Here is a 110,557-nt window from a genome sequence, read left to right as displayed (position 1 = left end):
AACTATGCCCTTATTTAAGATGACTGTTTTTCGTATGATGTACCCAATGATTAATGAAAACTTGCTCGGTAGGTCTATGTCCTCATTGTCGTTTTACAGACGTCTTTAATACGTCTTATTTAGACACTTTATTCAAATATTTATGAAATGCATATTGTTATATTTGGTAGCACTTATTTGTTTTTCCTTCGCCTCCAACCCCTTTCGATGCGTGGAATGGATGTGGGTGGGGCTAGGTCTACATAAGGGTGCAACATTTTTTTTTTTACTCACAAAGCTCTGACGAAGGCCGTGAGGCCGATAGGTAAGCTTATTAAAGATCAGTGATACTATCGAGCAGTGTGCGGTTTCCTTTTTCCTTCATCTTGTTCAACTGTTACCATGCACCTGCAAAAAAGATTGCTCAGATGTGCGAGTGCTTTTTGAATTTTGAATTATCTTTTACCAGATCTATTGTGTTATATTCTCCTACATTCCTTCCACAAACTTCAAAGTGTTTCCTTTCAAATGGTACCAATAATATGCATATCCTTGCTTCAGGGCCTGAGCTATAGGCAGTTAGATTTGAGTGTCATTTCAGGCGAAAATTGAAAAAAAGGGGTGGATGATTAGGAGGTTTAACTAACTATTTAGCAGTCTTATGGCTTGGGGGTAGAAGCTGTTCAGGGTCCTGCTGGTTCCAGACTTGGTCCATCGGTACCACTTGCCATGTGGTAGCCGAAAGAACATTCTGAGTTGGGTGGAAGGAGTCTGACATTTTTTGGGGCTTTTCTCTGAGACCGCCTAGTATAGACATCCTGGATGGCAGGGAGCTGCTCTCAATTGTGCCACTGTATAACCTTTTGAGGATCTGAAGGCCTTTGCCAAATCTTTTCAGCCTCCTGAGGGGGAAGAGACATTGTCGTGCCCTCTACACAACTGTGTTGGTGTGTTTGGACCATGATAGCGTCAGAGCGTTCATACATCTTGCGCTTCATAGAGCAGAGCTCTTGTGAAACAAGTTGTCAAGGAAGTGAGTTTCTGTTTATCCAGCACCTCCCATCAACCAATCATGTCAATGCGGAGCTATACGGAGCCTTAGGCATTGTTACAAAATTTGGGAGATGCAAGGCGATATGGTACAGAGCTTGATTTGACCTCCGGAGGCTCCGCAATTATGTCAAACCCTCCGGATCGCAAATACGGAGTAGGCATGAATTGGCTTTAAGTGATGTGGACACAGAGGAACTTGAGCTCTTGACCAGCTCCACTACAGCCCTGTTGATGTGGATGAGGACAGGCTCGTCCCACTGTTTCCTGTAGTCCACGATCAGCTCCTTTGTCTTGCTGACGTTGGGGGAGAGGTTGTTGTCCTAGCACCACACTGCCAGGTCTCTGACCTCCTCCCTATGGGCCAGGGATGGTCAACTTTTGTAGGCCCGAGGACTAATAAAAAAAAAAAGGTTTGTCTCTCAATTTACTGTTGAGAGTTAGAATAATAGAATACAGAAGGTGCAATTTCAAAATGTGGTTGTGCATCAGCAGTCACTTAATTAGCCCATGTCAGCAAAGCATTTTTAGATTGGTAAGTTAGTCTAGCGACCAGCTATCTAAACTTGTAGTAAGCAAGGTCGAATTACCGACTGGGGTGGGGCCCATTGATCATCAGTTATCATATTAAAAACTGCAAACATTTGCCTCCACCCTATGGCAAAATAAGTAGAATTGCAGGAAAGTAGCTGACCCACGAGCCACTGCAGCCCCTTATGATGAGTTCTGCTTTTTTGTGGCCCCCACACCCCCATCAGTTGCCCATCCCTGCTATAGGCTGTCTCCCACCATCGTGTCGTCGGCAAACTTAATATTGGTGTTTGGAGTTGTGCACAGTTACGTAGTGTCGGGTGAACAGGGAGTATAGGAGGGAACTATGCACATACTCCTGAGGAGCCCCCGTGTTGAGGGTCAGTGCGGTGGGTGTTTTGATTCCTACCCTCACCACCTGGGGGCAGCCAGCCAGGAAGTCCAGGATCCAGTTGCAGAGGGAGGTGTTCAGTCTTAGGGTCCTTAGCTTAGTGATGAGCTTGGAGGGCACAATGGTAGTAATCTTCTCGTGAACATGATGATGATAGTTTAAGTGGCTGGGCTACTGTCAGAATACAAACAACCTGGTATTATTGTTGAAGCCATATCAGACATGTTACCAACTTGCCTGGCTAGCTAGCTTTTAGACTAAAGTGTTGGGGTGTATTCATTAGTCAGATTCCATCAGCAAACTGAGCAAAATGGGGCGGGACCTACCTACATTTCCCCAATAGAAACTCGTATTTGTGGAAAAATGTTTTGGGTTTGGAGTAAATGATTTCCCTTGTAGAACATTTTGCAACAGACGAAACGTTCTGCAATGTATTTTTTATTTTATTTATTTAACCTTTACCTAGGCAAGTCAATTAAGGACAAATCCTTATTTACTAAAGAACTCACTCCTGGGGTGTAATCTTCCACCACTAATTGGCAACAAGTTTCGTTGGCAACTAAAACGAGTTTCCTTTGTGACAAATTCAGGTAGGTCCCGCCCCGTTTAAGAAACGTTTTGCAACAGAATCGCCGGAATTAATACACCCCGATGTACAGAATGTAACTAGTTAATGGGCTATGGAAGATAACGTTATCATTACGTTGACTAAAATGAGCTAATACCCATACAATTGGGCATATTATTCACTGTGTTAAAGGACAGAGATAAAACAGAATTTGAACTTCACGGGGACATGTGTGTACCGTTAGGTAAATTGTCGTTAGCTAGAGTTACTGGCTAACGTTATGAAACGTGACCCTGTTTTAATTATTCGGCTACAAAGCGCTGTAAATAAAAGTCCGAGCTATACTTAAAATATTAAAATATTTTTGAATGAAGTAAACAAACATACTGCAGAAGGAAACGTCAACCACCACTTATTCTTTCAAACACGAGAAGGTTCGCTGCTATTGGCTATAAACCGTAAACGTCAAATCCAACGCCTTCACGTAAATCTATGGGTCGCATTTTACCAATTACTACCACCTGCTGTTGTGTTTGTTTAGTGTATGGTATTATTTTCAAACGTTTCAGATGCTGCATGTTCACAAAGACAAAGTTCAGTGGAAGTCACAGTAAAGCCCAAATTTGATTTTAGTAATTTTATTCACAAGACAGTATTTGTTTTATTTTCATACAAAATACAAAACATTCCAAGACAAGTTGTATACAAAAACAAACTTTTAGGGAGATTACAGAAATGCCAGGTGTCTCATCGGCAAGAAAAATAAACGCACACCTATTAAGACGAGGTGCTGGCTAGCGGAGTGGAAACTTGAAAATAAAAGAGAGCCGCACACTCTTGGAGCTCAGATGCAAAAATGTAATACCAACGTTGACAGCCAAGCTGTCTTCATCAGGTGTCTCATCTGCATCTAATCCTCACCTCAATGCATCTGTCCCACTCGATGATTGGCATTAATGTTTTAATACAGACAGGTCATTGATAGGACCGTTACCTACCTGAGCCGCGTACCACAGCACCATGTGATCGTGCTTGTCGACAGTCATAGTCCAGTGCTTGGAGGATGAAGTCAGCCTTTAACATAGCCTGGTGGAGATTCAGTGGTCCCATTGCTTCCTAGGCAATTCAAATCAACTGGTGAAGGCGTAGTTGTTTTCTCTCTGTTCAGTGAACTCTTTACATCCGATTTAACAACACACTATTAATTAGTTGTAATTTGCTGACCCTAAAAACAGCGTCTCCTCAAACGAAAATACCCACTGTGTGTGTGTTACTCCGAACCTCAAACTCTCTCACACACTCTCACAAGAATACAAAGTAGTAGTGTGAAAGAGTGATTTGCTGTTGCTATTGGAAAGGGGAGTGGTTCTAGTAGTAAATCTATGCCAGACAATGAAAGGCCCACCACTCCACTCCATCCAACAATGACAAGTTGACCAATCCCACAGACTGTTGTCAGACTGGATATAGACAGAGGGCAATTAAGTTCCCAATATAAATCCCTGAATTTAAAAGACTTTGTACTGGATTACTAAAACTGAGAGGTTGACAAAGGTCAAGGGAAATACTGGAAGCAATTTTGGAATCCATATCCTATCATAGCGGAGTCGATATTAAAACTGTAACAATCTAACTTAGATAGTAAAGGCGTGTTCACTACCATTACTAAACAGAACTCAACCGTAAAGATTCCATCTGATAAGTGATAGTGTGCACTGCAGTGTACTGAGGTGCTCTCTCCCAGCCTAGAGGTGCTTGGAATAAATGCTCTATAATGTAACTTACTTAGTAAAATAAAGTGTTACGATCATACGGTATAACCAACCATTTCAACAAGCACTCTATCTTCACAGGGAAAAATAAATAAAATCAATTTTAATAACAGTTGTTGATAACATTGCATTTATTTAGTTAAATATTCATATTTTCTCAGATTTACCTGTAAAACAATTATTGAGAGCTGATTCCAAAATCAATCCATAGAACCAGAACCATTCAGCTGGCCAGTTCTTTTCCTACAGCCACGAGTCTGACCTGGAGCACCTCAGCGAAGCCCTGTCCGAACCAGCAGGTGATGTCTGCCGTGTCCAAGGTGAAGAAGAAGAGTCTGTCCTTACAGCAGCTCCTCCGATACACTGACCTGGGGTCAGCAGATAGAACCCCTCTGATGGCGGCAGCAGCCTCTTTTGGACCACGCAGGAACCGGAACCTGGGTCGGTCATGAGATTCTAGAGAAACGGGGACATTCATAGAGGAAGAAGCCAGTGAAAATATATCTACTTTAACAATTATGGCAAAATGGATGACGGAGAAACATTACTTTTTTTTTTAAATACCGTTGACTTTAGTTTGGTAGAATAGTTTGGTGGTTCCAAACTTCTTCCATTTAAGAATGATTGAGGCCACTGTATTCTTGGGGACCTTCAATGCTACAGAAATGTTTTGGTACCCTTCCCCAGGTCTGTGCCTCGACACAATCATGTGTCGGAGCTCTACAGACAATCCCTGACATGCACTGTCAACTGTGGGACCTTTTATAGACAGGTGTGTGCCTTTCCAAATCATGTCCAATCAATTGAATTTACCACAGGGGGACTCATTTATCATCTCAAGGATGATAAATGGAAACAGGATGCACCTGAGCTCATTTTCGAGTCTCATAGCAAAGGGTCTGAATATTTATGTATACATTTGTAAAAAAATATATACCCGTTTTCACTTTGTCATTATGGGGTAGTGTGTAGATTGAGGATTATCTTTTAAATGTAATCCATTTTAGAATAAGGCTGTAACGTAACAAAATATGGAAAAAGTCAAGGGGTCTGAATACTTTCCCAATGCATAGGCTTACCTGTATTGATGGGGGCAAGAAACTCCCCCAGCTCTCTCTCTGCATGGGGTGTGAAGCGCACCTCCAGAATGGTCACAGGAGGCTCCCTGATCCAGCCAGCGATGGTGCTGTAGGCCTCTTCCCCATAGCAAGGCCTAGCACTATCCTCCACTGGCTCCAATGGCTTGGCTTTAGGGCCATCTGAAGCCTGAGACTTTCCTACAGAGCTCCCCAGGGTGAGGGGGTCATGTCCCTCGCTGATGTAGGCCTTGAGCTCCCCCAGCACAGTGGTGATGTCTTTGTCCAGGGCTTTCGGAGCAGAAGAGCTGGAGGCATCGCCTGGATGGAGGATGTGAACTTTGGATTTGTCTTTTGAGTGGAGTATTCTGGGGTCTGTGCTATGACTATCCTGTCTCTCAACCCCCAAGTCCAACTGGGGATCAACAGTACAGGAGGACGAAGCTACTGAGTCTGAATGCAGCGTCTCCACACTGGTGGCCCCCTCTTCTGATGGTACACTGGTGGTCCCCTCTTCTGATGGTACACTGGTGCTCTCAGGTTGGACGCCACAGTCATAAGTATCTGTGTCCATGTCCACTCTACTGTGTGGGGAGTCATAGTCAGAGATGTAGGGTTTGATATCGAGGACAGGGGTGCCTGCGATCATGTCTATCTCACTCAGATGAAGTGTGTCACCTTAAAGTAGAAAGTGAACTGTTTATTTCATAAAATACACCAATCCACATAGCAGGCAGTTCGACACTGAACAATAGTGTGCCTATGGCATGCCAAGCTTAGCAATTATGGAGACAATAAGGCTAAGCATATGTACTGCTCAATCTGAAATGAGACTCTGCAACATTCTGGGGATTATATATTTGGGGATGCACCTTTAGACGGAGCACCGTCACACTGCGCAGAAGAGCAAAGCAATTCGAGCTGTTTTTGGCGACTGATACTAACCTGTGACTCTGTCCAGCTTGGCCAGGGTCAGACCCAGGGCGTTGGGCCGGTGGGGGCTACGTGTGGAGTACACCCCAACCCTCTGGCCGTTCAGTCTGGGTGGCTTCACCTTGGCCTTATAACTCAGGTGGCCATTCTTATGGAACAGGAAGATGACCCTGGAAATGGAATGAGTGAAAGCAGGATAATGTATTTACTGTACAAGTGTAGACAAATTGGGAATAATGGGATGTAAGTTGATCAAAACAGTTCATGACTAAGAAAATGATTGTCACATCCTTGATACGTTTAGCTAATGAGAGAACTGTCTTTGCAAAAAATACATTTTGTTTTATGTAGTACTGACATTTCTACCTTCTTAAACAGCCTTAAGTTTAGCTAGCTACCCCCTCCACTAAGTTTGGCTCCCTATCCCCGTCTCTAGTACGTACCAGACATGAGAGTAGTTGTCCAGGCCGACCAGTGAGTGTTCAGGGTTGTTGAAGACACTCTGCTGGATCTGAAGGGTGGCCCTGGAGGGCCCACATATGGTTGGCTGTCTTGGGGTGCCATTCTTCACTGAGAAACAGGAGCTGATGTAACCTATGGGGACTGTCTGGATGGTCCCTGTGAAGGAGAAATTTACATTTTAAAAAATGATTAAAGGTCCGTTATCTAGCTTTGTACCAGACCAAACATATTTCAGATAGAAATGCAAGCTATAGATATGTCATTCTCATAGAAAATGATTCCCATTGGAAGAAAGTCTGATAAGCGGAAGATCCTTTGTGTGCGATATTTCTATATTGATTCTATATTGAATAGAAGTTCTAATTAAGTGCCAGTCAGATAAAGCTAAACAATGATCAAGACAAGTCATGCGAGGAAGATATAAGAGAGGGATATAAGCGAGAAATCGAGTGCCTTAGTCAGCTACCTTTCTCAAGTGAATTCCGTGTCTCTAGTTCTGCCTGTGGCCTTGGCTGACTCTTTGGAGATCGACTCTGGCCAATGTGTGTCAAAGCAGACTGGAGAGATGTCATGTGTTTTCGATGAGAACGAACAGCACTGTCCAACAATTGCCTGGGTGGGGGGGAACATTTTAATACCTGTGTTGACACATTATGGTCAGCAGCATATAGTCAGTATGTAATACAAATAACGACTTAGCTAGCTCGTTTTTTTCCAAGATGCCATGCGTTACATCTAGCATTTATTTCATACCTGAGATTCTTGATTTCTTTTCGCATGACAGATATCTGCTGGTTGAGTTTGTTGACATGCTCGGTACAGTTGCAAGTGGCAGACATTTTGATAGTGTCTTGATTGCTTTGCTAGTTTGTAATTGATTAGATTAAATAATCAGAATTCATACAATAACATCTGATAATGTTGTAAAATATCAGAGATTGTTTGTGCTGCCTAACAAAAGTACACATCTCTGCTGAAATGCTTCCGCACATGTGTGTCGTCATTTTTAGCTGGCCAACCAGCAACTTACTAATGGAAAGCGGTGACTGAGTGCTATAGCAAGCATGCGCAAATGATTATGTAAATTGTGAAGCAACATTTCAAACTCGTGTCCTGATGGGGAGTTATGGATGAAACTCGTAGAAATAACTATTTTTAATGGTTGTCCGTTTAGAGAAATGCCAAAACAACATGTCTACTGTAATATTGAATATATATAATGACTCCTTCGAGATTGTTTCACTACTGTAAGAGGACAGCAGAGGGTACTATTGAGCAACTGAGACTTGTTCTTGTTTTGTAGATGATCATAACAAGAAGACAGTCATATTATCAACAAAGCATCACACCTTTATTATCATAGCGCTTATCTCAAATAAACCATTGGTATAAAAAAATGTAAAAATCACAATTAGAAAACACAGTTACCAGAAATGATTAAATACAAATGTACTTTCAAATGCTGCCATGTTTAGCTTGTACAACTCATTTATTAAATACAGACAATGCAGTTCTTGCCACATAACACATTTAGACACCATTCATGAAGCAAAAATAAATAAATCCATGTGTCGGTTTAAAGCTGGAATTCATGCATTTCATTGTACATTACATTTCATATCCATACTCTATCAGGCTCAAAATTACAAAGATGAGTTAACCAGTAAGGCTAAACTGCATCACGTCTCAAATGCACATGTTGACAGAATATAGATTACATTGCATGTAATCTGTCTGTATGTTATCAGAGGCCAGATCTGAGTGGATTTCAGAAGACGTTTCTTGGTGGATGATCTTGTGAAGGAACACCAGTGTAGAACCTTGGGAACGTAGAGAACACTCTATTCTGTTCAGGCACATTGACAGACGGCTCTTCACTTGACCCTATGACAGAAAGGTGGTTAGTTTAACATTTCTGATTATACTATATGTGACGAGATCATATCCCCCACAGCTAGATAACATCCCAATGAGCTCATTGGCCAGACACTTCAGTAAATTCAGAAGTCAAGTACATGACTGCAAAGAGACATTCATTAATTGATGCCATTAGTACCTTGATCAGTGCCCCAGTTGTTTTGAGATGGAGGGATGTCTTCCTTCTCATCAGGACCCAAGTCCTCAATCAGCACCTGGTCCAGGGTATCACTACCCTGGTCACTGCCTTCTGTGTACAGGGTCTCCAACAGGGATGGTGCAGGGGCAGTAACAGGGTTAGACATTGGAGAAGGGGCAACAACAGCCACAGGAGCAGGGGCAAGGATAGGGATAGGGTCTGGGACGGGGGGGACATACGCCGGTAGGGATTCTGGCGGGCTAGGGTCCACCGGAAGGAATGGGGATAGTGAGATCAAGGTAGGGGCAGGGGTGACTTCCACTGGTTTGGACACCACCTTTACAATGACAGCCTCCTGTTCTGGCTCTTCCTGGGAAGCCGGGAGCTCCGGTGTTGGATCAGTCTTCCTCGGCCTTCCTCGTCTTCCCGAGCTACTCTTCTCCTCTCTTCCCCTCGCTCTCTTCCTCCTGCTCTCTACCCTGAAGTCACACAAATAGAAATGTAATCATGGGTCGTCATTACACTTCCTCGCAACTGGAATGTTTACACTTTGCAGCAGATTACGTTGTTAAGCTTGGCGATATTCATTCATTCATTGTTGATAGTGCAAAGTCCTTGATCTAAATGTGTGGTGCCAATAGTTGGAAACGCCTAAGCAACCTTTGGTTTCCTCTTGCTTCATATTGGACAATGTGGGCTGGAAGACTGATAGACAGCCAAATACGATCATTATCAAATATACTGTTTCATGTACACAACTTTATTTATGCATGTACACATCTTTTACTATTTCCTGCTCTTACATTCTTTAAACATTCAAACACATAAAGTCATGTTAAGTGGCTTTTCAGCCATACTTATTTAAGCACGTAAGCACTAGAGTAAGCCAATAAGGACTTAGGGCTTGGCAGCTGTATTGAAGCCCACATAGTCCACTCAAGTTTCTAGTTAAACACATTTGTCGGCTGAAGCAGAAAACCGTCATTAGTGGTTGAAATCTAGGCCTCTTCCTAACTCTAACATGTTTGTTAGAGGATGAGTGTGCATTACTAGTTCTGCACCTCTTCTTAATGTCTACATTTACCCATAAACCCACTGGTTAATCGCCTTCTCCTCGGCCTCTGCCTTTCTTTTCTTGAGAAGGTCTCTGTCTCTTAGTCGCCGCTGGATCCCACCTGTAACACCGACCAACATACACCAGTCAGCCAGTCAGTCAGTCAGCTGTCAATGACAGACAGGACACTTCACTCTCATTCTGCATTTGAATTCTATTACATCAATAGTCAGAGTGTAAGACACATTTATTAAATATCGTAATAAACTGACAAAAATTGGGTTACTTAGGCACTTTGTTTCATTATGATTTTTTCCCTGTCCTCTCTGTACTTGATCAATTACTGGTTTATGCTGTAGTAACAAAACTCTCTCCATATGTGAATGCTCCAGTAGTTTATGCTGTTGTAACAAAACTCTCTCCATATCTGAATGCTCCAGTAGTTTATGCTGTTGTAACAAAACTCTCTCCATATGTGAATGCTCCAGTAGTTTATGCTGTTGTAACAAAACTCTCTCCATATGTGAATGCTCCAGTAGTTTATGCTGTTGTAACAAAACTCTCTCCATATTTGAATGCTCCAGTAGTTTATGCTGTTGTATGATTTGTGTCAGAAATTGACTGCAAATCCAATGCAGCTATATAGCAGCACTTGTATAAACCATCAGCATACCAAAGTACAGGATGATAGTACATATTATACCATGGCATTGTTGAATACTCCTTTCTGATTGGCTTGAAGGGCATTCTAGAGCGTGCATTATTTCCCTATAACTCACTCTATATTTGCACGGTAGAATTCAATGGCTATTACATTGTTTGAGCTGCTTTTGAAAAAAAAAGTTTAATTGAAAACAGTATTGTATAGGATGATTAGTATATGGTGTCTGTGACTACAAACATACAGTATGAGAGAAACAGACTCAGACAGAGAACATCTACAGTAAAATGGTCTTCCAAATACATGTTCCTTTTGAGTTGCAATCATCTTAGTGGTACATCTGTTTGGACAGATCAACCATCAGTAAGTCCTTTGTGACCCAGTTTGCAGCCAAATACATTGGCAGGAATATGCATGAATAGAGCCAATGTTAACAAATAAAAGGACAGTATGACATACTAATACTAGGACTAAGATAGTAACCTTTTCCAGAGAACAGTGGTACATCTGAGAAATAATAGGATATTTCACTATAAAACAGAATAGAGACAATGTTCAGAGGTCATTTACCTTGGTTATCATTGGGATTTTTATATTCCAACTCTGGTTTCTCTTTATCGAACGTCCCCTCCATTTTGCCTCCTGTAGAAATGAATGTAACTTGTTGAGAGGGGCAAGCGAGCAGAGAGGGGTAAAAACGTTGATAAAAAATTATGTCTGTTTGCAAGTCCCGCCCCCCAAAAATCCTTATCTGGTTAACCATTACCATAGCCCTGGAAGAGTTCTTATGGCTCAGCTCTTATCGTATTTGTAAAGGTGGAGGAGTTGGCACAAAACGGGTATAAAAAAGCAGGCCATGTTGCTGGCTGTGTGTGTGAGAGAGAGAGAGAGAGAGAGAGAGAGAGAGAGAGAGAGAGAGAGAGAGAGAGAGACAGAGAGAGAGAGAGAGAGAGAGAGAGAGAGAGAGAGTTGTCATGGGGCTGCCTATACAGATGTGTGTCTGAGAATAACAGCACAGTATAAATAAAAGGTGCGGAGTGTGTCACTGGTGCTCAGGAGAGAGAATGACCGAATTCAGGCAATTTCTCTCTTGGTGTTATGCAATATCCAGTCAGTGATATGAGAAGGAGCACAGTAGGGTTCAACAAGAGAAAATAAAGCCCAGAGGGACTGAGGCAGACAGTGTAGGTAGGCTAGCTAGCTGTGAGTCAACGCTTCTGGGATTGACTGTGTGCAGCTCGTAAGAAGGGTATAGCCATAGACATGCACACATTCCGGAAGGCTCCACACCGGCCCTACATACATACAGTGTTTGACTTGGGACTGAAAAAGGTGCCACCGGGACTCATTTTGGGTGACGGTACTGTTTATATTTAGGTGCAGGAGTTCCACAATACTTTTGAGCTAATATTCTTTAAGAGGAACAGGAGCTCAAGCAGTAGAACATTTAAGGTGCCGATACTCATCTCTGGGGAGCTCCTGCCCAAGTCAAACACTGAATACATAGTCTACATACTTTAGGCCATGTATTTTTCTCTTTCGAGAACTACAGTACAGAGAAAATGTATCCTATATACCAGATTCACTGGAAGTACAGTATACATTACTATAAGTTGGAAAGTAAACACAATGTCTTCCAATCCATTCACTGAATACTATTTAGTCTGACAAGAAGATATCTTTATGGCTGTTGTTTTTTCTTTCTCACAAATGAAGAACATAGCCAAAAAACCTTGAAATACCGCCATGTTTTGTTTTTGAATCAGGCGGCAAAAGTAGCACCCCTACCCCGCGACTCAGGGTCTTCTACAGTAGAGTGGAGGCATAACCATCTTATCTCATCGCAAGGGAGCTGCTCACTCTCTGGGCGTGTTCTCAATCTTCTCCCTGCACATTGAAGCCTCAGCCTGCTGTGTCTGAGCCAGTGAGCCTCTCTGGAAGCCGCTGCTTCACTAGAGCAAATAAGACTCAACTGCCTATTAGTCTACAGTTCTACTAAGAGGCCCTATACTTGATTACTGTACTTAGCCTAGTTTCTGGCTTTGGAATTTTGTGTCAAATAGAATTTTTCTCAAACAATAATTTTACATCAACTTAGTAGACAGCCAAGTACTTTGTTAGCCATTGAAAAAACTAAGTAAGCCATAGCCTAAACAGTTCATTCTGGGAGACTAGCAATTTCCAATGCAAGGCCACAAAGAGTACTGCCCTACAAATAATCTATGGACTACCAGATATGTGACACCTCCTCTATTTTCATCTTCAGCTTTGGAGGAGAGTTTGACAATGACACTTATGCAGAACAATTTGCAAAGCAATAGTAGGTTACCAAAATAATAACTCAATGTGCAACAAATGAGGACACACACACATACACAAAACTACCTTGAAAAATGTGTGTTGAGGAAAATCAGTTTGCCGGGATCCTGCTGTCAGAATCAAATCAACTAACACACTAACACTTCCGTGGATATTATACTCAGCCGGTTCACAATATTGTACCCCCTTCTGTCTCTTTAAGGGGCAATCTGCACTTGCTACATCATTTTTGGATGTATGAATTAATGATATGTACCCATTGATTCTTGAAGAATATAATTTATAAATGCCTCATGAGCTTAGTTCAACTATCCTACCTCATCAGAACCCAAAATATAAGCTTTTTTTACTCCGATGTTTGTAAACAAATTAGCCTCAAAACATGGTTAAAATTATAATTTTGATTTCATGGCTGGTCAGTCCTTGCATCCATACCTCTGTCTATGAATTGAGTGGTTACATGACTCCCTCAGCCGTTTACTAAAACAGGGGCAGCGAAAAAACACTCTGTTTCCACTGCTGATTGCCCCTTTAAAGGCTTGCACATATTTCTAAGCAATCGATTAGATAAGCAGATACAGTCAGAGAGGAGAGAAGGCACCCACACACACCCATAATGCATGATAACCTCATGAGTTTGAGGAGGCTGTACAAAGACATTGCAGTGCCCTCTCCTGGTAAATACTTTCTATTACCGATTACCATGTTCAAAACATGGTTGAAATGTACAGCATAGTACAGTAGGTCCTGTAATGGTATTTATTTTAGAACATTGATTTTAAGATAGTTACATTCATATGCAAGATACAAAACTGCTGTTTTCATGTTTTACATATTGTGATTTAAAAGCTGTGATTGCGATTTTACAAATGTTACCACCATATTAATTAAAATCCATACCAAAATAGAGACACATAGCTATCTCAAGCATAGTAATTGTATAGGTACCGTTAATCTTGAATAGGACACACATTGGTGACCTGACTATCTCCTACGAAAGGCTTTTGTAGAGATGCAAGAGACAAGAGACTTTCATTGAAAAAAATGCAAATAAATAAATTGGATTGTTGATGAACATCAATTTTCACTAAGGTAATTTGTTGCTGGTTCATAATTGCCATAGGTTTAAGTGTTTCTTGTCCTGACAGAGAGAAGGTGCTCTTTGGTGGTAGCGGGAGGCACACTGGTGGTTTCTTCTGCTTCAGGGATCTTGCGTCTCTATGCAGGAAGCGTAAGGGAGAAGTACCCCATCACGGTGTGCATATACAATGCTCCCTTCACTGTAAACCAAATAAACGCACTCTACTTACCGGTTCTAATAAAAGGGAAAATTTTATGAGATTATCAGGCATCGTCATACTGCTTGAGATGCTGATTATTATAAAATGAAATGTGTACACACATTAAATAGGGTGTAATGTTTATTGAGCATATGTACATTAGGACAACAATGTCATGTGTTTAGGTTACGTTGAAATGTACTGATAAACAAAGAATGCTATGAAATTAATTTCAAAATAAGGCCTTTTAAATACAATAATTAGGTGGTTGCTTGGGTTTGACCTGTTACACACGTACCAGTGTGTATTATACACGTGTGAAATGGAAATGTACTTTTTGCATATCCCAAATCCCCTGGAGACACCCTCGAAGTGTGGGGTCAAGGCTGGGAGGAGGGGAGCTCAAACATCTCTGCTGTAGATGTTTGAATTAAGTAAATAATAGTCCAGATTTAATTTGTTTTTTCTTTAGCAATTTTGCAATGATTTCTGATTATGTAATCAATTGATTTATTAAATATGTTTCAAATAATCTCCGAATTACAGAATGTTACAAACTGGTTATTTTCATAAAAATAATCAAATAAAAAGACTGACAAAAAACAGTTGTTTGAACTTAGAATTGTACATAATACATCACTTTTCCCCTCAGAAATAAATCGCACATCAGTTGTTTCATGGCAGCGTCATGTTCTGTGACTGCAATGCCTGTTTAACCGCAGTGAGCGTTTCTGACCAGAGATGGCGCTATTGAGAATATATTTTGTTTTAGTCCCGTTTCCCTCCATGGTTTCTCCTCTCCGCGGGTAACTTGGCGTTTGGCTCAGTTCATTATACAGTCCCATATTCTTCCTCCATTAGGGCATCTCTCTGCCTTTGGACTGAATATAAATTACACCGACACCCAAGAGAAAAGTTAAACTTTCGTAGGGCGAGATGGACATGAAGAAGAGGATCCACTTGGAACTAAGAAACAGGACCCCATCTGATGTAAGTCGTACCTTTTAAACCAAACCTTTAGTTTACTGGCTAGCTTGCTACTTTTTTTTGCTTTCCAAGTGACCTGTGTAGCTAATGGTGACCACATGGGCTTAATGTTTCTCATTTATTAATAGAGCGGAAAATACTTAACTGTAACAAGCTACATTACACTGTCCCCGTTGGGGCGTGAGGGGGGACAAGACAATATTCAATCGTTACTTTCGAAAGCCGATTATTTTTGCTTTCTGGCATTATTGCAGTGTTAACAGTTTCACAGTCACTGGGTAGATGTTGCACACACACGGTTCGAATGCAACAACGTCTCAATTATTTGTTAACTTCTACATCTGTGTTGTAGGAGACGTGTTTTTCCACGATGCGTTAGACATTGACGGAATGGTTTATTTTATATAGACCTTGGTAGCCATGTTTGTTGCTAGCATACATTCTAAAATGGGGCGCCCTTTATTACAATGCACTTATATCCACAACAATAATCCAAAATTAAGTTTATACCATACCCCTACTTTTGTGATATCATTCATGAGATCACGGGTTGCTTCTTTTCGACATTTTTCACAAACTGGGTAGGGACACATTAGATAGCTAGTTTGCTAGCAAGCAAACAACATTAGTCATTAACGTTTGTTCTCACGAGCCATCCACATCTTGTAAGTTACAACTTACTATTACACCCCCCTTTCGATAGCTAGCAATAAACGTTTTATATTACTTTACTTGCTAAGAATCAACTGAACTTGAGGAAATTAGCCAGCTACAATGTCGCCGATGATCTAACGTTACATGCCTACCCCTCACGTTCCGTCAAATGTTATTGTTCGATTTGAGATTCATAAACTAAATAATTTCCCGCAAATTAAAGCTGATTTGTTAATGTTGCTAATTCATAGCAGTCAGCGAATGTTTGGTTCCCGCCATATTATTCACCACAACTACCACGAAAGCAAACTAAATACTTATTGAAACTGGCTAACCTCCACGTTCAGATTCGGTATTTTGTATGTTAATCATTTAAAATATCTAATGCTTCGGCTACCGACGATCTCCGAATAACGTGTTGGTCGTCGGCTCGTGCAATAGCCTGCTTGAATGACACGAGACAGAGGAAACTGCTTTCGGTGCGTGTGTTGCTAAAACTCTACGTTGACGCTCTCTGGTTTTCATGCAAACATTGATAAAAGTATTCTACATTGAAAGTTAATTTTAAGGGATGATTTTACGTAATTACTGCATGTAAACAGTCATCCATCTCCGGAGAGTTTAGAGAACTCTGCATACTGTATCTCAGGAATCGCCATGTTGTCATTCTGCCGTCTTTGAAGCTCTGGAGAAAGGAGGCTCCATCTTTGTTTGACTAATTTCCGTTCTGAATATTTCCTTCGACGTTGTTTACGAAACGGTGATCTAATGTAACAAACTGTTATAACGGTCGTTCGTTCGACGACTAGGCGATTCATTTCCCCAATAAATTCGACTTGAAAATAAAAAAGTGTATCTTTACAGGGTATATTTGCAATCCTTTCCATTGCTGTAGGGTAGGTAATGGCGGGCAGTCAGGCTTCTCTTGCAGGTCCTCAACTGCACGGCAGCTCTTAAAAGGGCAATGGCTAGCCTGTAGCGAGCTTGCTAACAAAAAGCATTGCATGTGTCATTAGTGACTGAACAGCGGGCAAGTGAAGGTAGAACTGTATTGTGCGGTTCTTCCTCGTGGCAGCTGGTTTAAAGAAACAACCGCGGTGCCTCGACATAAAACATCATGCAACCGAATACCTTTATTGATGGCTCCACTCGACAGCCTTATCAATGTTTCACTTTATCAATGTTTCACTTTGCCACTGTGCGAATCATGATATTTGACGTTCAGCGTTAACTTTCAACCCTTTTATCGAGTTTTTGGTTGCGTAACGACTGTCCCTCACGTGAACTTTTTAAACGATGAGATTGTGTTGTGAGGAATTGAAATGTTGCAAGTATTCATACATAAATCAGAAAAACGTCAGAATAACAACCACTTCTGTCGTTGGGGTCCATATTTTGTATATTGACCTCTTTCAATCATGAAGTTTAGATTCGATCGTAGTTTGGTTGTTGTATTGATGTCACAAGTTGTTGTTGCCAACATGTGACCATTATTAACATATTTTCCCACACCATTTTGCGTATATGCGTAAAATAAAGCTTTTATAATATGTGTGCATTCTCAATTTTAGAGTTTGTAGTGCATCTGTAAACAATGCATACATATGCTTTTCTTTGGATTACAATTTGACACATTTTTATAGGTACGAGAACTTGTCCTGGATAACTGCAGATCAAATGAAGGGAAAATCGAAGGTCTCACAGCAGAATTCGTCAATCTGGAATTCCTCAGTTTGATAAACGTTGGCCTAATCTCAGTCTCCAACCTTCCCAAACTTGGGAAACTCAAAAAGGTAATGTTTTTTTTTTATACACAAGTTACTTACAGTATAAACATTTTTTGTTGACTCCTTAAAAAACATACCGTAAGTTCTGCCTGGGGGGTATAGATAGAGCCATTGTATGCATTCCTAATGGGAACCCATTCCCCATATAGTGCACTATTGAGGGCCCTTGTCAAAAGTAGTGCACTGTTGTGTAAGGAATAGGGTTCCTTCCATTTAGGGCATAGTCGTTGTTTTCTGAAAGACTTACTTGGGAGTTTTTTTTTGTTGTTGACAGAAGTGACTGATATCTTCAACATTGTGTTGCAGTTGGAACTCAGTGACAACAGAATCTCCGGTGGCCTTGACGTGCTAGCAGAGAAACTCCCCAACCTCACACATCTAAATCTAAGCGGAAACAAACTGAAAGACATAAGCACGTTGGAACCTTTGGTAGGTACACCAAACTCCCGGTAGAGCACAATACAGTGCGACACTGTCTCAGGCTGTGCCTCAAATGACAATATTCCTCGTATAGTTGGTAGGCAACTGTTTTAGACTAATTTCTGATTTGTTTCCCTCTGGTCAAAATTTAGCCTATATGGGCAAAGGTGTGCTCTAAAATCAAATTAGAGATTTATTCAGCCAGTGGTTTTTTCACCCCCTAATTAACCTACACTAATTTGGTCCCACAGAAAAAGCTGGATGGCCTGAAGTCTCTAGATTTGTTCAACTGTGAGGTGACCAACCTGAACGACTACAGGGAGAGTGTGTTCAAGCTGCTCCCTCAGCTCACCTACCTGGACGGGTACGACGTGGAGGACCGAGAGGCATCCGACTCGGACGGAGAGGTCGACGGTGTGGACGATGATGATGATGAGGGTGGGCATCCATTTTTTTTTTGTGTGTGTGTTTTCAGGGAAAAATATGAGGAAGTGCAGATGTGAGTTGAATGGGGGTCTTCTGTAGCTGAGTTGGTAGATCATGACGCTTGCAACATCAGGATAGTAGGTTAGATTCCTGGGATCACCCACACATGTATGCTCCCGTGACTAAGTTGCTTTGAATAAAACCATCTGCTAAATGGCATATATTACTATATATTAGAATCCATAATAGTATATCGTGGGTGTTTTGTCGTGCAAGGGAATTTTATTGTGTATTTGTACTGTTTGTGTGTCATGTGTCTGTGTGATAACTGACAATGGATGTGATTAGATTTTTATTAGGATCTCTTTTAGTCCTCAGTTGGCCTAATCTACCAAGAGTCCTTAAATATTAAAATACAATTTATAATATTATCACATTTTCACACATAACACACTGTTGCAAACCGACATAATACACTGACATTGACCAGGTAAATACTCTAACAGTCTGAAAAGAGAGAGTGATTCCTTCATCTACCATAGTCCTGCACAACCTTCCAATTTATTATATCTAAATGGTTCTAATGTATTGTTTGAATTTCTATATTGAAAGGTTTTTGGTTTGCTCAGATAAATTATTCAATTGCTCTGAATCGAAAACTGATGCATTTATTTTGTTTTTTAGAAGATGAGGAGGAAGACTTTGATGAGGAGGATGATGACGATGAAGAGGGAGTAGAAGGAGAGGAGGAAGATGAGGTCAGCGGCGATGAGGAGGTAAACCCCTTTTTGGTTTGTTTGACTCAATAGTTTAAAAGATCAACAGGGGGCATATTGTTGATTCTGACCTGCTCTGTCCCTTCTCTCCAGGAGGAAGACCTTGGCATTGAAGGTGAAGTTGAAGATGAGGATGATGAGGACGACGATGAAGAGGGTATGTCATTGTCATACTTTTTGTCACGAGCTCATGTCCGAAACTCATGTTAAAAAGTTTAACTTTCGGATACTTTACTAAGTACAGTGTAATAACTCTTTCTCATTTCCCCTAGAAGTTGAGGCTGTCAAAGGCGAGAAGAGAAAGCGAGAACCCGATGATGAAGATGACGATGATGATGACGACGAGGACGACGATTAAGAGCAAAAAACAAGAGCCTGTCAAGTTACCAACCCCTTCCCTCTCCACCCTTACACCCTGCCTACGCCACGCCTCTCCTCTCCCCCAGCTTTGAGTCCCCGTGTGGGGAAAGACTGTACCGGATGGGTGGTCCGAGTGGAGCTGCCTCCGCCCCATGGAACCGAGAGCCATTCCCAAGGTTCTCAAGCAGCGCACCACTCCGCATTCCACAATTTCACTGTCAACTCCCCCTTTATGTATACCTGTGTGAGGACTTTGGGACTGGTATCTAGTTTTGGGTCTGTGCTTTTAATATTTTGTTGGATGAACTCTGAATTTATATTTTATGTTGTTGAATTTATTATTTCTTCCCCCTCTTCTTTTGTCTTTGTTTTATTTTCCGTTCCTTATCCCCCCAATAAAATGATTGCTATAGCAGCTGTGTGATAAGCGAGCTATGATTTTTTTGTGGCCGCCTGTTGCACAAATCAAGGTTGTAGCTACATTTTTACTTCCTGTATGACCAAACTGCTTTGTAAATAAAATGTTACAATTTTACGCTTTGCTCTCTTCCTGCCATACTTTTCTCTTGTCACATCTGGAGGTGAATGAATCTGAGTTAAGTGCAAGTCGTCTGTCTCACCCCCCTGATGATTGCAATAGGTTGCCTCAGTGAGAAAATTCTGTTACACTCATTTTTATATCACATAGAATATTAATTTCCTTAAGGCCCCAGAATGGATACTTCAAAGTCACTCTACAAGATGACATGTTGCACCTCATCATTTTATTATTTTGAATGGGAGGGAAGGAAAAAAATAGGAAGACGTGAAATCCACTTTAACCCCAGAGCTGCCATGTGTTCGCACTTCTCTTTGTATGTTTGACTTTGAGAGTTGCAAAAGAGGTTATTGGTTCAATTCTAATTTGTTTTGCTTTGAGTGCTCCTAGAGATTTGAGGATTCTAGTGCCCAAACGCCTGTTTTAGCATGTGCAGCACCACTGAGGACTTTCACCATTTTGAAGTAGTCAACTGGGTGGGACTTCCTATGGCTTAAGGAAAGATCACATAATTCCATCCAGGTCACCAGGAGGAATCAGCCAATGAATTAGACTTGTGAGGAAACATTCCATAACTGCAGATGGTAGTAAATTGCCAACCTTAATATGGCTGTGCAGTTGAGTATGTGCCTTCAATCCATGAGGTTATGTGTTCAAACCCTCATTTCCTGTTTCTTAGTGTATATTTAAAGATGTCAAATTTAAGAAAATAAGTATAATGAATGTAAAGGAGTCAGTGGCTCTGGCATAGGGATCTCCCCCCCCCCCCTAAACAAGGGATTATAAAGTTGAACCCAGCCCTGGCTCTGGAGCAGGGTTGCCTTAACACGGAGGATTGCCACAGAGCGCATCAAGGCCACTGGGAGTGGCTGCCTAACATAAGATGGCCAGAAAGTGGTGATGTTGGCCGGAAGGTTGCCATAAATGATCGAGTTCCCCCCTGTGGTGCCTGAACACTAACCAGCAGTGGATATGGGGATAAGTCCCCGGAAAAAAGTTGACACTTAGAGCGCTTTTTGCATATTAAAACTTTTTAAGAACAGTGTCTACTTTTTTCAGGGATTTTCCACTGTAACCTCTGCTGTACTCAGGAGAGGAGACCCCAGGTATTCATAACCATTTTTTTAGCGTGAATGCCACCACATTGCCCTGCTTGTAAACTCAGCAAAAAGAGAAACGTCCAATTTTCATGACCCTGTCTTTCATAGATAATTTGTAAAAATCCAAATAACTTCACAGATCTTCATTGTAAAGGTTTTAAACACTGTTTCCCATGCTTATTCAATGAACCATAGACAATTAATGAACATACACCTGTGGAACGGACGTTAAGACACTAACAGCTTACAGACGGTAGGTAATTAAGGTCACAGTTATGAAAAGGACACTAAAGAGAACTTTCTACTGACTCTGAAAAACACCAAAAGAAAGATGCCCAGGGTCCCTGCTCATCTGCGTGAACGTGCCTTAAGCATGCTGCAAGGAGGCATGAGGACTGCAGATGTGGCCAGTGCAATAAATTGCAATGTCCGTACTGTGAGATGCCTAAAACAGCGCTACAGGATGGACAGCTGATCGTCCTCGCAGTGGCAGGCCACATGTAACAACACCTGCACAGGATCGGTACATCCGAACATCACACCTGTGGGACATGTACAGGATGACAACAACAACTGCCGAGTTACACCAGGAACGCACAATCCCTCCATCGGTGCTCAGACTGTCCGCAATAGGCTGAGAGAGGCTGGACTGAGTGCTTGTAGGTCTGTTGTAAGGCAGGTCCTCACCAGACATCACTGGCAACAACGTTTCCTATGGACACAAACCCACCTTCGTTGGACCAGACAGGACTGTCAAAAAGTGCCCTTCACTGACGAGTCGCGGTTTTGCACACCAGGGGTGATGGTCGGATTCTCGTTTATCGTCGAAGGAATGAGCGTTACACCGAGGCCTGTACTCTGGAGCAAGATCAATTTGGAGGTGGAGGGTCTGTCATGGTCTGGGGCGGTGTGTCACAGCATCATCGGACTGAGCTTGTTGTTATTGCAGGCAATCTCAACGCTGTGCGTTACAGGGAAGACATCCTCCTCCCTCATGTGGTACCCTTCCTGCAGGCTCATCCTGACATGACCCTCCAGCATGACAATGCCACTAGCCATACTGCTCGTTCTGTGTGTGATTTCCTGCGAGATAGGAACGTCAGTGTTCTGCCATGGCCAGCGAAGAGCCCGGATCTCAATCCCGTTAAGCCCGTCTGGGACCTGTTGGATCGGAGGGTGAGGGCCATTCCCCCCAGAAATGTCCGGGAACTTACAGGTGCCTTGGTGGAAGAGTAGGGTAACATCTCACAGCAAGAACTGGCAAATCTGGTGCCGTCCATGAGGAGGAGATGCACTGCAGTACTTAATGCAGCTGGTGGCCACACCAGATACTGACTGTTACTTTTGATTTTGACCCCCCTTTGTTCAGGGACACATTATTCAATTTCTGTTAGTCACATGTCTGTGGAACTTGTTCAACTTATGTCTCAGTTGTTGAATCTTGTTATGTTCATACAAATATTTACACATGTTAAGTTTGCTGAAAATAAACGCAGTTGACAGGCCGAGGACATTTCTTTTTTTGCTGAGTTTATATGAACCTACAACCTTGTGCTCCAGGGGGACCACCCTTTCCACAGGGTTAGATGCCCATTCACACTTCAAACTGTTCTCTGCATTCATTTGATATGAAGAAATTCTGAAATAGGGAAAAGAGGAGAGGGTTTGATAGAGGACGCATCTTTGTATCTGTGCCATTATAGTGTCTGTGACAGCATGGGCAGCGCCATTGAAGCTATCTCCATTTTAAAGTATTACATTTTCTTATTCTGCATTGGCTGATTGCTCCCAACTAATAGGAAACCCTACCCAGTTGGCTACTTTAAAATGGTGGACAACCTCAATGTCCATGTTGAAACGGGTCATATCTGTAACCCAGAGGTAATCCCTGTTGCTGGCTTAGCCAATCAGAGGGATAGAAGGGGAAGTTAAGGGAACAAATGACAATAGCCATGGGTCAGAGACATTTGTATAGTGAGTACTGTGTGTCAAAGTAGTTTAGGATGAGCTCAGATAGCGACACTAGATTCCAGGAAATACTAGGGTTTCCTCTGAGTCTCATGAAGAAACATCATCTGGCTAATTAGAAAAGCGATCCCTCTGTTTCTCACCACTGCACTGAATACGGACCGCTCTCGCCGGCATTGGGACTCCCGCTCCAGAAGCCACACACACAAACACGAAGCACAGGCCTGCAACGTAGTAAAAGTTATTACATTACAGAGCTCTGATAGTTAAGGGGTACCCGTTTTTTAAAGGTTGCAACCGTTTTGACTGTTATTGAATGTGTATGTTTTTACATGTATTGTGAATGACAGTGATATGGTTTTAATCTATTGGTTGACTTGGTGCCATAATGACTGGTTTATGTTTACCTGCAATTGAATATCTTATACGATTTATGAATATGTCTATTTGCTGAGAGAGGTGTTGCTTTTCCATACTTAATATAATTTCTGAAATGAGAAATTTTGCTGTGTGCATTTTCTTTCCATGTGTCTGATAACGGGTCAGGTTAAACTAAGGTTATTTGAATAGGGAATTTGTATTTGTATTTATTATGGATCCCCATTAGCTGCTGCCAAGGCAGCATGAGAACACACCTGGGGTTGAGAATGAGAACACACCTGGGGTTATTTCATTTTAGTTAGACCCCAGACCACTATCAACCAGACTTCTCCCTGATTAGGAAAATGGGTGTAACATATCCAAATGTAACACTACCCAGGAAAGGGCTGAAAATATCCCGTACTAATATATATAGCCTTAGAAATAAGGTTAATGAAATCAATAACATCAGATAACATTCATATGAGCCATTTCTTAGATAATCAATTTTATGATACAACAGTAGCAATGCAAGGATATAACATCTATAGAAGAGACAGGAATGCTCATGGGGGAGGTGTTGCTGTATATATTCAGAGCCATAACCCAGTAATGCTTAGAGAAGATCTTATGCCAAGTGTTATTGAAGTGTTGTGGTTGCAGGTTCACCTGGCACATCTTGTTACGGTGCGTGAATGAGGACCCAAAAGCGAATTAATGTAAACAGAGCTTCTTTAATAACCAAACATAGGTAGGCTCAGATGGACCGGCAGATTCCGACAGGACAGGACAAGGTTGCAGCAAACATGACGATAGTCTGGTTCAGGCATGACTAACACAAACAAGAATCCGACAAAGACAGGAGCAGAAAGAGAGAGAGATATAGAGACCTAATCAGAGGGAAAAAGGGAACAGGTGGGAAAAGGGGTGAACGAGGTAGTCAGAGAAGACAAGGGACAGCTGGGGGAAAGAGGGGGAGAAAAGGTAACCTAACACGACCAGCAGAGGGAGACAGGGTGAAGAGAAAGGACAGAAACAAGACACAACATGACAGTACATGACAGTACCCCCCCACTCACCGAGCGCCTCCTGGCGCACTCGAGGAGGAAGCCTGGCGGCAACGGAGGAAATCATCGATCAGCGCACGGTCCAGCACGTCCCGAGAGGGAACCCAACTCCTCTCCTCAGGACCGTACCCCTCCCAATCTACTAGGTACTGATGACCACGGCCCCGAGGACGCATGTCCAAAATCCTACGGACCCTGTAGATGGGTGCGCCCTCGACAAGGATGGGGGGGGGGGGGGGGGAAGACGAGCGGGGGCGCGAAGAACGGGCTTGACACAGGAGACATGGAAGACCGGGTGGACGCGACGAAGATATCGCGGCAGAAGAAGTCGCACTGCGACAGGGTTAATGATTTGAGAAATACGGAACGGACCAATGAACCGCGGGGTCAACTTGCGAGAAGCGGTCTTAAGGGGAAGGTTCTGAGTGGAGAGCCAAACTCTCTGACCGCGACAATATCTTGGACTCTTAGTTCTACGCTTATTAGCAGCTCTCACAGTCTGCGCCCTATAACGGCAAAGTGCAGACCTGACCCTGTTCCAGGTGCGCTCGCAACGTTGGACAAAAGCCTGAGCGGAGGGGACGCTGGACTCGGCGAACTGAGATGAGAACAGCGGAGGCTGGTACCCGAGGCTACTCTGAAAAGGAGATAGCCCGGTCGCAGACGAAGGAAGCGAGTTGTGGGCGTATTCTGCCCAGGGGAGCTGTTCTGACCAAGACGCAGGGTTGCGAAAAGAAAGACTGCGTAAGATGCGACCAATAGTCTGATTGGCCCGTTCTGCTTGACCGTTAGACTGGGGGTGAAAGCCGGAAGAGAGACTGACGGAAGCCCCAATCAAACGGCAAAACTCCCTCCAAAATTGAGACGTGAATTGCGGACCTCTGTCCGAAACGACGTCTGACGGAAGGCCATGAATTCTGAAAACATTCTCGATGATGATTTGTGCCGTCTCTTTAGCAGAAGGAAGCTTAGCAAGGGGGATAAAATGAGCCGCCTTAGAGAACCTGTCGACAACCGTAAGAATAACAGTCTTCCCCGCTGACGAAGGCAGTCCGGTGACAAAATCTAAGGCGATGTGAGACCACGGTCGAGAGGGAATGGGAAGCGGCCTGAGACGGCCGGCAGGAGGGGAGTTACCGGACTTAGTCTGCGCGCAGACCGAACAAGCAGCCACGAAGCGACGCGTGTCATGCTCCCGGGTGGGCCACCAAAAACGCTGGCGAATGGAAGCAAGCGTACCCCGAACGCCAGGGTGGCCGGCTAACTTGGCAGAGTGAGCCCACTGAAGAACGGCCAGACGAGTAGGAACGGGAACGAAAAGAAGGTTCCTAGGACAGGCGCGCGGCGACGGAGTTTGAGTGAGTGCTTGCTTTACCTGCCTCTCAATTCCCCAGACAGTCAACCCGACAACACGCCCCTCAGGGAGAATCCCCTCGGGGTCAGTGGAGGCTACTGAAGAACTGAAGAGACGAGATAAAGCATCAGGCTTGGTGTTCTTAGAGCCCGGACGATAAGAAATCACGAACTCGAAACGAGCGAAAAACAGCGCCCAGCGCGCCTGACGCGCATTAAGTCGTTTGGCAGAACGGATGTACTCAAGGTTCCTATGGTCAGTCCAAACGACAAAAGGAACGGTCGCCCCCTCCAACCACTGTCGCCATTCGCCTAGGGCTAAGCGGATGGCGAGCAGTTCGCGGTTTCCCACATCATAGTTACGTTCCGACGGCGACAGGCGATGAGAAAAATACGCGCAAGGGTGGACCTTGTCGTCAGAGAGGGAGCGCTGAGAAAGAATGGCTCCCACGCCCACCTCTGACGCGTCAACCTCGACAACGAACTGTCTAGTGACGTCAGGTGTAACAAGGATAGGTGCGGATGTAAAACAATTCTTGAGGAGATCAAAAGCTCCCTGGGCGGAAACGGACCACCTAAAGCACGTCTTGACAGAAGTAAGGGCTGTGAGAGGAGCTGCCACCTGACCGAAATTACGGATGAAACGACGATAAAAGTTCGCGAAGCCGAGAAAGCGCTGCAGCTCGACGCGTGACTTAGGGACGGGCCAATCAATGACAGCTTGGACCTTAGCGGGATCCATCTTAATGCCTTCAGCGGAAATAACAGAACCGAGAAATGTGACGGAGGAGGCATGAAAAGAGCACTTCTCAGCCTTCACAAAAAGACAATTCTCTAAAAGGCGCTGGAGGACACGTCGAACGTGCTGAACATGAATCTGGAGTGACGGTGAAAAAATCAGGATATCGTCAAGGTAAACGAAAACAAAGATGTTCAGCATGTCTCTCAGGACATCATTGACTAATGCCTGAAAGACAGCTGGAGCGTTAGCGAGGCCGAAAGGAAGAACCCGGTATTCAAAGTGCCCTAACGGAGTGTTAAACGCCGTCTTCCACTCGTCCCCCTCCCTGATGCGCACGAGATGGTAAGCGTTACGAAGGTCCAACTTAGTGAAAAACCTGGCTCCCTGCAGGATCTCGAAGGCTGAAGACATAAGAGGAAGCGGATAACGATTCTTCACTGTTATGTCATTCAGCCCTCGATAATCTATGCAGGGGCGCAGGGACCCGTCCTTCTTCTTAACAAAAAAAAACCCCGCTCCGGCGGGAGAGGAGGAGGGGACTATGGTACCGGCGTCAAGAGCTACAGACAAATAATCTTCGAGAGCCTTACGTTCGGGAGCCGACAGAGAGTATAGTCTACCCCGGGGGGGAGTGGTTCCCGGAAGGAGATCAATACTACAATCATACGACCGGTGTGGAGGAAGAGAGGTGGCCCTGGACCGACTGAACACCGTGCGCAGATCGTGATATTCCTCCGGCACCCCTGTCAAATCACCAGGCTCCTCCTGTGAAGAAGAGACAGAGGAAACAGGAGGGATAGCAGACATTAAACATTTCACATGACAAGAGACGTTCCAGGAGAGGATAGAATTACTAGACCAATTAATAGAAGGATTATGACAAACTAGCCAGGGATGGCCCAAAACAACAGGTGTAAAAGGTGAACGAAAAATTAAAAAAGAAATGGTTTCGCTATGATTACCAGAAACAGTGAGGGTTAAAGGTAGCGTCTCACGCTGAATCCTGGGGAGAGGACTACCATCCAGGGCGAACAAGGCCGTGGACTCCCTTAACTGTCTGAGAGGAATGTCATGTTCCCGAGCCCAGGTCTCGTCCATAAAACAGCCCTCCGCCCCAGAGTCTATTAAGGCACTGCAGGAAGCTGACGAACCAGTCCAGCGTAGATGGACCGACAAGGTAGTGCAGGATCTTGAAGGAGAGACAGGAGTAGTAGCGCTCACCAGTAGCCCTCCGCTTACTGATGAGCTCTGGCTTTTACTGGACATGAAGTGACAAAATGACCAGCAGAACCGCAATAGAGACAGAGGCGGTTGGTGATTCTCCGTTCCCTCTCCTTAGTCGAGATGCGGATACCTCCCAGCTGCATAGGCTCAGCACCCGAGCCGGCAGAGGAAGATGGTAGTGATGCGGAGAGGGGGGCAACGGAGAACGCGAGCTCCTTTCCACGAGCTCGGTGACGAAGATCAACCCGTCGCTCAATGCGAATAGCGAGTTCAATCAAGGAATCCACGCTGGAAGGAACCTCCCGGGAGAGAATCTCATCCTTAACCTCTGCGCGGAGACCCTCCAGAAAACGAGCGAGCAAAGCCGGCTCGTTCCAGCCACTGGAGGCAGCAAGAGTGCGAAACTCAATAGAGTAGTCTGTTATGGATCGATTACCTTGACATAGGGAAGACAGGGCCCTGGAAGCCTCCTCCCCAAAAACAGATCGATCAAAAACCCGTATCATCTCCTCCTTAAAGTCCTGATACTGGTTAGTACACTCAGCCCTTGCCTCCCAGATTGCCGTGCCCCACTCACGAGCCCGTCCAGTAAGGAGAGATATGACGTAGGCGACACGAGCAGTGCTCCTGGAGTAAGTGTTGGGCTGGAGAGAAAACACAATATCACACTGGGTGAGGAACGAGCGGCATTCAGTGGGCTCCCCAGAGTAACACGGCGGGTTATTGATTCTGGGCTCCGGAGATTCGAAAGCCCTGGAAGTGGCCGGTGGATCGAGGCGGAGATGGTGAACCTGTTCTGTGAGGTCGGATTCTTCTGTTACGGTGCGTGAATGAGGACCCAAAAGCGAATTAATGTAAACAGAGCTTCTTTAATAACCAAACATAGGTAGGCTCAGATGGACCGGCAGATTCCGACAGGACAGGACAAGGTTGCAGCAAACATGACGATAGTCTGGTTCAGGCATGACTAACACAAACAAGAATCCGACAAAGACAGGAGCAGAAAGAGAGAGAGATATAGAGACCTAATCAGAGGGAAAAAGGGAACAGGTGGGAAAAGGGGTGAACGAGGTAGTCAGAGAAGACAAGGGACAGCTGGGGGAAAGAGGGGGAGAAAAGGTAACCTAACACGACCAGCAGAGGGAGACAGGGTGAAGAGAAAGGACAGAAACAAGACACAACATGACAGTACATGACACATCTAAAGCCTTTTATTTTGGGGTGTTGCTATAGGCCACCAAGTGCCAACAGCCAGTATCTAAATAATATGTGTGAAATGCTTGATAGTGTACAGTATGTGATGTAAACAGGTCTACTTTCTCAACCTGAATATTGACTGGTTTCATCAAGCTGTCTGCTCAAGAGGAAGTTTCTCATTTTAACCAGTGCCTGTAATCTGGTTCAGGTTATTAATCAACCTACCAGGGTGTTTACAAACACTACAGGAACAACATCATGTATCACATGTATTGATCACATTTGTACTAACACTGTAGAACTTTGTTGTAAAGCTGTATCCGTACCCATTGGATGCAGTGATCACAATATAGTGACTATATCCAGGAAAGCCAAAGTTCCAAAAGCTGGGCTTAAAATAGTCTACACAGACTTTGCTGTGACTCTTATGTGGATGATGTTCAAAATATTTGTTGGTCTAATGTGATTAATAAGGAGCATCCAGACGCTGCACTTGATGCATTTATGAAATTGCTTATTCCAATTATTGATAAACATGCACCTGTTAAGAAACTGACTGTTAGAACTGTTAAGGCTCCATGGATTGATGAAGAATTAAACAACTGTATGTTTGAAAGAGATGGTGCAAAAGGAGTGGCTAATAAGTCTGGCTGCACATCTGACTGGCTGACTTACTGCAAATTGAGAAATTATGTGACTCAACTCAACAAAAGAAGAAGAAACTGTATTATGAATCCAAGATTAATGATATTAAGAATGATGGAAAATACACTTTGGAATACTTTAAATGAAATTATGGGCAGAAATTATTATGTTGCCAATTATTTGAATGATTACTTTATTGGCAAAGTGGGCAAACTTAAGCAGGAAATGCCGACAACGAACCGTGAGCCATCGTACTAATGCATAAAAAAATAATAATAATGAAAGAAAAGCATTGCAAGTAAGAATTTTGTAAAGTTAGTGTGGGAGATGTGGAAATATTATTGTTATCGATCAATAATGACAAACCTCCTGGCATTGACAACTTAGACAGGAAGCTACTGAGGATGGTAGCTGATGATGATAGCCACTCCTATCTGTCATATTTTTAATCTGAGCCTAGAGGAAAGTATTTGTCCTCAGGCCTGGAGGGAAGCCAAAGTCATTCCGCAACCCAAGAGTGGTAAAGCGGCCTTTACTGGTTCTAACAGCAGACCAATCAGCTAGCTGCAAGCTCTTAGCAAACTGTTGAAAAATATTGTGTTACACCAAATACAATGCTATTTCTCTATAAACAAATTAACAACAGTCTTTCAGCATGCTTATAGAGAAGGGCATTCAACATGTACTCCACTGACACAAATGACTGATGATTGGTTGAAAGAAAGTGATTACAAGAAGATTGTGGGAGCTGTACTGTTAGATTTCAGTACAGCCTTTGATATTATTGACCATAACCTGTATTTTGAAAACGTACATTACCAGTCAAAAGTTTGGACACACCTACTCATTCAAGGGTTTTTCTTGATTTTTACTATTTTCTAACTTGTAGAATAATAATGAAGACATCAAAACTATGAAATAACACATATGGAATCATTTAGTAACCACCCCAAAATATTTTGATTTGTTTAACTTCACTAGGGTAGGGGGCAGCAGTCGGAATTTTGGATGAAAAGCATGCCCAAATTAAACGGCCTGCTACTCGGGCCCAGAATATATGATATGCATATACAGTAACTGGTAGATCCGGATAGAAAACACTCTAACGTTTCCAAAACTGTTAAAATAGTGTCTGTGACTATAACAGAACTGATTTGGTAGGCGAAAACCTGAGACAAATCCATTCAGGAAGTTTTTTGGGGGAGGTTTTGTAGTTTTCTATTCAATACCATTACAGTATCCATTGACTTACGATTCAATTTGCAGTTCCTATGCCTTCCACTAGATGTCAACAGTCTTTAGAAATTGTTTCAGGCTTGTGTTCGTATAAATGAGGGAGTAAGACCAGTCTTAATGAGTGGACCCTGACGTGTCACAGAGCTTTTTCATGCGCAATCCCGAGAGAGTGCATTTCTTGTTTACCTTTTATATTGACAACGTTATTGTCTGGTTGAAATATTATAGATAATTTAGGCTAAAAACAACCTGAGGCTTGAATATAAACATCGTTTGACATGTTTCTATGAACTTTACGAATACATTTTTTTTTGTCTGCCTGTTTTGACTGCGTTTGAGCTTGTGGATTACTGAAGAAAACGTGTGAACAAAAATTAGGTTTTTGGATATAAAGAGACTTTATCGAACAAAAGGAACATTTATTGAGTAAATTAATGTCTTCTGAGTGCAACCATATGAAGATCATCAAAGGTAATGGATTCATTTTATCTCTATTTCTGAGTTTTGTAACGCTTCTGCTTGGCTGGTTACTGTTTGTAATAATTTGTCAACTGGGCTATGTTCTCAAATAATCGTAAGGTATGCTTTCGCCATAAAGCATTTTTTATATCTGACACCGTGGTTGGATTCACAAGAAGTTAATCTTTAAACCTATGTAAAATATGTTTTGTTTTCTGAATTTTTATAATGAGTATTTCTGTATTTAAATTTGGCACTCTGCAATCTCAGTGGATGTTGGCCAGATGGGACGCTAGCGTCCCACATACCCTAGAGAAGTTTTAACACCCTTTTGGTTACTACATGATTACATTTGTGTTATTTCATAGTTTTGATGTCTTCACTATTATTCCACAATGTAGAAAATAAAGAAAAACCCTGGAATGAGTAGGTGTGTCCAAACTTGGTACTGTATGTGTTATGGCTTTTCAACCTCAGCTCTGAATCCACGATATGGCAATATGGATATTGGTTTTCTTTAATGGAAACATCTCTAATGTCAAACATGTAAAGTGTGGTGTACCGCAGGACAGCGCTCTAGGCCCTCTACTCTTTCTATTTTTAACAATGACCTGCTACTGGCATTAAACAAAGCATATGTGTCCATGTATGCTGATGATTCAACCCTATGCACATCAGCAACCACAGCTAATGAAGTCACTGCAACCCTTACAAAGAGTTGCAGTCTGTTTTGGAATGGGTGGCCAGTGATAAACTAGTCCTGAACATCTCTAAAACTAAGAGCATTATATTTGGTACAAATCATTCCCTACATTCTAAACCTCAGCTGAATCTGGGAATGAATGGTGTGGCTGTTGCACAAGTTGAGACTATATTACTTGGCGTTACCTTAGATTGTAAACTGTCATGGTCAAAACATATACAGTGCCTTGCGAAAGTATTCGGCGCCCTTGAACTTTGCGACCTTTTGCCACATTTCAGGCTTCAAACATAAAGATATAAAACTGTATTTTTTTGTGAAGAATCAACAACATGTGGGACACAATCATGAAGTGGAACGACATTTATTGGATATTTCAAACTTGTTTAACAAATCAAAAACTGAAAAATTGGGCGTGCAAAATTATTCAGCCCCCTTAAGTTAATACTTTGTAGCGCCACCTTTTGCTGCGATTACAGCTGTAAGTCGCTTGGGGTATGTCTCTATCAGTTTTGCACATCGAGAGACTGAATTTTTTTCCCATTCCTCCTTGCAAAACAGCTCGAGCTCAGTGAGGTTGGATGGAGAGCATTTGTGAACAGCAGTTTTCAGTTCTTTCCACAGATTCTCGATTGGATTCAGGTCTGGACTTTGACTTGGCCATTCTAACACCTGGATATGTTTATTTTTGAACCATTCCATTGTAGATTTTGCTTTATGTTTTGGATCATTGTCTTGTTGGAAGACAAATCTCTGTCCCAGTCTCAGGTCTTTTGCAGACTCCATCAGGTTTTCTTCCAGAATGGTCCTGTATCTGGCTCCATCCATCTTCCCATCAATTTTAACCATCTTCCCTGTCCCTGCTGAAGAAAAGCAGGCCCAAACCATGATGCTGCCACCACCATGTTTGACAGTGGGGATGGTGTGTTCAGGGTGATGAGCTGTGTTGCTTTTACGCCAAACATAACGTTTTGCATTGTTGCCAAAAAGTTCAATTTTGGTTTCATCTGACCAGAGCACCTTCTTCCACATGTTTGGTGTGTCTCCCAGGTGTCTTGTGGCAAACTTTAAACAACACTTTTTATGGATATCTTTAAGAAATGGCTTTCTTGCCACTCTTCCATAAAGGCCAGATTTGTGCAAAATACGACTGATTGTTGTCCTATGGACAGAGTCTCCCACCTCAGCTGTAGATCTCTGCAGTTCATCCAGAGTGATCATGGGCCTCTTGGCTGCATCTCTGATCAGTCTTCTCCTTGTATGTGCTGAAAGTTTAGAGGGACGGCCAGGTCTTGGTAGATTTGCAGTGGTCTGATACTCCTTCCATTTCAATATTATCGCTTGCACAGTGCTCCTTGGGATGTTTAAAGCTTGGGAAATCTTTTTGTATCCAAATCCGGCTTTAAACTTCTTCACAACAGTATCTCGGACCTGCCTGGTGTGTTCCTTGTTCTTCATGATGCTCTCTGCTCTTTTAACGGACCTCTGAGACTATCACAGTGCAGGTGCATTTATACGGAGACTTGATTACACACAGGTGGATTGTATTTATCATCATTAGTCATTTAGGTCAACATTGGATCATTCAGAGATCCTCACTGAACTTCTGGAGAGAGTTTGCTGCACTGAAAGTAAAGGGGCTGAATAATTTTGCACGCCCAATTTTTGAAATATCCAATTAATGTCGTTCCACTTAATGATTGTGTCCCACTTGTTGTTGATTCTTCACAAAAAAATGCAGTTTTATATCTTTATGTTTGAAGCCTGAAATGTGTCAAAAAGTCGCAAAGTTCAAGGGGGCCGAATACTTTCGCAAGGCACTGTAGATTCAATGGTTGCAAAGATGGGGAGAGGTCAGGCTGTAATAAAGAGATGCTCTGCTTTTTGGACAACACATTTCACAAAGCAAGTCCTGCAGGCTCTAGTTTAGTCTTATCTTGGTTATTGTCCAGTCATATGGTCAAGTGCTGCAAAGAAATTCCTAGTTAAGCTGCAGCTGGCCCAGAACAGAGTGGCATGTCTTGCTCTTCATTGTAATCAGAGGGCTAATATTAATACTATGCATGCCAGTCTCTCTTGGTTAAGAGTTAAGGAAATACTTACTGCTTCACTTCTTGTTTTTATAAGAAACATTCATGTGTTGTAAATTCCAAATTGTTTGCATAGTCAACTTACACACACACTTACCCCACCAGACATGCAACCAGGTCTTTTCACAGTCCCCAGGTCCAGAACAAATTCAAGGAAACGTACAGTATTATACACAGCCTTGAGTGCATGGAACTCCGTTCCATCTTGTATAGAGCAAGTGAACAAAAACTCTGGTTTAAAAAAAACTAATGAAGCAACACCTCATGGCACAACACCTCTCCCCCATGTGACCTACTCGTTGTGTGTATGTACTAACATGTATGTACACACACACACACACACACACACACACACTGCATGTTAATGTACGTAAATTGTCAAGTATTTTGTCTGTAATGTCTTTTTCGTTATGTGCCGGACCCCAGTAAGACTAGATGTCACCATTGGCGTTAGCTAATGAGGATCCTAATAAATCAAATCAAATAATGTGTCCCCTATTAATCTCTATGGTTTGTCCCCACAACTTCCTGAATGCAAGGCCCTCCCCTTCCTCATAAAAGATTATGGATATACAGGGTGCTTCCCGAGTGGCGCAGTGGTCTAAGGCACTGCATCGCTAGCTGTGCTACTAGAGATTCTGGGTTCGAGTCCAGGCTCTGTCCCAGCCGGGCCGTGACCAGGAGACCCATGGGGCGGCACACAATTGGCCCAGCGTCGTCCTGGTTAGAGGAGGGTTTGGCCGGGAGGGATGTCCTTGTCCCATCGCGCCCTAGCGACTCCTGTGGTGGGCCAGGTGCAGAGCACGCTGACACGGGTCACCAGGTGTACAGTGTTTCGTCCGACACATTGGTGTGGCTGGCTTCCGGGTTAAGTGGGCATTGCATCAAGAAGCGTTTTGGAGGATGCACGGCTCTCGGCCTTCGCCTCTGACTGTCCGCCCTAACAATGGGAGTCTTCGTCCACAAAGCTGGGGTGTCTAGCTCCCGGTGGGGTGTCTAGCTCCCGCCTATCCTTTCTTTGGATTGGTAGATACTTCTCATTATGTTGACGTCAACCACCTGTATTCAATGGAGAAAGATGCTATGCTTACTAGCCTCATGCCATGAATGTGCATAGCCATCTCGAGACAACACCGATATAAAGTAGCCGGGATGTCACGTGTCTTACATATCAGTACACTTGCAACCACCTAAGCATTACGAAAACTTATTTTAAAACAAACATAGCAAATAAGCCATTCATTGTTTTATTGACAAAATGTGACACTTTCTCATTGACCTCCATACAAAAACTCCTTGCTGGAGGGAGTCAGATTTTCCGGTAGTTGGATCTCCCTCTTCCTCTTTGTCATAATGCACCTGAACCATAGAGATCGATGGAGGACTAGTGCACAAAAGCCTGTTTTAACATGGGAAGTGCCATTGAGGACTTTCACAATTTTGAAGTAGTCAACTGGGCGGGACTTCAAATGTGTATCAAAAGACTTGAAAAAAGACGTAAATTATCCAAAGTAATGTTTTCACCTATTTTTTTATTCTCTACACCTGATGTAGTTCTTGATATATATAAAAACAATATTAAACATAACAGGAACAAAATTAGAATCATTTCATAAATTGTTCACTGTATTTGTGAGTTGTGTGAACACCAGTAATAATATTCGTTCTGAAAGACATCATAATACCTATACAAAAGGAAACTAAAATTGCAGCTTGATTCTTAGGCACAGTAAGGCTCAGTCATGATATTGCCCAGCAGAAACCCACCATTTTCAACTTATTTATACAGATGTCCTTGTTTCCAATGAGCAAGATAATGCTAGTGATCGTAGTGTATGTCCCTCAAACTACTGCTCTTTCTACTGCTAAAATATTGCTTCTGTAAAAATGTAAATGGGACACACACACAGTTTGGGGATTTAAAATGCCATCAAGTCCCTGGAATGGACTTTGTGATTTGGTCTTGACCGTATCTTTTCTGAAGAAAAATGGGATACAGCAGTCGGTGAAGTCTACAATGCTTAAAGAGGCCCAAGCACCAAAGTAGTAGTACAGGGATGTGATTGCCAGATATCTAGCCATTGTAGTTGGCAGTAAATGCAAAAGGTCTACAAAAGACCGAGAGACCTATTGCTAAAGTACACATGCCAAGCTAGACTACATGCACTCCACAATGACCATCTGGATTACAATAACAGTCGCTTTCCGGATTGTTTCTGAGACTGTCTTCCCTAAGGTGCCATTAGCTAAGTAGTGACTCCATTCAGTCAAGTACCATTTATAAATATTACCCTTCAAATGGCAATACTCTGACTGAGCTACAGTGGCCTACATACAATAGCATTTATGAGCTGACAAATAAGGCTAAAACCAAACACATTGCAGGTGCCCTGGCCCACTTAGTGCAATATTATCCAAGCATATGCAGTTACATGTTAATGTTTATTAATAAATCTATACTAGCGGTGACAATGGTTGGCTTGCCCTCATGCTGCTCTTTGACCACGGTTCTCTATGGGGATAGGGGATGTCTTCTCTAGATGCCTCCTCACAAGTGTTGAATAGCTCACAATTATATTTTGGCGTATGTGTGCCGTGCTTGTGTAAAATGTTGCTATTTAAATACAGTCAAACGTTGGCCTCTTGCTTTTCTTTGGACAGGGGCAGTGGGTCTCTGATTGTCTAACTAACATATTATGATGCACAATTACAGAGAAGTTCCAATCCCATTTCTTGCCATAGTATTTCCATTTCAAAATATTATGAACCACCAAGTACTTGCAGAGGAGGCTGGCGGGAGGAGCTATAGGAGGATGGGCTCATTGTAATGGCTGGAATGGAATAAATGGAATGATATCAAACACAAATGTTTGACTCTGTTACATTCATTCCATTCCAGCCATTAAAATGAGCATGTCCTCCTACAGATCCTCCAACCAGCCTCCTCTGTAGTGCATCACAAAAGCAATGGACATCATATCAAAAACAAAGGCTTAGTGTTATCCTGAACAAATGAGCCTGCTCCAAACACATATATTCCCTTTTACAGTTTCCTCTGTTGTTTTCAAGAGACAACCCAATCACTTGGGTCAGCACTTACACATGAACAACACAGTTATCAAGTTCCCTGTTAAGTCATATATTACACAATGGCTTTTTCAGGTTCATTCAATCCCTTTTTTAAAACAATCATTCCTACTTTTACACAGTGGCTTCGGAACAATGAAAACAGATGGACCAGCACCAAACAGAAAAACTTTGTGTGGCCTACCAACCAACAACCCATCTCTGCACATGATGTGGTGTGTGTGTTATCTGATAGTGTTAGACATACTCAATGGTGTGCCTGAAGCATGGCTGTGGCCACTGGTGTGAAAACATGCCTCTGTAATTGGTCATCATTCCATACTACCTTTTTTTTGTCAACAAATTAAAAAAAACAGAATAAATAAATGCAATTTTAAAAACGACAAGTGAGATTCCCTGTGCTGCTTTCGGGAAAAATAAATGGTGTATTTAAAAGCTGCTGGGCAACGATTGTTCTTTCAGTTGATTGATCTTTCACCAGTTTACCAGTCATTAAAACAAAACGCAGCTTCATTAAAGTTGGACTCAGTGAAATGACGTTGCCACGAGCAGCACCGCAGATATTGTGACGAGTGAGATGCAAGACTTCGTTCTCACACAGTCACACACTGTATCGGCGCATGTGCACGGGTTCGCTTCACGCTGTTCACACAACGGTAGCGGGACAAAATGAAGCGGGGAAGTTTCGCCTCGCGCTTCAACGCCCTTAGTTGTTGTGGAAATTGACCCACTATGTTTACTTTCTGCATCTACGTCATATCGCTGAGTCTACCTTTAAATGCAAAAGAGCCAAATTGACTCAATATATACAAAATGACGCACGTCTCTTTCCCCCCTCTCTCTCTCTCACCCACACATATACTCTGTCATTCTAGATGTAGACATCACCGCAGACATCTCCACCAACATCCATCCATGTACAGTTGTTTAAATATGCAAAATCACAAGGCATAGGAAATCAATTCAGTGTATCTTACAATCATGTGTGACATCTGCTCCCATCCGGACAACATTCAAATATAACCAGCAGACAACCACAGCATCTTTTAAAGACAGGCACGTCCATCTTATTTTCATTCGTTTTCAAATAAAAAGGGCATAAACATGTTTTTTTGTACCACAAAAACAAAACTAAAATACATCAAACTTGCATAGCTCTGAAGTGTACAAAAGGAAAAAGGAACTGACTTTGGGGAGAGGAGCAGGGAGAGGGACAAGTGGCTTGCATGTATGTTGATGCAGTAGCATTAAAATATGATACATATTGAGGAGTGACAGAGAGTCTATGGGTGTATGTACATATATGGGGGGCATGAGAAGCCCTGGTGAGGCTTTGACCCATCCACATAGACAGATAGTGTTCTGCGATGAGACAGCGAGGCCCCTGGGAAGGGCCCTTGTCTTTCGAGTAAGGAAGGTGGGGGTCGAGGGGTGTTAATTACAGTGAGACCCCCAGGGTGAGAGAGCGGGGGAGGGGGTGGTCAGAGAGTAATCCAGTAATCTCAGTGCGAGTCCTGGGAATTCCTCACGTTGTTGATCTCCAGCTCCAGCTGCTTGATGCGTACGTCCCTCTGGTTGAGCATCTCCCGCAGACGCCTGATCTCCTCCTGCTGCTTGTGGAACTTCAGACGCAGCTGCACACCCAAAACACACACACACACACACGGAACACACATTGAGAAAGAATGTTGGTGAGTGCAAGACTAGGGCCAGCATATTTTCTGACCCTATATAGTCACCTACAAAACTCCTACCCTACCCATGATGGGATAGGATACAGTCAGTACAGCCTCCATAGACTAAACCTTCCCCAGCCCACGGTAGAATAGTATACAGCCAAGCTGGGTAACTCACATCGAAACCGCCCCATACCTCGTTCTCTGTTTTGGGAGGCGAGCAGAGCGTGGGGTCCTGTCCATTGCTGACAGACGTCTTACTCCTGCACTCCTTGTTGCCAAGCTGGTCCTGGATGTACGCCAGCTGCAGTTGGCCTGGTCGGCTCTGGGACCTCCGAGTGCCCAGGGAGTTGCCCAGCCCCTTACTGCCCAGGCCGGAGCACAGCTCCGGGTAGGAGTCCGGTACTTGACTCCCAGGCTTCAGAGACTGGAGCACCGGGCCTAGTGGAGGTGGATGTTGAGAGAGCAAACATGATGTTAATGTAATGATTACCTTCTTACTGTCTCACATATGGTTGGTTGATGATAACACAACACAATGCTATCATTGTCGAGATTTCTGATGGATGGAGCCAAGATGATGGATGGAGCCAAATACAGGACCATTCTGGAAGAAAACCTGATGGAGTCTGCAAAAGACCTGAGACTGGGACGGAGATTTGTCTTCCAACAAGACAATGATCCAAAACATAAAGCAAAATCTACAATGGAATGGTTCAAAAATAAACATATCCAGGTGTTAGAATGGCCAAGTCAAAGTCCAGACCTGAATCCAATCGAGAATCTGTGGAAAGAACTGAAAACTGCTGTTCACAAATGCTCTCCATCCAACCTCACTGAGCTCGAGCTGTTTTGCAAGGAGGAATGGGAAAAAATGTCAGTCTCTCGATGTGCAAAACTGATAGAGACATACCCCAAGCGACTTACAGCTGTAATCGCAGCAAAAGGTGGCGCTACAAAGTATTAACTTAAGGGGGCTGAATAATTTTGCACGCCCAATTTTTCAGTTTTTGATTTGTTAAAAAAGTTTGAAATATCCAATAAATGTCGTTCCACTTCATGATTGTGTCCCACTTGTTGTTGATTCGTCACAAAAAAATACAGTTTTATATCTTTATGTTTGAAGCCTGAAATGTGGCAAAAGGTCGCAAAGTTCAAGGGGGCCGAATACTTTCGCAAGGCACTGTATATATATTATTTTACATCAGAACATTTGAATTACGAACACAATTTATAACCAAATCAAGGTTCAAAGACATGATAGAGGACGATGGAATATAAACTCTACGGGGTCTTCTTTGCACAGGACATTGCAGGGTAGTATATATTGTATGAATGGTGCATAATTGGCAACTTCCTGGCCATTCACATGACAAATGAGAATATCACATCTCGTAGAGGAGCAAATAGGATGCAGCTGAGGCTTTTAGGCAGACATGGGTTCAAACACTATTTGAAATACTTCAACTGGGCTAAATTGAGTTTGCCAGGGGCAATGAAACCAATAGAATAGTATCAAAACTGCAAACCCCGCCCATCTGGTACTCCAGGCAGGCTAAAGCAAAATGCTCCACATTTTTGAAAGATTTTAAATAATATTTGAACCCAGGTCTGCATCTACTGTAGGTAAACAGATTATATGGTCAGCTAAAGGGACATCTTGATCCTCCTTTGACCTTTTCACTGTAGGGGGCAGCAAATGGAATCCATGTTATCTCAAACAGAGAACTAATATTCAGCATTAGGCCCTATTAGGACCTTGGATTGAGAGACAGCATTGTGACCTTGCTGTAAATGAAAGCGCCTGCATGTCTGATGGCTGACCCCTTACACTGATAATCCATATTCTGATCATATTGAAATACACAATACACTTTTTGATACATAATGTATAAATATCCCTTGAATATACGTATACTACTGATAATGTACAAATCTCTTTTGAATACAGTTCTTCGTTTCCTCAGTGTAGCCAGCTACTTGTGCTTTTCTACTGCAGTTTCCCCATTGCATAATTCATGTTATTAAACTATGGAGAAACAGCATACGATAACCCTGCCTATCCCCACGACCACCCTCTCTCTGTGGTGGTGACCTCTGACCTTTGTCAATGCCGCTAAGCCACTCCTCGGCCGACATGGCGGCCGCGCTCGCCGCCGTCATGGGGTAGATGTCATCCTGGTACGACTCCGACTACAGGGGATGCAAATACACACAGTTGATGCCGTGTTTGTCATGTTTTCACTACATTGCAATAAAGCATTTGGATCAGTAGATTGTGACTACATTGTGTTCTAGTGCTCAGTAGATTGACTATTTGTGTTCTAGTGCTCAGTAGATTGACTATTTGTGTTCTAGTGCTCAGTAGATTGTGACTACATTGTGTTCTAGTGCTCAGTAGATTGTGACTACATTGTGTTCTAGTGCTCAGTAGATTGTGACTACATTGTGTTCTAGTGCTCAGTAGATTGTGACTACATTGTGTTCTAGTGCTCAGTAGATTGTGACTACATTGTGTTCTAGTGCTCAGTAGATTGTGACTACATTGTGTTCTAGTGCTCAGTAGATTGTGACTACATTGTGTTCTAGTGCTCAGTAGATTGTGACTACATTGTGTTCTAGTGCTCAGTAGATTGTGACTACATTGTGTTCTAGTGCTCAGTAGATTGTGACTACATTGTGTTCTAGTGCTCAGTAGATTGTGACTACATTGTGTTCTAGTGCTCAGTAGATTGTGTGTTCTAGTGCTCTGACATTGTGTTCTAGTGCTCAGTAGATTGTGACTACATTGTGTTCTAGTGCTCAGTAGATTGTGACTACATTGTGTTCTAGTGCTCAGTAGATTGTGACTACATTGTGTTCTAGTGCTCAGTAGATTGTGACTACATTGTGTTCTAGTGCTCAGTAGATTGTGACTACATTGTGTTCTAGTGCTCAGTAGATTGTGACTACATTGTGTTCTAGTGCTCAGTAGATTGTGACTACATTGTGTTCTAGTGCTCAGTAGATTGACTATATTGTGTTCTAGTGCTCAGTAGATTGTGACTACATTGTGTTCTAGTGCTCAGTAGATTGACTATTTGTGTTCTAGTGCTCAGTAGATTGTGACTACATTGTGTTCTAGTGCTCAGTAGATTGTGACTACATTGTTCTAGTGCTCAGTAGATTGTGACTACATTGTGTTCTAGTGCTCAGTAGATTGACTATTTGTGTTCTAGTGCTCAGTAGATTGTGACTACATTGTGTTCTAGTGCTCAGTAGATTGTGACTACATTGTGTTCTAGTGCTCAGTAGATTGTGACTACATTGTGTTCTAGTGCTCAGTAGATTGTGACTACATTGTGTTCTAGTGCTCAGTAGATTGTGACTACATTGTGTTCTAGTGCTCAGTAGATTGTGAGTGCTCAGTAGATTGTGACTACATTGTGTTCTAGTGCTCAGTAGATTGTGACTACATTGTGTTCTAGTGCTCAGTAGATTGTGACTACATTGTGTTCTAGTGCTCAGTAGATTGTGACTACATTGTGTTCTAGTGCTCAGTAGATTGTGACTACATTGTGTTCTAGTGCTCAGTAGATTGTGACTTCATTGTGTTCTAGTAGATTGTGACTACATTGTGTTCTAGTGCTCAGTAGATTGTGACTTCATTGTGTTCTAGTGCTCAGTAGATTGTGACTACATTGTGTTCTAGTGCTCAGTAGATTGACTATTTGTGTTCTAGTGCTCAGTAGATTGTGACTACATTGTGTTCTAGTGCTCAGTAGATTGTGACTACATTGTGTTCTAGTGCTCAGTAGATTGTGACTTCATTGTGTTCTAGTGCTCAGTAGATTGTGACTACATTGTGTTCTAGTGCTCAGTAGATTGTGACTACATTGTGTTCTAGTGCTCAGTAGATTGTGACTACATTGTGTTCTAGTGCTCAGTAGATTGTGACTACATTGTGTTCTAGTGCTCAGTAGATTGTGACTACATTGTGTTCTAGTGCTCAGTAGATTGTGACTACATTGTGTTCTAGTGCTCAGTAGATTATGACTACATTGTGTTCTAGTGCTCAGTAGATTGACTATTTGTGTTCTAGTGCTCAGTAGATTGTGACTACATTGTGTTCTAGTGCTCAGTAGATTATGACTACATTGTGTTCTAGTGCTCAGTAGATTGACTATTTGTGTTCTAGTGCTCAGTAGATTGTGACTATATTGTGTTCTAGTGCTCAGTAGATTGTGACTACATTGTGTTCTAGTGCTCAGTAGATTGTGACTACATTGTGTTCTAGTGCTCAGTAGATTGTGACTACATTGTGTTCTAGTGCTCAGTAGATTGTGACTACATTGTGTTCTAGTGCTCAGTAGATTGTGACTACATTGTGTTCTAGTGCTCAGTAGATTGTGACTACATTGTGTTCTAGTGCTCAGTAGATTGTGACTACATTGTGTTCTAGTGCTCAGTAGATTGTGACTACATTGTGTTCTAGTGCTCAGTAGATTGTGACTACATTGTGTTCTAGTGCTCAGTAGATTGTGACTACATTGTGTTCTAGTGCTCAGTAGATTGTGACTACATTGTGCTCTAGTGCTCAGTAGATTATGACTACATTGTGTTCTAGTGCTCAGTAGATTGACTATTTGTGTTCTAGTGCTCAGTAGATTGTGACTACATTGTGTTCTAGTGCTCAGTAGATTGTGACTACATTGTGTTCTAGTGCTCAGTAGATTGTGACTACATTGTGTTCTAGTGCTCAGTAGATTGACTATTTCTGCTCTAGTGCTCAGTAGATTTACTATTTGTGTTCTAGTGCTCAGTAGATTGACTATTTGTGTTCTAGTGCTCAGTAGATTGACTATTTGTGTTCTAGTGCTCAGTAGATTGACTATATTGTGTTCTAGTGCTCAGTAGATTGTGACTATATTGTGTTCTAGTGCTCAGTCAATTGTGACTACATTGTGTTCTAGTGCTCAGTAAATTGTGACTACATTGTGTTCTAGTGATCAGTAGATTGACTATTTGTGTTGTAGTGCTCAGTAGATTGTGACTACATTGTGTTCTAGTGCTCAGTAGATTGTGACTACATTGTGTTCTAGTGCTCAGTAGATTGTGACTACATTGTGTTCTAGTGCTCAGTAGATTGTGACTACATTGTGTTCTAGTGATCAGTAGATTGTGACTACATTGTGTTCTAGTGCTCAGTAGATTGTGACTACATTGTGTTCTAGTGCTCAGTAGATTGTGACTACATTGTGTTCTAGTGCTCAGTAGATTGTGACTACATTGTGTTCTAGTGCTCAGTAGATTGTGACTACATTGTGTTCTAGTGCTCAGTAGATTGTGACTACATTGTGTTCTAGTGCTCAGTAGATTGTGACTACATTGTGTTCTAGTGCTCAGTAGATTGACTATTTGTGCTCTAGTGCTCAGTAGATTGACTATTTGTGTTCTAGTGCTCAGTAGATTGTGACTACATTGTGTTCTAGTGCTCAGTAGATTGTGACTACATTGTGTTCTAGTGCTCAGTAGATTGACTATTTGTGCTCTAGTGCTCAGTAGATTGACTACATTGTGTTCTAGTGCTCAGTAGATTGTGACTACATTGTGTTCTAGTGCTCAGTAGATTGTGACTACATTGTGTTCTAGTGCTCAGTAGATTGTGACTACATTGTGTTCTAGTGCTCAGCAGATTGTGACTACATTGTGTTCTAGTGCTCAGTAGATTGTGACTACATTGTGTTCTAGTGCTCAGTAGATTGTGACTACATTGTGTTCTAGTGCTCAGTAGATTGTGACTACATTGTGTTCTAGTGCTCAGTAGATTGTGACTACATTGTGTTCTAGTGCTCAGTAGATTGTGACTACATTGTGTTCTAGTGCTCAGTAGATTGTGACTACATTGTGTTCTAGTGCTCAGTAGATTGACTATTTGTGTTCTAGTGCTCAGTAGATTGTGACTACATTGTGTTCTAGTGCTCAGTAGATTGTGACTACATTGTGTTCTAGTGCTCAGTAGATTGTGACTACATTGTGTTCTAGTGCTCAGTAGATTGTGACTACATTGTGTTCTAGTGCTCAGTAGATTGTGACTACATTGTGTTCTAGTGCTCAGTAGATTGTGACTACATTGTGTTCTAGTGCTCAGTAGATTGTGACTACATTGTGTTCTAGTGCTCAGTAGATTGTGACTACATTGTGTTCTAGTGCTCAGTAGATTGACTACATTGTGTTCTAGTGCTCAGTAGATTGTGACTACATTGTGTTCTAGTGCTCAGTAGATTGTGACTACATTATGTTCTAGTGCTCAGTAGATTGACTATTTGTGTTCTAGTGCTCAGTAGATTGTGATTACATTGTGTTCTAGTGCTCAGTAGATTGTGACTACATTGTGTTCTAGTGCTCAGTAGATTGTGACTACATTGTGTTATAGTGCTCAGTAGATTGTGACTACATTGTGTTCTAGTGCTCAGTAGATTGTGACTACATTGTGTTCTAGTGCTCAGTAGATTGTGACTACATTGTGTTCTAGTGCTCAGTAGATTGTGACTACATTGTGTTCTAGTGCTCAGTAGATTGACTATTTGTGTTCTAGTGCTCAGTAGATTGTGACTACATTGTGTTCTAGTGCTCAGTAGATTGACTATTTGTGTTCTAGTGCTCAGTAGATTGTGACTACATTGTGTTCTAGTGCTCAGTAGATTGTGACTACATTGTGCTCTAGTGCTCAGTAGATTGTGACTACATTGTGTTCTAGTGCTCAGTAGATTGACTATTTGTGTTCTAGTGCTCAGTAGATTGTGACTACATTGTGTTCTAGTGCTCAGTAGATTGTGACTACATTGTGCTCTAGTGCTCAGCAGATTGTGACTACATTGTGTTCTAGTGCTCAGTAGATTGACTATTTGTGTTCTAGTGCTCAGTAGATTGTGACTACATTGTGTTCTAGTGCTCAGTAGATTGACTATTTGTGTTCTAGTGCTCAGTAGATTGTGACTACATTGTGTTCTAGTGCTCAGTAGATTGTGACTACATTGTGTTCTAGTGCTCAGTAGATTGTGACTACATTGTGTTCTAGTGCTCAGTAGATTGTGACTACATTGTGTTCTAGTGCTCAGTAGATTGTGACTACATTGTGTTCTAGTGCTCAGTAGATTGTGACTTCATTGTGTTCTAGTGCTCGGTAGATTGTGACTACATTGTGTTCTAGTGCTCAGTAGATTGTGACTTCATTGTGTTCTAGTGCTCAGTAGATTGTGACTACATTGTGTTCTAGTGCTGAGTAGATTGACTATTTGTGTTCTAGTGCTCAGTAGATTGTGACTACATTGTGTTCTAGTGCTCAGTAGATTGTGACTTCATTGTGTTCTAGTGCTCAGTAGATTGTGACTTCATTGTGTTCTAGTGCTCGGTAGATTGTGACTACATTGTGTTCTAGTGCTCAGTAGATTGTGACTACATTGTGTTCTAGTGCTCAGTAGATTGTGACTACATTGTGTTCTAGTGCTCAGTAGATTGTGACTACATTGTGTTCTAGTGCTCAGTAGATTGTGACTACATTGTGTTCTAGTGCTCAGTAGTTTGTGACCACATTGTGCTCTAGTGCTCAGTAGATTATGACTACATTGTGTTCTAGTGCTCAGTAGATTGACTATTTGTGTTCTAGTGCTCAGTAGATTGTGACTACATTGTGTTCTAGTGCTCAGTAGATTGACTATTTGTGTTCTAGTGCTCAGTAGATTGTGACTATATGTGTTCTAGTGCTCAGTAGATTGTGACTATATTGTGTTCTAGTGCTCAGTAGATTGTGACTACATTGTGTTCTAGTGCTCAGTAGATTGTGACTACATTGTGTTCTAGTGCTCAGTAGATTGTGACTACATTGTGTTCTAGTGCCCAGTAGATTGTGACTATATTGTGTTCTAGTGCTCAGTAGATTGTGACTACATTGTGTTCTAGTGCTCAGTAGATTGTGACTACATTGTGTTCTAGTGCTCAGTAGATTGTGACTACATTGTGTTCTAGTGCTCAGTAGATTGTGACTACATTGTGTTCTAGTGCTCAGTAGATTGTGACTACATTGTGTTCTAGTGCTCAGTAGATTGTGACTACATTGTGCTCTAGTGCTCAGTAGATTATGACTACATTGTGTTCTAGTGCTCAGTAGATTGACTATTTGTGTTCTAGTGCTCAGTAGATTGTGACTACATTGTGTTCTAGTGCTCAGTAGATTGTGACTACATTGTGTTCTAGTGCTCAGTAGATTGTGACTACATTGTGTTCTAGTGCTCAGTAGATTGACTATTTCTGCTCTAGTGCTCAGTAGATTTACTATTTGTGTTCTAGTGCTCAGTAGATTGACTATTTGTGTTCTAGTGCTCAGTAGATTGACTATTTGTGTTCTAGTGCTCAGTAGATTGACTATATTGTGTTCTAGTGCTCAGTAGATTGTGACTATATTGTGTTCTAGTGCTCAGTCAATTGTGACTACATTGTGTTCTAGTGCTCAGTAGATTGTGACTACATTGTGTTCTAGTGCTCAGTAGATTGTGACTACATTGTGTTCTAGTGCTCAGTAGATTGTGACTACATTGTGTTCTAGTGCTCAGTAGTTTGTGACCACATTGTGCTCTAGTGCTCAGTAGACTATGACTACATTGTGTTCTAGTGCTCAGTAGATTGACTATTTGTGTTCTAGTGCTCAGTAGATTGTGACTATATGTGTTCTAGTGCTCAGTAGATTGTGACTATATTGTGTTCTAGTGCTCAGTAGATTGTGACTACATTGTGTTCTAGTGCTCAGTAGATTGTGACTACATTGTGTTCTAGTGCTCAGTAGATTGTGACTACATTGTGTTCTAGTGCCCAGTAGATTGTGACTATATTGTGTTCTAGTGCTCAGTAGATTGTGACTACATTGTGTTCTAGTGCTCAGTAGATTGTGACTACATTGTGTTCTAGTGCTCAGTAGATTGTGACTACATTGTGTTCTAGTGCTCAGTAGATTGTGACTACATTGTGTTCTAGTGCTCAGTAGATTGTGACTACATTGTGTTCTAGTGCTCAGTAGATTGTGACTACATTGTGCTCTAGTGCTCAGTAGATTATGACTACATTGTGTTCTAGTGCTCAGTAGATTGACTATTTGTGTTCTAGTGCTCAGTAGATTGTGACTACATTGTGTTCTAGTGCTCAGTAGATTGTGACTACATTGTGTTCTAGTGCTCAGTAGATTGTGACTACATTGTGTTCTAGTGCTCAGTAGATTGACTATTTCTGCTCTAGTGCTCAGTAGATTTACTATTTGTGTTCTAGTGCTCAGTAGATTGACTATTTGTGTTCTAGTGCTCAGTAGATTGACTATTTGTGTTCTAGTGCTCAGTAGATTGACTATATTGTGTTCTAGTGCTCAGTAGATTGTGACTATATTGTGTTCTAGTGCTCAGTCAATTGTGACTACATTGTGTTCTAGTGCTCAGTAGATTGTGACTACATTGTGTTCTAGTGCTCAGTAGATTGTGACTACATTGTGTTCTAGTGATCAGTAGATTGACTATTTGTGTTCTAGTGCTCAGTAGAGTGTGACTACATTGTGTTCTAGTGCTCAGTAGATTGTGACCACATTGTGTTCTAGTGCTCAGTAAATTGTGACTACATTGTGTTCTAGTGATCAGTAGATTGACTATTTGTGTTGTAGTGCTCAGTAGATTGTGACTACATAGTGTTCTAGTGCTCAGTAGATTGTGACTACATTGTGTTCTAGTGCTCAGCAGATTGTGACTACATTGTGTTCTAGTGCTCAGTAGATTGTGACTACATTGTGTTCTAGTCCTCAGTAGATTGTGACTACATTGTGTTCTAGTGCTCAGCAGATTGTGACTACATTGTGTTCTAGTGCTCAGTAGATTGTGACTACATTGTGTTCTAGTCCTCAGTAGATTGTGACTACATTGTGTTCTAGTGCTCAGTAGATTGTGACTACATTGTGTTCTAGTGCTCAGTAGATTGTGACTACATTGTGTTCTAGTGCTCAGTAGATTGTGACTACATTGTGTTCTAGTGCTCAGTAGATTGTGACTACATTATGTTCTAGTGCTCAGTAGATTGACTATTTGTGCTCTAGTGCTCAGTAGATTGACTATTTGTGTTCTAGTGCTCAGTAGATTGTGACTACATTGTGTTCTAGTGCTCAGTAGATTGTGACTACATTGTGTTCTAGTGCTCAGTAGATTGACTATTTGTGCTCTAGTGCTCAGTAGATTGACTACATTGTGTTCTAGTGCTCAGTAGATTGTGACTACATTGTGTTCTAGTGATCAGTAGATTGTGACTACATTGTGTTCTAGTGCTCAGTAGATTGTGACTACATTGTGTTCTAGTGCTCAGCAGATTGTGACTACATTGTGTTCTAGTGCTCAGTAGATTGTGACTACATTGTGTTCTAGTGCTCAGTAGATTGTGACTACATTGTGTTCTAGTGCTCAGTAGATTGTGACTACATTGTGTTCTAGTGCTCAGTAGATTGTGACTACATTGTGTTCTAGTGCTCAGTAGATTGTGACTACATTGTGTTCTAGTGCTCAGTAGATTGTGACTACATTGTGTTCTAGTGCTCAGTAGATTGACTATTTGTGTTCTAGTGCTCAGTAGATTGTGACTACATTGTGTTCTAGTGCTCAGTAGATTGTGACTACATTGTGTTCTAGTGCTCAGTAGATTGTGACTACATTGTGTTCTAGTGCTCAGTAGATTGACTATTTCTGCTCTAGTGCTCAGTAGATTTACTATTTGTGTTCTAGTGCTCAGTAGATTGACTATTTGTGTTCTAGTGCTCAGTAGATTGACTATTTGTGTTCTAGTGCTCAGTAGATTGACTATATTGTGTTCTAGTGCTCAGTAGATTGTGACTATATTGTGTTCTAGTGCTCAGTAAATTGTGACTACATTGTGTTCTAGTGATCAGTAGATTGTGACTATATTGTGTTCTAGTGCTCAGTAAATTGTGACTACATTGTGTTCTAGTGATCAGTAGATGACTATTTGTGTTCTAGTGCTCAGTAGAGTGTGACTACATTGTGTTCTAGTGCTCAGTAGATTGTGACCACATTGTGTTCTAGTGCTCAGTAGATTGTGACTACATTGTGTTCTAGTGCTCAGTAGATTGTGACTTCATTGTGTTCTAGTGCTCAGTAGATTGACTATTTGTGTTGTAGTGCTCAGTAGATTGTGACTACATTGTGTTCTAGTGCTCAGTAGATTGTGACTACATTGTGTTCTAGTGCTCAGTAGATTGTGACTACATTGTGTTCTAGTCCTCAGTAGATTGTGACTACATTGTGTTCTAGTGCTCAGTAGATTGTGACTACATTGTGTTCTAGTGATCAGTAGATTGTGACTACATTGTGTTCTAGTGCTCAGTAGATTGTGACTACATTGTGTTCTAGTGCTCAGTAGATTGTGACTACATTGTGTTCTAGTGCTCAGTAGATTGTGACTACATTGTGTTCTAGTGCTGAGTAGATTGACTATTTGTGTTCTAGTGCTCAGTAGATTGACTATTTGTGTTCTAGTGCTCAGTAGATTGACTATATTGTGTTCTAGTGCTCAGTAGATTGTGACTACATTGTGTTCTAGTGCTCAGTAGATTGACTATTTGTGTTCTAGTGCTCAGTAGATTGACTATTTGTGTTCTAGTGCTCAGTAGATTGACTATATTGTGTTCTAGTGCTCAGTAGATTGACTATATTGTGTTCTAGTGCTCAGTAAATTGTGACTACATTGTGTTCTAGTGCTCAGTAGATTGTGACTACATTGTGTTCTAGTGCTCAGTAGATTGTGACTACATTGTGTTCTAGTGATCAGTAGATTGACTATTTGTGTTCTAGTGCTCAGTAGATTGTGACTACATTGTGTTCTAGTGCTCAGTAGATTGTGACTACATTGTGTTCTAGTCCTCAGTAGATTGTGACTACATTGTGTTCTAGTGCTCAGTAGATTGTGACTACATTGTGTTCTAGTGCTCAGTAGATTGTGACTACATTGTGTTCTAGTGCTCAGTAGATTGTGACTACATTGTGTTCTAGTGCTCAGTAGAGTGTGACTACATTGTGTTCTAGTGCTCAGTAGATTGTGACTACATTGTGTTCTAGTGCTCAGTAGATTGTGACTACATTGTGTTCTAGTGATCAGTAGATTATGACTACATTGTGTTCTAGTGCTCAGTAGATTGACTATTTGTGTTCTAGTGCTCAGTAGATTGTGACTTCATTGTGTTCTATTGCTCAGTAGATTGTGACTTCATTGTGTTCTAGTGCTCAGTAAATTGTGACTACATTGTGTTCTAGTGATCAGTAGATTGACTATTTGTGTTGTAGTGCTCAGTAGATTGTGACTACATAGTGTTCTAGTGCTCAGTAGATTGTGACTACATTGTGTTCTAGTGCTCAGCAGATTGTGACTACATTGTGTTCTAGTGCTCAGTAGATTGTGACTACATTGTGTTCTAGTCCTCAGTAGATTGTGACTACATTGTGTTCTAGTGCTCAGCAGATTGTGACTACATTGTGTTCTAGTGCTCAGTAGATTGTGACTACATTGTGTTCTAGTCCTCAGTAGATTGTGACTACATTGTGTTCTAGTGCTCAGTAGATTGTGACTACATTGTGTTCTAGTGATCAGTAGATTGTGACTACATTGTGTTCTAGTGCTCAGTAGATTGTGACTACATTGTGTTCTAGTGCTCAGTAGATTGTGACTACATTGTGTTCTAGTGCTCAGTAGATTGTGACTACATTGTGTTCTAGTGCTCAGTAGATTGTGACTACATTGTGTTCTAGTGCTCAGTAGATTGTGACTACATTATGTTCTAGTGCTCAGTAGATTGACTATTTGTGCTCTAGTGCTCAGTAGATTGACTATTTGTGTTCTAGTGCTCAGTAGATTGTGACTACATTGTGTTCTAGTGCTCAGTAGATTGTGACTACATTGTGTTCTAGTGCTCAGTAGATTGACTATTTGTGCTCTAGTGCTCAGTAGATTGACTACATTGTGTTCTAGTGCTCAGTAGATTGTGACTACATTGTGTTCTAGTGCTCAGTAGATTGTGACTACATTGTGTTCTAGTGCTCAGTAGATTGTGACTACATTGTGTTCTAGTGCTCAGCAGATTGTGACTACATTGTGTTCTAGTGCTCAGTAGATTGTGACTACATTGTGTTCTAGTGCTCAGTAGATTGTGACTACATTGTGTTCTAGTGCTCAGTAGATTGTGACTACATTGTGTTCTAGTGCTCAGTAGATTGTGACTACATTGTGTTCTAGTGCTCAGTAGATTGTGACTACATTGTGTTCTAGTGCTCAGTAGATTGTGACTACATTGTGTTCTAGTGCTCAGTAGATTGTGACTACATTGTGTTCTAGTGCTCAGTAGATTGTGACTACATTATGTTCTAGTGCTCAGTAGATTGACTATTTGTGCTCTAGTGCTCAGTAGATTGACTATTTGTGTTCTAGTGCTCAGTAGATTGTGACTACATTGTGTTCTAGTGCTCAGTAGATTGTGACTACATTGTGTTCTAGTGCTCAGTAGATTGACTATTTGTGCTCTAGTGCTCAGTAGATTGACTACATTGTGTTCTAGTGCTCAGTAGATTGTGACTACATTGTGTTCTAGTGCTCAGTAGATTGTGACTACATTGTGTTCTAGTGCTCAGTAGATTGTGACTACATTGTGTTCTAGTGCTCAGCAGATTGTGACTACATTGTGTTCTAGTGCTCAGTAGATTGTGACTACATTGTGTTCTAGTGCTCAGTAGATTGTGACTACATTGTGTTCTAGTGCTCAGTAGATTGTGACTACATTGTGTTCTAGTGCTCAGTAGATTGTGACTACATTGTGTTCTAGTGCTCAGTAGATTGTGACTACATTGTGTTCTAGTGCTCAGTAGATTGTGACTACATTGTGTTCTAGTGCTCAGTAGATTGACTATTTGTGTTCTAGTGCTCAGTAGATTGTGACTACATTGTGTTCTAGTGCTCAGTAGATTGTGACTACATTGTGTTCTAGTGCTCAGTAGATTGTGACTACATTGTGTTCTAGTGCTCAGTAGATTGACTATTTCTGCTCTAGTGCTCAGTAGATTTACTATTTGTGTTCTAGTGCTCAGTAGATTGACTATTTGTGTTCTAGTGCTCAGTAGATTGACTATTTGTGTTCTAGTGCTCAGTAGATTGACTATATTGTGTTCTAGTGCTCAGTAGATTGTGACTATATTGTGTTCTAGTGCTCAGTAAATTGTGACTACATTGTGTTCTAGTGATCAGTAGATTGTGACTATATTGTGTTCTAGTGCTCAGTAAATTGTGACTACATTGTGTTCTAGTGATCAGTAGATGACTATTTGTGTTCTAGTGCTCAGTAGAGTGTGACTACATTGTGTTCTAGTGCTCAGTAGATTGTGACCACATTGTGTTCTAGTGCTCAGTAGATTGTGACTACATTGTGTTCTAGTGCTCAGTAGATTGTGACTTCATTGTGTTCTAGTGCTCAGTAGATTGACTATTTGTGTTGTAGTGCTCAGTAGATTGTGACTACATTGTGTTCTAGTGCTCAGTAGATTGTGACTACATTGTGTTCTAGTGCTCAGTAGATTGTGACTACATTGTGTTCTAGTCCTCAGTAGATTGTGACTACATTGTGTTCTAGTGCTCAGTAGATTGTGACTACATTGTGTTCTAGTGATCAGTAGATTGTGACTACATTGTGTTCTAGTGCTCAGTAGATTGTGACTACATTGTGTTCTAGTGCTCAGTAGATTGTGACTACATTGTGTTCTAGTGCTCAGTAGATTGTGACTACATTGTGTTCTAGTGCTGAGTAGATTGACTATTTGTGTTCTAGTGCTCAGTAGATTGACTATTTGTGTTCTAGTGCTCAGTAGACTATTTGTGTTCTAGTGCTCAGTAGATTGACTATATTGTGTTCTAGTGCTCAGTAGATTGTGACTACATTGTGTTCTAGTGCTCAGTAGATTGACTATTTGTGTTCTAGTGCTCAGTAGATTGACTATTTGTGTTCTAGTGCTCAGTAGATTGACTATATTGTGTTCTAGTGCTCAGTAGATTGACTATATTGTGTTCTAGTGCTCAGTAAATTGTGACTACATTGTGTTCTAGTGCTCAGTAGATTGTGACTACATTGTGTTCTAGTACTCAGTAGATTGTGACTACATTGTGTTCTAGTGATCAGTAGATTGACTATTTGTGTTCTAGTGCTCAGTAGATTGTGACTACATTGTGTTCTAGTGCTCAGTAGATTGTGACTACATTGTGTTCTAGTCCTCAGTAGATTGTGACTACATTGTGTTCTAGTGCTCAGTAGATTGTGACTACATTGTGTTCTAGTGCTCAGTAGATTGTGACTACATTGTGTTCTAGTGCTCAGTAGATTGTGACTACATTGTGTTCTAGTGCTCAGTAGAGTGTGACTACATTGTGTTCTAGTGCTCAGTAGATTGTGACTACATTGTGTTCTAGTGCTCAGTAGATTGTGACTACATTGTGTTCTAGTGCTCAGTAGATTGTGACTACATTGTGTTCTAGTGCTCAGTAGATTGACTATTTGTGTTCTAGTGCTCAGTAGATTGTGACTACATTGTGTTCTAGTGCTCAGTAGATTGTGACTACATTGTGTTCTAGTGCTCAGTAGATTGTGACTACATTGTGTTCTAGTGCTCAGTAGATTATGACTACATTGTGTTCTAGTGCTCAGTAGATTGACTATTTGTGTTCTAGTGCTCAGTAGATTGTGACTTCATTGTGTTCTATTGCTCAGTAGATTGTGACTTCATTGTGTTCTAGTGCTCAGTAAATTGTGACTACATTGTGTTCTAGTGATCAGTAGATTGACTATTTGTGTTGTAGTGCTCAGTAGATTGTGACTACATAGTGTTCTAGTGCTCAGTAGATTGTGACTACATTGTGTTCTAGTGCTCAGCAGATTGTGACTACATTGTGTTCTAGTGCTCAGTAGATTGTGACTACATTGTGTTCTAGTGCTCAGTAGATTGTGACTTCATTGTGTTCTAGTGCTCAGTAGATTGTGACTTCATTGTGTTCTAGTGCTCAGTAGATTGTGACTACATTGTGTTCTAGTGCTCAGTAGATTGTGACTACATTGTGTTCTAGTGCTCAGTAGATTGTGACTACATTGTGTTCTAGTGCTCAGTAGATTGTGACTACATTGTGTTCTAGTGCTCAGCAGATTGTGACTACATTGTGTTCTAGTGCTCAGTAGATTGTGACTACATTGTGTTCTAGTGCTCAGTAGATTGTGACTACATTGTGTTCTAGTGCTCAGTAGATTGTGACTACATTGTGTTCTAGTGCTCAGTAGATTGTGACTACATTGTGTTCTAGTGCTCAGTAGATTGTGACTACATTGTGTTCTAGTGCTCAGTAGATTGTGACTACATTGTGTTCTAGTGCTCAGTAGATTGACTATTTGTGTTCTAGTGCTCAGTAGATTGTGACTTCATTGTGTTCTAGTGCTCAGTAGATTGTGACTTCATTGTGTTCTAGTGCTCAGTAGATTGTGACTTCATTGTGTTCTAGTGCTCAGTAGATTGTGACTTCATTGTGTTCTAGTGCTCAGTAGATTGTGACTACATTGTGTTCTAGTGCTCAGTAGATTGTGACTACATTGTGTTCTAGTGCTCAGTAGATTGTGACTACATTGTGTTCTAGTGCTCAGTAGATTGTGACTTCATTGTGTTCTAGTGCTCAGTAGATTGTGACTTCATTGTGTTCTAGTGCTCAGTAGATTGTGACTACATTGTGTTCTAGTGCTCAGTAGATTGTGACTACATTGTGTTCTAGTGCTCAGTAGATTGTGACTACATTGTGTTCTAGTGCTCAGTAGATTGTGACTACATTGTGTTCTAGTGCTCAGTAGATTGTGACTACATTGTGTTCTAGTGCTCAGTAGATTGTGACTACATTGTGTTCTAGTGCTCAGTAGATTGTGACTACATTGTGTTCTAGTGCTCAGTAGATTGTGACTACATTGTGTTCTAGTGCTCAGTAGATTGTGACTACATTGTGTTCTAGTGCTCAGTAGATTGTGACTACATTGTGTTCTAGTGCTCAGTAGATTGTGACTACATTGTGTTCTAGTGCTCAGTAGATTGTGACTTCATTGTGTTCTAGTGCTCAGTAGATTGTGACTACATTGTGTTCTAGTGCTCAGTAGATTGTGACTATTTGTGTTCTAGTGCTCAGTAGATTGTGACTACATTGTGTTCTAGTGCTCAGTAGATTGTGACTACATTGTGTTCTAGTGCTCAGTAGATTGTGACTACATTGTGTTCTAGTGCTCAGTAGATTGTGACTACATTGTGTTCTAGTGCTCAGTAGATTGTGACTACATTGTGTTCTAGTGCTCAGTAGATTGTGACTACATTGTGTTCTAGTGCTCAGTAGATTGTGACTACATTGTGTTCTAGTGCCCAGTAGATTGTGACTACATTGTGTTCTAGTGCTCAGTAGATTGTGACTACATTGTGTTCTAGTGCTCAGTAGATTGTGACTACATTGTGTTCTAGTGCCCAGTAGATTGTTATCCTAGATGTTCTGGTCGTCTGTGTTGGTCTGTCAGGGGTTCTTACCCTGCGAGGTACGATCATGGAGAGGGGTTCGATGAGGGCCTTGATCGTCACCAGTTTGTAGAACCTGAACACCTCACAGGAGCTCACGTCCAGGCCTCTCTTTGGCATGATACCTGAGGGTGGAGGGACACACACACACAGGAAGTTAGTAGCACTGCCTGTTTCTGACACCTTGACCAAACCGGCCCCACGTGTGTGCTTGTTGTCTATCCCCACCAGACGTGTTCATGACACGCAGGTTAAAATACCAAAACCAATATTCATTTGGGGACAGGTCGAAACACACATGAAACATTCATGGACATTTAGTTAGCTTGCTTTTGCTAACAATTTTTCCCTACGAGATAAACATTTGGGTTATTATTTTACCTGAAATGCATATGGCCCTCTTTTTAGCTGGATCTTAGTAGAATGTGGACCCATCTCCACTCCAACAATTCATTCACAAATAAAAGGGGAAACCAAGTTCGTATTCTTTGATTATCCCCTCCTCGTTCCTCTTTCAATCCCCACGTGGGTTAGTATGCTCGTGAAAACCAATGAGTAGATGGGAGAGGCGGGACTTGTAGTGCGTCAAGCGTCTCAAATAGAACCATGTAGAGCCTGGCTACGCAGACGCTCGTTGATGCCGCGAGCAGTTTGGATGAAATGATTGAATAACATCTATGTGTACGTTTATTTAGCAACCCTCGCACACGCAACGTGGCCTGTCTAGTCAGCATCAGACAAACACTCCCATCTCAATCACGGTTTCATTGTTTGATACTGTCCATGTCCGATGAGTTTGTTGATTCTAAGTCTTGCCAACAAGGGACTGCAACTTGACTTTGCGTCCTATTCAAGCCCTTCAACGGTGAGTAAGTTGTTCAACTCCAGAGGCAGAGGATAAGAGCATTCTCTAAATGAATCAAATGTCAAATGTAACTAGTACTGCTGTTCCACCACTATGAACCCTAGTGCTTCTGTTGTTACTGCTGATGGTAGTATTATTCATGTCGTAAGTCATTGTCATCATAACACATGACTGAAAGCCTTGGAATCACCTTTTTGGCTAGTCAAATCAACTGGGTCATTTGCACATCTGGTTTGGTTGCAGGTGCACACAGTGTGTGTGTGTGGGTGTGTGTGTGTGCGCGCATGTGCGTGTGCTTACCCATTCCTTTCTGAGGAGTGTGTGAGCGGTACTCTGTGAGGAAGTGCATGTAGGGCTTCTCTGAGCTGATCTCATAGTACCGGATATTACCATCACCCTGAGAGAGACAGAGAGAGATGGAGAGAGAGACATAGAGAGAAAGAGATGGAGAGAGAGAGAGACAGAGAGAGAGAGAGAAAGAGATGGGGAGAGAGAGAGATGGAGAGAGACATAGCGAGAAAGAGATGTAGAGAGAGAGATGAAGACAGAGAGAAAGAGATGGGGAGAGATGGAGAGAGAGATGGAGAGAAAGAGATGGGGAGAGAGAGATGGAGAGAGAGAGAGAGAGACAGAGAGAGACAGAGAGAAAGAGATGGGGAGAGAGAGAAGAGAGACAGAGAGAGACAGTGAGAAAGATATGGGGAGAGAGAGACAGAGACAGAGAAAAAGAGATGGGGGAGAGAGATGGAGAGAGACATATAGAGAAAGAGATGGGGGGAGAGAGAGATGGAGAGAGAGACATAGCGAGAAAGAGATGTAGAGAGAGAGAGATGGAGAGAGAAAGAGAAGGGGAGAGAGAGAGATATGGAGAGAGAGAGAGAGAGAAATAGATGGGGAGAGAGAGATGGGGAGAGAGAGATGGGGAGAGAGAGATGGAGAGAGAGATGAGAGAGAGACAGAGAGAAAGAGATGGGGAGAGAGAGAGATATGGAGAGAGAGACAGAGAGAAAGAGATGGGGAGAGAGAGAGATATGGAGAGCGAGAGAGAGAAAGAGATGGGGAGAGAGAGATGGATAGAGAGATGGAGAGAGAGATGAAGAGAGAGATGGAGAGAGAGACAGAGAGAAAGAGATGGGGAGAGAGAGAGAAAGAGATGGGGGGAGAGAGAGAGAGAGAGAGAGAGAGAGAGAGAGAGAGAGAGAGAGAGAGAGAGAGAGAGAGAGAAAGAGAGGGGGAGAGAGAGAGATGGAGAGAGAGAGAGATAGAGATGTGGAGAGAGAGAGAGATGGAGAGAGACATATAGAGAAAGAGATGTGGAGAGAGAGAGAGATGGAGAGAGACATATAGAGAAAGAGATGTGGAGAGAGAGGGAGATGGAGAGAGACATATAGAGAAAGAGATGGGGGGAGAGAGAGAGATGGAGAGAGAGACAGAGAGAAAGAGATGGGGAGAGAGAGAGAGAGATGGTGAGAGAGAGAGAGAGAGAGAGAGAGAAAGAGATGGGGAGAGAGAGAAATGGAGAGAGAGACAGAGAGAAAGAGATGGGGAGAGAGAGATATGGAGAGAGAGAGAGAGAAAGAGATGGGGAGAGAGACAGACAGAAAGAGATGGGGGGAGAGAGAGAGAGCAGAGAACAGAGGTCACGATCAGATGAGCTCCTGCATTTTTCAACATTTTCTTTAAAAAAATAGATTTAGAGTTAGATTTTTTTGTCAGGAACACATACAGGATGCTACCCTCTACAACATAACCCTCACTTCAAATCAAAACTCAAAACCTACAACCTGATTTTGGACGGAATTACGGAATCACCTGGAAGGCTCACAACTACCAAGGATTATTATTCTACACAGCAAATTCTCTGGAAAACAACAGAAACCTGAAAACACCACCCAACCTGGAACTGAGTGAGTAATGTTTAGTTTGAAACTATATTCTATTTCCAAAAGCCAAGAAGAAAAATACACAACATTACTTTATAAGGACTGAATGCTAACATAATTCTGCCAAGCTTGATACAGCTTCAACTAGCACTGGCGTGTCAAATCAGAGGTAACAAAGCCCATTAGCCCAACAATGGCAGGAGAGTCAAACAGTCTACTCCAACCAAATGGAGAGGCTTTAGAAGCTCCCTCCCGCTGTTCAGAGGTAATTAAAATACAGTTCCCTGTGTATGTAAAGAATGATAAGGCAAGAAAAGATTACAAAATGAAGCTCCTTATGGAAAATCAAGAGATACTTTTTGCTGACTATTACAAAAATGGGAACATCAGCAACCTTATCTTCCACACAAACCATCCCCTGGCATGGCACAGTGCTATATTAGCACACTACCCCTTTGTTAAGAGAAGATTGTACTCCTTATGGACTCAAATGGGAAATATATAGAAGAAAAAACCTTTTTCCCAAACACAGTGTGTCTAAACTCTGGTGTCCAGCGCGCCCTAGACCTTCTGTCTGAGGACCAACTAGGGTCACCCAGCCACATAATAATACACACAGGCACAACGACCTGAGAACACAGCAGGAAAGGGTGGCCACAGCACTGAAGGGAGTGATTGAAAAGGCTTCTTCTACTTTTCCCAACGCACAAGTGGTTATCTCCACCCTGATACCACGAAAATACTTCCACCCTGCCACAATACAGCGGGTAAACGCAAGTATTTCCCATGACTGTGCCTCAAAACCAAATGTTTTCCTGGCCCACCACTCCACCCTGGACTTGAACAGCCTCTATGACCAGGTCCACCTCTACAAGGCAGCAGTGTCCACCTTTGCCCGGACTCTAAAGGACATCGCTCTCAAACGCATCCCCAACACTTCACACAGGAGAAACAGATCGCAGGTCGCAGTTGCAAATGAGAACTTGTTCTCAACTAGCCTACCTGGTTAAATAAAGGTGAAATAAAAATAAATAAAAAGATCAATAGACACCCCACCCAGACCAGCGAGACACCCTCCAAGACCTGCAGGACCCCCCCCCCCCTGAACCCACACATAGAGGACCCACGCCAAGAGGACTTACATCCAGACCACAGCACCCCCAGACACATCCACACCCCAGCCCCAACCAATCAACACCGCCCCACGTCAACCATGCCCACACCCCATTTAGGCCCCCTCAGATCAGACCTATGCCACTCCTGCCCACCCCATGCCCCCCACTCCCACAAAGAGGGCCTCAACATGGAAGTCACACATACGCCCAGGTAGTGAGCGGGCAAACAGGCCCAACCCCCACTCTTACACTCGCCCAAGCCAATGGCATGTACCAGATGCTCAGCAGGCTCTGCTCACACTTACTGGCCTGAGGCCAAACCACGACCAACAACATTGTACACTTTATGGAACAAAAAGCCTTCACTATATCATCCTGGAATATCCAAGGCCTGAGGTCATCTGCCTTTGACCTAAAGAGCAGGAACCCGGACTTCACCAAAGAAATCGGTAATACAGACATTGTCATCCTGCAAGAAACCTGTTATAGAGGAGACGGACCCACTGGTTGCCCTCTAGGTTGCAGAGAGCTGGTAGTCCCATCCACCAAACTACCAGGTGTGAAACAGGGAAGGGACTATGCTAATTTGGTACAGAGCAGACCTAACTCACTCCATTAAATTAATCAAAACAGGAACATTTTACATTTGTGTCACGAGTCCAACCGAGCACAATTAGACCCAACCAAATCACGAGAAAACAAAAAGATAATTACTTGACACATTGGAAAGAAGAAAGAATTAACAAAAAAACAAGAGCAAACTAGAATGCTATTTGGCCCTAAACAGAGAGTACACAGTGGCAGAATACCTGACCACTGTGACTGACCCAAACTTAAGGAAAGCTTTGACTATGTACAGACTTAGTGAGCATAGCCTTGCTATTGAGAAAGGCCACCTTAGACAGACATGGATCTCAAGAGAAGACAGGCTATGTGCACACTGCCCACAAAATGAGGTGGAAACTGAGCTGCACTTCCTAACCTCCTGCCCAATGTATGACCATATTAGAGACACATATTTCCCTCAGATTACACAGATCCACAAAAGATTCGAAAACAAATCCAATTTTGATAAACTCCCATATCTACTGGGTGAAATTCCACAGTGTGCCATCACAGCAGCAAGATTTGTGACCTGTTGCCACAAGAAAAGGGCAACCAGTGAAGAACAAACACCATTGTAAATACAATCCATATTTATGCTTATTTATTTTCCCTTGTGTACTTTAACCATTTGTACATTGTCACAACACTGTGTATATATATATATATATATATATATATATGACATTTGCAATGTCTTTATTGTTTTGAAACTTCTGTATGTGTAATGTTTACTGTTAATTTTTATTGTTTATTTCACTTTTATATATTATTTACCTCATTTGCTTTGGCAATGTTAACACGTTTCCCATGCCAATAAAGCCCCTTGAATTGAATTGATTTGAGATGGAGAGAGATACAGAGAGAAAGAGACGGGGAGAGAGAGCTGGAGAGAGACATAGAGAGAAAGAGATGGTGAGAGAGAGACAGAGAGAGATGGAGAGAGAGACAGAGAAAAAGATGGGGGGAGAGAGAGAGCGAAAGATGGGGAGAGAGAGAGAGAAAGATGGGGAGAGAGAGAGAGAGAGAGAGAGAGAGAGAGATGGAAAGAGAGAGGGGGGTAGAGAGAGAGGGAGGTAGAGAGAGAGACAGAGAGAAAGGGAGAGAGAGAGGGAAAGAGAGAGAGACGGAGAGAGAGACAGAGAGAGGGAGATGGAGAGAGAGACAGAGAGAGAGATGGAGAGAGAGACAGAGAGAAAGAGTTGGGGAGAGAGAGACAGAGAGAGACAGAGAAAGGTGGGGAGAGAGAGAGAGAGATGGAAAGAGAGAGGTAGGTAGAGAGAGATGGAAAGAGAGAGGGAGGTAGAGAGAGAGAGATGGAAAGAGAGAGGTAGGTAGAGAGAGATGGAAAGAGAGAGGGAGGTAGAGAGAGACAGAGAGAGGGAGGTAGAGAGAGACAGAGAGGGAGGTAGAGAGAGACAGAGAGGGAGGTAGAGAGAGAGACAGAGAGAAAGGGAGAGAGTGAGACAGAGAGAGGGAGAGAGAGAGAGACAGAGAGAGGGAGAGAGACAGAGAGAGGGAGGTAGAGAGAGACAGAGAGGGAGGTAGAGAGACAGAGAGGGAGGTAGAGAGACAGAGGGAGGTAGAGAGAGACAGAGAGGGAGGTAGAGAGACAGAGAGGGAGGTAGAGAGACAGAGAGAAAGGGAGAGGGAGAGAGAGACAGACAGAGAGAGGGAGGGAGAGAGAGACAGAGAGGGAGGTAGAGAGAGACAGAGAGGGAGGTAGAGAGAGACAGAGGGAGGTAGAGAGAGACAGAGAGGGAGGTAGAGAGAGAGAGAGAGAAAGGGAGAGAGAGAGAGACAGAGAGAGATAGAGACAGAGAGAGAGGGGGGAGAGAGACAGAGATAGAGACAGGGAGAAAGAGAGAGAGACACCTGTCAAACATGTAGGCATGTTTGTGTGTGTGTGCTCTTGTTCTTCAAGAGTCAACCATTTAAAACGTAGTAGAATTCATTCAACCAGAAGACCTTGATGGGAATGTGTTGTGTCTCAACCAGCCATGTACCAGAGACCCACCTTCCCTGCTATGTAGAGCATGTGTGTGTCTGGGTCGTAGAAAGGGAAAAGCACCCCAGACGAACCATCTAGGTCCTCCTGTAACAAAGGCACATCTAGGTCCTCCTGTAGACACACACACACACACACACACACACACACACACACACACACACACACACACACACACACACACACACACGATTACTTAATCAACTAAACTTGTTAAAACTCAAGGCAAGAACATCTTATAACTTCAATAAGAATGGAGGTTTCATTAAAGTGGAGGTAACATGAACATGTCTCCCAGTACAGAATTAAAAAGATTGACTGTTGAAAACCCCCTAATCCGTGTTGCAGTCATAATCTCCCCGCCCCCTCAGATACACACACACACCAACATACAGTGGTTGTTTTCAAATAAAATACTGGTTGTTGTGCCACAAACACATGCAGGGAGGAATCAGATGATAAATGACATAACCAAAACAGATACTATTTGTGTTTGGGGCTTTTGCATGAAAGCATCCCACAGGATTTCTATTTGGAGATACACCCATTTGGCAGCAGAGGGAGCCGTTTGTTTGATCACAATAAGATGAAGTCACCACTAATTGACACTGATCTAAGGTCAGTTTTGAATTTGCCCCCCTGAATTGGGGAAGCAAGCTGTTCCTAGCACGGTTCCTCAGGGTCAGCCTCTACCAAAGTACGATGAAGTTGCTCCTACACACTGCTCTAAGGTCAGTTTTACATATCCTTAATGGTTGATATTAGCGATTGTGGGTGAGACAGCAAATCCTAGCAGTGTGGTTATGTGCCTGGTCCCAGAGGGCCATCTGTCAACATGTAAACTGACCCTAGATCTGTGCCTAAGGGCAGCCTCTATCAGTAGTGTGGTTGTGTACCTGGTCCCAGAGGGCCATCTGTCTGTGGTTCCAGCGGGAGCTGCCGGTGGACAGCAGCATCTTGAGGTTCCCCAGGAACAGCACCTTGCTGGCTTTGTGGTTCTTACAGTTGGCCTCCTGAAAAACACAGCAGGAAACAAACAAATCAAAAAACTAAAAAAGTCTATGACAAGAGGTTTATTTCTAAATGTTTTATTGAGTCTATATTTAACCAGATTGGTCAGAGATGAAATGATGATTTGAAGCAGTGCCCCGGTCAGGAAGAAACATGGTGGATAGATAACCCTACAGAGTTGTTTTAACTAATGTATTCACATTGCATCACAGTATGTGAGATGTTATGGGTGTCATGCTCCTGGGGTTTCAGTAGTTTCAGAAGTAAACAGTCTATTGGCGTCTGTATAAACATGATATTTTAAACGTCAGCACATCGTGTCTGCACAAATAGGTCTTTGCAACATCACTGTGTCATTATCTGCACATTGCCACGTCAGCTGGTTTGAGGGGCGGAGAGGAGAGTGAGAACAGAGAGAACATGAGTCATGGGGTGGCTGGGTGGGTGCAGATCCCAGGGGTCTATGGGGCGGCCGATGGTGTCAGTTTTGGCTGTGTGGTGCTGGGGGGCGTGGAAGGGCACAGGACAAGGAGAGAAGGAGAATCCTAAGCACCGTGTTGATATAAATAGTAATTATATCACTGTTACCGAGGACAATAGCATTACGACAAAAAAAATGTAATACTTGAATACAACTACAGACAAACACACAAACCCAGCAGCCCCACCCGTACAGACCTGTAGCAGGTTCCCAGTGCGTGGCTCTAGAACCCTGATCTTCTTGTCCTTGCAGGACGTGGCCAGCCTGCTGCCATCGGTATTGAAGGACATGGAGAGCACCACGTCAGTGTGGTGGCTGATGGTCCGCACCGGGTTCTTTATCACCGCCTCAGGGCTGTCCAGGTTCCAGATCATCACCTGAGGAAGGACACACACACGCATGTTATGAAATCAGATACTGAAAGTACAAACAGATTGACAAAGGATTTTCAATTCTGTAACTCGACAGGCGAGCAGGGTGTGTGTGTGGGGTCCCGGGTGGCGCAGCAGTCTAAGGCACTGCATCTCAATGCTTGAGGCGTCAGTACAGACCCTGGTTTGATTCCAGGCTGTATCACAACCGGCCATGATTGGGAGTCCCATAGGGTGGTGCACAATTGGACCAGTGTCGTCCAGGCTAGGGTTTGGCAGGGGTATGCCGCCATTGTAAATAATAATTTGTTCTTAACTGACTTGCCTAGTTAAATAAAGGTAAAATGTGTGTGTTTTAGTTTGTTTCCACCTAGGGCTGTGGCGGTCATGAAATTTTGTCAGCCGGTGATTGTGAAGCAAATAACTTCCGGTGTCACGGTAATTGACCAATAATTAACATAAACACATTTAGGATCTCCTGTCTTCTACACATAGAGCCACTGATAGAGACTTTTGGAACATCTACATTTTAAAAAGTCTAATAAATCCATGTAATATAGCCTACACCACCATATGAAGAAAATGTAGTGTATTTCAGAAGAACAGAATAGCATACTCTGGGTTGTCCTGATGTTAGGTCCTGATCTGGCTATGCCACATGGCTGTGGGCTACATACTCTGGGTTGTCCTTATGTTATGTCCTGATCTGGCTATGCCATATGGCTGTGGGCTACACTAGCTCATTTAGAAGACAAGATTTGCTTAGAATTCCATGACATTATTTTATATTATTTTATAGTATGAAGAATATAATTGAACATAGATGAATCAAACAGAAAGGATATTTTCTCCAACGATGTGAAGGAGTGCGCACATGGGGCTATTCTGTGTTGAGAGGTTGACAAAGAAATAGGTTATTTATGTCATATGTGATACAAATTTTGGGATATATGTTTAGATGTTCAAAACATTCTAAGGCTGCATGATGCGACTAACGATGATTTGAATAAAGTCACATGAAAGGCATGAGCTCTGCTTTGTTTTTTTTGCGCAGGCTGTACACACTTCATCAGTCTCTCATTCACAATTTGACAAGCACTTGATAATGCCTCGAATCCATGCCTTTTACCACCAGTGGCCTTTGTGCACTTGGGCTGAATATAATAATTATAATTTCCTCCTCCCAGCTGCGTGCCGAAGCACCTCTCACTCACATGGTCGTCCGTCATGTGATTGGGTTTTCCTCACAGGCTACAAGTGAAGACTGACACATTGTGGACGCAACTGCGAGTGTCCTTATCCAATTCTGAGGTGCATATTGAAGATACTGGAAGAACTGTCCAAATGTACTTTTTGTCAGCCAACACGATGAGTAGACCTAAAGAACAGCAAAAGCACTAGCCTATGTCAATCTACTATCCCCCATAGTACACAAGTTGACCTATTCTAAATATTCCAAACATAGTCTGGGACAGTTGTGGGATGAGATAGATCCCAAATGAATACAACCCCTAGCATCAAAAAAACTGTTTTAAGCAATGAGCCTGATGCAACAGATGATGACATTTAGCTTAAAAAGTTGATAAACTATTAAACTATTTCTTCACATTAGAAGCACAGCAACGCACACACGGCAGTAGGCTGTAAGCGCAAATGTTCCATGAGCATGAAAACCCCATTCTCAAAAGTGATTATGCATGTAATGCTTTTATTATAAAGGTGCATTTCTATGGTGAAAAGTGGATTAATGAGCTTCATTTTAAGAAGTTATTTGGCCACTTCAGTTGTGATACAAACCTTATCAAAAACATATAGGTCTATGGGCTAGGCTACATGAGGTGTGATACTAACCTTATCAAAACATATAGGTCTATGGGCTAGGCTACATGAGGTGTGATACTAACCTTATCAAAACATATAGGTCTATGGGCTAGGCTACATGAGGTGTGATACTAACCTTATTAAAACATATAGGTCTATGGGCTAGGCTACATGAGATGTGATACAAACCTTATCAAAACATATAGGTCTATGGGCTAGGCTACATGAGGTGTGATACAAACCTTATCAAAACATATAGGTCTATGGGCTAGGCTACATGAGGTGTGATACTGACCTTATCAAAACATATAGGTCTATGGGCTAGGCTACATGAGGTGTGATACTAACCTTATCAAAACATATAGGTCTATGGGCTAGGCTACATGAGGTGTGATACTAACCTTATCAAAACATATAGGTCTATGGGCTAGGCTACATGAGGTGTGATACTAACCTTATCAAAACATATAGGTCTATGGGCTAGGCTACATGAGGTGTGATACTAACCTTATCAAAACATATAGGTCTATGGGCTAGGCTACATGAGGTGTGATACTAACCTTATCAAAACATATAGGTCTATGGGCTAGGCTACATGAGGTGTGATACAAACCTTATCAAAACATATAGGTCTATGGGCTAGGCTACATGAGGTGTGATACAAACCTTATCAAAACATATAGGTCTATGGGCTAGGCTACATGAGGTGTGATACAAACCTTATCAAAACATATAGGTCTATGGGCTAGGCTACATGAGGTGTGATACAAACCTTATCAAAACATATAGGTCTATGGGCTAGGCTACATGAGGTGTGATACTAACCTTATCAAAACATATAGGTCTATGGGCTAGGCTACATGAGGTGTGATACTAACCTTATCAAAACATATAGGTCTATGGGCTAGGCTACATGAGGTGTGATACAAACCTTATCAAAACATATAGGTCTATGGGCTAGGCTACATGAGGTGTGATACTAACCTTATCAAAACATATAGGTCTATGGGCTAGGCTACATGAGGTGTGATACAAACCTTATCAAAACATATAGGTCTATGGGCTAGGCTACATGAGGTGTGATACAAACCTTATCAAAACATATAGGTCTATGGGCTAGGCTACATGAGGTGTGATACTAACCTTATCAAAACATATAGGTCTATGGGCTAGGCTACATGAGGTGTGATACAAACCTTATCAAAACATATAGGTCTATGGGCTAGGCTACATGAGGTGTGATACAAACCTTATCAAAACATATAGGTCTATGGGCTAGGCTACATGAGGTGTGATACAAACCTTATCAAAACATATAGGTCTATGGGCTAGGCTACATGAGGTGTGATACAAACCTTATCAAAACATATAGGTCTATGGGCTAGGCTACATGAGGTGTGATACAAACCTTATCAAAACATATAGGTCTATGGGCTAGGCTACATGAGGTGTGATACAAACCTTATCAAAACATATAGGTCTATGGGCTAGGCTACATGAGGTGTGATACAAACCTTATCAAAACATATAGGTCTATGGGCTAGGCTACATGAGGTGTGATACAAACCTTATCAAAACATATAGGTCTATGGGCTAGGCTACATGAGGTGTGATACAAACCTTATCAAAACATATAGACCTATGGGCTAGGCTACATGAGGTGTGATACTAACCTTATCAAAACATATAGGTCTATGGGCTAGGCTACATGAGGTGTGATACAAACCTTATTAAAACATATAGGTCTATGGGCTAGGCTACATGAGGTGTGATACAAACCTTATCAAAACATATAGGTCTATGGGCTAGGCTACATGAGGTGTGATACAAACCTTATTAAAACATATAGGTCTATGGGCTAGGCTACATGAGGTGTGATACAAACCTTATCAAAACATATAGGTCTATGGGCTAGGCTACATGAGGTGTGCAACTAAAAAAAAGCTTGTGCTGTTTCTTGCCTTACACTGGGCATCATTGGCAAGTGATAGGCTAATATTGTCACCCATCACACTATTGATTTAATCTTGTCTTTACCTGTCCCGGAAAAAAATATGTAATCTATGCACTTAAATAGAGAATGGAGGACGCTTTTCCCGTGGTTAATTGTCATGCCAGACAGGTAGGCTATACTCCTGTTGTAAAGAGAAGCAATGTGCTTAATATTAGGAAAGTTGAGAAATAAATATAGTAGGTGTCACGTCCTGGCCATAGAAAGCCTTTATTTGCTATGGTGAAGTAGTTCAGGGCACGACTGTGGGGTGTTCTAGTTTATTATTTCTATGTGTAGTCTAGTTTTTGTATATCTATGTTAGATGGTATGGTTCCCAATCAGAGGCAGCTGTCTATCGTTGTCTCTGATTGGGGATCATATTTAGGTAGCCTTTTCCCACCTGTTGTTTGTGGGATCTTGTTTTTGTATTGTTGCTTTTGAGCCCTACAAGGCTGTATGTTTGTATGTTTTTATTGTTTTGTTGCTGGTTCACATTTAAAATAAATATGATGAACCCAAATCAGCGTGCGCCTTGGTCTACCCATTATGACAATCGTTACAGTAGGCCTAGCCTATAGAAAGCTGATGGGATCCTCCTCTATTAGATAGAGGCCATCACTCTGTTTTCTCACGCAATTGCATAGCCTATTGAAATGTTGCGCAACATAAGCTCATGGGCTCTCATGAAGTGTTTGATTAGATTTTCGATTACATTTTCATTGATGTCTGAGTGATTAGACGGACAATAGAGTGCTGAGTACCATCAGCAGCATCAGAGCTTGGAGAAGCCTAATTACCATGACTAAAAAGGTCACATGGAATTTGACAGCCGTCATGACTCGTGATCGCCGGTGTGGCGTTAAAACGGTCACCGTAACAGCCCCATTTCCAACACATTTTACTTATATTCTTATACTGTAAATTCCTACATGGGTGTCTAATATTCAAGTACTGAGGAGCTCAACAGATTGACAAGGAATCTTTAAAGGTCAACAAAGAGCAATGTTCATGTGAGGCAGATAGACAGTGATCGATTTGGGTTCCGGTCCAAGGCACTGCATCTCAGTTCTAGAGGCGTCACTACAGACCCTGGTTAGATTCCAGGCTGTATCATAACCAGGTGTGATAGGGAGTCCCATAGGGCGGCGCACAATTGGCCAAGCGTCGTTAGGGTTTGGCTGGGGTAGGCCGTCATTGTAAATAATAATTTGTTCTTAACTGGCTTGCCTAGTTAAATAAAGGTTAAATAAAATAAAAATGGTGATGCATACTGTTGCACTTTGCCAAGCAGATTAAACTGCAGTAGAATGTGGTGACCCGTTTGGCTGCATTTCAACATGGATAGATTATTCCTGCCAAAGCTATTTCCAGGTTAGCTCTCACTATTCTGTATATGTGCGATATATTACATTGAGTGTGTCTGAGTATCTGTATGCAAGTGTGTGTGAGCAGGAGTAGCTGTGAGGGTATATGGGTCTGAGTGTGTGTGTGAGCAGGAGTAGCTGTGAGGGTATATGGGTCTGAGTGTGTGTGTGAGCAGGAGTAGCTGTGAGGGTATATGGGTCTGAGTGTGTGTGTGTAGTGTGATGGTATATGGGTCTGAGTGTGTGTGTGAGCAGGAGTAGCTGTGAGGGTATATGGGTCTGAGTGTGTGTGTGAGCAGGAGTAGCTGTGATGGTATTTGGGTCTGAGTGTGTGTGTGAGCAGGAGTAGCTGTGATGGTATATGGGTCTGAGTGTGTGTGTGAGCAGGAGTAGCTGTGAGGGTATATGGGTCTGAGTGTGTGTGTGAGCAGGAGTAGCTGTGAGGGTATATGGGTCTGAGTGTGTGTGTGAGCAGGAGTAGCTGTGAGGGTATATGGGTCTGAGTGTGTGTGTGAGCAGGAGTAGCTGTGAGGGTATATGGGTCTGAGTGTGTGTGTGTGTGTGTGACTTTACAATGATTCAAATGGATTTGTCATTTTTTTGTCAACGATCTACACAAAATACTTGAATGTCAAAGTGGAAGAAGAATTCTAACATTTTATTTTATTAATGGAAAATAAAACACAAATCTATTTAGATTAGACAAGTATTCAACCCCCTGAATCACCTTTGGCAGCGATTACATCTGTGAGTCTTTCTGAGTAAGTCTTTAAGAGCTTTACACACCTGGATCGTACAATATTTCCCTATTATTATTTTTAAAACTCTTCAAGCTCTGTCAAGTTGGTTGTTAATCAATGTTAGACAGCCATTTTCAAGTCTTGCCATAGATTTTCAAGCCAATTGAAGTCAAAACTGTGACTAGGTCATTTAAGAACATTCAATGTTGTCTTAGTAAACTCCAGTGTATAGTTGGCCTTGTGTTTAGGTTATTGTCCTGCTGAAACTTGTATTAGCTCTATCCCCTTTTCTGTTTATCGAAACAAATTCCCTTGCCGATGACAAGCATACCCACAACATGCAGCCACCCCTATGCTTGAAAGTATGAAGAGTGGTACTCAGTAATGTGTTGTCTTTGATTTTCTCCAAACATAATGCTTTAATTCAGGACAAAAAGTTAATTTCCTTGCCACATTTTTTGCAATATTACTTTAGTGCCTTGTTGCAAACAGAATGCATGTTTTGGAATAGTTTTATTCTGTACAGGGTTCCTTCTTTTCACTCTGTCATTTAGGTTAGTGTTGTTGATCCATCCTCAGTTTTCTCCTATCACAGCCATTTAACTGGTTGAAATCTCTGAGCGGTTTCCTTCCTCTCCGTCAACTGAGTTAGGAAGGACACGTATCTTTGTAGTGATTGGGTGTATTGATACACCATCCAAAGTACCAATAGGTGCCCTTTTTTGCGAGGCATTGAAAAACCTTCCTGGTTTTTGAATACTTATTGAGGCAAGACATTTCAGCTTTTCATTTTTAATTCATTTGTAAAAATGTCTAAAAACACAATTCCACTTTGACATTATGGGGTATTGTGTGTAGATCAGTGACACAAAATCTCCATTGAATCCATTTTAAATTCAGGCTGTAACACAATAACATTTGAAAAAAGTCAAGGGGTGTGAATACTTTCTGAAGGCACTGTATACATGAGCTTGTGTATCTGAGGGTTAGTGTGTGTGTGTTACCTGGTAGTCATAGCCAGTGCTGAAGAGCACATTGTTAGCAGTAGGGTGCCACTCGATGAGGCCCACCCTGCGGCTGTGACCCTGCAGCTCCTTCCACGGCACCGTCAGGTTCTTCAGCACACCATGGGGAGGGATGTCCCACACCTTCACCTGTTAGAGCAACACACACACACACACACACACACACACACACACACAGACACAGACACAGACACAGACACAGACACAGACACAGACACACACAGCACACACACACACACACACACACACACACACACACACACACACACACACACACACACACACACACACACACACACACACACACACACACACACACACAGGCACACCCACGTGCAGACACACAAATACACATGCACACACAAGGACACACATAAAAAGTTACATACACACACTTCAAAGCTAACCATTGACTAGAGCCAACTCAGAGAGCCAAACTGAAAGGTGAGGAATTTGAGACTGACCAGCGGCTAATTCATAACACACAAAGAAGAGTTGTAAGTCTCAAACATGTTACAGGTGGTAGTACAGGTCAGGACTTCAGACAGCTATTACCTAGGCCCTCCAGTTATCTTTGACTGTGTAAAAGATGTTGCTCTAACCCCAGTTGGCTACTTAGTCAGTGGTATGAAATGAATGGAAAAGTGATTTTGTGTGTGTGTGTGTGTACACTACTGACCGTGGAGTCCTCCGAGCAGGATGCTATACAGAAGTCGTTGAAGGGGTTCCATTTGATGTCCAGTACGTTACCTCTGTGGCCTGACACTTTGGGGTGAAGGGGGTCCACCTTCCCTGTCTGAATAACACAGAGGGGGGGGGGGGGGGGGGGGGGGGGGCAATAGAACATTACATCAGGCATCACACTCCTGCCCTGAAGTCAGTGTGTGTTTGCAAGATTCCTGGGAGCCATGGGGTCAGGAGAAAATGGAGCTAGAGTCTGAGGTTTGATTTTATTCATCATTACATCAGGTAGAAATGTGTAGGCAGGATATAGACTATACATAAACATATGAGGACTAGGACTAAGGTAAACAGGGGAAATCGCAAGATAAAATGAATATTCATTACTTGAAGAAACCGGTCAACAAATATCCAGTATTCAAAGTCAGGGACAGAATTCGTCCAGGTAAACATGATGTAATCGGCAGACCAGCCTAGACAGAACCAAGTCTGACTCCTCTTCACAAGTCAGGACAGGCAGCCTATCTCAGCATACTGAATGACAACCTCACTACAGAGCTAACCAGCAAGTCTATGCAAGGCGGCATAGCAAGCCCTTCACCTACCTGAAGACAATTGAGCAATAGGCAATGACAGCAAGGAATAGTTTACGAATAATTAACTTCAATACCCTAGCTGGCTAACATGATGGCAAAGGTGGTACATAAAGAAGTCATTTAAGAAAGAGTGTAAAAACAGTTTTAAAAGCCAACCGTATTGATGTGTTTTATTCTTTAGATGTCTGTCAACTCAGACACTTCCTGAATAGATCTAGACATAATCTATCAAGATCAGCAACTTATGACAGAGGTGAGCATGTTGAGCAATGCTGGGGCGTGTTCACTATTCACCATTGTTTTAACACAACATGTCTCTATTACACAATCCTTATGGTCTTAATCTGATTTGCATCAGACAATTCAAGAAGTTTAAGAATGCAGTAATCCAGGCCTGTTTTAGCACCCTTACTAATGAGTCTGAAAAGAACCACTCACAGGTGTGTTGTGACAGGTGACACTGCATGACATCATTGGTGTCCAGGAGGAGCATGTGTGTGTGTGTGTGTGTGTGTGTGTGTGTGTAGGCAAGGTGTGTTTGGGATAGGGGAGTGAGCCCTGAAACTACATGAATGACTCAGTCTAAGAACATGCTGTCAGAGAGAGAGATGGGTCATACATGTATTAGATTATAGGGACCAAACAGTGTGTGTGTGCGTGCCTGTGTGTGTGTCGGGGTAGGGGAGGGCGTCTCTGAGACAAGCCATAGTTTCAACTCCTTGCGACGGGTGGAGGGGGACATAGGTGAGTTATGTCATTCCTGAGTCCCTATGTAACTCCTGTCTGAGCCAAGAAGAGGCGTATGATAAATTCAGAGAGAGACCCCTTCAAGAAGAAAGAGGGAAAAAAGAAGGGAGAAGACAGGAAAAAAGGAAGAGGGAAAAGAGGGAGCGGTGGATCGAGAGCCTTTCTGATGAATCACTGCAAGGTCTTTGATAAATGAAAGCCTGTAAATTCAGCTGGTGTTCAGGTGAAGAGGTCTGGAGGTGCTATAGCCGCACAGGGAGTTGAAAGAGAAAGCCAAGTTCAGTGGAGAGATCAACACAATGCCTCCACTGATAAGAGGCTACACATAATAAAGGACATCTTTGTATACGTCATTTACGAGTCAGATTGATTTTTGATATCTAGACAGCAAAGGGAAGGAGGGAGAAAGAGTTTGTGGAGGGGTAACAAAATAAAGATGACAGGTGTTTTAGGAGGGAAAGTTATGGGTTAGACGGTTTAACTTTCCCTGCATTTTCTTTCTGTCTTTTTTTGCCGGTCTTTGGCTGGGGCGCTGTTTGAAGTGAACCCCCCCCAAAACATCAGCCTTAGCAACAGACTACAGAGGGCTTGGAGGGATACCTCAACATGAAAAGTCAAAGCTAAAAACAGACATTTTAGGTAATATAACGCAGCAGGGCATCTCAAACAATATGCCCAGAATCTATCAAATGTGAAGACCCTCAAATACTCACTAATTCACCAACAATGACATCACCCTGTAGGTAGAAGTTACCCCTAACGACTGATATTCTGATCCCAGACCTATGGTTAAGAAAAACTTCTACCTCGACAAGAGAGAGATTTCACATTTATTTCTCAAAAAAAGCAAAGGTGGGCGGAGACTCACGTGATGGACAGAGAGGACCAGGAAGGCTCCGCCTCCGGCGCACTCTGTGATGACGGCAATGAAACGCGGGTTGACGGCGCAGAAGTGGTTGTCGTGGACGCTCCGCGTGATGGGCACGCCATCATAGCAGTTCTCCTTGGTGGCGGCCTTACCGAACACGTGGCGGAACTTGGAGCTGCGATACTGAGGACGCCATGTCATCTAGGATGGAGAGAGCAAGAGAAAATGTAGAATCCTGTTTTTTGGATCAACATCATACCTCACTACACAAACACATTAGGCAGAGCGGAAGACAAGGCAGAGGAAGGGAGAAGTAGGGAGAGAGATATGGAGGAGGGGAGAAGGAGGCAGAGGGAGGAGAGGAGGAGGGGGATAGAGAGGAAGAATGGTCAGTGAAGGAGAATTGCCTGTTTCTCAAAGTTAATTTAATGGTGCCTTTAACTAGGTTGTTGATTGTTGGCCACGCGTACAACAGAACACAGATACAGAACTAGATATATGCCTTAACCAGACAGCACTTCAGCCCAATCTTACCAGAGTGTGAGAGATCCATCTATGTCAACCAGACATTAAAAAAACATCTCCGAAAAGCAGGCCACCACATAACAGTTATTAGAATCAAAATGGCAAGCTGCCCACTCCAATTGACATTCTACACGGTGACAGGATAGATGGACCTATTGTAAAGCTGCACCCTAACACTGTCAACCACCACGGGGGATTGGAACCATTCAGTAAAGTGAAGAGCAAGATAATCACTATTAGACCTCCCCCAAACCGTAAGCCTCTTGTTAGTCCATCCGCCTATCTGCAGCCTGCACTTCACGATCCTATCCATTAGGGAAAACGTTTTAAAACGGTTTTCAACGGGAAGCTAAAGAGAGTGTTTCTTATTGGACCAGGTAGTCCCTCCCTGTTTCCGTCTGTTTTAGTGCCGGTTAAAGCCAACCTAGTACTCCAGCTAGTGGATAAGTCATCTATGTGCTAGAATAAGTGCCTGTGTGGAAGAACGTCTGGGACCCAGCCTGGCTAGCCAACATGTCTGTCTGCCTGCATGTCTATTACTGCTGCATGGTCATTATTTATGAATTAGAGGAGAGGCTGGTGGACCTGAGGTTACAGTACAGTAACAGTACATGACCAAAACTGTGAGCAGGATGAAGCTGCCCCTATAGACGCTGATCTTAGGTCAGTGTTTCTCTCAAATGGTCAAGGTTAGGGTATGATGAGTGTAAACCGAAAGGTCGCTGGTTCGAAACCTGAGCTGACTAGGTGAGAAACCTGCTGGCGTGCCCGTGAGCAAGGCACTTAATCCTAATTGCTCTGGATAAGATCATCTGCTAAATTACTCAAATGTAAATAGGAGTAGTATGTAGTGGCTCCTCAAACACTGATCTAAGGTCAGTTTAACATTTTTATTTCCAATGGTTAAAGGTTTGCTGAGGGTAAACTGATCCTAGATCTGTGCCTAAAGGAAACCGCTATCTGGAGCCCAAAGGATATGGGTTGTTGTGTCACCTGGAAATGACCTATGGCTTAATGACATCATCCCTCTCTGTGTTTGGATGGAAGTGAGTTTTTTCTGGCGATGCAGATGGTGTCAGTAAAAATATGGCAACGAGGAAGACAGAGTGACATCATTGTGGGGGGGAAGAGGTAAAAATAAAACACTGGGAGCCAGGCAGGCCAGTGGTTGGTTGGTGCGGGTGTGGCTTTAGTGGTGGTGGTTGGTTGGCCTCAACAGAAGCAGAGAGGGGGAGAGAGGGGGAGAGAGAGAGAGATGGGCAAGAGAGGGAAAGAAGGTGAGAGAGAAAGAAAGAAAGAAAAGAGAGGGGGAGAGAGAGAGAGAGGGAAAGAGAGAGGGGGGAAAGAGAGATAGAGAAAAAGAAAGCGAGAAACAGGGAATAAGATTTCCCATCCTTCAGCTCGCCTCAGTCTCTGTTTACGCGTGGCCCTATCGTCTTCTACCCCCGGGTGAGCGTTGAGAGCGCTGTGCGGTCACGCCCGAATGTTCTCTACCTGACGAGAGCTTCGTTAACCTTTTCAGGTGAGTGAATGAACCCAACCAGCCGTGGGACACAGATGGCTCACACTGATAATGCCATATCCCTGCAGCTGCACTGCCAACAGCTAGCTTCCTAGGTGAACTACACTAGTGGAAATAATTCATTGAGACTGCTGACAAATGTTTGTACCTCAAATGAACAAAAGCCAACACACAATCCCAAACAGTGAAATATCTCAATGCATGTCAAGACAGAAAGCAGGAATGTGTCTACCAGGTCCTATGTGTATATTTACACAAACACCACAACGGTCCTATCAGACTGGTCCTATCTTCTCTCCGCTCTTGCTTTGGGCAACATCTGTGTCCTCAAAAGAAAGAGAAAGCAACAGCCAAAAGCCATATCCCATCCCTGTCAGTAGCAGTCAGAGACAGTAGCTCTCTACTACCCCTCAGTAGGAGCCTGTTGGGTGTACCTGATAGTGTCAGCCTTTTGCCTGTCAGTTTTGAGTCAGTGAGAACAGGCTTGATGGGCCCTGTTGGAATGAATGACGGGACGTTGATCGTTGGTTGGCTCTGGGTGGTGTTCATAAGTGCACGCAACGGAAGAAAACAGCTGGACTTATCCAATAAATTCACTCATTTTTGTTTTCCGTTGCACAACGTTTCGCTACAGTATTCCCTTATGAACACGACCCAGCTCCAACAAGGCTCTCTCCATTGGTTCAGCTGTAGAGAGCCGAGGTGACATCGTTCTGCTCCAAGGCTCTCTATTTGAATGTGTCTTTCCCCGCTTCCAGTCATTAACCCAAATACATAGAACCTGATCATTATCTCTCAACCCGCTGCTTCTCTCCAAACCCACCTGTCTCTCTTCTTCTTCTACAGAGGGAACACAATGACCTGAAGAACTTCACAGTGAGGGGCTTGAAAATGGCAATCTCAAAAGCTGCATTTTAAATGGCAGCCTATTTGATTTATTTAACTATGAAAAGCCCATTGAGACCCAGTCTCTTTTTTGAGGGAGACCTGGCCAAGGAGGCAGCAACACTCAATACATGACAGAATTAAAACATACAACAATACAATACAACAACATGATCCAGCCTAAAAAAAGCATTTAAACTCCTCTGTAACAGAGTCTACCATCAGAATGTGTAATTCATTCAGTGGCACTAACATAGCTAGATGAAGCATGGGTTGTAGACTATTCCATGCCTCTGGTGCACAAGGTGAGAAGGCAGTCTTGCCTAATAAGAGTGCATTACTATATACAGTATATAGGGCCCTGGACAAAAGTAGTGCACTATAAAGGGAATAGGGTGCCATTTCAGACACAGACAAAGTGTGACAAGCCTCCAAGAGGAGAAAAAGCACCAACCCTTTTCCTAGAAATCCAGCCTGTAGTCATAGACTTCAAATACAGAGTTAAGTAGTGAGAGAAAGTGACAGTTCCATTTTGTGCTTTAACAGCAGGTAGGTACACAGCTTGGCTGCATAGTGGGGGCCGTCTGAACAAGGAAACGATGACGAGTACAGATTATTCTATTTTTAACCCTGTCATCTTGCTGATCAAAAGTCTTCCACTGCTCCAAAAATGTCAAATATGTCTGTATAGCACATTGCAAAGGCTGGATATCTCTTGCTGTATAAAGGAGAGCAAGGTACATAAGATATAGAGCTAGCTCTATCAGTTGGACTGTAGAACATCTATTTTTGTCAACGGAGGGCTATAACCAATGACTCACAACTTCATATGGTAAAAGGGTGCTGTAAAAACCACTGTGAAACGCATCACAAAGACAAATGTAGAAGACCAATCTCAAGTTGCATTTTTCACGCCTTTCATATTTCAGTGGCTTTCAACAATCTGTTCTTTAATCCTGTGCGAGCTGGGTGCGTTACCATCTCACCCCAGTCACCTTGGTGTGTTCAGGACTCTCCACAGCCCCATGAGCCCTGGTCAAAAGTAGTGCACTATATAGGGAATGGGGTGATATTTGGGACGCATCTCTAGCTTTCCACAGGACAACATGTCAAAGTTCAGAGCCAAGAGGAGGGCAAAGTTCACATGCATTGGCACTAATCCGGACGCGTATAAGAAATCCTGCTATGCCCTCAGACAAACCATCAAACAGGCAAAGCGTCAATACAGGACAAATGTATTTTATGCTAACTGTCTTTTATTCTTGCTTCTAGGCAAGCAACACTGAAGCATGCATGAGAGCACCAGCTGTTCCATGACTGTGTGATTACGCTTTCTATAGCCGATGTGAGCAAGACCTTTAAACAGGTCAACATTCGCAAGGCTGCAGGGCCAGATGGATTACCAGGGCGTGTACCCAGAGCATGCACGGACCAACTGGGAAGTGTCTTCACTGAAATGTTCAACCTCTCCCTGACCCGAGTAAGTAATACCTACATGTTTCAAGCAGACCACCATAGTCCCTGTCCCCAAGAATGTGAAGGTAATCTGCCTAAAGAGACTACCGTCTCGTAGCACTCATGTCAATAGCCATATGAAGTGCTTTGAAAGGCTGGTCAGGGCTCACATCAACACCATCATCCCGGAAACCCTAGATCCACTCCAATTCGTATACCGCACCAACAGATCCACAGATGACGCAATCTCAATCACACTCCACACTGCCCTCTCACACCTGGACAAAATTAACACCTATGTGAGAATGCTGTTCATTGACTACAGCTCAGCGTTCAACACCATAGTGCCCATAAAGCTCATCACTAAGCTAAAGATCCTGGGACTAAACACCTCCCTCTGCAACGCCTTCTGTACTCCCTGTTCACCCATGACTGCAGGCCAAGCACGATTCCATCACCATCATTAAGTCTGCTGACGACACAACAGTGGTAGGCCTGATCACCGACAACGATGAGTCAGCCTATAGGGAGGCTCAGAGACAACAACCTCTCCCTCAATGTGAGCAAGACAAAGGAGCTGATCGTGGACTACAGGAAAAGGAGGGCCGAACAGGCTCCCATTAACATCGATGGGGCTGTAGTGGAGCGGGTCGAGAGTTTCAAGTTCCTTGGTGTCCACATCACCAACGAACTATCATGGTCCAAACACAACAAGACAGTCATGAAGAGGGCACCACAGCACCTTTTACCCCTCAGGAGACTGAAAATATTTGGCATGGGTCCCCAGATCCTCAAAAAGTTCTACAGCTGCACCATCACCGCCTGGTATGGCAACTGCTTGGCATCTGACCGTAAGGCACTACAGAGGGTAGTGTGTACGGCCCAATACATCCCTGGGGCCAAACTTCCTGTCATCCAGGACCTATTTACTAGGCGGTGTCAGAGGAAGGCACAAATTATTGTCAAAGACTCCAGTCAACCAAGTCATAGACGGTTCTCTCTGCTAACGCACGGCAAGCGGTACTGGAGCACCAAGTCTAGGTCCAAAAGGCTCCTTAACAGCTTCTACCCCCAAGCCATAAGTCTGCTGAATAATTCATCAAATGGCCACCCAGAATATTTACATTGACCCCACCACACTTTGTTTTTACACTGCTGCTACTGGCTGGGCTGGCAAACTACAACGTCCTCCGCCACCCTCACAGCCTAACTACAACTCTCTCACAGCCAAACTACAACTCCCTCACAGCCAAACTACAACTCTCTCACAGCCAAAATACAACTCTCTCACAGCCAAACTACAACTCCCTCACAGCCAAACTACAACTCCCTCACAGCCAAACTACAACTCTCTCACAACCAAACTACAACTCTCTCACAGCCAAACTACAACTCTCTCACAGCCAAACTACAACTCCCTCACAGCCAAACTACAACTCCCTCACAGCCAAACTACAACTCCCTCACAGCCAAACTACAACTCTCTCACAGCCAAACTACAACTCTTTCACAGCCAAACTACAACTCTTTCACAGCCAAACTACAACTCTTTCACAGCCAAACTACAACTCTTTCACCAAACTACAACTCCGTCACAGCCAAACTACAACTCCGTCACAGCCAAACTACAACTCCGTCACAGCCAAACTACAACTCCGTCACAGCCAAACTACAACTCCCTCACAGCCAAACTACAACTCTTTCACAGCCAAACTACAACTCCCTCACAACCAAACTACAGCTCCCTCACAACCAAACTACAGCTCCCTCACAACCAAACTACAGCTCCCTCACAACCAAACTACAGCTCCCTCACAACCAAACTACAGCTCCCTCACAACCAAACTACAACTCCCTCACAACCAAACTACAACTCCCTCTGCCCCCTTTCACAACCAAACTACAACTCCCGCTACCCCCTTCACAACCAAACTACAAATCTCTCACCTTTACCTCAACCTAATGTCTTGTCTTATGTTTATATGGTTTAGGAGAATATGTTACTATTAAACTATCTTTCCACTGATGTTTCCACTATGAGAGCCTGTGAGAGGGTTAGTGGAGGAGGGGGTAAGGTGGGAGAAGAGGGCGAGTCGGGATAGTTGAGGAGGGGGTAAGGTGGGAGAAGAGGGCGAGTCTGGGATAGTTGTGGAGGGGGTAAGGTGGGAGAAGAGGGCGAGTCTGGGATAGTTGTGGAGGGGGTAAGGTGGGAGAAGAGGGCGAGTCTGGGATAGTTGAGTAGGGGGTAAGGTGAGTGAGGAAGGGGGAGATAGAGTGAGGGCTGTTGCCGGGTCGCCTGCTGTGTTTTGTAAGCGCTCAAAGGGAAACACGAGCCAGGGAATGTCCAGGTCTGTGTGTGTGTGTCTACGTTCCTGTCTGACATGATACTCAGACGACAGCCGCGCGCTACAGGCTTTCTCCCTGTAAGAGAAGGCCATGCAGCACAGGTAACACAATAACAGCCCAACACTGTAGAATGTACATGGAAAAGAGGAATGTACTATAGAAGGAGATGCCTTGATGGAGCGAGTGGGATGTGTGTGTGTGTGTGTGTGTGTGCTGAGGTGGGATAGCATAGCCTTCTGATTGATTTGTACTGTAAAGGGTTGCATTGGCCTACAATGAGAGAAGTAACGTGTAGATATAGGCATAGTCCCATTGTTGGACACACCCTGCTCACCTAATTCACCCATTAGTTAATCATTAAATTCACTCCTGTCACTGGAGAAATCCCTACGGCTTGAAGATCTGCACAACACAAAGCAGCACTTTATATTGCTATCTGAACCCACATAATACCAGGATTCCATTGCCTGGTGTTCTGCTTTTGAAACTTTTAAAAGGACGTTTTACCAGACTTTACCAGAGTGTATCAACATGTAGGAAGTGGTGAGTGAGTGTTGACAGTAGTTTGGCACTACACCTGTATACTGTATAGGGAAGTTGTTTGGCCATGGGACTATAGGCTATCTGTTTGTGCAAAACATGCATACATGTTATTTCCACATTCATACTTCCTCTGGGCTTCAATACCATTGACTTTGGCAGCAGTCGTATGCATACAATTCTAGCATTCTAAGAATGCTCCGACTCGCACGCACACACGCAGGTGCACAAACGCATGTTAATGCATACAATTATAGCATTCTAAGAATGCACCGACTCGCACGCACACACGCAGGTGCACAAACGCATGTTATTGCATACAAAAGCAACTGGAAAACAGCTGACTGTTGTTCATTCAGAGTTAGCATTTGTTCTGTATGGCGTGCAGCCTGTATACAGATGCTTGTACACTTCAACACACACATTGTCCTGTAGTGGGAGTTTGCCCATTGATAGTGCTGCAAGTCCCAGGCTCTCTCTCTCTCTAGTATAACATTTCACCTGCTGCAGATCCTCCACAAGCTCAAAGTGCTCTTTCTTTCCCCATGGTCTGTAGCCAGACTCATATATTATATATATATATATATATATATATATATATATACATACATACATACATACACACACACATACACACACACACACACACACACACACACACACACACACACACACACACACACACACACACACACACACACACACACACACACACACACACACACACACACACACACACACACACACACACACACACACACACACACACACACACACACACACACACACACACACACACTTAACATGAATGAGAAATGGGACCCAGAGCTTGATGAATAGGTCTTGTGGGTCTTGTGTGTCTTCCATAGTTCAGTGGCAGAGAGCCTTAGATGACCCGACCATAAAACCCATCTGTGATTTAACACTTGACTGACTCAGTATAGGGATGATGTCATGTTTACTATTCTACAACTGTAACAGCTCCTTCTTCACATTCCCTTTTCGGTTGAGCCAGAGGCAGCAGGATCATGCTGCCGCTGACGATGTGCGTGAATAATTACTTTGTAATGACAACTTCATAGAGCTTTGCCGACAGGATCTTTAAAAATACTATGCACGGACGCAAACAACACACTTTAAACGCTCCCTAGAGGTGTTAGGTGTATCTTGTTGGAGCCTGCCTCAGCTCCTCAGGAGCCAGAAAACTGCACACTGTAATCACCCTGTCCCTCACTCAGCTATCCCACACACACACACACACACACACACACACACACACACACACAACTGTCAAGCCCTGTGGTGAGCTCACCCCACGCCAACAAACACGTTACCACACACACATTATAGGAAGAGAGAGGTAGAGATGAAAGGACAGGAAACTAAAGAAATGAGAGGTAGTGAAGAGGACAGACAGAAAGAAGGAGCAAGTATCAAAGATCAAGACAGTATGCGTGAACAGCGGAAAGTGAAAAAGAGAGAGAAATATCTGTCATTCCCTCTGTCTGAAGCCTACTCACCCTGTCTAGTCAGTGTGGGATGGCAGGCAGGCCAACTGAGAGGAGAAAAAGAGAAGAGCTCCTTGAGAGAGAGAGAGCAGGTGCTGTCTATATGTCACGTCTAGTAGATGGCTTGCCTCTGTAAATCTCTTCTCTCCCGTCTCGCTCTCTGAGGCACGTGGAGCAAGCCAGCCTCCTGCAACACAGGCTTCAAAGAGTACAGCCACTGAGTGATATCATCCAACTCTACAGACCAAGCCCTTACAGTCCTGCTGCTGGAGTCCAACCAGAGCTCATCCAACGCTCTCTGGGTAGAGCAGTACAGCAGGTCTACAGACACAGAGTTCAGTATACAGTAGTTGGTGGTCACTGTAAGCAGGAGAGAGCAGGAGCGTGTGTGTGTGTACACTCCCTAAAAGGGTGGTGCCTAACCCAGTGACGAAGAGAAGCAGGGAGGAGATGGGAGAGGGAAAGATCCTCCGATCGCCACTCCCTCTGCCTTCACTCCTCCTCCACAGTATTGGTTCAATCAGAATTCCTCCCTCTATCTTGGAGTTGCCACAACCAGAGATAGAGAGAACGGGACAAAACCAGTAATCAACCAGAGATAGAGAGAACGGGACAAAACCAGTAATCAACCAGAGATAGAGAGAACGGGATAAAACCAGTAATCAACCAAAGATGGAGAGAACGGGATAAAACCAGTAATCAACCAGAGATAGAGAGAACGGGATAAAACCAGTAATCAACCAGAGATAGAGAGAACGGGATAAAACCAGTAATCAACCAGAGATAGAGAGAACGGGATAAAACCAGTAATCAACCAGAGATGGAGAGAAGGGGATAAAACCAGTAATCAACCAAAGATAGAGAGAATGGGATAAAACCAGTAATCAACCAGAGATAGAGAGAACGGGATAAAACCAGTAATCAACCAGAGATAGAGAGAACGGGACAAAACCAGTAATCAACCAGAGATAGAGAGAACGGGACAAAACCAGTAATCAACCAGAGATGGAGAGAACGGGACAAAACCAGTAATCAACCAGAGATAGAGAGAACGGGATAAAACCAGTAATCAACCAAAGATGGAGAGAAGGGGATAAAACCAGTAATCCTCTCTCTCCCTTCTTTTGCTTTCATGTCTGTCCATCCTGTTCCGAAAACAAACAACCACTAACCAGACAGGCCTTTGAACCCGCAATGCCCTGAACACAAAACCCATAAAAATGAAATAAGAATTCACAATGTATGAAGATTCTCATCTCAATGCAAAATCTCCACATTCCAACTCACAATACCAGGATACAAGAGTCTATCGACTACATTCTAATGTGAGGTGGTGGTGTCTTGCTCTACCAAAGACTAGGCCTAATCTGTGGGGGAGATTGACTGCTCTTTAAATGAATGGTTTCCATCCAGCAGGGAGAAAAGCACACATTGCACAATGTGGTCATGTAAAGGGAGGGAGGCTGGTTTGGCCTCTCGCCAAACTTCCACGAAAATTCATCCACATGTGCTGCACTGACAGCGAGACATTGGTAATCGCTACACGCCAGCCCCTGTCAAAAACATTATATAACAGCATATTTTGCACTGGAGGCAAGGCAATGTGGCTAACAGCCTAACAGGTCAATAAGAGTGAAGTGGATAGCTAGGCTAGGCTAACAGGTTAATAAGAGTGAAGTGGATAGCTGGGCTAGGCTAACAGGTCAATAAGAGTGAAGCGGATAGCTAGGCTAGGCTAACAGGTCAATAAGAGTGAAGTGGATAGCTAGGCTAGGCTAACAGGTCAATAAGAGTGAAATGGATAGCTAGGCTAGGCTAACAGGTCAATAAGAGTGAAGTGGATAGCTAGGCTAGGCTAACAGGTCAATAAGAGTGAAGTGGATAGCTAGGCTAGGAGGTCAATATGAGTGACATGAGTGGATAGGCTAGGCTAAGCTATATGAGGACAGGAGAGAGGGGATATATAACAGGCATCGACAGCTGGACTTCACATGGTGAAACAGCAGGTCAGAAAAGTGGCCAGGCGATCGATACACATGTGCACGTCAGTGTTGGCTGGTGGGAGGCGCTATAGGAGGAAGGGCTCATTGTAATGGCTGGAATGGAACAAATGGAACGGTATCAAAACACATCAAACATATGGAAACCACATGTCCGACTCCATTCCATTTATACAATTACAGCCATTACAATGAGCACGTCCTCCTATAGCTCCTCCTACCAGCCTCCTCTGGTGCATGAACACACACACACACACATACACACGTCCAAAGTCCAGCAGAACCTCTAAACTTTGTGTGTGAGAGAGATAAGCGACAGGTCAGAGAAATAGTTTGTCTGAGTTGCAGAAAAGGAATTATCTACCTGGAGACATTGGTGATTGATCCACCTAATCCAAGTCCCAGATATATGTCATTTAGCAGACGCTTTATAGGATATCCTAATCAAAGACACACACACACACACACACACACACACACACACACACACACACACACACACACACACACACACACACACACACACACACACACACACACACACACACACACACACACACACACACCAGGTATGACTGAATGAAGTCCAACTAAGTGTTGGTGACGACAGAAACAGCTCAATCACACAGAGATGTGCACAACAACATGCTCCAGGAGTCAGAAGTAGAGCGATCCCTCCCCCACACCCCCTGGGTCAACCAAAACAACACCATCAATATCAAGGGGAGGCCAATGGCCACTGATATGTATACTATAATACCACAGGAGACTGGTGAGGGGAGGACGGATCATATTAATGGCTGGAATGGGGTGAATGGAATGACATGGCAACCATTTGTTTGATGAGTTGGAAACCATTCCATTTGTTCCATTACAGCCATCAATATAAGCCTGTCCTCCCCAATTAAGGTGCCACCAACCTCCTGTGTATAATACACATACAAGTGAATTTGTCCCAATACTTTTGGCCCCCTAAAATGTGGGGGACTGTGGACAAAAAGTGCATTCCTTTCTAAACGGTTCACACAATACGGATGAAAATCCCCTCAAATGAAAGCTGATGGTCTGCACTTTAACCTCGTGGTCATTGTGTATCATTTCAAATCCAAGGTGCTGGAGTACAGAGCCAAAACAACAACAAGAATTGTCACTGTCCCAATACTTTTGAAGTTTACTGTATATTAGGCTAGGCAGACAGGGACACTATAGAAACTCATTATAGATAAACAATGGCAGTCAATTTCCATGCATTATTATTGAAGAGGCATGTTCAAGAGAACCGGGTTTCAATGGCTTTTTAAAGTGTTGTCAACCTTCAATGTGTGCACGATAATCCAGGTTGTATCGAGTGCTTGAAGAGTGATTTCTTGGAAACCGGCTTACGTAAGACACCAAACACACATGCGCTGTGCATATTTTGCCCACACACATTGATGTGAGCGAGTGCGATGCTGTGATCTATTGCAGGTTTTCCTTTGAGATCGGACCAACTGAAAGCTGTGCCAACCCTCTTTTTATCTGGCCAATGTCTAATCTTGAGCATTCTGCCAAGGAAAGGAGTACAACCGAGACATCAGAGCAACACAGTCAGTGGTCTGGGCCAATACCAGAGTCTGTTTATTAAAGAGGAAGATAAGACTATCTGATTAGTCCATCAGTTAGAGTCAGTATAATGTACAAGTCGTCCTCTTTCATCATGAACTCAGGTTTGTTCGATGTAGGACCATGCATTCATCTTAGAGTAGGTAAACTAGGTTACATTTCTTAGCTATTATCCTAGACTGCAAACCGCCTAATAGCTTGGGAGCCTTTCCAGAAATCTAACAGCTAACGGTTCTCTCTAATCACAGATCACACAGTCGTGAGGTAATAGGCAGCTACTGTGGGAAACGGGGCTCATGTCTTTGACATGGCTGAGCTATAATGGCCATCCCTTCCTCACTGTCATTTCTGATAGGCGGCCTGGCTGTTTTGACGGAGAAACACCTGGTTTAGGCACAAAGTGCTGTGCTGCCTTTTGTCTGGATGTCTGTTGCCTTTGCTTTATTTGAGGATGAGGGTTGAGGAAGTGTAAACTATATGGTTGTTTGGAGACCTAGATGTTTGTAGGGTGTCGGTCGGTAATCATTATTTAGTGTTAATTAGGATCCCCATTAGCTGACAAGGGAGCTGCTTTATGAGAATCGTCTCCGGGGTGTGGAACATGAAGGCAGGCTGCTCCTGTGTTTTGGTGTCGCGTGGCTCTGGATTACAGGGCGGTCTCTCAGAAAAGGGTGTGTCTGCCATGTGTGTTTGTGCTGTAGATTTTATGATTTGAACCCACTCACCGACAGAGCTAATATTTTATTCCCTTTAGCCTGCATATTGTGTGTATACTGTTGATCGAATCTCATTGTACATCTGACTAACGGCTGATGTCATTTCGGGGACTTTTACAGCTGCACAGGTAGGGCCAGTAATTGCGTAACTATTCTCCAGTCCTGAAGCTGTTGTGTGCCAATGTACACAGAAGCAACCATTAAAAGCAGGTCCAAAACAGATCCACTGAGATCATTCGTAGTAAAGGTAAATACATGACCATTTCCTGTCTTTTTCATGGCGTTGTCCCCCTCGACCGATCAACCAAAGAACAGGTCAGTCCCTCAAGCTTACCTGTAGGGGTGTGTTAGGCAGCATACCACCCTGTGTCCCACTGCTGGCTTGCCTCTGAAGCTAAGCAAAGCAAGGCTGGTCCTGGTCGGTCCCTGGATGGAAGTGGTGTTGAAGGGCCAGTAATAATCACTCTTTCCTCTGGTCTAATATATATATACACACACACACACACTACCGTTCAAAAGTTTGGGGTCACTTAGAAATGTCCTTGTTTTTGAAAGAAAAGCAAATTTTTTTGTCCATTAAAATAACATCAAATTGATCAGAAATACAGAGTAGACATTGTCAATGTTGTAAATGACTATTGTAGCTGGAAATGGGAGATTTTAAATGTAATATCTACATAGGTGTAGAGGCCCATTATCATCAACCATCACTCCTGTGTTCCAATGCGTTGTACGAGATCTTCAGTTTCTTGGCAATTTCTCACATGGAATAGCCTTCATTTCTCAGAACAAGAATAGACTGACAAGTTTCAGAAGACAGTTCTTTGTTTCTGGCCATTTTGAGCCTGTAATCGAACCCACAAATGCTGATGCTCCAGATACTCAACTAGTCTAAAGAAGGCCAGTTTTATTGCTTCTTTAATCAGAACAACAGTTTTCAGCTATGCTAACATAATTGCAAAAGGGTTTTCTAATGATCAATTAGCCTTTTAAAATGATAAACCTGGATTAGCTATATCTCCCAATGCCCCAGGATAGTGATTGGGGACATTGCCCTGTGTAGGGTGCCGTCTTTTGGATGGGATATTAAACTTGTGTCCTGACTCTCTGTGGTCACTAAAGATCCCCGGTGTCCTGGCTACATTCCCAATCTGTCCCTCATACCATCATGGCCACCTAATCATCCCCAGCTTTCAATTGGCTCATTCATCCCCCTCCTCTCCCCTGTAACTATTCTCCAGGTCGTTGCTGTAAATGAGAATGTGTTCTCAGTCAACTTACCTGGTAAAATAAGGGTTAAATAAATGGACTATGTCATGTAACGCACCCAGACAAACCCACACACACACACACACACACACGTATGCACAAATATAATAAAACACGTCAATAGAAGTCTTTCAAATGATGTACAGTGCATTTGGAAAGTATTCAGACAAATTGACTTTTCCCACAATTTTTTTACATTACAGCTTTATTCTAAAATTGACTAGAGCAACCCTAAGCACACAGCCAAGACAACGTAGGAGTGACTTTGGGACAAGTCTCTGAATGTCCTTGAGTGGCCCAGCCTGAGCCCAGACTTAAACCCGATCTAACATAACTGGAGAGACCTGAAAATAGCTGTGCAGCGACGCTCCCCATCCAACCTGACAGGGCTTGAGATGATCTGCAGAGAAGAATGGGAGAAACTCCCCAAATACAGGTGTGCCAAGCTTTAGCATCATACCCAACAAAACTTGAGGCTGTAATCGCTGCCAAAGGTGCTTCAACAAAGTACTGAGTAAAGGGTCTGAATACCTATGTAAATGTGATGTGTTTTTTTTATTTTAAACACATTTGCACAAATTTCTAAAAACCTGTTTTTGCTTTGTCATTATGGGGTATTGTGTGTAGACTGATGAGGCGGAACAAGTATTTAATCAATTTAGAAAAAGGCTGTAACGTAACAAAATGTGAAAAAAGTCAAGGGGTGTGAATACTTTCAGAATGCACTGTACGTCTCTGGCTACTATTTGCATGTTCCTTCCTATGTTGTCTTTGGTGGTTTGCCATGCAAAAGAGGTTTGGCCACTCCCACAACACATAGCAGATAAACTAACCAACAGCAAAATTGGAACATGCATTTATTTTTTAGATACAGTGAATCAATTACATTTTCTTCTGCCATCATAGATATGGTAAAAGCGAGGTAGCAACAGCATTTATTTTTCTCTTCTGTCAACACAGAAAATCTCTTGCAAGTAAATCAAAGATTGACTAACAGTTTGAGAATGTGGTGTGATTTTCTGAGATGTAGGATAAACCCAGTCTGCACACCATTCCAGTGGCGACCCGTCATTCAGGGCAGGTGGGGCTCAAAACAGGTTGAGCAGCCTGAATGACGGGTCACCACTGGAATGGTGTGTAGGCTAGCACAACAAGGTGAGTCCAAAAATGTAACGTATGCTGGAGCATAAATGATGTAATATGCCATGGAGATATGTATATTCTAGCTAAGAAAGTAATACTAAGTGTATGTTGTGTAGTAAGTTGTTAGTAGCCATGTGCCTCACCCTAATAATTTGTTCCCTTTCCCCCTCATAACTTAGCCTACTGTTTTGACTTGATGGTGCACGTGTAGCCTATAGCCTGTTTTAGAGAAACATCATCATCGAATATTGTAAGAGCTTTCATTGTCTGCTTATATGCCCCCTTTATTCATCCTACGGTTCTGACTTGGTGTACAGGGAGTATACTGTAAGAACGGCCCATGTTCTGAATTCTGTCGCTGTACATTTCAAAAGTGCTGAACAAATAGTTATATTGACTTCGTCCGTCTTAGCTCGCTCATTAATGTCTTCATCGAAATTACGGATTGCCTCTTATGCGCTCATCGTTCCCTTATGCCATAGTTTGTACATTGCAATTGTCAGTAGAAACCACATCTGCACCATTCACAAGTTATCACGCTTGAAACATACCGTAACAATTGCAGAGGTCTCTACAATAACCCGGTGTTTGACAAATCAGTCATTGTGACACAATACTGCAAATGAAAAATCAGATCACAATGTACACTATGCGTTCATCTGTTCAAACAAGCAAAGCAGATCAAATCTCTGAGTCAACTCAACACTGAGGCAACAGGTGGGTTTGGTATCTCTCTCTGCCTAGCCAGCACTCGTCCATATCTGACAACACAGACAGAACACACATCTGTCTTTCTGTGGAAATACCCACTGCTAAGTACTCTTACCATCATACACCCCATCAAAAGTACAGTACCCACCTATAGCTCCATCATCCTGTCTGAATGCAACTGACACTATGGGACTGGAGACTGAGGTGGTCTCATGATCTTACCTCTAATCTAATTGGACGGAAACACTATAGGGATCCTTGGGTGATGGATTTGAGATGCGATCTGTTTTGTCACTGCACGTGAAGATGAAAAGAATTTCCAGATATAGTTACAGTACATAGAACGTTGGAGTTATGAAGTTGGGATATATATAAGAGTTCTAGATCGTTATAGGCTCTAGAAAAATGATAGCATGGAGCGCCAAGTATCCAGCATTATATTTTGACATTGTCTTAAGTTTAAAAAAAAAAGTGTCAAAAGATTTCATATCAAGGGGTTCATTCCCCTTATGGAAAGTCCTTTATTGGATGTAAAGCGACTATGATCTCACCTGTGATATGGTTACTACCTGTGGTGCGGTGTTGAGTCAGAGGTGTGTGCGTGTCTGTACAGCTGGCCCTGTTGATTCTTCCAGGCCAGAGGTGACTCATTTAAAGCCCCATGGCGTTAACCTGCTTATTAGCTGTGTTGCTCATTGAATGATATCATGATATGGCTGCTGCTTGATACTGAAACCTCTATTGGCAAGTCTCTCGTAACAATTCACAGCCTTATACAGACTTTATCGGCCTAGCTTTCAACAGGTCCAAAGACAAGAATTTCAGTTCACTTCAAGGACGAATAGCCAACTAAACCTATGCTTGAAATATAAAAAGAAAAACAATACTTTAAACCGCCTCAATGGAAACATTTTAAATATAGCCTACGATCTCATCATGACACTCGTTACCCAACTTTCATTTCCCTCAGCCGTCCTTTTCTATTATGACCAAACATCCATGGTGACGAGATAGACGTTACAACCCCACCCCGAAGCATTGCAACAAATATCAGATGCGTCCGTGAAACTCTAAACTAAATCAATCCCTTTATTGACTTACAGTAAAAAGCCTATGCCTGACTGTAGTGGGGGGGGGGGCATTTAACACAGCAGAGATAATGACTACATCATTATTACTATGTCTTTGGAGGCCGTGTCTGAATGGCTGGGGGGGAGAGGGCCTGGTGTAAATCAAATAAAGACATGTAGAGGACTTCATGTAGTCAGGGACTTTAGGAAGAGATTCCAGTAAATGTCCATTATGTATTCGTCCCTGTGCTTCTACAGGTAGTCGGGGTTCAGGGAGCTGTTTGTAAAGGACACACATAACCGTAATTATGGATATCATGTCATAGCTCTGAGGGGTGAGCCATGTTGGAGCCGGACCTCTGGAGGGAATTTCTTTGTCTAGTCTTAATTCTGAAATGCTCTGGCTGTTATTGAGAGGACTGACTGATCCTCAGTAGCTACAGCCCCTGGCAGAGTGGAGAGTTTTACACACTACTATCTTCTAGCCAGGAAACCTTATCTGATACTTAAAAAAATGTACTCGATTTCACTGAGTTCAAAACGGACTTTACCCAGATGAGCAGTGAGCACCCCATTCCATAGAAGCCTCTTAGTAACAGCGGCATATCTAAACTCTGCTGAGCTCAATGTCAATTTGTCAAAGTAGCAGGAGATAGCAAAGAGAGGAAAAGGGCTACGTCGAATCCAAAGTTGGATATCGGTCAGGCTTTAAATTGGCCTTGTTCTTGAAACCATGTGTAGTGTTGCTCTGGTAATGAATAGCAGCTATAAAACAGGTTATGACATCCAATTCATTCCTCTTACGTTTTCACTCTCATGCATTGGTTTTATTCTACAACCTCAGGGAATGAAATTGGAATGAAACATAAATATTTGATGCTTGTTAATGTAAAATGTTCAATTATTCAGTGGAGGTGATAAGAACAAGTAGGCCTAGCGTCAACGCAAGTAGCCATATCACGCCATTCCCATAACTTCAGATCTCCACCAGCCATTTACTCCATTACTCCTAAATCAACAGCCGGCTTCACTAATGACGCCCATCCATCCAAACCATAATAACGGCAGCCGAGATAAGTTACACTTTAAGCAACGGGAGGATGAGGTTGCATTTATACTATGCTGATCCAACCCCTCTATCCATCTCTCTAACAACAGCAACTACAGGATCCTAGAGGCTCACAACCAGCTCCATGATGACATCAGACTGTCTGATGCTTTCGCTAATCAGATCTCTGCCATTGGCTGACTGCATTAGTGTGGCGTGATATGGTTACTACAGCATTCACAGCTGTTTTCTGACTGGCCAAAGTAATGCTCAAGGAGCTCACACTATTAGTCTGGAGACATTGGCTGTTTCTGAGGTAGGGCCATTAGGGCCACTTAAGGTCTGGCTGGTTAACAGAGAGAAATAACATGTCAATGGGAGAGCGAGGCCCTCTCCTCCTCCTCTCTGCCTCCTCTCTATGAATAATAGAGAAGACTTGTTCTAGTCACTGACACATCCACCTTCTGCTCTTTTATTTATTTAACCTTTGTTTAACTAGGCAAGTCAGTTAAGAACAAATTCTTATTTATAATGAAGGCCTACCAAAAGTCAGAGGCCTCCTTGCAGGGACGGGAGCTGGGATTAAAAATAAAAATATAGGACAAAACACACATTACGACAAGAGACACCACAACGCTACATAAAGAGAGACCTTAAGACAACAACACAGCATGACAACAATCCGATAGCAACAAAACATGGCAGCAGCCCAACATGTTAGCAGCACAAAACATGGTACAAACATTATTGGGCACAGACAACAGCACAAAGGGCAAGAAGGTCGTGACCCTCAGACTACATCCTCCAGGAAAACATAAATAAACACAATGTTTTTGTACCAATCAGTGAAATACGTAGGCCCACTGAATGGTAGGTAGTTGTAAAAGATGAATCTCCTTCACAAGTATCTGAGAAATCTGTATCATAGTTTCTCTGTACACTCCATTTTTTACAATGTTAAATGTAAAACAAATCAAATTTAGAGACACAGGAGTCATCATACAACAAGGACTGTGCCAACTGAGCTAGTCTACCAAGAGACACTCAAATGAGTGAAGAATAATTCTGGGTCAAGTTGTTGTTTGTTTTCTGGAAGAGCCACGGACTGGGTACTTACTGTCAGAGAGATCCTCCACTTGAAGTTCTCTCCGTATGACAAGAATCAAGATCAATTCATTCAATACCCTAATGCACCGATTAATACACTTACAGACCAACTATACGGGCCACGTTAGCATAAGGGAACCAACCGTAAGCATTGTAATCAACAAGAGGCTTCAGCGGTCGCAGAAGGCCTTCCTGTTTGGACACAGTGGGAAACATCTAGGCCTACATGTAGCCTACATCTCAGCAGCCTGGACATTTTCTGGGATGGAGCATACCATTGGGAACACCAATCGGAGCAGGATTGGAGCTGGGCAAATCCAGGGGAGGAGGACTCTCCATTTTTAAAGTAATCCCCTCCCTCTCCCTGTGTCCACCCCAACTGAAGCCCACCCAACGGATTATCCCAGATAGGACAGCTGGTGTGTCAGAAAACGTCCATGACAACCTTCATGACTGACGTCGGTCAACTATGACATAACAGCATGGGAGCATAGCACGACGTAAGAACACGCTGTACATGCAAGCAAACACTTCGATGCACTTTCAGAAACTGCCACAAGAAATACGTGTTATGGTAATGACCACTGTAGAGGACAGTGTGTGTGTGTGTGTGTGTGTCAGCGACTACGACAGTGACAGTCGGGGGTGGTCTCGGTATGTCACGTGCAGATGGCTCGGTGGTTACGTAAAAGCATTTGAGGATTTCAGTAAGAGCCATTGTAAGGGATGTAATCATCCCAAACAACAGATTGGTCCCTTGGATGGAATTTGTGCGGTACAGTATTTGGAGAGCTCGGCTCAGCCACAAAACTCCCTGCCGTAATGGTCAGGTGCCCAATATGATTATTTCATCAAACAAATGTTATATCTAAGAGTTGTGGGAATAATAAGGAACACAAACAGATTAAACAATAAAAATGTTTCATTGATAGAAATTCAGTATGTGAGAGCATGTGATGGCTGGTTGTTCAATACTACAACCACAACATTCAAACAAACCAATCTCAGTTCACCTCAACAAAACACAGTAATCTTGAAATGAAATCACTTTCCTAGAACCTCTCTCCACTACAGATAAATCAAGTCACTGGAACGTCATCTGTGGAGACTCATGGAAAAGGGTGAATAATCAGACCTTTGTGAGAAGAATGTAACCAGGAAGACAATAGATGTATGTTGTTAGCTCAATGGCACAATCAGAAGGAGTGGGGGTTAGAGTCCAGAGAGATGAAATCATGTCTCCAGGTAGCCAGGGCTGGATTACCATAATGGCTTGTAGGGCATGTCACCCCCCCAGACGGCATATGAGGGTGATTTTCATGAAACTCATTTTAAAATGTCTGTAGCAAATTGAGTTTAAAAACCATGATGCATCTGCAAAAATCAACTACCATTCTGAGGACTAGAATGTGTATGTCACGTTCTGACCTTTATTTCCTTTGTTTTGTCATTATTTAGTAAGGTCAGGGCGTGAGTTGGGGTGGGCAGTCTATGTTTGTTTTTCTATGATTTTGGGATTTCTATGTTTCGGCCCAGTATGGTTCTCAATCAGAGGCAGGTGTCATTAGTTGTCTCTAATTGAGAATCATACTTAGGTAGCCTGGGTTTCACTGTTTGTTTGTGGGTGTTTGTTTCCGTGTCTGTTTCTCACCACACGGTACTGTTTTGTTTTTTGTTCGTTTCACGTTTATTGTTTTTGTATCAGTTGTGTTCATGTTGAGTATTTCTTATTAAAAGAACCATGGACACTTACCACGCTGTATATTGGTCCTCCAATCCTTCTCGCCTCTCCTCTTCAGACGAAGAGGAGGAAAACCTTTACAGTGTAGCTTTTAAATAAAGACATTTTCACCTGAATTTGATACATTTTCAACCAAATTCTCATTACTGAAATTAGTATGGATTTAATTAAAATTGGGTCATGTTATATATAATATTTATAAAAAGCTAACTTATTTGAATAAAACACAAAATGATGTTGCTGTAGTTTGTCCCATAAATCATACAAATTGTATAATAGTTTAAGTTGACATTGTACACAATAAATATTATGGTTTAAACACAGTGTCTGTGTCTCATTACCATAACACTTTTTCAAGTTCCTGTAAAAACTCCAATCAGTAAAAATAAAAGTAGTAGTACATAGACAAGCCCAAGTTTAGTTCATTTGTTCACTTACATTCCTCCAGAATTAGGTTCTTATTCCCAAACACCCGCTTTACACCATTTGGCCTTCTCATTACCGAAATGGCTATAAAGCTCAAATTGGGAAAAAGTCTGATTCAATTTTATTATAATAATAAATGTCAAATTAAATATTTGTATTTTCAGTGTTATGTTTAACTCGGGCCTTTTCATTATGGGATATGTTTTTATTTTTATATTAGAAATATTGATTTGTTTATTAATTTTTGGGACTTTGAAAACTGTTACGGTAATGAGAATGTTGGTACAATGCATAATATCTGATATAGATCATTACAGATCTTAATCTCAGTGATTCAACAGGAAATGTTGTGAAAAGTTACACCGTTTTGTGAGAATGACCCATGAACACGTTATAAGCCATGACAAAGTGTAGAATTGCAGGAATTTAGCTTTAAAACTGCAAAATATTCTCTCAGCCTCATGGAAAAATTTATAGAATAGCATGAGATTAGCTACAAAACTGTAGCTGTGCTAGTCTGGCCCTGCAGGTAGCCCCTTGGCACTGATCTAGGATGTGCTTACAGGCCCATATTCCTGACCTTAACATTTAGGGGAGTAAAACACTAAACAGACCTTAGATCAAGAGTCAGAGAATACAAATCACCTGAGCCCATACTGTGAGGCCATAGACATCACTGGGGGCGAGCTCCATGACCTCCAAGACATCTACTCAAAGCGGTGTTTGACGAGGGCCCAGAAGGTCGTCAAGGACTCCTGTCACCCGAGCCAGGAACCATTCACTCTGTTACCATCTGGTAAGCGGTATCTGAGCATCTGGTCTCGGACCAACAGGCTCAGAGACAGCTTCTACCACCAGGCCATCAGACTGCTTAACCGTAGCTGTCTCCCTGCACAGACCCGGGCCCGGTTTCCCGATAGCGAAGGAAACTTAGGCTGGCGCGTGTTTTAACCATGCATCTTTCCCACAACGGCAAAAGACATAACATGTGTTTCCCAAAAGTGTGTCATTGAGGCATGTGTCGATACTGATAGGATCAAAAGAAAGGCAGCGCTGCTCTCGGGTCAACTTTCTCCAATCAAATCTTACTTTAGCATTAGAATTACTCCACAACACTGACAACAGATCAGTTCCTAGAGAGATATTATCACCTATGGCTGCAAACATTGAGACGGCTTATTCTAATGCTTACCCTATTATAATGCACTAAATCAAGATTTGACACATCATTGTGCACATTAGGCTACATGAAATCATGAAACATATTGAGGCAAAAATTACAGACAGTAGCCAAATAAAACACATCTAACGAAGCACTAAGCTGTTCCACAAGTGGTCTGAGGCAGTCGGGAAATAACACACGTTTTCAAGGGCACATTTTGTAACGATGGTTTTGGGGAACAGCTCGGAGATTCAACAATGCTCCTACAAAAGGTTCTAACGATGAACTTAGCCTGAAGATGCTTTTGGGAAACCGGGCCCGGCACCTTAGTGACTGTTGCCACTGACTCTCCACATTTTACATTGACATTTTAGTCACTTTATATGTAAATACAGTCATACTTGACACAGCACATTCATGATCTATTCTGTATATCCTATTGTGTACATACCAATATATTACTCTGCATACTACCTCTTCTATTACTTATTTATTATTGATTATTATTAATAATAGTACTGGCATGTTGAGGTAGCTAGCAGACGAGCATTTCACTGCACCTTTCATACCTGCTGTATAAACTGAAATAACATTTGATTTGACAGGCAGGCCATCATCAGTGGGGAATGTCATAGGAAAGGCCTTCCTGTTTGAAATCAGATAAATAACTCCTCTCTGAGTCAGAGCTCCATGGAAGAACACAGTCTACATGCAGGCTTATTGGTATGGGACATGACTGAGTGAGGCAGATGTACAGTCAGTCAGTGTGTTCATGTCTCCTCCTGCAAACAGACTAGATATCCATGACAATGAGGCAACCAAGTACATGAAGTGACATCCCTCCCTTCAGGCCCTCTTATAGAGTGGTTCAGTTCCTAAGTGTCCAAACGCAAAACACAGAGTCATAGGCACGTACACACACACACTTACTCACACACGCAGACAGGCACACACACATAACGGTTGTCAACCACTATGACTAACTGGCCAAGTCAAGTAGGCAACTTTTCCTCAATTAAGTAAATCAAATGTTGGCTATTCCCAAATGAGAATAGAGACACAGCACAGAGAGTGGAAAAGATTGGGCACTAGGCTGACAACAGAACATAGTGTTGTGTTATTCCTCTGTGTTCTCTACAGTATCCTATCTGACAGTGTTACACAACACCACCTCCTCATTGGTTGATTCACCTCTGTGCTGATTGCAGGCAACATTCCAAGGATGTGCTACTGACCCAATACATTCTCAGAGTGAACAGGGCGGCATGTGTAACACAGAAAGACCGACTTCAGCAATTTCTCAAACACCATCAATGTATGTAAGCTTCCTGTAGCAGAACTCAAATGCAAGTTACTCTGGGGTAGCAGGTAGCCTAGTGGTTAGAGCGTTGGGCCAGTAACTGAAAGGTAACAAGATCAAAATCTGTCGTTATTCCCCTGAACAAGGCAGTTAACCTACTGATCCCCGGTAAGCCGTCATTGTAAATAAGAATGTATTCTTAACTGACTTGCCTAGTTAAATAAAGGTTACATTTTCAAAAAATAATAAATAAATATATATATATGTGCATACAGGTAGTCAGGCAAAAGTCATTTAACATAGTTCTGGATTTCACAATACAGAACATAAACCATTTCCTATCTCAGTTACTCAACAGTGAGTGATGTATGCTAGCTAGTCTAGGTCCCATGTTTTCTCTGAGATTGTGTCTGTCAATCAAATGTAAGTAAGCTACAAAGCACTCAGGTTCAAGGCCATGTTTGCATAGGGCCACGCCTCCAATCAAGAGAGCTCTTACAGTGAGGACTTTGATACCTCCTGCTACAATAAAGTTGCTGTACTTTGCTGCATGGTCCTTCTATTGACTTCATTCAGCAGTATTACAGTAAATAACCTGAATATGGGTCACATATTCGGTTTACATACTTACTGTATAATTGTAAATATTATACATGACTGTACATATGACCACTATTTTTGTCAGAATATAACCTAAATCACGACTTGTTTGAATTTACTTTTTTTGGGGCGTGTCAAGCATTAGACAGAAAAACCCAACGTCTCAACCAAGAGTGAGCTATCCAGAATGCCAAACAGTGTAACAAGCAACGTACAAAAGGGCATTGCAACCAGTCACAACCCTGTGGCATAGAAGCTACGGTTAATAAACGGGCAGTGTGGACAGGTGTGAAAGACAAAAATGTTCATCCCAAATGGCACCTTATTCCCAATAGTGCACTACTTTTGACCAGAGCCCTATTGGCCCTGATCAAAAGTAGTGCACTACTATATAGGGAATAGGGTGCCATTTGAGACACAATAGAGAATCTCCAGCATCTGTTGACTGTCTTAGTAATAACATGACACAGATATGGGCCAGCGGTTTATGGTCCAGCTTTAAAGCATTGGCGGCAGAGATTTCACTGAGTGTGAAAAATACTAGAAGTGTGTTTCTATCTACTAGGCTACATGTATTGTGACTAGAGGTCGAATAGCCGATTAATTAGGGCCGATTTCAAGTTTTCATATCAATCGGAAATCTTTTTTTATTTTTTTAAACCTTTATTTAATCTTTATTTAACTAGGCAAGTCAGTTTAAGAACACATTCTTATTTTCAATGACGGTCTAGGAACGATGGGTTAACTGCCTCGTTCAGGTTTTTCAGATTTTCACCTGGTCAGCTCGGGGGATCTAATCTTGCAATCTTACAGTTAACGAGTCCAACGCAATAATGACCTGCATCTTGTTGCACTCCACAAGGAGACTGACTGCCTGTTATGCGAATGCAGTAAGCCAAGGTAAGTTGCTAGCTAGCATTAAACGTATCTTATAAAAAACAATCAATCAATCATAATCACTAGTTAACTACACATGGTTGATGATATTACTAGATATTATCTAGCGTGTCATGCGTTGCGTATAATCTGACTGAGCATACAAGCATCTAAGTATCTGACTGAGCGGTGGTAGGCAGAAGCAGGCCCGTAAACATTCATTCAAACAGCACTTTCGTGCATTTTGCCAGCAGCTCTTCGTTGTGCTCAAGCATTGCGCTGTTTATGAGTTCAAGCATATCAAGTCCCGAGATAAGGCTGGTGTAACCGAAGTGAAATGGCTGGCTAGTTAGCGCGCGCTAATAGCGTTTCAAACATCACTCGCTCGCTCTGAGCCTTGGAATGGTTGTTTCCCTTGCTCTGCATGGGTAACGCTGCTTCGAGGGTGGCTGTTGTCGTTGTGTTCCTGGTTCGAGCCCAGGGAGGAGCGAGGAGAGGGACGGAAGCTATACTGTTACACTGGCAATACTAAAGAGCCTATAAGAACATCTAATAGTCAAAGGTTAATGAAATACAAATGGTATAGAGAGAAATAGTCCTATAATTCCTATAATAACTACAACCTAAAACTTCTTACCTGGGAATATTGAAGACCCATGTTAAAAGGAACCACCAGCTTTCATATGTTCTCATGTTCTGAGCAAGGAACTTAAACGTTAGCTTTCTTACATGGCAAATATTGCACTTTTACTTTCTCCAACTTTGTTTTTGCATTATTTAAACAAAATTGAACATGTTTCATTATTTACTTGAGGCTAAATTGATTTTATTGATGTATTATATTAAGTTAAAATAAGTGTTCATTCAGTATTGTTGTAATTGTCATTATTACAAATAAAATAAATGTAAAAAAATCAGCCGATTAATCGGTATCGGCTTTTTTGATCCTCCAATAATCGGTATCGGTATTGAAAAATCATAATGGTCGACCTCTAATTGTGACCTACATCTTCCATTAACCAATGTGTGGGTATAACTATCGGCCAACTGAGGATAGGACTGATTAACTGTCTGCTGCTAGACATGACGTTCTAATCATTATCCTCATTTTTCCTCACGCGTTCAATAGTCTTCCCTTTAGCCCAGCGTTTCCCAAACTCGGTCCTGGGGACCCAACTGGGTGCACGTTTTGGTTTTTGCCCTAACACTACACAGCTTATTGAAATGATCAAAGCTTGATGATTAGTTGGTTAGTTGAATCAGCTGTGACGTGCCAGGGCAGAAACCAAAACATGAACGAGTTCGGGAAACGCTGTTCTAATCTTTATCCTCATGTTCCTCACCTTTCTTCAATATTGGTTGTAAGGAGATGATTTTTTAATAAAAGATTTTTAACTTATTCTAGCTACAAAAGTGTTCTTCACCATCTCAGGCGATAATATACATTTTCCTAATGCATTATTTGGCCAGTCTTCCCTTCAGCCTGAAAGACTATAACATGTATACATCGCTACATATCTAATTGGATTGCGTCACGAACATCTCACCCCCCACAAAAAACTCTAAACTCAGTAAATTAAGCAAAATACTTGTCAAGATGTCCTTTCAAGACAAAATAGTAGGCATGCGGCTCTCTTATAATGCATGGGTTACTATTGTCGCCTACTTTTAAGCCTACATATTACACTTGGGTTAAACAAGTGGAGACTTGGTTCACGCCATGCCTTATAACTAACTAACTACACTTTTATACAGAGGGAGAGGCTGTGAGTGAGGAGACAAGTCCAGGTTCATCCCACCACTAGCCTACACATATGTTCAGCATTAAACCCATGCTTCAAAACACCAAGTATGTTGCCTTCAAGTTTGTTTACGTCTTCCTCTGTGTAACACTATGGAGCAATCGTACATCATCTCTGGCGAACGGATGAAGGCACCAGTAGTACAGTAAAACGCCCTGAAAGCGATACCTGGGTGCTCCGTAACACCGCCTGCCAATCCCTTCAATGCACCCTGAAACATACCCTAAAATGCGTATATTGTTGTACATTTGGTAGCTAGTTATCATACATCTGTGTTCATTTCATTTCTACATTACAGGAGTGAGTAGCTTACATACAGCCGCGTGGCAGTGCTGTGAACATAGCCACACGGTCAGTCAAGCTAAATAAACCGTCCTTCAAAACAATATTTAGGCTAGGTTACGATATTAATGTAACAACCACATTCATATTTGTACCGTGAGCCGCTGGTAACATTAGTTGTTATCAAGAAGCGGTAGATACAATGTAGAAACTTCTTACCTTTGAGACGGTCATATAAGATGTGTCGGCAGGTGGAAAGATTTTCCGGAGAGGACTGAACTGCAGAGGTGGATGGATGGTGGAGTGCTTCTCTTGAGGCGGGTGTCTTAATTTGCCGTATGTCTTCAATGTCTGGCTCGGTTTTGATAGCCGGCTGGCAAGTCGATTTACATGTCAGCTGTATGACTGAGGCGGTTACCATAAGGGTATTTCTGTGTCAGCTCACAGACTTCACACACACACACACACACTCACCGCAGTGGTGAAAAAAAATCGACAAGCGAGGTAAAGCTCTGCGGGACCCAACCTAAGAGGGGTGGAGTGGAAAGAGCGGTGGAAAGAGCGATGTTCAGAGCCGCGGAGGGAAGGGAGAGGAGGGGGGCTCTCTCCCACAAAGAGTGGGGTTGCTATTGTAGTTCTCCCAGTCGTCTGGTCCTCTGGAAAACAGTCCCAAAGTCGTGGTCAGGCTTTGCCTTGCAACAGACCGCTCGCCTTCCGTCCACCGTGACTAAAAAGGACCCCTTTATTGACGCATAGAGAACGTGCTATAAAGTAACCCCGGGAACAATCGTGGACGGTCCCTATGGATGCGACGTAGCTGTGACCTCACAGTGCCATTGATATTTAAAACAATGACAGGCTGCTAAGCAATATGGTCACACTCAAGTAAAGAGCCCCACTACAATAACACCATTAAATCTATTAACATATGCGTAATTTCCTTGGAACGCGTTTTGTAGCCTATACATGGCATACACGCGCTACAGGATGATCATGGTGCATATAATCCATTGAAGCCTGTAAAAAGTATTTACTGTAAGGTAATTAATTCCCTTATATGGGTCAATGCTGGCTGGATACTGGCACCAGTTACAGTGATGTCTTCCAACCCACAACATATGTGCCTGGGTCCTATACGGCAATTATTGGAGTTATTTAACATACGCACTAAACACACACGTACATATGGATTTTGTGTTGTAGATTTGTGGTAGTAGAGTAGTGGCCTGAGGGAACACACTTAATGTGTTGTGAAATCTGTTGTGAATGTATTGTAATGTTTTTAAAATTGTATAACTTCCTTAATTTTGCTGGACCCCAGGACGAGTAGCTGCTGCCAATGGAGATTCTAATAAATACAAATACACATTTAGCCACTAGAAAATGTGCAATAAAATATGACTTTCAATGTAATTGTAACAAGGTGAGAAATATTATGCTCCCGTTGATGTTCCTTTGTAATAAGGCCAATGCATTTAAAAATAATTAAACATCTGCAACGATACAATTGATAGAATTACAGACCTGGTTACTCAAACGTCTCTTACAAATAAATAATCGTCCATCTCATTTGATGTAACAGTCATTCATACTGTATTGTTTTCATCCGTCATCCTAATCCATGTTATACAAAGAAGTGACGCGCTGGAGAAGCTTTGTCTCCCCCAAGTGGAGGTACACTGTAACGGCATGATGATTTATGAACAGAGGGAGAGAACACTGAAGGGGACATTTCAAAGAATAGGGTGATAATAGGGAGGTAGTCTAGAGGAGGGAACAACCCTCACAGACTAGACCTAGAACACATGTATGGGTTATCATTATCTTGTCCCATGTGTCTGGGAACATCTCATGTCGGTAGGAGAAGTGCTCATCACTTGTATGTTGTTGTCAGTGGGGCACAGGGGGTTGTACACACACATGCTCAAATATGGAATTTATCATGGAACAACTGTTCATTGTGTGTCACTGTGCATTAACATTTAATTCTCAACAGCCATGCATGTTTTTCCAAGTGGATCACATTATGGGCTGTACAAATATTGAATGGTAGTGTCATGCTCAGTAACAGCCAATAACTCAACATGGAACACCTACCTACCTCATAGGAACACATTCATAATGACGTCATGTGTGTTGTTGGGTTCATACTGCACAATAAATGTCTTGATTTAAAAGGTCTCTCTGTAGCATCACGGCTGAACTTAGTCTCTCTACTGTCGAGAGAGTAATGTTTCTTGTCATAAAAATATACCCAAGTGCTATGATACGTAGGGCATAAAAAACGATTTACCGACAGCCTAAGGTATGGAATATCCAGTGTAGCGAATGTCATAATTCGCTGATAGAACATTTGAAAATGATACGTGTCCTTTTTCACACTTTCACAAAAACCAGGGGTGTCATTTCTAACTTAATTTACATGTTTGTATTTCTTGAACATGATTTAGTTGGCATTACCTTCCCCTAGTCAACACTATCATTTGAAGGGTTGAACCAGGACTCTTCTGCATGCAGACCATTTGTCAAGGAAACCAAAATAAGAACAATCTTCCTATGACATTGGGAAGAACTTTAAAGGACCTTCAAATCTAGGCCTTTGCTGTTTCAAAGACTAGCATGCACACTACAGTAAGCATATTGCATAACCGTAGTTATTTTATTAATTTCATTAAAACTGATACAGTACAGCTTAAGAGAGGGCAAGAAAGTTCCTCGCAAACATATGAACCTGTATAATATCACCTCTGTCCTTGAACACAGTTTCAATTCTAAAATGTGTTCCACATCAACTTGTTCCCTCCTACATGACTGTTTTATGACTACACAGCTGACTATACATTTTTCTTGGATATTATGAAAACGCTGTGTAAATGTAGCACACCACTCACTGTGCAGACCTGAATCCTTTATGTCATCTTGTTACCTACTGCTCTCCCGCCATAATACAAATAATTCTGCAGAAGATACAGTACTACTGTCACAACCTCAGCCTGTGTATATTGTAATATATGTGTGTGTGTCTCTGCTACATTCACCCAGCCCTCAGAGTCAATGGGCTGGAAAGTCAGGGAGTGTGCCTGCTGTCTACCTTGGCAACTGGGCCCAGCACTGTGGAAACATGGCAGGCAAGGTGTTTACAGCACAGGAGGAGCAGAGTAGACAGCACTGCAGCATGTGCTTCACCAGAACCAGGTGTGGATCGTATTACCTGTCTTCCAGGAAGCATTCCCTTCACTTTGTGGGACAATATTTAAAATACTGATAGGCTGCATTAAGTTTTCCCATATGAAATGAACCTAATGATGTGCCAATCAACTGAAATACTAATGGGTTAAGGCCGGATGAGGTCTTCCTATATGAAATGAACCTAATGATGTGCCAATCAACTGAAATACTAATGGGTTAAGGCCGGATGAGGTCTTCCTATATGAAATTAACCTAATGATGTGCCAATCAACTGAAATACTAATGGGTTAAGGCCGGATGAGGTCTTCCTATATGAAATGAACCTAATGATGTGCCAATCAACTGAAATACTAATGGGTTAAGGCCGGATGAGGTCTTCCTATATGAAATTAACCTAATGATGTGCCAATCAACTGAAATACTAATGGGTTAAGGCCGGATGAGGTCTTCCTATATGAAATGAACCTAATGATGTGCCAATCAACTGAAATACTAATGGGTTAAGGCCGGATGAGGTCTTCCTATATGAAATGAACCTAATGATGTGCCAATCAACTGAAATACTAATGGGTTAAGGCCGGATGAGGTCTTCCTATATGAAATTAACCTAATGATGTGCCAATCAACTGAAATACTAATGGGTTAAGGCCAGATGAGGTCTTCCTATATGAAATTAACTTAATGAGGTGCCAATCAACTGAAATACTAATGGGTTAAGGCCGGATGAGGTCTTCCTATATGAAATTAACCTAATGATGTGCCAATCAACTGAAATACTAATGGGTTAAGGCCGGATGAGGTCTTCCTATATGAAATTAACTTAATGAGGTGCCAATCAACTGAAATACTAATGGGTTAAGGCCAGATGAGGTGTTCCTTTATGAAATTAACCTAATGAGGTGCCAATCAACTAAAATACTAATGGGTTAAGGCCGGATAAGGTGTTCCAATCAACTGAAATACTAATGGGTTAAGGACGGATGAGGTCTTCAGTAGGTTAATTTCATATAGGATGTGCCAATCAACTGAATACTAATGAGTTAAGGACGGATGAGGTGTTCCTATATGAAATTAACCTAATGATGTGCCAATCAACTGAAAATATGTGAGGCATGAAGGGTGTGGTATTCTAAAGAATCTGTGCAGGCCAATACTGTAAACTAAACAATAATATATACAGTGGGGAGAACAAGTATTTGATAACTTGCAAAATCAGCAGTGTTTCCTACTTACAAAGCATGTAGAGGTCGTTAATTTTTATCATAGGTACACTTCAACTGTGAGAGACGGAATCTAAAACAAAAATCCAGAAAATCACATTGTATGATTTTTAAGTAATTAATTTGCATTTTATTGCATGACAAGTATTTGATCATCTACCAACCAGTTAGAATTCCGTCTCTCACAGACCTGTTCGTTTTTCTTTAAGAAGCCCTCCTGTTCTCCACTCATTACCTGTATCTGTTTGAACTCGTTACCTGTATAAAAGACACCTGTCCACACATTCAATCAAACAGACTCCAACCTCTCCACAATGGCCAAGATCAGTCAGCTGCGTAAGGACATCAGGGATAAAATTGTAGACCTGCACAAGGCTGGGATGGGCTACAGGACAATAGGCGAGCAGCTTGGTGAGAAGGCAACAACTGTTGGCGCAATTATTAGAAAATGGAAGAAGTTCAATCACCCTCGGTCTGGGGCTCCATGCAAGATCTCACCTTGTGGGGCATCAATGATCATGAGGAAGGTGAGGGATCAGCCCAGAACTACACGACAGGACCTGGTCAATGACCTGAAGAGAGCTGGGACCACAGTCTCAAAGAAAACCATTAGTAACACACTACGCCGTCATGGATTAAAATCCTGCAGCGCACGCAAGGTCCCCCTGCTCAAGCCAGCGCATGTCCAGGCCCATCTGAAGTTTGCCAATGACCATCTGGATGATCCAGAGGAGGAATGGGAGAAGGTCATGTGGTCTGATGAGACAAAAATAGAGCTTTTTGGTCTAAACTCCACTTGCCATGTTTGGAGGAAGAAGAAGGATGAGTACAACCCCAAGAACACCATCCCAACCGTGAAGCATGGAGGTGGAAACATCATTCTTTGGGGATGCTTTTCTGCAAAGGGGACAGGACGACTGCACAGTATTGAGGGGAGGATGGATGGGGCCATGTATTGCGAGATCTTGGCCAACAACCTCCTTCCCTCAGTAAGAGCATTGAAGATGGGTCGTGGCTGGGTCTTCCAGCATGACAACGACCCGAAACACACAGCCAGGGCAACTAAGGAGTGGCTCCGTAAGAAGCATCTCAAGGTCCTGGAGTGGCCTAGCCAGTCTCCAGACCTGAACCCAATAGAAAATCTTTGAAGGGAGCTGAAAGTCCGTATTGCCCAGCGACAGCCCAGAAACCTGAAGGATCTGGAGAAGGTCTGTATGGAGGAGTGGGCCAAAATCACTGCTGCAGTATGTGAAAACCTGGTCAAGGACTACAGGAAACGTATGATCTCTGTAATTGCAAACAAACGTTTCTGTACCAAATATTAAGTTCTGCTTTTGATGTATCAAATTCTTATGCCATGCAATAAAATGCAAATGAATTACTTAAAAATCATAGTGATTTTCTGGATTTTTGTTTTAGATTCCGTCTCACAGGTGAAGTGTACCTATGATAAATTACAGACCTCTACATGCTTTGTAAGTAGGAAAACCTGCAAAATTGGCAAATACTTGTTTTCCCCACTGTGTGTGTGTGTGTGTGTGTGTATATATATATATATATAAATAAATAAATAAATAAAATGGGAGGGTCTAGTATCTTACCAAACAAGGAAGAAACAAGGAAACAATGGTGCAGTTAATCAAAAAACTTAAACTTTATGCAGAGGCCAGACACAAACAACGGCACTGTTCAAATTAGGGGTCTAGATCTGGATGTTATTGTGACTTGTCCGAAAAGGAACAAAAAAAAAATGCAACTTAAATTCAATATTGCAAAAGCTAAATATTTTAAATTCTTTCCCTAGTAAATGCGATAGAAACTCCATATTGCAAATATTGAAGTACTGTAGTATTTCTCTTTAGCCAGCCATCCTAACTGATATGCTCAATAGGAAAACAGCACATCAATTTGGATTTCAGGCTATTTTCTCCTAGCTTATAATTTTTACTAAAGCGCTTCACACCAAAACTGTAATTCATTAGAGCTATAAAGTGAAATACATTTATACATCTCATTCTTCAAACACAAAAAGTTTGAAAGCGGAACCCAGATGGATGGTCAATATTTCTTATATCAACAATTACGGTCAAATGTCTCTATTCAGAATCAGTATGTATTCACACAAAGAATTCACTTTGGCATAAGGCTAATGTAATATGTATAGAATCAATAGGCAAAAATATGAGGAAACTTTTAAGTCTTTTAAATAACAGGCAGAAACCAGCCCTGTGGGTTTATAGAGGTACTTTAGTAGTTTAGTTGGTTTAAATGTTGGTTTAAAAAGCTCAGCTACTTCTTAAGTTAACACCACTATTGAAATTACATAAAATACTGTTGAAGTGAAATGAGAAATTCCTCTTGTTTTCATCTATGAAACAGATTTAGTCAAAGTTTATAGTAAGTATTCACAAGTATTCCTACAGGCTGTACAGATTTATAGATCATTTTATTTATTTCAATGTGGCTCATAAATTGATAAGTTACAACATTCACACAGAGAAGCTGGACGTCAGGTCACTTGCCAAAAGTTGCAAAAATATCTCTTTTCAATCTTTTTCTATCATCAGCGAACGTTGCAGCATATTGCAGAGCAGTACTGTAGCTGAGGGGTCAAGCTCATATTGGAAACAGTTATGATAGAACACTGACTGAACTGGTGCCAAGAGGGAGAGTGTATACACAGATACATTTGGGGGGGGGGGGGGGGGGGGGGTCATCGAGTACGCTGAGCCTCAAGGACCCTTACAGGTCTTCAACTGGTGGTCTACAGTGCAGTTACCATGGTACCGAAAGAGGCGGTCAAAGAGGGCATCCGTTCGTCCGACTGCGTGGTGTCCGTACATCCGTCCGTCTTCGCCACCCGTTATTTTCTCTAATTCTGCTCGTTCCTCTGAGTGGCGACACTGTGTGGTAGAGTGGAGACTAAGCCTGGTTATTGAATCAATAACTGCATAGGCCTAACATGGCGCTACTGTAGCAGAAACAAAAAGGCCTGAAATGATGCATGAAGAAGTGTCTCTCTGCTGTTTATGTGGTAGAAGATGGCAGAGATGAACACACTGCAACTTTCTTTGGGGAGCTTTGTCACCATCTTGTAATAAAATGAACTCAACATTAAAATGGATGACGCGATCGAGGGATGAAGGGAGGGGTGGAGTAAAGAAGAAGGTAGCATGGTGGGTTGGAGCGATAGAGGGCAATCCATCTCGGTCCATTCTTCCATTTTTCTAATAGTGTATTAGAACAACATGGCTAATGCAGCAATGTCTTTGTTGCCTCGAGTCTGCCACATTTCCATCCCTCTAGAACTCTCTAGTCATTGTTCTCTTCTTCATCCTCCTCCTCATCATCATCGTCGTCATCTTCACCAAATTGGTCCCGGGCGTCTAGCTCATCTTCGTCTTCATCAATCTGTGAGGAGAGGGTCACATTCTAACTAGGGCACAGGGAGTACAGGGACAGTAGGGCTAGCTGGTTAGGACGACAAGTTATGTCCTCATTCAACTACTACACAGGTAGAATGACTCATCACAGCTCTCCAGGAAACCAGCCCTACATGTAACAATGAAATATGAAATATTAGCGTCATCTAAAACCTCAGCATCCAACTAACCTAACATGACCATCGACCTCCACTAAAACCATAATAATAACATAAACCTTTGAACCTCTGAGGTGGAGGATCTTCCTCCGTAGTTTAAGAACACGGTCTAGATCTACAAT

The 110,557-nt window shown here is 42.5% G+C and overlaps 4 protein-coding genes across 18 annotated transcripts in view; 1 reads left to right on the top strand and 3 right to left on the bottom strand.

Moving 5' to 3' along the window:
* Positions 1–3,141: 3,141 nt before the first annotated feature.
* LOC139419055 (tRNA methyltransferase O) lies at positions 3,142–11,308 on the bottom strand. Of its 2 annotated transcripts, none has more exons than XM_071168934.1 (9): positions 11,104–11,308; positions 9,903–9,993; positions 8,819–9,297; positions 7,516–8,646; positions 7,229–7,374; positions 6,744–6,918; positions 6,313–6,470; positions 5,371–6,045; positions 3,142–4,747 (listed from the first exon to the last, which is right to left on the bottom strand). In XM_071168934.1, the coding sequence occupies exons 4-9, from the start codon at positions 7,599–7,601 to the stop codon at positions 4,515–4,517; spliced, it is 1,473 nt and encodes a 490-aa protein (XP_071025035.1). In that variant the 5' UTR covers positions 7,602–8,646; positions 8,819–9,297; positions 9,903–9,993; positions 11,104–11,308; the 3' UTR covers positions 3,142–4,514. The 2 variants fall into 2 exon arrangements, with proteins under 2 accessions (XP_071025035.1, XP_071025034.1); XM_071168933.1 differs by having other exon boundaries at positions 9,915–9,993; positions 11,104–11,297.
* A 3,519-nt stretch (positions 11,309–14,827) lies between these two features.
* Positions 14,828–20,077, top strand: LOC139419061 (acidic leucine-rich nuclear phosphoprotein 32 family member B-like). 2 transcript variants are annotated; one of them, XM_071168949.1, is made up of 7 exons: positions 14,828–15,122; positions 17,417–17,566; positions 17,867–17,989; positions 18,232–18,418; positions 19,091–19,182; positions 19,276–19,339; positions 19,455–20,077. In XM_071168949.1, the coding sequence occupies exons 1-7, from the start codon at positions 15,069–15,071 to the stop codon at positions 19,538–19,540; spliced, it is 756 nt and encodes a 251-aa protein (XP_071025050.1). In that variant the 5' UTR covers positions 14,828–15,068; the 3' UTR covers positions 19,541–20,077. The 2 variants fall into 2 exon arrangements, with proteins under 2 accessions (XP_071025050.1, XP_071025051.1); XM_071168950.1 differs by having other exon boundaries at positions 14,870–15,122; positions 19,458–20,077.
* A 15,656-nt stretch (positions 20,078–35,733) lies between these two features.
* On the bottom strand, positions 35,734–102,818 carry LOC139419053 (coronin 2Aa). 2 transcript variants are annotated; one of them, XM_071168929.1, is made up of 12 exons: positions 83,583–83,913; positions 74,790–74,990; positions 72,577–72,693; positions 71,877–72,026; positions 64,781–64,960; positions 63,988–64,104; positions 63,101–63,205; positions 57,783–57,879; positions 56,630–56,742; positions 41,087–41,177; positions 39,163–39,425; positions 35,734–38,942 (listed from the first exon to the last, which is right to left on the bottom strand). In XM_071168929.1, exons 2-12 carry the CDS (start codon positions 74,988–74,990, stop codon positions 38,811–38,813), a joined length of 1,566 nt encoding a protein of 521 aa, XP_071025030.1. In that variant the 5' UTR covers positions 83,583–83,913; the 3' UTR covers positions 35,734–38,810. The 2 variants fall into 2 exon arrangements, with proteins under 2 accessions (XP_071025030.1, XP_071025031.1); XM_071168930.1 differs by lacking the exon at positions 83,583–83,913 and adding an exon at positions 102,645–102,818 and having other exon boundaries at positions 38,776–38,942; positions 39,181–39,425.
* A 5,646-nt stretch (positions 102,819–108,464) lies between these two features.
* Positions 108,465–110,557, bottom strand: part of LOC139419051 (USO1 vesicle transport factor) — a 19,818-nt gene continuing 17,725 nt past the window's right edge. For 9 of the 12 annotated variants that reach the window (XM_071168924.1, XM_071168925.1, XM_071168926.1 and 6 more), the window contains one exon: positions 108,465–110,245. In XM_071168924.1, coding sequence (XP_071025025.1) covers positions 110,147–110,245 — 99 coding nt within the window. In that variant the 3' untranslated portion in view covers positions 108,465–110,146. Of the gene's footprint in view, positions 110,267–110,557 lie in introns of all 12 variants that reach the window. The other 3 variants (XM_071168916.1, XM_071168919.1, XM_071168922.1) reach the window with 1 other exon arrangement.

The sequence above is a fragment of the Oncorhynchus clarkii genome, chromosome 10 (genome assembly GCF_045791955.1).
Source record: "Oncorhynchus clarkii lewisi isolate Uvic-CL-2024 chromosome 10, UVic_Ocla_1.0, whole genome shotgun sequence".
Lineage (NCBI taxonomy): Eukaryota > Metazoa > Chordata > Actinopteri > Salmoniformes > Salmonidae > Oncorhynchus > Oncorhynchus clarkii.
Note: the sequence above shows the minus strand (reverse complement) of the source record. Positions and strands in the feature narration are given on the sequence as shown.

Bases quoted from the DNA above. Each gene is read 5' to 3' on its own strand.
- LOC139419055 (XM_071168934.1), bottom strand. From the start codon at position 7,601: ATGTCTGCCACTTGCAACTGTACCGAGCATGTCAACAAACTCAACCAG. The intron at 6,471-6,743 runs GTACGTACTAGA...TTCCATTTCCAG, and splicing joins GACAACTACTCTCATGTCTG to GGTCATCTTCCTGTTCCATA. The intron at 6,046-6,312 runs GTTAGTATCAGT...TTCTACTTTAAG, and splicing joins CAAGCTGGACAGAGTCACAG to GTGACACACTTCATCTGAGT.
- LOC139419061 (XM_071168949.1), top strand. From the start codon at position 15,069: ATGGACATGAAGAAGAGGATCCACTTGGAACTAAGAAACAGGACCCCA. The intron at 17,567-17,866 runs GTAATGTTTTTT...ATTGTGTTGCAG, and splicing joins AACTTGGGAAACTCAAAAAG to TTGGAACTCAGTGACAACAG. The intron at 17,990-18,231 runs GTAGGTACACCA...TTGGTCCCACAG, and splicing joins TAAGCACGTTGGAACCTTTG to AAAAAGCTGGATGGCCTGAA.
- LOC139419053 (XM_071168929.1), bottom strand. From the start codon at position 74,990: ATGACATGGCGTCCTCAGTATCGCAGCTCCAAGTTCCGCCACGTGTTC. The intron at 63,206-63,987 runs GTACACAACCAC...GTGTGTCTACAG, and splicing joins AGATGGCCCTCTGGGACCAG to GAGGACCTAGATGTGCCTTT. The intron at 38,943-39,162 runs GTGAGTTACCCA...TTGGGTGTGCAG, and splicing joins AGGTATGGGGCGGTTTCGAT to CTGCGTCTGAAGTTCCACAA.